The 144,179-nt window shown below is 39.0% G+C and overlaps 3 protein-coding genes across 3 annotated transcripts; 1 reads left to right on the top strand and 2 right to left on the bottom strand.

The window, feature by feature from the left end:
- Window positions 1-37,134: 37,134 nt before the first annotated feature.
- On the bottom strand, window positions 37,135-57,165 carry TRAM1 (translocation associated membrane protein 1). The gene is made up of 11 exons (XM_059862041.1): window positions 56,956-57,165; window positions 54,003-54,066; window positions 53,296-53,417; window positions 52,977-53,093; window positions 52,007-52,065; window positions 51,526-51,610; window positions 48,747-48,817; window positions 48,553-48,657; window positions 47,890-48,033; window positions 46,843-47,003; window positions 37,135-43,347 (listed from the first exon to the last, which is right to left on the bottom strand). Exons 1-11 carry the CDS (start codon window positions 57,076-57,078, stop codon window positions 43,274-43,276), a joined length of 1,125 nt encoding a protein of 374 aa, XP_059718024.1. The 5' UTR covers window positions 57,079-57,165; the 3' UTR covers window positions 37,135-43,273.
- A 2,215-nt stretch (window positions 57,166-59,380) lies between these two features.
- On the bottom strand, window positions 59,381-75,377 carry LACTB2 (lactamase beta 2). Its single transcript, XM_059862053.1, has 7 exons — window positions 75,169-75,377; window positions 74,495-74,658; window positions 73,047-73,170; window positions 70,134-70,312; window positions 66,001-66,149; window positions 64,177-64,258; window positions 59,381-61,576 (listed from the first exon to the last, which is right to left on the bottom strand). The coding sequence occupies exons 1-7, from the start codon at window positions 75,288-75,290 to the stop codon at window positions 61,533-61,535; spliced, it is 864 nt and encodes a 287-aa protein (XP_059718036.1). The 5' UTR covers window positions 75,291-75,377; the 3' UTR covers window positions 59,381-61,532.
- A 7,519-nt stretch (window positions 75,378-82,896) lies between these two features.
- On the top strand, window positions 82,897-92,772 carry XKR9 (XK related 9). The gene is made up of 3 exons (XM_059856302.1): window positions 82,897-83,438; window positions 90,476-90,699; window positions 91,829-92,772. Exons 1-3 carry the CDS (start codon window positions 83,062-83,064, stop codon window positions 92,467-92,469), a joined length of 1,242 nt encoding a protein of 413 aa, XP_059712285.1. The 5' UTR covers window positions 82,897-83,061; the 3' UTR covers window positions 92,470-92,772.
- The last annotated feature ends 51,407 nt before the right edge of the window (window positions 92,773-144,179 follow it).

Below are 144,179 nucleotides of genomic sequence, written 5' to 3' on the forward strand. Positions count from 1 at the left end.
CCACTCTCCTCCCCCAAGTTAAAGAAAGAAGCCTTTGCAATCAACTGGCTGAAAACTTGCAATATTTTCTTCTCCTACTGAGAAAACTCAGAAATGGGAGGGATGGCCATCAGAAATCTATTTGAATTTAGTCCCATTAGAGATGGGGATGAAGGGATTGTCGTTCTTATATGCTCAATTGGAGCTTTGATGTGATAGTAACCGAAGATCCAATCCATCTTAATGCCACTGTTTTAGCTGGAGTTCTTTTGACATCATCTTCAGAAGACAAGGCTCCAGCACCGGGCTGCAGCAGCTGGAGAGGACAACCTTTCTGAATGTCCCTCCCCATCAGTTGTATTTGGCAGAGAAATTACTTAGTCTTCAGGAAGCTCTTCCACCCTGCCCAGGCACAGGCAGGCAAAAAAAGAGATTGAGGATTAATTCTGACTGTAAAACACACAGAACAGAATATTACCTTGAAATAACATAGCAAGTAAGAGTAGCTTGCATTTGAGGGGGAAATTATTACTAAAAAAAAAAAAAACCAAACACCCAGAAAAAAATAGAAAGGGTGGGGGGTAAAGAGTCCTGGAGAGACAGAACTTTTCCTCTGACCTCATTTGTCATATCTGTGCAAATCTCTCTAGCAAATAAGCTAACAGTTAGATAGGCAATAATCTAATTTACCTCACAGTTGTGATTCATTCTCCAATGCAAAGTGAAACAGTAGTTCACCAGGGGAAAAGAAAGAAAAAAGTATGTCTTTAATTTTGTGACCATAAACAGTCCAATTTAGAATTGCACCGATAATTTTAATTCCAGCATTTCTTATTTAGGAAAGCTTGGTTTATTTTTTTTTTCTGACTTTACATAACCAAAAATCTTTATTAAACTTATACCTAAATCCACCAGGAAAAGCAAAAAAGATCTTTAGCTTGCTGTGGTAGGAGCATAAAAGACAGCTCATATAACATGGAGTTTTTAGCCTCAACATTAACAAAAAGCCCTGGCTCCTATGTGGCTGAGTTTCCTAGTCAAACTGTGTGGGAGAGGAGATTTAACTACACACATATGCTCAGATCCACTGAAATTTGTTACAAGCTTCTAACTCATAAGCAAATACATTTTGTCATCTGAGGCCAAAACCCAAAGCCCTGGTTACAAGTGTCATTGTATGCAAAGACCAGTAATTATGTTATTCCTAACTGCTATTCTTTAGAGGGAAGGGACCGTCTTCCAGATGGGAAATGGATTTCATAAACACACTTCAGTGCAGATTTTATTCACTATTACAGCTCTTCTCTGAAACTTCTCCAGTGTCACCCTTGCTTCATTGTGCTGACTAGAGCTAGGCTTGGTTTTTCAGCAAAAACTTCATCTATTCTAAACAAGAGTAATACAAGTTTCCTGTCATTCTCCCGTGTTCACTTTCCTCCCTTCATTCTTCTGCTCTCTATTTTGTTCACAACATCACTTCATGCATTCATTTGATTATTCACTGTGATTTGCAAACCTTTCCTGGTGTGAAAATAAGCACTGAGAAAAGTTTTTAATTATTTTGAGTTTTCAGAGAGATTTGGTTGAATTTCCTTTCATAAAATATTTTCCCCCCTAAATTAACAGGAAAACATTCAAAATCTGAATGCAACAATGTTTTTCCAGTCAGTACAGTCATATATTGTCAATGTTATTTTTTCTTACCTTTTCTACATACCATATTTCTTTTAAAACTTGTACACAGAGTAAAACTAGCACTTGCAGGTGTGTTTCTAACTGGTTTTCAAATAAGTAAAGTTATTTTTCCATAAGGTGAAAGGTTATGAACAAATTGTTGGTAGTTTATGAACTTGGTAGACCATTCAGGTATGGCTGCTGTCTCGTAAAGCTCTACCTGCAGCTTATATGCATAAGGAAGAATGGTTTGTATGCACCTGCTGACATCAGGGCTATGTATAACACAGCTGTTGGTGCACAAAGCCTTTTTCATGAACAGCTGCATTTACTCTGTAGAATCACTTTGCCCACCTTTATGGGGGATTGAATCCCCTCTTATTCATTAACCTTCCCAAGTGGATTTTAATATGGTCTTTATGAAACCAATAAGATTTTTGTTGACACAGTTTATACCTAACTCAAACCCCCCCCCCCAAAAAAAAAAAATTAAAACTGTGTAAAAATACTCCACTATCTTAACCTTCTTCAGGATTCAGGGGACCTATTGAGGTCTTCTTGTTGAAGCCTCATTTCCAAGTAGGGCAAATTTTGAAGTTATGCCAAGTTTTCCAGGGTCATTACCAGATGATTTTTAATGTCTCTACAGCCTCTTTGTACTACCCATTGCACAATTTGAACACACTTGTGAGTTGTTTTTTGTTGTTTTTTTTTTTCCATGATGTCTAACTGGTCTGTTCCAGCTTATGCCTGTTGCTTCCCACAATGAAAAGGTTACTGTGGATTTCCTAGAAAGCTCCATCTTCTCTATATCTGCCCATTAAGAAGTTGAAGAGAACATTAAAATTTACACCAGCCTTTTCTTCTTCAGAATAATGGCCTGACCTTCTCAGTCTCTTCTTGTACAGCATGTGCTCCAGCACATCACGGTGGTCCTCCTCTGGATTTTCTTTTTTATGTCTGCATCTTTCCCACACTGGGTAGCTCAAAACTGCACTCAGTTTTCCACATGTGTTCTCACTCCATGGATGGGAATAGCCATTTTTCTCAACTTGCTGGCTATTCTTCTCCTATGGCAGCCCAGGATGCTGTTGGCCTTCTTTATTGCAAGGTCACTGCTGACTTGTTGCTCACCAGGACTTCCAAATTTCTTTTTGGAAATCCTTTCCTATTGCTTTAGCCTCCAAATGGCTATTCTGTACCAGATGCAGGATGCTGCTCCACCGCTCATTGGACTTCATGAAGTTCCTGCCAGCCCAGTTCTGCAGTCTCCTAAGGCTGTCCAGAGCACTGGCCGCTATCTCCCACTTTGCTGTGATCTGCTCTTCATCTCATCCCTGAAGTCACTGGCCATGTTACACAGTAACACTCACAGTATCCGCCCCTGAAGTACATTGGCCACCAGCAGGACCTGCTCCAGCTGATGGCAGCCCTTGAGACCAATGGTGCAGCCAATGTTCCACCTTATCTTGTACTTAACCTCTCCAATGTGGTTAAAGGAGGTCTGCGGTCGACTGTGTCTAAAGCTTTGTTACAGTCAAGATAAATGACATCAGCTCTTCTCCACAGATTCACTTATCTCATTTTACAAACCAATCACATTGGTCAGGAAGAATTTGCCTTTCATAAACCCTGGCAAAGAGACAAATGGATACACTGTCTTGCTGCCTGCCCCCAGGCACCTTATTGCCTTTCACACACCTGGAGAAGGTGTCCAGGAGGATTTACTACTTAATCCTCACACAGTAGTCTGAGGTCAGACTGGCTGGCCTGTAGTTCCTTGGATCTCCCTCCTAGAAGATGGACTTGACATTTGCCATTTTCCACCTCCCCCAGTCACCTCTGTCTTTACTCACTACACCACTACACCACCACCCTGGCATGACACACACACCCTATATTTCCTACAACTGCAGTGACTCTCTGACCTCCATTCACATCTCCAAACTGTTGTTGATTATTCTGCTTCCATTAGCCCTGTACCACAATCTGCCCTTTCAAAATAACACATTGACTTACATGGCTTCCTTTAAAGCATCTGGGATCTGGCTCAGGTTCTTCAAGGACATTTTGGCTTTATCATGATTTGATACAGTGCTACAAAAACCTCATTAAGAGCTTGCAGTGAAGAGCATATCCTATACATACAGTGCTTATATGGTTAGAAATTTTTTTTCCTAGAAAAACTTTAGAGATAAATATATATTTTTTGCACCTCAAATAACAAGCTCCTAACTAAAAAAGTGATTACTTAAACATCTTTTTGTATGTTCATGCCTTATTAATTCAATAATCTGCTTCAGCATCTTTAAAAAAAAAAATAAAATATGCTTGAAAAGCTTAATATATTTTTAATACAAAAAAATCAATCAGGATAAATTTTACCAAATAAAATGTTTTTAAGAAAGTTATAAATGTATACACTAAGAATAACAATTTTAATCAATATTTGTTCAAATATTTTTATACTGGAATAAAAGACTAATTTTACTCATGCTACTTTAGTAAAACATTCATGCTAAGAAAAAATAATATTCAGCTGAAGGAAATACACCTGTAGAACTAAAGCACAACTGATGTAAATTTACCAGAAGTGTATTTATTTGTCTCATACTGTAATGTCATACCAAAACCCTTGCCTTCTACCTTGCTGGATTCACCTCCATTTACCTAGCCCTGTTGTTTCTTTATTTTCCTTCAGCAATGTATAATTGTGACCACATGAAGTGGTGGATCAGACAAGCAAAACCTGCCTCTAAAGCTCTTCTTCAACTCTGTGAAGGAACTTCTGAGCAGGTAACACCAAATTCCAACCCTGAGAAGAGGGATAGTGCCTGCTGGGTACCCCTGGAGTCCTGGACCAAGTGCCTGGTGATCTCCAGAGGTCCTTCCCAGCCTCAGGAATTCTGTGCCTCTGTAATATTTTTGTGGGAAAAAAAATTCTTTATGCTATTCTGCTTTATTTTTTCACTGCTCTCCAACTTCTTCAATTGTTCTTTTCTTTAACCACCTTTTTTTTCCCTTTTGCCCTTATTTTCTCTTTTATCTTTGTTTTTGCTAGTCTTTATTCTCAGATATTCTCATCCTGCAGCATGTGTTCAACAATAGTAATGCTGTGACATATTCTGTGTATTCATGCAGTCTATTAAAGAAGACATTGCCATCCCTCCTACTGAGGATTAAAAAAGCCCAGCTCACCCCTGTACTCTGCCTTTAACCAAAACGGTAAACAGCCCTCAAGCAGACACATTAAGGGACAGAACTGAACTACTTATAAGAAATAGAGGTAGAAGTGTTTCATTATGGTTTTGCTGGTTAAAGAGCAGTGTTGTCTTCCCCCTGTAATTACATTGTTGAATATGTTAATTTACCTTTTGTTTAGAATTGTGCAACACTGTCTTCTTCCCTTGATTTCCTGCACTTGAATACACAAATTTTTGTACCTTTACAAGATTTCCATATTGAAGAGCATTGCTGAGGAAGGGCATAATTAAAGGCCATCCCACCATCACTAAGTGGAGATGTACACATTTACAAGGTCCCTTTGTGCTGCTCTCTTTGGGATGTACTCTGAAAATTGATTCTAAGGCAGAATAATTAATTCATAATTAACAATTGCTTCTCATTGTTGACCATATACATTAGAAAACCTTCCTCCGAAATCACAAGTGTGCAACCCTGAGTGACTCTACATCTTCTATGTTGAAAGTACTTTCTAAACTTACTGTTAAGATGATTACACCTTGAGTCTGATCAACATCTGCTCACCACTGTCCACTTACTATGTAAATCTAGAGTTATGTACACATGTAAATTTACCAGCTCATGTAATTAGAATCCAGAAGATAGAAAAAAAAACCAGACTGGTGGTGAAGCATGTTTTTAACTGTCAAAAACTATGCATGTCTGTACAAGCAACACATTTCGTGCAGCAGACTTAAAATCTACCTCCCTCTTTTACAGTTCCTACCTAATACCATTGTGAAAGAAATGAAATCAAGGTGGAAGGGTGACAGTGATTTAGTCACAGAACCAGTTAAATGACTTTCCAAACTGAAGGCCACAGATAGCTTTTTGATTTACAGATAGCACAGAAGCTTGATGTTAGAAACTTTTAACTGAAGTAAATAAAGTCCAGAAAGCATGAAGTAAATTTAGAGAGCCTGGCTTCACTTCAAGAGAAAGTTGAGTTTCAAGTTATACTTCTGTAAATTCAGACAATCAGCTTCCTGGTCTATTTTTTTTAATCATTAGGATTTTAAAAATTTTATTTTTATTATTAAAGCAATTACATTTTCATTAGAGCTTCCCAAACTCATGTTTTTTTGTTTGACTTCCAACCCTAAATCCTAGAATAACAAAAATTTTTTATGGAATTATTTTAATTTAGCAAAATTAGAAAAAAAAAATATTGTCCCTGAGATTTTTGGACTATGTGGTAGGGCAGAGGTTTTCCATTCCCTGAGACTACCTCCATTTCACCCTAATGGCATGGCCTCTGAAAACTCCTTGACATCAGTTTCATCTGACTCACCAGAGGCATCAGGAATGGGGAGCAGTCATTCTTGAAGACTGAGCCAGAGAGTGCAAAACAACCAGAACTGTTAAAGATTTCCGTAATCAGTTTTGGATATCTGTCCTGTTTCCCTGACAGCTCCTTGGATTTGCAGACTGGTGGTCTCTTCGGACTGCCTTCCCTACTTTAGGAGTAGATACTGTTGTCATGTGAACCTCCATATGTAGGCTGAGATGACACATTGTTCACAATACAGCAAGAAATTCTGTGAGTTTCTTTCCCCTTTCTTGCACCAGGAAGAAGAGGTAACAGCACTGAACTTTAAATAATCACTGGTCATCAAAATTGTCACCTTACCGAAAGGCATCTCTGCTCCAGCCTCCGTGCACACTCAAGGAGACAGCTCTATATCAGAAAAGATGGTTCACATTTCTGAAGTTGTAATTATACCGTAATACATTCTCACCTCAGTTTTTTTCTAGACAGAGGTTTTGGTTTTACTACACATCCATTGGCTCATCAGGAAATAGTAAAGTTAGCAAAAGCCAGGGCTGAAGAAGGGAGAGGCTACAATTGTATTTATCTTGATATTTTTCCTTGTGCTTTCACACTGCAGCCATTCCACTTTTAAGTCTTCAAATACATTTGTCATAATTATAGCAGTGTTTAAAAATATTAGACAGTAAAGCTGTCTCATTTTAAAAATTAAAGAGGAAAGGGAATAAAAGTGAAATGGATGCACTAACTGGAGGGTCCTATTTGCAGTAAGACAAAACATGCTTGACTAGGTGCTTGAAAGATGATGCAAAAGTACTGAATGGTTTGGAAAAGCACAATTTGTAATCATGTGTGTGCTTACACTCAACTGAACCAACTCAGCCTTACCATTGTCTGATGAGTCCAACCTGACAGCGAAGGTAATGGGCTCTGTCAAAAGCTCTGCTTGCACTCTTTAAATCAACAAGTGTTTTGCAAGAGCCTCTGTAGCTGCAAGGCCTCGAAGAGAAGCGATGTAAAGCTATTCCTCCTCCCCCACCCTTGCAGTCCTTTCTGCTCTGTCCCTCTCTGAAGGCAGGTTACAGCCTAAGCTTTCCCCTGCTCGTTTTGATGCTTACTCTTAGGAGAGATCCTGCGTTAGACAACTCAAGTATATTTGATGAGATTCTTATAAATGCTGTACTTGCTGAGATGCAGACTTCCAGAACAAATTGTCCTTTGTGCTCTCCTCTACTAAGTCTCAGCCATATGTTTAGCGAATGGAAAAAAAAGTCCTGTGAAGGACAGACCAAGCTGAGAGAGAACAGTCAGAAAGAACCAAAGTATTAAGAGGAATTTAATTTCTTCATAGAAAACTACCACATTCCCTCTTAGCTTAAATACAGCTGGGTTGGTTAAATATATATAACCTGAATCCAGAAAAAAAAAAAATGTAACAACAAGATCATGAGGCTGAAAGAGGTCAGGAGGCCATCTGTGTCCACCCCCTCCTTTAAGACAGGATGATCAACACCTGTCTCATTCCTAATGGATCGGTCTAACCTGTTCTTAATGACCTGTAATGAAGACATTTCAGCCTCCCAGGCAACTGTATTGCTTTAAACTTCTCCCCATAAGTTTTCTAGTGCTTAAACAAGGTTTCTTTTGCTGCAGTTTAGCTCTTTATCTTCTCCTCAAATCTACCACAGATTTGGAGATTTTTTTTTCCCCTCTCTCTTTGCTGTTCTCACCCTTAAGCAGAGTTTCAGCAGTGTTTCTCTTCAGTCTATTGCTATCCTCAGCAAACCCTGCTCCTTCCTGCTCTCCTTCCAGGGCACGTTTTGCTTTTCCCTGCTCACTCAAGCCACCGTGGGCTTTCTGCTGTTGGTACAGAGAAAGAAATTCATTTTAGACACTGAGCACACTGCTTAGTTTGAGGCCTTACTGATGCTGGAAGCATTAGTTTGCCATTGCCATAATTTGCCATGCAAGCTGTATGTCACTTTCCACATCCCAATAATTGTTTTATTTCCCCCCCCACCTCTACAACAATATGGCATTGCTCACTGTTGTTCAGAGATCAGATCTACCATCCTAACTTTAGGATTCCCCAAATTTTAAAATGCAGTTTAGTACATTATAGCATGCATTGCATTGATGTAAAGACATACACCACTTCAGATGAAGACCTTTCCCAGCCATTACTTTAACAAAAATCAAAGAAAGAAATCTAAGACACACAAATATTTGTACATATTGTCTAAATCAAAGCATAATAAACAAATAATACCACTAGTGCTTGTGTGCAGATCTGCCTGAATTTTTCAAGCACTAAGGCACAAGCATTATTTTCTGTGCTGTCAGTATTCTACAAATCAGGATCGAGAATATCAGAGAACCATCAGGAAACTACAGAAAAGGCTCAGTAACACCTCATTACATTCTTAAGACAAACATTCTGATATGTAGGAAAAAAATCCAAACCTTCCAGGATGGAGAAGGATACTACTTGTGTTTATAAAACTGAGATGGTCACATTTGCTTAGGTAGTCTGTTCACAGCTATGTATTTTTCTAAACAGGTCACACAAGTCTAGGTTTAAACACAGGGCACTACACTTCTGCTGTAGCAGTGATTACCTCTTGAACACAATCCCATTTTGCTAAGGACTGTACAACTTCATTGCAAAAAGATTTTCCCTGGCCAAACATTGCAAGCTAAATACCAGATAAGGAGTGGGTGGACTGTGGACGGGGGTGCGGGGGGACCGAAAAAACCCAAATAAACAAACAAAAAACCCCCACAACCCCAACCCAACCTACAAGTCGCATCCTCACCCTCCTCCTAGAGAGTAGAGTTAAAGAGAACAATGAAACCGGCCAAGTACAGGGTTTGGTATGATAGAGAGCTGTCCTACTCCAGCTGCTAAACTGTCGTTGAGTCACTTGGTAGAAACTAGAGCAGGGTAAACAATGCAACAATTCAAAAAATTCAGGAGACACCCTTAGTTAAGTGATTTGGCAAATATATTTAGCTTTGCTGGGGATACTCACTGAGACTACTTACATGCCTAAGCACCTTGCTAATCAGGAGGCTATTTAAGTTATTTGGAGTCAGAAACTGAAATGTGTTTGTTTGAAGCTAGTGGGCCTGGTTTTAGCTGGTTCTTGGAAGGCTATAGTGCATAATAAAATATGCCTTCCAAACATGCCTTTAGTTGAATTTATTTGCTACTGACGTATTTTTTTAAGATTGTTTTTCATGCTCATTATTGTAGATCCATGTATTTTTTTTTTCTGATAAAATGATGCAATAAAAAAAAAAAACCAAAACAATACAACACATAATTTTGAGACAAAGCCTGTCTGCCAGCAAAAAAAAAAAAAAGCTTTTTTTTTGATATTACTTAAATCTTATCCCCTGCTACTTTGATAAAGTCTTTCCTTTTCTTTGATTAATAGTCATAGAGGAGGAACCTGAATTGTGACATGTGAAACAATCTCTATTCAAGGAAAACAATGTATGGTTATGTATAACTTGTGTATATTTTTGAATGTGTTGATTAACTTTTTATACACATGCTTTGGTTTTCCATACTGGCTATTTTACATGCAATTTTTATTTATAATCTACCCATGAAAACTGAGTAAAATATTACACATTCCTATTAAATTGGTTACATGCCTTTTCTATGGAAGAACTGCTTGTGGTATTATTCAGGAATTCTATTTGATTGATTACTTTAAAGGTTGTTCAGTTCCACAGTGTCTTACTTAGCATCCCCTTCACTGACACATTGTTTGTGAATACTTGCAAATTTTAGAGGAGTAAGAAAATGCATTGGTTAGAGAAGTCAGGTATTATATTTCTGTTTAAACATCAGAAGGCCTCTGCAGCTATGTAGCAATAAATTGCAATTTTCTCATTGTGTAAGCTTATTTTCCTTATGTTTTCTCACTATTCTGACAAAAATTAGAAAAATAAATTGTAATAATGGAGATCAGGGAAAGCATGAGCAGGGAGTAGTAGGCTTGCCTATGTCTAAGAAGTCTTCCTAATCCACATAACTCAAACAAGAAAATCAAGTGAGCTGGCAAACCCCAAACAATGGAATGAAGAAGTAATGCAAGAGTAATTTCTAATTAATGCTGTTTATTTTGTAGAAGCAGAGTATTTAAACATCTGGAATTTCATCTGAACACCACCATTCAAATATACTGCTTTTAAAACATATATCTACCACTTCTAATACAATGCATTATATATAGAAATGTGCCTATAGACATAAAATGACGTCTATAAAATCACCAGCTGTAATTATTCATAGCCATTGTAAGTAAACATGCTGAAGTCAGGGCAAAAAGACAAAGTAATAGAAATAAAGAGAAGAAAAGATAAAAATGTGAATTTCTGAGTAGATAAAATTCTGATAAACAGGACCTCTTTCAAGGGAGAATTTCTTCTCATGCACCATGCCAGTTTGGTGACTGGAGTCAGAAATTCTGGAAATGAAATGCAAATTAAAGTGAAAATGAAAATCAAGTTGTTTCTTATACAAGGAAATGTGCATACATTTTAGTTATCCCATAATCCATAACTAAATCATGACTGAATTGCTACCTCAGAGCAAGTAGAAAGGTTTATTGCAAAAAAAAGAAAAAAAATTAAGTTCCTGAATAGTAAAGGTATGTAAATATCTCTTTATACCTGCACCACTCTCAGACTTACATGTTTCTCTAAGACCTGCCTACCAGCCTATAATCCAGATAGAAACACATGAGAAAATCCTGTACAGATTGCAGTAAAGATAGAATCTACACTGAAATATGGCTTGATTTTATGGGAAAAAAAAAAAAAAGCTGCCAAAAGGCACAATGTGAAGGTTCAAGCCTGCACTGTGTTTTGTAAATGCAAGTATTATTCTAAATACAAGCAGAGAGGAACCTCGCCCTAACTCAAATCACAGTGTCTGCAACTACCACTTACTGGAAAAAAATAAAAAGAGGACAAGAACACTTTGTAGTTCTTGTGTAACTGGTTCACACACAGGTAGGTAGAAATCTGCATCAAACCCCTGCGTCAGCTCTTTTTCCTAGGAGTGCTGTGTGTTACCCTTTCCTTGCCCCATGAAATGAGGTGGAACTGCAGGGCTGACGTCACTTACACAGAGCAAACTAAGTCGTACTTCAGAAAAAAAAGCACTAAAAGCAGACTACAGCCAGCTTTTCTTTGGCTATACCCTGTGCTTTTTTCCAGCCAGCAGCAGTCATCTCACTGTACTGCAGGCTCTTCCTATTGATACTGCTCCTTACTGCCTGTTCTAAGGAGGAAATGCTGCAACGAGCAAGGCAATGGAAGCCAAACAGCTTGCAGTGTATCAGCTCCAAACCGAAGGCTTAAAATTCCCCAAACATCCTAGGTTTTTATTAAAAAGCACAGAACAGCTGTACTACTTCACAGTCAACTGCTGTGTTTTATATATCAGTAATCAAGCCCTACTGTCACATCCAAATTCGTGTGTGTTTGGGGGCTCCAGATGCAATAGGTGTTGAGGTATTGTAAGTCAGGCAAGACTTTAGGCACTGAAGGTGCTTGTAAATACTTCAGGTCCTTGTAAAACCTCTGAACAAAACTACTATGGAAGACAAAGTTTCAAAGCTGACAAAAACTAGCCATCCCAGCATGGTTTTAATTGTGGAAAAAGCAATACAAACATTCAACTTTTAGAAAACAAAAACACTATTTTGGACATCTTAGCCAAAATAATGAGATGTTACATAACACTTGGGTCAAGCTGTCCATTTTAGTTCAAACCAGGACTGAGGCACAAATATGCACCTCTTGGATTATAACCTGGAAGGTTTCTAGAAGGGTACTCTTGTCCCAGCTGCACTCCTTTAAATCAATCTTTATCATCTCTTTATCTTCTCTTGGTCTTTACTTCCTCTTTCACTGAGACCGTTAAAAAATCTGCAGGCTCCCTTTTCAACAGAGAAGCTGCTTGCTTTTCCATCCTGACCAAGATAGGAGGCCACGAGGGGGAAGGACATGATCTCAGGGGTGGCTGGAGCTTGGGTCACCTGCCTCAGTAGGTGCTGGGACATGTGATATTGTCCCCAGCTCTCCAGAACCAACGCGCAGCCTTAGCAGCTCCTCACAGGCACCGGGAAGAAAAAAATTGCCCTGCTGTCAATTCGAAGCAATAGTTATGTGAGGAAACAATACAAAAATAGCAAACACTCTGATGTTTACTTGTTTCTTGCTTTTTAAAAAGAATACAAATATTGTTGGGTTTTTTTTTATGAAACGTCTTTTCTTGAGAACTGGACCCCAGTTTGATGGGGGAAAGGTTGGAAAAAAGTCCCTACCCAATGGTTACAAAGGACAACCCCTCCTTGCCTGCTGTAGGCAATACATTCCATCAGAAGCCACCAGACATTGGGTACCAGACATCAGCATGCCAGAGATGAGCAGCCTCAGCGCTCAGTACCAACAGACACCCATTTTGACTTCTCATATGTGAACAGATCAGAAGAGAATAAGAAAAACACATCTGATACCAATGGGCCTGATGCACAGAGATGGAGCTCACAGCAGCAAAGCTTAATTTGCAATTTCCTTGTGTCTCCATAGAACAATTTCCATAAGCAATTAATTCGCTTTTCAACTAATTAGATGTTCAACACCTTTAAAATTTAGGCCTTCATTGTTGTAAAAAATTAACAAAGTATACTAATTCTGTTTGTAGAGGTGAATTTCCCACAAAGTAATAATTGTTTTCTTTGGACTTTAATTCCTTATTTAATTTGATTGCATGAATTAAGATGTAGAGACTCCATCAAGAATATAGGCAGTTGAAGTCTCTTCAAGGTCTTCTTCTTAAGGGATACAAAAATTTCTGTTTATGTAGCTTTGTTTGGGAACCTAACATTTACTGAGATAAACGGTAAGGTAATTATATTCAATGTTACTGAAAGAAAATGACAGAGAACGTTATGTAATCGTTCTATTTCTGCAAATCCATGTTTTTTAGTTGCTAGTCTGCAATCTGTATTTTACCCAGTAATATCCCAATTTCCTCCCTAAGACAAGCTGCAAATTGAGTTTATAGTTTATTTTAATATTTCCTGCCATCAAATTATATGGATAAGAAATCCTGTATATTCGTGCCATAATCCCATTTCTGTAGAAGAAAAGAATATACGACCTGTAGTATAATATTGTCATGCAAATGGATTTGAATCTCCCTATCTTAGCTTGCCCAGACTTTGAAATCTTTTAAAGTAAACAACATATTTTTTTAGGTTAGCTGGAGAATGAACTTTTAGAAACTTCACATGGAAAACTAAGATATCATCTTTCAAAATGAACAAAATAATGGAGAGTAAAAAAAAAATCCTTGTTTAACATGGTTTTGCTTAGAGTTCCATTAAGAAATGAAGAACAGTTGTCCAAGCCCTTCACTGAAATACTACAATATAACTTGAGACACTAAACAGATCTCTGGGTTTTACTGAGCACAAGTATTGTGACATGAATGTTTAATTTCATTAGAAGATGAGGATGAAAGTCAAAGAAAGAATTATAGCTACATTAAATTTCAAAAGAAAAAAAAAACAGTCACTCTGCAGAAAGGAGAATACAGGACAGGAGAGCAAGATATCTTTATGAGACTGGTGAAAGAAATTGATATCCTAAGGAAAAAATGTTGAAAATCGGTATGAATAAGTAAAAGTAAGGGGATACATAGTGGGAAGGACATCATAACTCCAGGTCCAAGCAAACTATAAAAACAAAGTGAAAAATACTCAATTAAATCATAATAAATAGGCAAGATAAAATCAATTGAGAGAGTGATTTAAAACTGGTATTTATGTAGTTTTAACACAATCAAAATAATTATTATAAATCCAGCATAGCACAGAAATTATACATTCATCAAAATTTCTTCAATTAGATACTTTTTACAGCAAATACATAGCAAGAGAAAACACTTGTTACTTCTAATACTAGATGATAAGCAAAGTACAGGGTACAATCTGGGGAAATGAATGCAATGATTGTCAAGGTTTAACAGTTGGTAATTTCAGGGTAGTTGAAACTTTAATGTGGTTTGTTCTCCTGTCCTCAGTGCTTTCTGAAAATCAGGTCCCCTCTGATGTTTTCTCAGAAAATGGGGCACACAGATAACTAGCAATTTGTTAAAACTGTGGCCTGAAAATACCTTCAGGAAATAGAAAACTGCACAAACTTTGATGAATATTTTGACTGAATCCAGTGAAAATTTTGGGCAGAGTACAGTGGAATGTCCAACAATGAATAGTACCACGTAAGTCACACCTCCTCAAAAGAAAAACTAAAATGCAGCATCCTATCTGATAAAACTATGAAGAAAAAAATTCCAGCTTATTTATGAGATGGAGAAACAACCTCCTAGAACATCAGAATAATCACTAACAAGCAAACTCATATCAGATATATTGAATGTTTTGGGAAAGTACCAAACTTAAAGCCAGGAATATCTTTCAGTGAGAAAACCTAACCACAGTGCTGTGTGATGCTGACAAATTCCTCTCTGACCATATTACCATGATAAGTTGGTGCAATTAATACTAATAACACAGGATGCAGTGGTGCCTTAATTTCTGTAGAGCATTATAAAACTGTAATGAAGTGCTACGTGCTGTATTTTTATTACTACTCTTTCAGGTTTTTTTTTATTTTTCAGCCAGAAAGCTGCAGGTAAATGTTTTTAACATACCTGTGCATAAGATATCCACAACAATCAAGCCTGTTGTCCAGAAAAAGTAAGACACAACTGTTCAAAGGTATTTGAATATGTTCTAGAGAAAGTTAAGACCAGAAAGAAAGTATAAAAGACCCTATATTTCAATCTACTCAAAATCTTCATTTTCCCTTATCCTGACATCAAGTGTCGTATACAGCCCATGGTCTGGACTTGTAGCCACATGGGTGCATATTTTCTAAATTAAAAGTCAGAAATTACTAGAGAGTATTCTGGAGAACATTTATCTCTCTACATACATTTTCCAGACTCATAATGAGTAACCTCATAAAGGAAGTGCTCGAATGCTTTGATTTTTATTGCAAGGCAGCAGATCAGAAGAGAAAATGATCATTCCAAGTAGGATTCAGCAAGGATCCAAATATACCTGAAAGAAATATCAATTGCTTAAAAAAATTGGTGATACAATTTTATTTAAAACGCTTTGAAAATGGAAGTAACACCTGCAATCCCCAGCCTGGTTGTCCTCATGAAATAATAGCAGGGCCTGTTTCACAGGTTTGTGTGACGGTTGGTGATGTGCCTTGTTAATCTTGCATAAAGGGTGACTTCAAGCTGACTTATATGGCTTGAAAGCCATTTAAAGACATCTTTAAAAACCAGAAAGGTAAGCAGTGAGAATATGAGTTTATTTAGCTTTCTATGAGCTTAAGGAGGTTCATAAACTGGTTTCATCTCATTTAGCAACTTCATTAATACAATGGCAGAGCATGTTGTAAACAACATGCTAATCACATCACATAATGCTAAAATGAGAGGGTCTGATGGCATTAATGAGAATGGAGATAGTCTTAAAAAACCAAACCAAAACAAAAACCAGAGACAATGAGAACAGTGTAAGAAAATATAATAACAAGCTTTGAAAATTATTCTAGGGAGAGTGTAGGCCAAGCCAGTGAAGGGAAGGTGGAGCAGCGGAAGCAGGCGTGCCCAGGCAGCCCTGCCGGTGACACTAGACAGAGGTTTGGAGGCAGTTTCACAACGTGATGCTGTAGCACCAAAAGGATGCAAAACTCAGGCTGCTACTGTGGCATTTCTCTTCTAATAGAGCAGAGAAAGACACTCCTTTCAGCTAAATCTGGCTCAGTTTTCACTCCCAGAAGACATGCAGCACACTGGCATAGATTGAAACGAACTGAAATTAAGGGTAGAAAGAGAGAAAAGGTCCTAAAGGTTGCAAGGAGAACACTAAACTCTAAAGAGGTTTTAAAATCTCCCCTCCACAAATCTTACAGGAGGCAAAGTTTGGAAACATTAGATAAAACATGATGGAGGGAAATGAAGAAGGGGGTTGGCAATGGGTATATTTTTTGATTGAGTCAAATCATTCCAGCCAGAAACCATTCAAAGTCTCTTGCAGATGAATGGTGGCAAATTAGAAATGGGTTGTCATTCTCTCTGCTAGTCCCATGGAGAAAGGCTTCATTTTGCAGAGGCCTTGTGCCAAATGACATCTCCATCAGTCACAACAAAAGAGTCAAGATCTGAAAGGAGAAGACAAGCAGCTTCTTTTCAGATGTATGTGCTCTCAATAATTCTTAAATTATTTCATGAACAATATTCATCATGAGGACCAGGGGCTCATTATCTGCATTTTTCACAAGAATTCTGACCAACATTTTAATAATGTGTCATTCTGAAAGCTGACACTCAAATCACATTAAATCATTTGAAGTGTAAAGCCACAAACTTCGCTGTTTAGCAAAGAGCACCACTGCCATTAGATTTTGGTACTCCCTCACCCTGCCAAAGCTTCCTTTGAATTGTGTTGCCCCTGACTCTATTTCAAGACTTTTCAGCTCTTCTCTCTCAACCAGTACATCAGGTAATGGCTGCTACTGGCAAATGTCTTGAGGATTTATATTTATTAGATCTATATTTATTAGAAACTAGGCAATTCCTGGCCTAGTTTCTAATAAATATAGCTGCTACTACAGACCCAATAGGGTTTGGGTGTACTTCTTCCTCAGTGCTGCTGTTATTCTCTGAAACTTTGGAGTAGTCATGTTGTAATAAAAACCACTCTTCCTTATGCAGAGGGAGAGCTGTAAAACTTCATTAATAATATTTTTTTTCCTTTCTTAAGGGCTAAAACCAAAACAACATACTTCTCATCCTTAATTTTATGCACTCAGACTTGAAAATGGTGACTCACGAGAATTAAAAGGCAATGCAACTCTGTCTTTTGAGCCAAGATAGAAAGACTCATTCTGCTGCATAAATCTCAGGATCCTACTAGAAAACAACATAAAAGTGGAACTGCTCAGTCCAGCCAGCATGCAAAACAGTATCACAGAATGCTCGCCATCACATATCTAGGATCCCTCACTCCTCAGAAACTCTTCCTCTGCCTGTTACCCATGATGTTTGAAATAAGCACATGAACTTGGCTTATCCCTGATTTGCAGCCAGACTGCCTCCTCTCCTCCATGGCACCTCCAGCTGCTGCTTGGCCCCAAACAGCATCCCCAGGATTCCATCCTGCCAGGCTGTGGCCCACAGGATTTCTTGTGTGCTCTGGTTTTGGGCTGTATCTAATGAGTTCTGCCCAAACACAGGAGTAGAAAAAACAGCCCTGGCACTGTTGGCAACAGCGTGGTCCTCTGAGACTGAAAGAGTGCAAGGGCAAGGAGCCATCCCACCTCCTGTCAGCTTCCTGATACCTGAGCAGGCACCCACACGTTCCCATACCTGCCTGCATGCACACACAGTGTGAGAACCATTCAAAGCCGGAAAAAAAAGGGCGATGAATGAGTTCTGATCTCTTTTCTCTCAAGAAGAGGGCCCGTAATACGCACTGCATTGGCAGAATCAATGGTAAGCATCATGCCCTTTATAAATCAAACCAAGATTGTTTTCCTAATTACATTTACATCACTTTGGTTTTTAAATTTTCATCATAAGCAGGACACATATTCTGGAATGACATCAAGGACTTTCTAATGACACAGAAAATAGGCAGATAACTTTGCAGCAATATTGACTTGTGATGCTTGTGTGCTATAAAAAAATGCTTTTTTCATGAGGGATCTGCATATAGGGGATTCCAAAACAAGACATGAAACAAGAAGAAATTGTTTATGAAGTATACTTTTATAATAATAACTTGGGGGGGGGGGGTCAGGGCAAAAAGTAAACAAAACAAAATTGTAGTTAATGATCTTCACTTTTGTCCTAAGCTTTTCTGACACTTGCTCAGCCTCCCCCACTCTGCCTCTCCTTGCACTGAATTCTGCCTGATCACATGGCCACGAGTCAAAATGAGATCAAATGACGCAGAAAACTAAAATTGAACTTTAACCCCCACTTCTTCTCATCAGTTATTTCCCCCATGCACTGGCAAGAAAAAATCCTCAAATATGAAGCAGAAGTCATTCTCACACAAATAGTGAAGTCAAACAAAACCCAATCCAAACAAAAAAACCCCAGACAAACAGCTAAAATGTTTAAATTGACACAAAGACTTTCCTTTTTGCAGAGTTCTGCCAGGCAGATTATCTGCAATGAGAAGTGGAGCATTTAGAATGAAGAGCAGAAATAGAAATGTAGGCGTGGAGACTGCTAGCTCAGAAGAGTCTTTTGTCTGGCGATACTGTGACTAAAGATAATCTTTGTTTATCTTGTATGTTTAACTTGTGTCTTGTATACCCAAAGTGTTGGAAAAAAAATGTGGAATTACAAGTGAGTAACTGAACAAACCCATAACACAGGGTATAATTTCTAGGCATGGTGAAGGCAGGAAAAACAAACTCAGCAGTTATTATTCTGTATTTTTTTGCTTTTTTCTTTATAAGCACTCCCAGACTTGTGGCACAATAATGTTACAATTAAAGCATACTTTGACCAACAATTTCACAGCAGAATGGAAAGAATTATGTGACATTACTAACTCAGCAAAGCAGAGCTGCAATGCACCCTGGCTATGCAAGTACAGCTTTCAGCTTAAACTTTACAGAGATGAAGGAGTGAGCTCAAGGCTGCCGAAAACTGAATAGGATTTAAGTATTTAGTGTCACCCAATCAGTGAAATATGATTAATGAGTCTGGAGGAGTACACTGCTTTTTAGTCTCCAAAGCAAGGCGGACATGGGGGGAAATGTACTGGAGCTCTTCAGCGATAAAAGCCGCAGCAAAATTCTGCACAGTTAAACTACACGTTCAGTTGCAGCTGCTTATTTCTCCTCTGTGTGATTAGAGCCTCCCATTTCCCTCATTACAGGCTTGATATTATTGAAGCAAAGCCAACAGCAAGTTAGCAAGCCAGCAGGGGATCAAATTGATTATACAGTTAGCTGTGGAAAAACTGAAATTCTTTATTAAGGGGAAATGAAATACAGTTAATTTATGCTTCAGCTGAACCCCTCCCACACTACACTTACTCTGCTGGTACTCTGAATTTTCTCTGAAGCTACAAGACAGCTGAGAAATTACAAAAGCTTTATTGATATAAAAATAAATCAGGCCTTCAGTATTTTTTAAAAAGGATTTTTCTATTACTAATTATCATAACTCAGTATATAGGACAACACGGCATTAAAGCCAAAAAGAAAAGAAGGTGACAAGCAGTTGGGTTTAGGTAGACTGGAAGATTTGCTGTCTGTCTTTAGCTGGTGTTACAGAGACAGTCCACATGTAAATGTAAACATCACCTTATCAGTAAAGCAGCAACTCAATTTTTGTGGTATTTCACTTGTAAATCTCTTTCCCAAAAGGAAGAAAATAATCGTTTGTACAGAAATAATTTTCTGAGAATAAGAACAGGCCTGTTAATTTATTTCTGACAAGGACAGACTGTGAGATAAAGCCTGTTTCTAAAATGAGACCTTGTAGAAGACAGCACCATACTTGCCCCATCCCAAGCAGTTACAGCCAAGCAGTTCAGATCTTCCCTACAGAGCTGAAAAGTGCTGAGAGCTCACAAAGAGAAAGTTCACCCTGTCCCACAGCCCTTTGCTCTCCAGCCCCAAACATTTGTCCTTGGCAAAGCCCTGATAAAAGGAGCTGTGGATGGAACTCTACTGAGGAACGTCCCCTCTCCACACAGATGTCACCTCCCATTGCTCCCGGCAATGTGGTCCCAGACCACCGGCCACCCTTCCCAGAGACAATCACTGCTTCTTTTAATCTATTTTGCATTGTCCCTTTCCAGCCCCTGGCAGGAAAAGGGATACATCCTCTTCAGAAGGCACCTTGGCTTCTGTCCCAAGAGGCATGAAGGATGTTGTAACTTGTGGAAGTTTAGCAACCGAGCCTACACACGGGTCCCATGGAGGGAAATGCTTAATGAGACTGCTCTGCAGGAAGTGAAAATACCATACAAGGCATTTTTAATGAATTTGTCAGGATTCACAGCCTTAATCGTGGCCATTGACAAGGTTTGCTTAATCAAATTGCAAGGAGGAGCAGCCCTCTCTTTGCTGGGCTCCTTAGGTAGGCCTTCCTCTGCCTCACTAGACTTTCTTCTGCCTTCTTTGCGTTTCTGATGCTTTCTTCATGTTGCAACATCCCTGTAATATGCTTTTTCTCCTAATCACTGAGGGATGCTTGAGATTTCTCCCTGGTTTTCAGACAAAGGTTCTACCATTACCTGTCAGTGTCTTTTTGGATAAAAAGATCGTGATGGTTTTGGCTGGGGTAGAATCAGTTTTCTTCATAGCTGGTATAGGGCTGTGTTTTGGATTTGTGCTGCAAACTGTTGATAACACAGAGATGTTTTAGCTGTTGCTTATCAGGGTTTGCACAGAGTCAAGGCCTTTCTGCTGCTCACCCCATCCCACCAGTGAGCAGCTGGGGGTGCCAAGGAGTTGGGAGGGGACACAGCTGGGACAGCTGACCACAGCTGGCCAGAGGGATATTTCATACCATATGGCATCACGCTCAGCGTACAAAGTGGGGGGAAGGAGGAGCAAGGTGGGGACATTCAGAGGAATGGTGTTTGCCTTCCCAAGTCACCATTATGTGTGATGGAGCCCTGCTTTCCTGGGGATAGCTGAAACCTGCCTTCCTGTGGGAAATGGTGAATTAATTCCTTGTTTCTCTTTGCTTATGTGTGCTGCTTTTGCTTTACCCATTACGTTTCTTTATCTGAACCCTTGGGTTTTCTCACTTTTACCTTTCTGATTCTTTCCCTGATCTCACTGAGGGGAGTGAGTGAACGGCTGTGTGGGTCTTAGTCATCAGCTGGGGTTAAGCCATGACAAATATTCAAGGGTCTTATTAGAATAAAAGCAATCGAGCTTGATTTGCACTACCCACTTTAGCAATATTAATATTAAAAGAGAAGTAAAAATAGACGTTATGCTTTTATTTCCTCTTACTATTCTCACCTAAGAATGGAAAAAAATAAAGGTCTTCTTTTCCACTTTCTGCTATAATATGCACTGGCTGATCCGAGGAAGTGCTAATAAATGCAAGTGAAAGTTTGCACACAACTTAAAATGCAGAAGAGCTTATTTCACTGAAGGCTGCATGTTTACCAGGAAATGAGATGGACTCAAATTGCCCTTGTGACTGCTTGAGACATATACTCATTAAAGATACTGTTGAAGTAATATGGAGGAGGAAATAAATTGCTTGAAAGGACAGTGCCAAGACTGGCAAATCTAAAATTTACTACACAGTCATACAGAAGCTATTTTGGGAGCCACAATCACCTCTTGGAAAAATAAACACATTTCCACAGAACAGCAATTCCGTATGTTGCACTTGGCCATCTTGACTGAAGCCAGTAGCGTAATGAGTTTTACAAGTGGCAAAAACCAGTCTCTTGGCAAAAACAATCCCTAACCTCATGAAATACAGCATATTTTGCTAAAAGGAAAACAAAGCTGAAATGTATTTTATATAAACATAGATATATATAATTATTGTTTACGAGAAAACTTCTACTAGAGGATGGTAAGTCTATGGTACACAAACTCTGATATAAAACAATCACCGACAAAAAAATGCTGCTCTTATGCTGACAGGTGGTTTTCAAAAAGACACAAAAAAACCTGCTTCACAAACAATTAGGTGAGACAGATTTCCAAGGAATTATCTGTGGTATTCTGTACAAGTTTTTTCCTGAATCATAGCAGCTATTTATTTCAAACAGTATTAATTTTATATGGTGCAAAAAGTACCATAGGGAAACCAGTCACCTAAACACCCTGGATACATCATAGCTATAACTGGGATGTAATCAGAAAGCATCCAGAAAGTTGTGTGTGCATGTGTATATACATCTATACATACATACATACTCTGCACACAGAGTCCTTTCATAGGCTTTTCTCCTATATTTTGATGTTTCATTTTGCTTTTCCTTTGCTATGTGTCTAGTTTTTACATTTACATATATAAAAAAATATATAAAATTAGAAATTATATATATTTATATATATAACTGAAAATATTTCCATTTTGCAAAGGGAAGATGGCAATAGACTGTAAAGACCTAAGGCTCTTCTCAGTAACCTAAGGTAAGGGCCATGAAAAATTCCTGTCATGAAAATCAGTCCTCACATGGCTGTGGGGGCTCTTTAGCTAGGTGGTGTCATCTTAAGGCAAGGGTTAGAATTATAGAGCCTGAGTAGTGATTTGGAGAGCCCCCATTATTTGCAATAGAGTTGCAAAACATAGTAAAGGCTATGTGATTTCCTAGTATATGACCAAAGAAACCTCACCATAGCCCAGAAAAGTGCAGGGGACAGGGCTTTTCTGTTAGGGCAAGCTGTTTTTCTGGGGATAGAGCTGCATACATGTAGGAGAATCATATCACTAAATGGATCTATCCATGTGCAACAAATCTGACACCTTCATTTTCAGCATGATAAAGACAACCTGATCAATGCATAGTGAATGTGCCATTTAACCATCCCTGCACTGTGGACAAGAATTTGCAAGTCCAATGCCTCTAAATTCCTTTAGGTGACCCTGTTATTGGTCTCAAAGACAATTCATGTACTTTGAAGGTACAAGGAAAAAATCTCTTTTGTACAGTAGACAACAAAGAAAAGTGATTGACAGCACATATGAAGTGAACAGCACATCCAGAGCCTGTCCTAGCCAAAGGCTCTGTGTGTTACACAGTATTGTTTCCTAATACTTTCACAGTTGCTTGTAATGCTTTTTGGCTAATCAGTTCCAAATGTTTTTCAAAGATTCAGACATTTCAAAAAATCATTAATGCTTTTGAGTGTATTTTGCTGTGAAGCCAAGCTGAAATCCTGAAAGAAACATTTAAGAAGATGGCCTGGTGGTGAGTGCAACAAACAGGCATCTCAAAAGCAGCTGGCACAGAGGACTTTTGAATGCCTTGACAAAAATCAAGGCATTCAAAAGTCCTCTGTGAGTTTCAGAAGTCTGTGGTCTGTGAGTTCTGTTTCCTGCATCTTTAAGACATAGCATGTCATTGTTCTGCATCAGAGAGCATCTGTCTGCAGCTGGGAGCAATACGCATCACTGACACCAACCACTGCTTTGCCAGGTGTAAGAACCTGGAGTTAAATAATTTTATCCCTAGGTCACTCTTTAAGTCAGTTACAGTGCAGAGGAGAGCTGCATTTCCATCACCTTGCTGACAATTAGATACACCACAGATGCAAAGCACTCATCTTTCGCACTACCAAAAGTGAAATCCCCCCCCCTTAACTCAGAATTTCCTTGCTGTAACAAAAATGAACATTTTATTTTTGCTTTCAGTTTACTAGAGTTTGAAAGGTCATGTTAGTCTGCTTTTATGAATATTCTTAACATACGCTGGAGCATAAGCACAATATCAAAACAAATGAAGAGACTTCTGAAAAGAAAGAGGTGGAGAATAATCCTTTAGCATTGTAGCACTATTGTATTAACATCAACTCTTGAGTGAGGCTGATGCACTGCACAGGAATCTGGGCTGTTTTGCTATAAGTGGAAAGTTACTTAAGTAGGGTGTCTCTGCAGTGATGAAGGATGCAGCAAAGAGGTGGAGATTTAAAAGGCCAGATTCTCAGAAAGAATACAGCAACATAAGAACAGGTATAGAAATTTGAAGACTTTTTTTAGCTGCTACATTTTTGTAGCTTTTCTACCCTGTACAGAATAAACTCTTCAGCATTTAAAGCACTAAAGGCCTGGGAAACTTTAGACATCTGGAAAACAAACAAAAAAACCCCAAAACCCAAAATGTCTGAAGCAGTAGAGCAAAGAAAGCTGATTCATTTGGAATCCTAGGTAATACGACCCATCAAATCCAAGATCTTTTATGGGGACCCAAACTAAGACCCAGTAGGGAAACAAAGAAAAGTAGAAGAAAATCTAAGGGAAAGAAGTAAGTTTGATGAAGTGATCAAACATAGGCCTTTGTTAAATTCCCAGATGTAGTCTGGACTGGCTGTATTTTGAGGTCCTATAGGTTCCTTGAGGATGGAAGAGGTGTAATCTCCAAGCCAGTGGGGGCATTATGAAGTTTAATGCTGACTGTTCCATTGGTGTAAATGTACAAAGTGGGAACATGAGAGACTGGAACAAGAAGAAAACAAGCAAAACTGTCTAACATTCATACAATTTCTATAAGCTTTTTCTTGCCTAGGACTAGGGAGCAACAGAGATCATCTCTGTTCAGCCTGTTTTTGAACAGCAGCTGGAGATGAGCTAGGATAGTCACAGCATTAAAGCATCCAGCTGACACTTGAACAACATGTCTAAAATGAGAATATCCAGAAGCACCTAGTGGCTGAGGAAAAAAATTCCCTGCTTTTGCATTTCAAGTCCTATTTTTAGATCACTGGTATTTTAAAATAAGGTTTTCAAGAAGAGTGTTTTTTTTAAAAACAGACAGAATTTACAGAACAAGACCAAAATGTGAAGTGCTGGATGACTGTGGGTGAGGGAAAAGACTTTGGCACAGGTTTCTCAGCAAGAGAGCCTAGCCCAGACTCCTGGCCAGGTTCCAGCTTTGGAAGCTGTCCTCAGACTCCTCCGAGATGACTATCGGCTCCTCTTCCTGCTCAAAGCTGTTGAGCAATAAAGCTCTGAGTTGTCAAACTGATACCGCTCTTTCAAGCAGAAGTGCTGTGATTCAGTCATCAGTGAAATAACCCTCCCGATACTACAACTCCCAGAGCAGCTCTGGAATTGAAAAACACTATTATAAATGCAATGATTTTGTTTTGTTAAGCTTTTTGGTGAATACTGGTTTGCTATTGTCTTTACTTATGTGATCTTTCATTAGTGACTGACCACATAATACCGGAAACCTTTTGCTACAAACAGGAATAAGGTTGTGCACTTCACAACTACATTTTAGGAGCATGAGAAATGTTTTGAAAAATGGCTTTATTCCTTCATTGTGTCATCTCAGGACAGCAAGAGAAGAGAGGATGTCTGAGCTCAACAGAAGCACTTAAAGTCATGAGACTGGTAAAGCCAAACTTGAATGATCCTTGCTTGTCCCATGGAAGTACTGGTCCCATCATGCTAACTTCATCAGCATCCCCAGCATCATCCCTAGAATGGCCTTTGACTACTGAAATCAACTAGCTCTATCTTACCTATCAGCCACTTTTGTTTTGGGATGTGGTATTTTGGGGGTTTTTGTTTTGCTTTTTATTTAAAATTTCAGTTGGTTTGGTTTTGTTGGTGTATTTTTTGGTTGTTTTTTTGTTTGCATGGGGTTTTTTTGATTTTTTTTTTTTTTGTGTTTATTTTTCAGGAAGATCAAAACTTCACACCTAAAATGTTTTGTTTTCCACACCAAATTCAAACTTCTGTTTACCAGCACTTCTATCTCAGCACTGACTTCTTCTGGCTGTCTTACTGATTATTCCATAAGAAACTATTTCCCCTACCTAATAATTCTTGATTTGCTAAAGCGTTTCCAAGCATTACTCCTTTCCATGTTCTCCAAGTGGTGCTCTCAGGAATGTTCAAGCAGTGTGTTTATGAATCAAAACTGGTATTTTATAGAGAAAAAAAACCAGGAAAGGTCTAGTTTGCCTCTAACTTTCTTAAAACTACCATAATCATACAGCCAGGATGACTGTAACAGGAGATGTGGCCCTATTCTCTTTTTCTCCTCACCACTGCCTTGTAGCACCATGCTACAAGAATGAAAGCCACACTATCACATCTTCAGCAATATCAAAGTGCCTGAGGACACAGCTCCCCTGATCCAGCAGTGCTGGAGGGAATCTGTGCTTTCAGAAAGATCTCTGAGGCACACAAGCTACCACGATAATTTCATTTTCTGCAAATAAATTGTAGAAGAGAAGAACATTAACTGAACTAAGCATTCCTCAAAGTTGTGCCAAGGGATGTTTAGAATTAATATCAGGAAAAGTTCCTTCTCCTGGAGGGCTGTCAAGCAGTGGAACAGGCTGCCCAGGGAAGTAGTGGAGGCACCACCCCTGGGGGTATAGAGGAGGCACTTAGAGACATGGTTTAGTGGTGGGCTTGGCAGTGTTGGGTTAGTGGTTGGACTCAACCTTAAAACTCTTTCCCAACCTAAATGTTACTAGGTATCTGTTGTTGAATTAAACATCTATGTCTTAAGGATCCAAGCATCCTTCAGAATTGAGACAGGGAAAAACAATTACACATTCAAACAGCTAGAAACAGATAAAAAACTAGCTTTTTATACAAAGGGTTTTCTGACTAAGACCAAGTTGTTCTATGTAAAGAAAAGCAGATCAAAACTACCCAGTCTTTCTGATCTAAAGCACATTTCTGGTTGTACTACAAAAATTTCTTCTTTGGGATACACCCATTGGGAAGTTCCAGCTTTTTGGTCATGTTGGCTGTCAAAATGCATGGAGCTTTGTTGGTGGGAAGGACAATATTCTGTTTCCAGGCTCAGACTCTTATTATAGCTTAGATCAAACCCTGTAATAAAACACTTTAACAACTGCCAGTTCTATCATATGCAAATACTTAAACTTCTACTGAATCCCCCAGCCTAATCGACCATCTACAGCCTTACTTACCCCAAGAAGGTTGCCAGAAGTACATTTGTTCCTCATCATTTCATATTCTAGGCATGGACACAATGTAAAGTTCAGTTGTGTTCATCTCTTAGCAGGAAAAGAAGTGCCTTAACATAACAAGCTCAGAAAAAACAAATTTGTTGATATTATGTGAAAACTGGGTTTTATACTAACAGATTCTCATGGGTTTTTTTTTTTTTTTGACAACCTCTATGAAAGCTTGGAAAGAGTGTGGACTACTACTAGATGTTTGTTTAAGAACCCAAGTATAACCTCCCCAGACCAAGCTGCATGTGGCCCTTCCCTTTTCCCCCCTCCAATAAAAGCCATGAATTCCTGCAGAGGGAAAGGGCACTGCTGAATGTCCAGAGGTTACACCAGGCTAGCAGGGGCTGCTGCAGCTATGTTACTGCAAAGCATGTCATTTCTCATTTTTGCCAGAGAAGAGAGCCCATGAACAGTGACAAGGCTGCCATTAAGAGTGTGATGTCTCTGCATTACAGACCAGCTCTCTAGTCTTCCATGAAAAGGAAGATGTGTAAAAAAAGCCCCCACCAAGCAAGATCTGTTGCATGAAAACAAAGTGCAAAATGGTGCATTAGGAAAAATAAAACAAGAATGGCAGTGTCTTTCATTTATAACACCACCTTTAAACTTTATTTTAGCCTTATACTTTTTGGTAAAACAAGAAAGCTCACATGGACTCCACGTGGAGCTGGGATGAGCGCATATTGGCAGTAAGGGTTTTCTGTTAAGCCATGTCACTAACTAATGACAGATCACTGAGATTGTTTTTTAGTTAAGTGACTAGATAAGGAGGCAGCAGATAGTCTTCTAACCCTGATCTGTATCCACAGTGTGGATACACACAGCAGCCTACAAATACCTACAAATCTGACAATTCTTAGCAGTGACTTGAGGCTCTGCTAAGAAGAGAGCCTCACACCTTTGGCCCATAGAATCTTCTTCTTTAAAGAGCCACTTCCTTGCCTGCAGGAGACCAGGACACCAGCCCTCCCTACCAGGTTCTCACTCCAGCACCTCAAGCTGAACAGCAGAAGAGTTCTTATCCATAGCCCTTCCCCCACCTACAGCCAATGCTCCTTGTTCCTCCCCCCTCCTTTCCATACTGCTCTCACTTTTTGACTTTCAACCTTTTTGTCTCCAACAGTTCCCCAGAACGAGCAGCCACTTCCAAGCTGCTGCTTCCATTTTTCCTTATTTTATGTCTGCTCTTGCATGATCAGATGTAACATTCATTAGCCTGTAGCTGGTGGAGGTAACCAGACCTCCTTTTTGTCCTTTTGGCTTCCCCTCTGCAGGTGCTTGTATCCCAGCTCAGGAATCACCTAAGAAAGTGTCCAGCGTCCAGGACAAACTCTTAAATAGATTAACTGGAATATTTTGGTGAGGGCAGGGAAGGGGGAACCTCTCCCAAAAAATGAAGGAAAAAATACACCAGCAGCCTCTAGGAGCAAAAGATAGTAATTTGCTTTCTGAACTCGTTTGCTGTAGGGTAAATTATGAAATTAAATAAAATTATATTTCCAATTGCTGCCTCCATGGGAGCAGAAAGGGACTCAGAGAGGAAAGCATAGCTCTGGAGAATCAGCAGATATAGCTGCAGTTCTCAGTTCTGCTAGAGAAATCATCTGTCAGAAGCAGTGTCTCGGCAGGCTGTGGGCTCGGCATTACGTACCACGGTTTGGTGGATTCACTCTGCTCAAAACCACTCTGCCATTTTCAGGTGAAAGTTGATATAGTTGGAGGTTTATAATCAACCGTGTTCTGCCTTATCCTTTCTACTTACATTCTTTTTATCATGCACATCACCAAGAGACATAGAAAAACCAGAAAGAACGGTGCTAAGGACGGGAAATACAGACTTTTAATCTTGTAAATAGGTGCTAAGCCTTGCTAGGGACTGCAGCGTTCCCAGCGCAGATAAGCATCGCTCCCTCGTGTGGTTAAAACTCACTATTGCTAATTTAGCGGCACTGCAGATCTTTGCATGAAAAATCAGGGAAGAAAGGATTATTTGCCGGGATTTGCATCTCAATGCACAGTCACATACGCGTTCATGCATGCAAAAGTATGAGTACAATAATGCACCTTGCACGGAGTTCACTCTGAACAGAACAATTTCACCTTGTATCTGTGTTGAAAGGCTAAAAAAAATCATCTCCCTCAAAAGGCTGATAAAAACAGCAAAGAAAACTGGGATCTGATACGGGGAAATCTACTGTTCCTCACAAAAGAGGCTGTAAGGAATAGAGTTTTTCATATGCAAACACTGCTTGAATTGTTGCCCTCTAGATAACCAATAGTTAAACCCACAGAGTAGCTTGAAAATTGAAGATGTGAAACAACTGGATCCCTACGCAGGATTAACACCCACCCTTGAATATCTTCTCAGAGTGTGCAGAGTCCTATATAAGACTGAGCATTCAGAGAGTCCACAGACCTCATCAATTTACCTGTTAATTCAGACCTGAATGGCATTTATGAGTTCAACACAGATGTAATGACAGAGTCCCTTCTTGCATGTAAGTAGACAAGAGATGTGTTATTAAGGCTGTTCAACAGAGCTGTACCAAGGCACCCTAATGCCTCAGAGCCCCCTCCCTTGCCCTGGTTTCCAGCTTCACAGCACAACAGAGGATGCCTCTCATTTTGCCTCAATGCAGTGGACCCTTCTTACGCAGCTTAGTACAATAAGCTTGCATAAACAGGTCCCTGTAGAAAAAAACAACCAAAAAACCCCAGTACTACTTCCAGTCATGCTGCAATTTAATCAAGAGTACAATGAATAATTTTCTGTGCTTTCATTGCTAACAAATCACAATTTGTTTAAAGAGCTGACTATATTAGAAGGTTTATATAAAATATCATTTTGCAATGAATTCTTCCCCAAAAATGCTGGAGAGTGAAAATAGGAGTAAGAGACTGATATTGTTGAAATTTGTGTTCACTTAACTCAATAGCAAGGTATTTGAATAAGAAAGCATTGTACAGTATGTGCAAATATGCTTATTCAGGAGAAACAGCAAACTCAGGTACTTCCAGCTGATATCAGGAAACGTTTGAATTTATCTAAAATACATAGCTACTGTTATGTGTTGCAAAGAATGGCTGGAGATCAAGAATTAAGATACCTTGAACACAGGACATACAATGTCATTTAATCCCAGTCAAAAAAAAGGTAATGTGCTCTCTGGGACTTTTCCACCCCACCTTCTCATTCAAAATGTTTGTTGCATTCAAGGTGCAAATGTCCTTGAAAGGCAAAAATAAAGAGAGCATAAAGGTGATATTTTAGGAACAAACTGAATCTACATGTGCCTGTGCTTTCCAGGAACTGGCAGCTGCTATTTTTCCCTTCGTAGTGACTGTGGCTGGTCTCTGACTTAAAAGAAAACTAGACCCATCCCTACAGGAGTTTTCCTTTAAGCAGCCTCCCCACCCTCCCCCATCCTTAAGGAACCATAATTCAAGCTTAAATACTTTGGAAAGAAATTCATTTTCCTACAGCATAGGAAGACTGATGCACAAACATTAGAGCAATCTAATTTTAGATCATTCAGACAATACGCTGGATCCTTACGCGCATTTATTTAAGGCTATTTATAGTCCTCCAGACACTGCTGGAAGTATAGTCATCCATTGTGCAGCTATTCTGCAGTGCTCCAGTTTGGGAGGGAGGAAGGGAGGGAGGGGTGGAGGATGCAATCAAGAGTCTGATTGTTCTGCGGAGCACAGGTATAGAGGTGTTGGATGAAATGTTCATTTGCAGGCTGAACGGAGATCAAAAGTTCTGGCCGCTGAGCAGCACTGCTGCTGCCAAGAACTGTAGGGGCACTGGAGAACTTGGAAGTCCCAAACTGCACCAAATTACAGGCCCAGAGACAAGTGCTGCTCGTAGCTGCAGGCATGGAAAAGGGACCGTGCACCAGAGCAGGGGGAAAAAACCTCAAAAAAGTTTTTAGTCCTCTGGAGACATTTTTGGAGTAGAATAAATGGCTGTACTGTACCTCAGAGCCTGAGTGTTGGAGTCAGCATCTCCCTCAAAGGCATGTGGCTTCCAGAACAAAGTCCTTTTTGCTGTAGGCACTTGCAAGTTCATCTGAACACTGGTACTCCACAGCCTCTAGGTCCTGGGTATTAGAACACCTCTCAAGCACCTCTCAGACACCTCCCAGCCTTCTTCAGTTCTTCTATTTAGTTCATCTTAAAAAAAAAAAACCCAACCAAGAAAACCAACATGTCTTCTAGGTTCAGATGAATTTTAACAACTCCTTAAGGCAACATTTCCAATGCACACATCCAGTGGTTGAACTGTAATTCATGCTCCATGGTGTCAAAAAAGCCTTTGGACCATCAGCTCCTTAGGTTAGAACATGCTTCTTCTCCAGTTTGCCCTGTCTGATACAGAAATCATCTTTTATCACATCTAGATGAAAGTCCTGGGGCCTCTAGCTATTCTAGGGCAGATGTGCTATATTAACTCAGTGTCATCCAGATACCCAGGTCAAAGGACTCCCAAAATATGGACAATCCGAAGCACTACAGCACAACATCTTGTTTTCATCATGGTGTGTCTTGAGTAGGAAAATCTGCTTTTGAACCTATTGGTGATTTTGACAGCCTTCCCCATGGACCTGGCTGCACAGAACCCAAGGCCTTACTGTTTACCTATAAAGCAGCCACTGCAAGGCACAGCAGATAAAGTACATTTGTAGGTCACAGATCCTTAAGTCAGTGTCCTAGTATCTGTGTGAGCTAAATATGATCCACTATTTAAAAAGAAGCAGGTAGTAAGTTTAAAATCACTATTCCAAGGCTCATAAAAAGACTGAGATCTTCGCTCTCAGATCTAAATCTGGTTTTGGAAGTATTAGCCAGCTGCTCTTGGTGTGATCAAACTGTACTGCTTGGGACTCCAAAAGATAGTTCCTCACTCGAAGAAAACAACTTTGCATTTTATGAAATTGCCACGGACAACGACTGACTAGTCAAATGGGAAAAGGACAAAACAAGCCAGTATAATAAGGTAGCTCAGTCTTGAAGGTTTTTGTTTCTAAAGATTATGTTTTGTAGATTAGTTATGACTGTTTAAGAACTAGCTGACCTCCAAAGAAATCCAAGCTACTCCCAGGAATGAAGGTGGGCCAGCAGTGCTCTTGCCAAAAGGGGTTAATTGGTTATGCCACCTTCTTTCAAGACATCCAGTGCTTGCTACTGAAATATTACAGAACTAAGGTATTAAAGGCAGCTTCACTTGCAAATAAATCGTACTGTCAAAGAGAATTTTCCCAAATCATATGAAAATTTTTTTGATAGAATCAACCAGAGCAACAACAGAGAACAACCACTACGCAGGCTCTACACTACAAGCAAAACCAACAGACCACAAAAGTGAGCATGTCCAAGGAAGACCAGGCTGCATTCAAAATAGTCTTTCACTTCTGTGTTAGCAAGTCACTGTTTATTTTCCTTGCGAGGAACTATTGTTTCCCTAACCAATTGATATCCCAGCATTCTAGGAATACAGTCATGCAGCTCAACTGACTCATAAACACCTGCAGCTAAGATTGATGCCATCCAGAGGGACCTGGACAAGCTCAAGAAGCAGGCCCACAGGGGTGTAACAAGAGGTTTAACAAGACCAGTGCTGCACGTGGGTGGGGGCAACAGCTGGTCTCAATACACATCAAGAGCAGTCCTGCTGTGAAGGGCTCACAGGCTCTGGTGGATGAGAGGCTGGACATGACCCAGCAATGTGCACTTGAAACCCAGAAAGACAAAATTATCCTGGGCTGCATCCAAAGCAGCGTGGCCAGCAGGGCGACAGAGGGGATACTGCCCCTCTGCTCTGCTCTGCTCTGGTGAGACCCCACCTGCTGTGCCCCATCCAGCTCTGAGGGCCTCAGCACAGACAGGATATCAACTTGTTGCAGTGAGTCCAGAGGAGGCTTCCAAGATAACAGGGGGAATCTCTAAAGGGGAAAGGCTGAGAGAACTGGGATTGTTCAGCCTGGAAAACAGACAGCTTAGGGATGACCTAACTGGGGCCTTCCAGTACCTGAAAGGAGCCTGTGAGAAAGCTGGAGAGGGATTTTTAACAAGAGCATGTGGTGACGGGACAAGTAGAGATGGAGTCAAACTGAAAGACAGTAGGTTTAGATTTGATATTAGAAAGAAATTCTTTCTAATTTCTGGGTGGTGAGGCACCAGAACAAGTTGTCCAGAGAAGTTGTGAATGTCCCATCTCTGGAGGTGTTCAAGAGTAGGCTAGATGGGGCTCTAGGCTAGATGGGGCTCTGAGCAACCTGGTCTAGTAGAAGGTGTCTCTGCCCATGGCATGATGGCTGGATCTTTAAGGTCCCTTCCATACTATGATGTGAAATATGTATCAGAAAATAGTGGTTCAAGATAGAAAAAATTTAAATCTAGAAGTGTACGAACTGTTAGGATATACTTCCCAATAAACATAAAATATAAGGTCAAAAATTAAGCATTTAGGTGAACTAGAGAAGGTACATAAAAGCATAGCTAATCACACGTCCAGAACAATTTCTGCACAAGAAAATACTAAATAGAGAGGGAACCCTTAGGCTTTAAAAAGAGAGGTCTATAAAATGAAGAATAATATGAGAGTGATGAAGAGGGAATGATTATTCATTATTTGAGACTCACACAAGGAAATCATCAGGTTTAAAGCACAAGCCACAGGAAATATTTTTTCCAAACAAGGCATAGTTAAATTGTGTAACTTATTGGGTATTGTGGATGCCAAGTATTTAAATGGGTTCAAGAGGGATTACACAAATGCATGTAGAATGCTTCTATTGGCAACTATAAAAAATTAAAAGAAAAAAAAACCAAAACGCTACAGTTTTGATGTACCAGATGTTTCAGAAGCCTGTGAAGTGATAACTGCCAGAAACCGAGGGGATGAAACATGAGGACACTTCTCACAGTTTTGCATCCCTTCCCTAAAGGGCCATGAGTGCCAGACACTGGAGCACGTGGTCTTCTGGGTTTGTCCAGGATAGCAGCTCTTTGCAGAGAAGCCTTACAGCTGTGGAGACGAGAAGTCTGCCGGGCTTCCCTGTAAGAGGAACCTCCAGGGTTAATGGGAGTTTCTCTGGCCTTCACTGCAGCTCATTCTCATGACTTCACTGACTTGTGGGGCATAGAAGGGGAAGAGTGAGAGAGCAGAAGCAGAGTGTCAAGAGAACTATGGCACCATTTGTGTTACCTCTAGAAACGATACTATTTCCACTACCTTCTAAAAAATTTTCCTCCAGAAAGTTTCTGAGAGTTTTCTTGACAACACAGACAGTTTACAATGTCTGAATGTTTTTTAATGGCATGCAATGAACAAAATTTAAATACCAGTGCCAAGAATTAGAATGATTTACACCATTCTCTCCAGGGTGGGGCATACTGTATTCTCTACTCAGAGGCTCCTAATGTTCCCCATGCTGCTAAGCTGTGATTGTCACCATAAATTAGAAGGTTTCCATTTAAAATCTCTGAAGCTTTTGAAGCAGAGCCGGCTTGGTTGTGGGGAACAGGGGGTATATATTCAAGTCCTGAGGGAATCAACTGCTTCCAGCACAATCTCAGCTCCTGGCTCCTGCTGCATTCCTGCAGGTCTCAGTGCAGCCATTCTTCTCCAAAGCTATATCCAGAGCAAGAGGAGAATGCTTGATATTGTACCTTCTCAGTGTGAGCATTGCAAGTCTTTGGACCTGTTTTCAACTGCATTTCCAGAGATGTGGATCCATACAAACTGAGGTTTCACACACAGTGTGGCTCTGCCAAGCCAATGATTAGGCCGGTCAGACGCTCAACCTGTCGCCATCAGTTTAATGAATTACAAAACAAAGCACATTCATAGTTCATAACACGATTCAGATAGTTTGCCATTTCTTAACAGGGCTACCCAAATCCAGATGTTCAGGAAAATTTTGCCCAGACTCCACCAAAGTCCCAGGAAATTCCTGAAGGAGAGCCATAGTTCTTATTATTTTTCCAGAGACAGATTTCGCTGCGCTGCTTTCCGGCAGCAAAAGCAATCCTATCAGGACCCAGAACAGCTAGAGCCAATCCATGATTTTTTTTTTTTTAATCTGGGCAGAGTAAGGTAAAATTACCCCAAAGACAGCTATAAAAATTAGTGGACTACACTGTTTTCCAATGTCACACCAAACCACTTTTTTTCTACATATGAGAGGGAATGTGTTAAAGAACAAAAAACGTCCTTATTACTGTAAAAAAAATTCTGTAGGCTGCAACTTTTAACTTGTATTTTCTGAGAAGTTGTTTTAACTATTGCAGGCTAAGTTTTCATACAGCTCCTGTAGCAGCTAAAGAGAGATATCCAAAAGCAAAGCTCCCACAGAACAAGCGTTTCCCATTGGCAAATAAAAGCTGAAATTTCAGTGCAGGAAGCAATTTTATAAGCCTTTCTAACAAATAACTTCATTTTGAAAGCACTAAAAATGGATGGAAATAGAGAGAGCAGGTTTTCTGTATTTTCTCCCACCCCAAGAATTCAGCAAAGAAAGCAGCATCTGCCACAGCATTGTGTACTTGCCTGCAAAACTATCTCAGACAGCAGATGGAATCTGAGGCTTACTTTGCACTCTCAATGCTGCTTTTCCTCTAAGGTGTTGCTCTTTTGGGCTAAGACGAAACCTTTAATACTGAATGTCTACATTCTGTTCTCGACCAGAAGTGAGGAAGTAGATACTTGTCAAATTAGGACAGCTTCCAAGCCCTGCACAATATAACCCAGGTTTTATTACTATGTCAAAACTACAAGGAGATCGATCTTATTTAATTCAATGCTCTCTTTTCTGAGTTACAGCACAAATGCTTCTTAAAAGACAAGAAGTAATTTTTGCTGAAAGTGAAGCAGAAAAGTGGGCCTTTGGAGATAGTCTTGCTGGCTACCAGTCACCCCCAGTCAAAAGCAGCTGTCGCAGACTTTGGTGGCCTCTAGTGGCTGTTTTGTCCACATCCCAAACTCATCACATGATTTGACTCCTAAGATCCCACCTGCTCCGCCTCCCATCCGTATTTGCTGGATCACTCCAACCTGGCATCAGAGCGAGATGATGATATTGAGAGGTGCAGCAGGGGAAAGATAAAGTAGCAGTTGTTACAATCATCTTAGATGCCATGTACCCATCAAGATCTACCTGTCCTCATCACCTACAGTGGATTTTCTGTCACCTGACAGGTATAAACAATGACAAGTAGCTCTGGTTCTTGAAATTATGTGTTTTCCATTGATTTTCTAACACAATTTCTTTTTAAGCCACAGTTTAAGCTATGATGTCTAACAACGAAGTCAAGAACAAGATGTGTCTTCATGAAAGACTAATCTTCACTTAACATTGTCTTTCAATTACTTTGAGGATTTAAAAGTTACAAATTCAGGTTTTTAAGAATGAAATATTTAAGTAGTTCAACAGTTCTTTAAAAGCAACAATCTGATGTGTCTTGAACAGAAGTGAATACAGAGCTCATGGGATCTGTAGACATCCCCCTCTACAATGTACCAAATCAAACCTAATGGAAAGTGACATTCAGGGTAAAAGTTTTCTAAAAGCAGTCTAACTTTCCCTAAGTTGGGTACATTTCTCAGATCCCACATTGACAAATCACCAGCAGAGCAGTGTGGAGGCTCTGATTCAGACTGGATGAAATTTTGCTCTTCTGTATCAGGGAAACTGAAGTCTACAAAGACTTTGAAAGTTGTTCAGCTGAAGGGAGTGGACACACCAGAACAGCAAGTTCCCAGGCAGCACCAGAGATAATGCCCAACACAGCTCTTGGTGTTCTCCAAGTTCATGGTTACTCTCTCAAGGTGGAAAGTTCTACTCAAAGGACACAAAATGCTTCACAAACATCACAGCAAACAAGCCCCCCCCTCCCAAGAAGGAGGGCCTATGCAGTTTCTCAAGCTGACAAAAGGTTTGAAAATCAGTCCTGAACTTGTGATAATTTTGTGCAAGTTCCAGCTCCAGCCCAAGTTACAAGCCATTCCTCTTTAGACTAAGCAGATTTCCTGTCTCTGGTGTTCACTGGTTCTGGTGAATAACCCCAAACAAAACACCATATTTGCCTTTGAGCAGTATCTCCCTGATGCTGCTGGACTGGAAGCAAGGCCAGAAGCAATTGATGTGCTTCCATTTTTGTAACAGACTATTCAAGCACAGTTTTAATTCGATACTCTTTATTATGATATCCAGGAAAACAATAACAAGGTGATTGCTTATTACAGCTTCCAGGGACTGGGGCTGCAGACCTCCTTGTCCTGGGTACACACACGCGCACGCACACACACGCACGAAAGACAACCCTTGCCACGAGAACTTACAATCTACATAAACAAAACAAAGATAATGATTAATCGAGAAACAAAGAGGAGGAATCACCTGCGTGAGAACATGAGTTAAGTTTTGGCTTGGTTTCTAGTCTGGAGTTCAAGAGTTGAAATTCCTACCCTGTTACAGTATTCCTATTACCATGGGCTGAACACTTATCTGTTGATTACAATGCAAGATACAGTCTTCAACATTTAAAAACAAATATAAGGAGACACAAAGCTCTAGACCATAATTCTTCATGTGGTATACAGCAAAACTACAGTCTAGAGATTCAGAGATCTTAGGTGCCCGGTTTCCTAAATGAGAAAGGCAGTGAGAGCAAACTGCAATAAGCAAAGCAAAACCATCCAGGAATATCAACTTCTGTTAAACCAGACTGACTAACACATTATTTTTTCAATTCAGTATATCAAATGCTCTTGTGTGTGGCATGAAGAAGTAACAACTGTGTTGTGCTGAACGATAATGCCTGACCTTTAATGTTAACCACAATAAACACAGACAAAGAATGAATACTGAAACGCTATTGAATTATAAAGCTACACTTTAGCTGCTCTGATTCTGCAAAAAGTTTCAAACACAAAAAGAAGAAAAAGGAGTTGTCATTTCTGGCACTCACATCATAGACTTGCCATCCTTGAGCTGGATAAAACTAAAGTATCTGCAGAAATCTAAAATAAAAGTGACAGGACACATATAAGAGATCAAGTGTACTGGATTCAAAACTAGGCCGTATGCTTTTTTTTAACCAGAAATAAAAGTTGTTGCCTTTTGAATTGGCAACATCAAAAGAGCGTCTCTGAAAGGCAGAAAGCAGTCAGCCTACTGCTGCTGCAGCCCAGCACTCCTCACCCATTGCTCACCAAAGGGAGTGGACAGTAGCAGATGCCAACAGCAGTCCCATTTCACTCACAACAGCACTTGCTATGTGGATGTGACCTATATCCAAGTTGTATTGCAATTTATTCATTCTAAAGAGTTTCAGTTCCCATTAAGGAGGTTCTGATGACACTCAACATATTGATGTGCACGTTTCTTTTGCACGTCTGATCCAGAAACACTCCAGCACTGATCCTATTTTAGCTCTGAAGAGCAAAATTCCTTATTGTGTACAGATTTAGGGTTATCAGATCCAAAACTGAGTAGTTCAGGGAGCAGTATGAAGAGGAGGTACTCACCAGACCTCCACCACAGCAACTTACAGCATGTAAAACAACCCCACCAACAACCCGACAAGCATGGGCTAATCCAGTGCTCTAAAGATAATCCACAGCTTGCAATGTAAGAAATTCAAATATGATGAACAGATGATAACTGACGTCAGTCCCTTGAAGCCTTTTTCTTTTTAAAGGATTTTCTAAATATTCCCCAAGCTTTCATTTTGTAGGACATTCTTATAGCCTGCACCAGAAATAACCTAAATATTTGCATAACAAGATTCAGGCATTAAACCACAGCCCCCCCTCCAGATACCATCTCTGTATGCAGCCTCCCACCAGCCTGTAAATGTTACAAACATCACCACTGTCTCTACTTTGTGTTCAAGCCCCTTCAATACTGACATTTTCCAGACAGAACAATTAGGACAGCAATGATCACCACTGCACAGGGAGCCTATTGAAACTGCCAATCTCCAGCATTTACAACACAGGCCCAAAGGGCTGAGTCACAAATGGAACCAAACCCAAGTATGACCTAGGAATCAGCTGGTGAACTTCCTGAAAACAGGAAAACAAAATAAGAGAAACCAAACAATCCTCCCCTCCATGTACCAAGACTCGCATACAGGGCAATTCTTGCAAAGCTCTCTGGAAGACCTCCTCCAGTACATAAAGGGTTGATGTGGGAGAAAAAAAAAATCTCACATCAAAAAAGAAAAAACCACCATAATTTCATGGCTGTTAAGGAAAGTAATGTTGTTTGTTTGATCCAGGACAATCTACAATTTCAAAATCCCTATTTCTACTCTTCCAGTATCCTCTTGCACTGCTTGGAAACCCTGATGACAGATAAAGGTATCTCAGTACAGTAAACCACAATGAGTATTTCCCCTTCCCCCACAAGATCTGAAAAAAAATCCACTAATATTTCATGGACTTGGCATGTAGGAACTACCAGAGAGACCAGGTCCCTTCTGGTACTGGTGACTGGAAGCCTTTAAAGATCTCCCACACTGTAATCTAGTGTAATTTTTAAGCAACATGCTATTGAAAGGGGCAGCTGCTTTAGAACCTGATTGATCTTTACCCTGCATCTTTTCTTCTTGCTTTTACATGATTACTTGTAAAACTCTGGGGTTACTATTAGGCAACTAACCCAACAGAAAAACCCCAAACATGCTTGTTTTCAGGTGCACCAGCTCCCTGGTCTAGCTCACCATGCAACCACAAAAGCTTGTGCTAGGTAAGGCAAGGAACAGAACAACAATTCTGGCAGCAACTGACATTACTTTCATGGTCATGGAAATCCTCCCTTCCCTTTCATAACAAGTTTTGCCCCCAACAAAATCAACTCAGGTGCAGTCAGTCAGAAATATTCAAAGAACAAAGGACTGCAGACGTGTATTGGCCCTTTTTACAGAAGTCCAATTACCCATACCAGAGGACCACACCGCTTATTACGATTCTGGGTACTGTAACTCCATAAACACAACTACAATTTTCAAAGAAAAAGAGTATTTAGAAAAAATACCAAATGCTTACAATAACTGCTGATTTTCTAAATGCACCATCCCAACATACATAATTTACCTTCAGCATAACCTAAACTTAGAAGAAATAGCCTATGCATTTTCTCTGCTCAGCAAATTCCTTCACCATTCCTAAGTATGGGCATGGGATCACCAGAAAAACAGTATTTCCAAAGAGTATTTTCACATTCATGAATGATTCACACAGGAGAAATCAGTCTTTGCAACCAGTCAAGGAGAAAGTGCCCAGATGAAAACTAAAACTCTGAAAATTAATTTCAGCTGTTCTGCATTCCTTGTTTGTACTTTGAAATTAAATATAACCACTTTAAAAGTAAAATACTGGTTTTGAGAGAATATTCTGGCACAAAACAAACACACATTTGGGGCTCAAAAAAGGCTTGAAATCATCTGTTGTTAAATCTCGAAAAGTTTTGACAAGATGGGGCAAAGAGAAGGAGGTTTAAGAAAAAAAAACAACAAACCAAACAAACCCTATCCACTGTCTGTGTAATTATTCAATTCAAATCCATCTAAATGGACAAAGCTTTCTCTTTGTGGGACCTGGTAATTGATGAGGATAAATTAACTGCTGCCTATTTTATTTGGCGTAGGATACAGTAATGAACTCTTCAGTCATTTCCATTTCTAATTTTCTCTATGCCATAATTAAGAAAACATGATTAGACAACTAATCTTCTTCCATCTTACTGAAACCCAGATTACAAGCAAAGAGCCAAAACTGCAATAACATTTGAAAATCAATTTTAAGCAATTCAAAGAAGTTATCCAGCCAAACAATACACTAATGCTAAAACTAATAATGTCAAATTAGAAATAGAAGTCTCAATATCTTCTAAGTTTATGAGTGTTTCCATCCCAAGGCAGATAATTAAAAATTACTGGTCTTGCCTCATCAAACATGATAAATATGTATTTTTAGTTATGAGAGAAGAGACAGAAAATACTGGCTTCCAATACTCTAACCAATTTCTAGAACACCTGTTATTACTTTCTATTACTTGGCAGATACAAACAACTCCTATAAGGCAATGATGAATATTAAGCCATTGTGGAAACAAAAGTGCTTTTGTAAATGTCCAAAGGACGAGAACGTCCGTCCATAAGGCCAAAAGGAGACAAAAAGCAACGTCAGTAATAACAGTCAAGAATACTTCTGAAGTTTTTGGAAATTAACCTGAAGTTTACATTTCAAGACTACTGTGTCAAAGAATGAGGTTTACAAGAAATAGTTTGCCTTAGGGAAACAACTATTACAACCCTCAGACTCCTATAAGTCTTGAAGATCTCAAGAAGTACCTTAAATGACTGCTTCGTAATTTGTTCCTCTGCCCTTTATGATTCTTTCAGCCCCAGTACAACCAGGATATCACAAGCAAACTGATTTAGAGTCCAAGCACCAGACCAGACACTTAAAATTTACCCCCTTTGGCTTAAGGTACAAGTTGAGAGCAAGGCACACAGAATCTTTGAAGGTTCTTCTAGGAACATCAGACACAAAACATGATTTTGAACAACAAGTATATAATGTACACGAGTCTCAAAATTTCCGAGTTCCAGTTTTCCAGTTTTGTGGTCAGGTTGGACAGATTCACAGTTCTACATGGGATGCCACAGGACATGGGATACCTACTTCTACTGAAGCAGACTGGGCATACTAGAGGGCACACTGCCCCAGAGCTCTCAAGCTAAGTAAGTACAAGTCTACCGAGTCCACTTCAGGAGCTGTGAACCAAATACTTGGGAATTGTGTCTGTAACCAGCTGAAACATGTCAGAAATTTTACTGCAATAACTACAACTGAAGAATGGATAGTTGCTTGTAGTGAGGATTTTGTACTAGAATGTTTATTCTGAATAGTAAGCAATTGAACTGTAGAAAATACAGAATGCAGAATTATCATTTTGTTGGGTATAGACTCCATTATAATAACAGTTTTTAATTAAAATTATTTTATTTATCAGCTCGATTGCTCATAACTACTCCTTAATCATTAAGCAGTTCAATACTTGGGTTAACTTGATAGACTAATTCAGCAACTTCTTCCTAGGACTGCAATAACTGTCTCACTCATTCTCAAGTGAAACAGGTTGAATTATACCCATTACAAAAGTGTACAGAGGAAACATTATCTTCATAATAAACTGGAAAACTAACTGGACAAGGTTTCACATTGAATACAATTATGAAAGATAATGGAAAAAATCTTAAATTTAGATTTTTCCAGTTGCAGCAGAGGTCACAATAAATCAGTTTTAAGAAGCTGTAGCTTTTAAATATTTTTTCATAAAAATATATATAGGAGAAATTGAACTATCATTTCCTAACAGAGGTGAAACAAAGCAAAGCAGCTAGAATAAAGGAATGTTTCTCATCACTTGATCCATTTCTCTAATTTCCTCTTCATGGAGCATTGATTGCCTCCCAAAACAAACACAACACATTGTAATAACCTCCACCCGTAAAATCAGACAGACAGGTTTTCAAAGAAGGTCCAACGCACACCAATTCTCCAAGATACATACACTTCAAAAGCACAGACAGAAGTGGACAGTGCTACTCAAATCAACCCTTTCTATGACCATACACTCTCCCTTCTAATTTTCAGGTGCTAAAAGCTATATCTAAAAAGGTGTTGTGCTCCTTGTAAGAGATTTCTAACCAACAAACAATAAGACTCTGCAACGTTTCCAATCAGTTCAGTTTTGTTTTAATGATATGGGGCAATTCTTAGAGCAGACATTGTGCAGCTAGAGTAACTACTAAATAAAGAGGTCTATTGGTGTGGTCTTGGAATCCCAAATTGAAATGTAAATTTGAGTCAAGGTAATTAGCTGAAAACCCAGAGTATCTGAATATGCATACAATGTTTTTACTTCAATTTTGCAATACTTTTTGAGGAACTTGGAAAAAGTGAAGTTGGTAGAACAGTATCACCAAGATTACAAAAACTGGAAGGAAATAATACACTGCAACAGTGATCCTCTTTAAGTAGGTTATTTCATCACAGTAAATATTTAAAAAAGCGTCAATGTGTTTTAAAAAGTGTTGAATCCTCCCCCCAAATATTTGAAGAGAGATAAACTTTTTCCTTAGTCAAAATGGTTTTTTAAAAAAAGTTTCTCAAAACAACAGCAATAATCAAAAAACATGAATTGTATTTTCTTTAATCCATAATATCTCTAGTGCTGAAGGGCCATCCATGTAAAAAGCAGATTCTTTGGGGACATTAGTCAATTAACTTAATAAAACCCAGTTTTACGAGGATTTATCCTTCCTGCTGCGAGGCGAGTCTGCTCCGTTTGAGGTCACTGTTCCATTTATTCCATTTTCTAGAAGAAAAGAAGAAAACACTTGTTAAATACAGTAAATTTTTTTTAAAAAATAAAATATATTTTATTACATTTTTGTGGGTCCTACAAACAGCCTTTAACATTTTTTCTGATGTACCTTCTTTATTAAGCATCTTAATTATCATTCAGAGCGCAACGGTATAATGAAGTTTTTACAAAGTGCAATATTTAAAGTGTGCTACAATAAATTCCAGTTTCCTGATGTGACCAGACACTGAAATGTGCCCATTATTTACATCTAGACTTAAAATCAAGTCCAGTTATGATATTTTAGAAGACATTCTGTGAAAAAGTAAAGTACAGCTTGAAGATGAGATGAGATGGTTCTGTGGAATTTTGGAGACAGACTACATACAGAGTTCTCAGCTACAGGTCTTAGTTATTTACCTCACCTATGTCATAATTCTTGTTAAAATTACACTCCTTTGCTTACCTTTACAAGCATTTGATACGTAGAGGAAATTCTTTATACAGAGATATACTCACAATTTTTAAAGCATACACCTTAACATATATAACTCATTTACATTAGGATGAAGATATTTACATAGATAAGGCAGAAGTAAAACACTAGTTCAGATTTGCAATGAGTATGTGTGGGTGGAAAGAGTTCAAGATCAAGCACCTATCTAAGAACACAAAGGTATTTGAGATGATAGTTTGTCCTTACATTTATGTGTTTATTATTTCTTATTTATGTTATAGTCTCATAGGCAGTGAGTTTTTAGTTTTTCACTAAAAAGGTATAAAATGGTTAACAATTTTTTATAAGGTTTTTTAAGGTTAAACTATTTCATTAAGAAATGATACTTAAATTATTTTTGCTTTTAATCTAATAACTAATTACTTGAAGTCTGCAATGCGGACTTTTTGGTCTAATCACAAATTACTCTTTAAAATTAAGAAGAAGAAGGAAGAAGAAGGTAAAGAAGAAGGACTAGTTTTTGCTTTAAAACTTCTATCTTGTTCTATATATATTATTATATTTTAAAACTTCCAATTCTAAGTTTTTCACCTTGTGATGTTACACACTTCTGATTAACTACACACTCAGAATTCCAGTGTCATCAATTAATTTTGGAAGCCTTCCCCATGGCTTCAGGTCAAATGTAGTGCTCTCCTGGGTCTTAGAGTGTGTCAGCACAGAAAGTCTAAAATCCTCAGCATCCACAACTCCAACACCCCTTTACTCAGTTTGACCACAACCAAGGAAACAGAAGTTGCCTGACAGTAACTACATTTATAAAACAGATCTGAAGAGCACAGTGCATAGCCAGCTACAATGCTTGCAGCCTAACATCTCTGCTCTGACTCATATCATTCTGCCTTCAAGCAACAGCTGCTGTTTTTTTGGGTGCTTTTAAACAATTCTAATCTATATATTTATATATTTTTACTGGTTAAAGGACTGGTTAAACTTATTTTTTTCCATCCGCAGATGTGCTGAAGGTCACTAGAGTGTGGACAGTCTACCAAAACAACTGTTGGCCTCCCTCTTTCTCCCACAACACCCAAATGCTCCCATTTATGCAAACAAGGAAAAAAAACCCCAACAATGACAACCACACAAGAGCACGAGACCAGACACAGGCCCAAAGAGTCCAAGTCTGTTGGAGCACATATCTGGCTGTAAATGACACCACCATTTTAAGCCTACATAAGGTGGTCTTTGGATATTTCTGAAAATGTTTGAGTTGTATTTAAAGAAAGAAACTTACAAACAATTAATTAGACCCAAGCCAGCTAACTGAAATCATATTTTCTTAAACAGTTTAGGTAAAACAACAAAGAACATGAGTCAGTACATGGCTGTATATTCCACCTAAATCACCACCAGGATTTTTTACTGCCATTTCTTGCTTTTGGCATAGACTAAAAGTAACACATTTTATTGTGCCCTGGCTCTCAAAAAACCATTCAACTACACCCCCACCCCCACCCAAAAAAAAGTGTTTTAAAGAGTTCAATTGCATATATTACTCCTTCAAAACCACTGCTTTGCTGCACCCTAGACAAGTGTTCTGAACAGACAACATAACAGGAATATTCAAAACAGAAGAATTTGAATGAACTGAGTTCTTTTATGTTCATTTAAAATAGGGAATACAATTCTTCAGTGTTCAAGACAGGCATAGTTCAATTATTTTGTGAATTAACTGACTTTTTCACTATGTGTTTACCACTTGCAAGTCTCCATTGAAGTAGGATGAAACCCAGCAGATTCACTAAACTACATGAATTAAATAGATTAAGAGATTTTAAAAAGCTTTTTTTAAAAAGCTTCTAATCAAGGCATATATTTTAAAATTATTTGACATAAAATACTTAAATTAAAAAAAAAAACCCTCCATATTGAGAAGGCCATGACTGTGAAGCTCTGATTAAACAGGACACTTACATAGGCAACTACCTTCACTCAATTATAAAAAAAAATTCCAACTGAATTTTCAGATGAAAAAAAAAGCCCCAACACCATGGAAAAGCCAAGTTGTGATAATTACAAATCATTCTAAAGGGAGTGCAGTAGTACTCTAAAACACATTATTTTAATAAAAATAGAAACTTGGCAGAAGTAAAAAAATTATTATCTCCCACCACAAATCTCAGTTCTCAGTGCAAATGGTTTTGACACACACTACTTTCAATATATCAAAAAGTGGAACAGGTTGGTAATACAAAGATTGGGAGCAAAGGTTCATGCTGAAGAAAGCTTTGGAAACAACTTGTGCCATTTCAAAAGGGTGCAGAAGTTATTCAAGCTAGCAGTTAAATACACAGCAGTTGAACTGTTGGTGCAACAGATATACTGAAGTACAGGGATTAATTTTTTTTTTTTTAAAGAGCACATAATTTTTTCTTGGAGGAAAGAGCATTCTATTCATCTTTCATACCCTTTCCACAAAAGAGGTGTGACATAATTAAAAGGTCAAACCTGGACTCTTTAGTTCATTTCCAAATGCTTTGACACAGGTTTAGAGTAGTAAGGTGTCATTACCTTTCCTTAAAAAAATACCAATTTCTCTTTTTTGTAAAAAACTTTTTACTGGGTGGATCATCAAAATACCTCTTTGCTCTAAACCCTCAGAATTTTAGGGCAATGAAAAAGAAGCCTGAAATCCACAGCAAGAAAATTACTGTCTAAGAGACCTGAAATTGCATCTGTTCCTTTTATATACGAGAACAAAACACAAGCATAGGACATTTTGTTCAAGCAATAAAATTAAAGAGAATAAAAAATACCATGCTGCATTAACAAAAAACACCCCAGTAATTCCTTTATTTGGGCAGTTAGAAAACCCAACAATATATAGTGGTTTTTATTAAAAAGAAGAATTATTCTTCCCACAGTAGTATTACCCAGTACTGCTTCTCTACCTGAGTCATCTCACTCACAAGTTAAACACAAAATGCTTCTTTAGTGACCTAAAGTCGGTTTTGAGAAGTCAAAGGAACAGAAAAACTGAAACTACAAACCTCTTTCTTTTCTGGAGGTCTTTCCTTTAGCTGACACAAACTTCTTTTTCACTGACTGAGGCTGAGAAGAAGAATGCTCTCTCCACCTCCGAAGCTGGAAATTAATGAACTTCCACATCATAAATGCTTGGGTCATGCAGATGGAGGCCAGCACACTGATTCTAGAAACCAATAATAGGTAAAGTTTCATCAGTAAGTTGGCCTCATTAATTAAACAGAAAAGCAAGGTAGAACATCTCAGGATTTTGGGCAACTTCCACCCCCTATCCTGGTAACATCCATTTTCTAAGCCAAGGGTTCACTTGCATAGGGCAACACTGGGCTTAAGCACAGATGATCAAAACTAGGTATAGAGTGATAGTGAAATCTTAGCCCTTCAAAACTGGCAGGTACTAGGTTTCTTTCCTGCTGTCTTTCTCAGAATTACTTTCAGGGTACCAGGCAGTAACAGCTGAAAATGGTTCAAGAGTGTCTTGCAGTCAGAGTATCAGTTTTGCAAGGTAATGCTGACATTGTCAAAATTTAAATAACTTCTTTTTCTGCAGTCATAGGAAGGTCAGGCAGTTGGATCACACAGCAGCAACAGGGGCCATAAAAAAGGCAGAGAAAGAGCTAGTAATCTTCAAATGATACCAAAGCTGCTCTGGGCACAAATACCTCGACCTCTAAGATATACTCACAGTAACTGTATTTAGAATTCAATTTACTAATGTTAAAACATTTGAACATTTGTCTGTAATTGGATATTCCTATTAATTCTGCTGGGGTTTTTTTTGTTTGTTTTTTTTTTGTGTTGTCGTTGTTGTCTGGGGTTTTTTTAACAAAGAAGAGTAACCAGTTACAGATTTCTCAGCTATAGACTTAATTCAGTCAATTAATTTCACTGTGCCTTACAAATTTTTTACATTAGCTATTGCTATTGATCCCATTGATTGCATGAAAACACTCAATCATTCAGAATTACTGCCATTAGTACCATACCACTTACATTGTGTATTTAACACAGTTTACTGCACATGCTTAAGAACTGTTCCAGGTTTACTGTACCTAACAGCCAGGATATTAAAGTTCCCAGTACTGAAATTCAGCTGCTGATCTTCTGCTCTTGCCAGTCCAAAGCCAAAAGTGAGGACTGAGAGAATCAAGGTGAGAAGCCTTCCCAAAACAAAAAGAACTGCCCACAGTGAAAATCTAGAAATAAAAACATCACAAACACTGAATCAACTTTCCATTCAAAACACATGCACTAATAATGCAAATGCTTACCTTTCACCATGCAAATTTGTTTGAAATCTAAGAACTTACCTAAATACATGATTTTGCACCTATCTTAAATGCATCTTGTATCATGTTATGAGAACTGATTTCAACTCAATGGAAAGTGCTTTCCAGCACTATTAGAACAAAAGCACATTTTTAGTTCCTACAGAGCTGGCTGTATTAGCAATTTATCCTGTTTCTTTCTCTACAAAACTTAAAATAAACCCCACATTAGTATACGTTGAGAGATTTTATTTCATTTAATACTGCTACTAATAGTTACTTAAATAGGCTAAAACAAGGTAGAAAGTATACTAGCACTAGTCTGGACAACTGTGGTTGCTTAAGAAACACTGTTTGAATGCCCTTGTAATTTTGGTTTCTCATTAGTTACATGCAAAAGGCTCTAAGACAGAAATTACAAGAATTTTAAAGATAAAGACTATTTACCCTTTCTGGTATTTTTCATCACTGAAGTAGAAAAGACGGGATATGTGGAAAAGAAATTCAACGAAGTAATGCAATACCAGAAGAACAAGTCCAAGGTGGGTCAGACTATCAAAACAAATAAAACAAACATTCAGACCTTTGGTTAGATATTTAAGGCAAAGAAGGGAGTTGGCAAAAGTTTACAGCTCACTTACTTCAGGAGATAGGCTCCAGCAATATGAAAGAGGTAAAGTCCAATGTAGACAATCTGGCGAAAGATATCTTCCTATTTGGAAGGAAAAAAAGGGACCACGTGTTAAACACAATGCTACACAATATTGTACTATGTTATCTGTTATTACAAACTATTCCCTAGTCTTGGAAATTCTTGGTGTATCAGCTGCCTTAACACGGCCTGGTTTGGCACTGAATCACTCAGCCTGGATCATCTAATTCCACACATAACTTATCGCTCACTTACCAATCATATTCAGTGTCTTACATATGTGAGAAAAGGCATCAAACATGGAAAGATGCTTTTAAAATGCATCCACTTTTATTTGTTATGACCACTGTGAATATATACAAGTTATTACATTTCTTACTTTGCATGTATTACTGTCCCATCAGATCCTAAAGTTCCACATGTTTGCTGCCCATCAATTTGTCAGATTGCTACAGAATAAAATAACAGTCTACAAATCAAAATGAAAGGTTTTCCAAGTGTTGACATAAATTTTAAAAATTCAAGGCCATCCAAAATTCTGGCACACTGTTTTTGGCTAACACAGAGAATATTGTTATTAACCAGTCATGCTAAAGCACATGCTTAAAGAACTTTAAGTCAGACTTTAGTCAGGCCTATTGAACTGAACACTTTGTGGAGATGAAATAAAGAGGAAGACACACAGCACATGGAAAGCAGATTGTGCCATCTGTGAACAGAGGGACCGCTGAACTATGCCAGATCACAATAAAAATCTCTTTTGGAGTGGCAGCAGAGTACATTCAGTTGTGCTTAAGAAACTCCTTTTTGGAAACATTCTCTAAACTTCAAGCAAGGATCTTTAGCTTTATCTTGTAAAAAAGGCCTAAAATTTTAATCTTACAAGAGCTATACTATGTTATTCAATACTCAGTATCACATCCAACAATCGACCACATCCCAGAATCAAATAATTATGAAAACAGCAAACATCACACTCATAATACAGAGAGCAAGAAAACAGGTGGAGAAAGACCTACTCTAAATTATCTGAAAGAAAATGAAAAATTGGTTATTTCAGATAAAGACACAGTAAATACAAATGGTCAGTTTCTCCAAGCACAACCAGGACCAGCCTACAACACTTTAACTTTAGAACTGAGATAACATTTAAACAGCCCATGCTGCCTACTTGGACAACCTGTCAGAGACTGCAGGCTTTGTGGAATAATGCACGAGGTATACATGACTATAGAGGAACAAGAGCTGAGAAGTTATTTTCTGTTTATGTCAGCAAGACAGATAACTAGACCTGAGTAAAAGCAGCCAGTTTGTTCAAGAGAAGGAATAAGGCAAGTAAGCCAAGATAGCAGAGGTTAAGCTGTGGTTGAAGAAATGAAACAAATGAAATTATCACTCTTTAAAACTTAATGCAAAAGTCAGAGGGCACGATTTCAAGCAGGGACCAAGTAAAACACTACTATTCAACACACAGCACTTGTGACAGCTTTCTTGAAGTTATTTTAGGAAAATTTTGGAATATTATTGAAGGAAAAATCTCCACACTTGGCTGTGAAGTCAAATTTGGGAGGTATCACTAGCACAAGAGGGGAACATCAGCTGCAGTGCATCGGCAAAAGAGTATTCATACTGCATCTGAGCAGCACAAAAACAGTGCATCTTGTTGCTATTTTACTAAACCTCTCCTAGGCTGCTGTACAAAAAAGACCTGTGGTTATGTAACACCTATGTTTCATTTTCTTGAATAAAGCAGAACTGGCAACAGAGATGCAGTCAAGTCACACAGCAACAACAGTGACAGAATGGCTTGGGCTCAAAGATACCTTTGTAGAGCACCTAGTCCAACCTCTGTACCGTGGGCATCTGTCACTTGACCAGGTTGCTCAAAGCCCTATCCAGCCTGACCTTGAACACTTCAAATGAAAGCAAATTCACAACTTCTCTGCATTGTTGAGAAGTGTCATTGTTGGGGATTGTGTTCCAGGTCTCACCATCTTCATCACAAAGAATTTCTTCAAATCTACTCTAAACCTACTCTTTCAAAATCATTATTCCTTGTCACTACAGACCCCAATAAAAAGTCTCCATCTTTCTTATAAGCCCCTTTCAAACAGTGAGAGGCCACAACAAGTTCTCCCTGGAGCCTTCTCTTCTCCAGGTTGAACAACCCCAACTCTCTCAGCCTGCCTTCACAGAGGGGGTGCTCCAGCCCTCTGTTCATCTCCACGGCCCTCCTCTGGACCCACTCAAACTGATCCATACCTTCCTTGTGCTGGGACCCCAGAGCTGGATGCAGCACTCCAGGGGGAGTCTCACCTCCCCTCAACCAGCTGGTCACTGCTTGTTATGCAGCCCAGGTGACACATGTTTTTTTGGGGTGCAAAGGTACATTGCCAGCTCATGTCCCATTTTCATCCACCCATTTAAATGCTATTTAAATCAAATCCTGGACTTTCATACTCCTTTGATGTATAGAATTATTCACAGTTTATATTCGACACCTATATCATGATTCATGAAGCAGCTGTGATTTCAGTGAGCCTATTCAGACTATCAGTCCTGAGAAACAAAGGGGAAAAAACCCCAAGAGTTGACAAGAAAATCTCACAATCACTTGCTTGAGGGAAAATTCTTTCAGTGGATGAGAAACACTAGGAATTTTTGTTTACACAACAGATATTTAGCAATTTTACTGCAATTAGGATTTAACTGTGAAGAAAAAAAGCCACCTTGCTCTGGAGTTCCTCCCATTTATGTTTTGAACTTACTTTTTTAGTTTTCTGAAAGTACAGTTCTGGAAAAGCATGAAACCAGTATGCCAACTGTAAGATGTAGAAAAACTTCATTTGAAACCTGTATAATGCAGCAAGAATTAAAGAATATTATTTATTATGAATGAACTTAAACATTTCAGAAGCTTCTAGTGAACTCATTTTTATCACTGTCTCTTAAAAAAAAGAAAAAAAATAGAGATCCTTCACGCCAGCCAAGTCTAAACTAGTATCTTTAATAATTAAATCATTCAGACAAAGCTTGCAAAAATGGAATTCTTTAAGTAACAGCCTACATAAAAAGAACTTTGTATGCTACAAGTTGTCAAAGAATCGAGCCCACATAAATACAACCAAAACCACATTAGTGCCTAATATAGTTTTACAAACTATTTATTCTCCAGATTGTACATGACACACCCTAGGCTTAAAGCAGTCCCTCCCCTGCCCCAGCAATCCTGGAAGGAAGAAGCCTTACGGAATCAGAGTGTGCGGATAGTCCCTCCACAGAGAGGTTGGATCTGATATATAGTTCTCCTGCAAAAAGAAAAGAACAAACAAAAAACCCCAATAAACACTCTAAGATGTTACTTTCTACTCAGAAATAATGACTGGATGTACATATATGCACTTAGGTATATGCACAAGTGTACACACAAATGTACTCACATATACATACACAACTAACGGCTGCAGATCCATAAATTTTCTTTTTTAAAAATCCCCAAGAAATCACAAATAAACAAAACCAAACCAACCCAGAAAACAAATCCCCAAAACAAAAGACAGTTGCACTGGTTAAGAAAATACAAAGCAACCAAACAAGTGATTTTTCAAGACAGAATGTCCTTATGAGATGGAAATTATTCCAGGATTACTACAGCCACAAGTTTTCTCTCGTAAACTGCTGACAAACTTTGAACTTAACTAAGAGAAAGAAAGGTTTTTCCAGGAGTTTTTATGTTAAAATAAAGAAAATAATGATTAAAAAAAAAAAAAAGGCACAGTCTTCCCTTTCTGTGAGCTAAGCTCATACACATCCAGCCACTAGCAAAGAGTTATGTCACCTAAAAGCACACCGTGACCTGAGGTTACAACAATCTGTCATATACCCATTCCCTAGGCTCCAGAATGCTATGTATGGTTCCTAAACATTTATTTTATATTAATAAAGCAACATAAAAAAACTACAGAGAATTAAATACCATAATAAAGTTAAATGGGTTTATCTGTTCAGTTTGACAGTAAATCTACTCAAGACTGAGCAACAGCAGCACTACTGACTTTATACTCACTCATGACTAAACTCACACAGAATCCTTAAACTTGTCCTCACTTTAAAATTAAAACCAGCTAAAACCAGAAAAATAAATCAAAACCATATTTATCATCAACATAAATGATTTTTTTGAAATCTCATAATGAAACAGAAGAGAAAGCATACTTACAGAGACAAGAATACTCGTTCCCCAAACACAGGAGAAAAGGTAGAATGCACTAAGTTGCCCAGACTCATTGAACTTGCTATGCTTTGTTTTCGAAAAGTGCATTTTCCTGTTAATTTTCTGAAATGAAAGTCTGCTGTTATTTATATGCTGCAGTACTTCACATTTATTTAGTAACTACATTAGAGTACCTTGAAGTTTTAATGCATGTTTTTACAGTTAAAAATTTTAATGCAAAAATTTACTTTTAAGTTAATAGTCTTAAAGTCTAATTAAAACCCAACAATTATCTTGATGAAAGGAATGAATATTTTGTACTTACATCCAGTACATACTCCTGAATTATAGCATGTATGATTATTGCTACAAGCATGTAAAAGAAAATAGTAGCCAAGTCTTTGATGCCATAGTAATAGAGAGAGATTGTTTCTGCAGATTGTTCTTCTAAAAGACAAAGAGAATTAACTGTTAGGCACCAATACAGTTTAATGGTTCATAAGTTTATTTCTCAGAGTGAAACCTTTCAGGCAGAAGTAGCTTGTAGTCAGCTGAACAAATAAAAGTCAAATTAAACTGACACCATGAACTAGGTCACTAAACTGTTTACAGTTATCTTCACCACATCACAAACTCAATTTGACTCTGGAAAGATGCTATAAAACTAAAAACTTAAGTGCACTTAGGAAGCTTATCCAAATACACTGAAGTTGGACAATAAAAATATGTTAAACCATCACGCCACTCTGACTATTAAAAATTATCACCTGCAAAGCCAGAGTAAGAATTCATGTGAACTTATCTACTAGACAGATGATGTTTCAGCATTAATGACAAATCCAGCAGAACAGAAATACTGTCTCTAACTTAATTAGTTAAAACAGTGTTTTAATAAAAATAAAGTGAAAGCCTTGAAAGCTGCTCGTTATCTATTGATATTGACAAGTTCCCTTCCAGACAAGTCTAGGAGGCAGGGCACACTGACAGTGTCTGATACACTGTCTGCTACCTAACCTCCTGCAAGATACATACCTGTGGCAGGAATGGTAACATTATACTGAAGTGTAACGAAAATGACGGCTGCTTTTGCTGTAATCTACAAGAGAAAAAACCAAAAAAGCTGTAAATTCTCATGGAAATAAACTACATTAAACTGAAAACATTTGTCCTTAGTTTTGGCACCTTTGCCCAGCACGTTTGTCTCCTCCCAAAAACCTGACTGACTCCCATTATCTCACCACTGCACCTGACTTTCCAAGGGCAGCACACATGGCGTGGTCTCTATAGGTTTGCTTACAGAATACTCAACCTGCCAAGTGAAAGATCCTTGAAAATGTTACTTAGATACAGCTTTTCCTACAACACTAAAGTGAAAACACATGCTACAATTCCGTCTTTAGTCCATACCGAATTATTACATTTACAGAATGTACAATATCATGGAGTCCCTAGACCATGATGCATTCAGCAGTGGCTGAGAATAAACTTTATTTAAAAGCACTTTCCTTATTTGACAAAATTTGGAAGTCAGTTATCATATTCATAAATCTGTGGGTGATCTGAAAAATGTGGACAGGGAGGAAAAAAAGCCATAAACAACAGAAAACAATTTCAGGCCAGTGGGATACCAACTCAGTACAATTACCATTCTTTTGACCCTGAGGATCCTCTGGCAAGAAGCATAAAACAAATTAAATTAAATTTAGCAGTAGCGGTACTACCCCTTTATGATGAGTTGCAAGAAAAACCAGAATGAATAAAACCAGTTTGAAGAGAAGATGTCCTAATGGCTTTCTTTGAGAAGTGGGGTGGGGATATTCTAAAACCCCCAATATATAAGATGGAGTACAAGTTCTTATTTGACAAAAAGCAGAAACTTATTTTTTACTATAACACACCTTCATTGAATCCCAACATTAATCAACATGCCCTAAACGAGAGAGAAAAGTAACTGTGCTTCACCATAGTTCAGATAGATACCTTTGTAGATCACCTAGTAGATCTGATCTATCACATAGTTTCTCACTGCTGTAAAAACCCAGCATCTATGTGGTAATTAATAGGGCTGACAAAAACCCTGAGCTCCTTAAGTAATCCTGGAAGGATATATTGAGCATCTGAAGATAATGACTAGGTTACTACTAGTATTAATTATTCACAGGAAGTGAGATTTTTAAAACCATTGTTTTGTCAACAAGCCCTAGATTTTCTATGAAACCCTGAATACGTGGCAGACTGTTCAGACCATGTAACTTCAGGGAATCCAACTAGTTTGCTCAAATTAGTGAAGTTGCCTTGGGCTCCCTATTCATCAAGGGAGCCCTCAGAGGACAATTTGAAACAGTATTCAGTTCTGAACTGCCCTTTGAAGGCTCTGTCAGCTACTCTCAATACTAGAACTGTACAAGTCAGGCAGTGTAAACACCTCACCATGCCAACATTAACCACAGCAAGCGATTTCCTGTACCTGTATCAAAGCATTTAAAATACCCCATTTAAAATACCCCATCTGGACCAACAATGACACATGGCCTTTTTACACTGGGTTAGAAAACATAGTGGGAAAAAAAACTGGAAACAAAAGAATTCAGCACATTCAATCCCTCAAAATCTCCAACCCTATCATTCATACTGTTAATACAGTAAGCCTGATGTAGGCACAAAAAGAAACAGTTTAGGTTCACCTCTTTAACTTCATTCCCCAGGAAATCACCATATAACAGTCGTCTTGGTGATTTTTGATAGCAAACCCAAAAACAACAGTGTAGCTGGTCTGCTCTGTTCTTTCTATCTATCTATCTATCTATCTATCTATCTATCTATCTATCTATCTATCTATCTATTTTCTTCCTAACTCCACTGCCTTTTAGTGCTGAGCTGTACCAACAGCTGGATGAAATCATCCTGAAAACCATGACAGAAAGGTCCACAACCCTTAACAAATGTCTGAAATAAATGTCTGAACAAACGCCTAGAACATCAGAAACATTTAGTCCACATAGTCTTAATTTGATGATCAGTGATCTTAGATCACTGATAACGTTTTGGCAGTCGCACGGGTGAGTTACCTTTCCAGCGCCAAAAAGGCGCGTTTTAAAGCATCTGCATTCAACATGGGGGCCCAGAGAGGGGAGGGCCTGCAGCAGGGCCGGCCCCGAAGCCGGAGGGAGCGCTCCCCTCCGCCGCTGCCAAACCTCGGCGCATCTCCGAGGCGGGAGGAGGCGGCGGGGGTGCCCAGCCCAGCCCAGCTCAGCCGCACGGCGCCTGGAGCGGTCGGGAGCCCCGGGATGCTCGGCGGGCGGGGGCGCGGGCAGGGGGACCCGAGCGGCGGCCCTAAGGACACGTCACCGCTGCTTTCCCTTCCCTCCCCGCCGCGCCGCCCGCCGGGAGCCGTAGTGCCGGCGGGGGCCGGCGGGGCCGCGCACACAAAGAGCGGGGGATCGGCTGTCACGGCCGGGCCTCGCCCCCCGCCCCCTCCCCGCCGTGCCGCGCACTCCTCCCTCCCTCTCCGGCTGCCACGTAACCCCGCCGCCCGCAGGAACTCCGCCGCCGCGGCGGGCAGCGCGCCGCCCCGCTCCCGGCCCCGCACGGCCTCCCGCCCGCGGCGGCGGGGAAGCGGGTCCCGGGTCCTGGCGGTAGCCACAGCTGCGCCTGCCTAAGCCGAGCCGTGGAGAAGGGCGTTCCACCCGGGGAAGCGGGGATGCGCCGCGGGGAGGGTGCCCGCTGTGGCTCTCGGGCGATGCGGCGGGGCGGGGGTCGGCTCCTGGCCCTGCGTGCAGGGGGTCGGGCGTGGGCCGCCGGGCAGGGGCGCCGGGAGGCGGCGGCGCTGACCGGGAGCAGCCGCAGGGTTACGCCGCAGCCCGCACAGCCTCCCCTGCTGCCGCGGCACTCCCGCGCCCTCCCTCCCCTCCAGCTCCGAGAGCCTCCGGTGGAGTGGGAGGAAGCGGGAAGAGGACCCCCGGCGGGGGCGTCGGTGCTGCCTCACCTCGAACATGAGCCCCAGCAGGAAGATCATGGCCATGCAGGACACGATGTCCGCATGGTTCTGCACGATGAACTCGTGGCTCAGCACCGGCGGGTTCTTGTTGCTCTTCTTGCGGATCGCCATGGCGGGCCGGGAGCTGGGCGCCGCCGCCGCCGCCTCCCCGCTGCCAGCACAGCTCCTCTGGCCGCGGCCAGGAAGAGGCGGAGGGGAGGAGGCGGCCGCGCAGCCGGGGAATGGCAGCGCCGCCGCTCCGCTTCCCCCGCCCCGCCGCCAGCAGCGCCCCTGCCGGCCGGCGGCGCCTCCGCCCGCGCTCCGCCCGCAGGGGCGGCGAGGCCAGCGCCCGCCAATTCAAACCCACCAACCCGCGGCGCGGCGTGGCCGGCGCTCGTCAGCACGGACGAGCGGAGCGGAGCCGAGCCGTGTCGTGGTACCCGGGCAACAGTGCTGGCAGATCTACTTTTCTTTTTTAAGGCTGGCAGTGAGGGCCGGATACTCGCTGGCGGTAGCCCGAAGCCCGCGCTGTGCACCGGCCCAGCGAAAAAACCCAAGCCAGTAAAAGAAGGCTCTTGTCAGGTTAAAACGACGAACGAAGAGGTCTGAGAAATGAACGGTGATCCAGGCTGGATTCAGAGGTCCTTCAACCCTCGCAAAATTCGTGCTGTCTTTATTTGTTAAACTTCTGTTAGGCAGATATTCCCAGTGGATATATGCAAAAGAAATATAAAGAAACTGACTAATTTATAGCTGAAATTTAGTGCTGTCAGACTGGCTTTTGCTGCCGGCAGCTTATGAATGAATACAGGGCAAGAAATTAAGGTGTAGCTATTTGGTCCTGCTTTGCCAAAATTGAGAGTGTAATTGTGTGAGCCGTTTTAAAAAGGTTGATTTCTTCCAACTGTATGGAGCAGTGACTCATGGAACAGATTGATCAGTGGAAGACCAGGTTTTTCAACTATGAAACACCTTCATCAGCTGTGTAGATGCTCACAGATTTTCTACGAATTTATAACAAGACAGCTATATTTGGTGTCTGGGGATGATCTAGGACACTTAAAAATACAGAAAAACCTACAGAAAAATTTCCCTTCACAGCTGGATTTTTTTTTTTTTTTAAGTTTAAACAGTAGGAGCATTCATGTTTTAGTCCCAAGATGTTTCGTATTCTAGAAATGCCTTAATCCCCTGAGTGTACCAGTACTGTGTAAATGTAAAGTAAGCAGGACATTATTTCAACAATATCAATGTGAAAGTATATCTCTGATTGAATACAGTATAGTCATGGATGGGACATACTGTATCTGTGAAATACACTGGATTGGAATAAAAATTGGACTCCATTTGCAATATAAGTTTGCAATATAAGTATTTCCCACCTCAGGCTTAAAAGAAATCAAGTCATCTCATCTCCACAGAACATAACTTAGGCAGGACTTAAGTAGAACAAGACATGCTTTCCTCAAGCTTTAATGAGCAAGTGCCTGGCTAGATATTCTGTCCTACAGGCCCTCAGTTTCACCTTGGCCATGTGTTTGCCCTGATGGTACACTGTAAATGGAAAACAAGGGAACCTGTTGCCTCACCTGAAGTTTCCACACCTTCCTTTTATCAGGAGTCTCCTCTTCTGCCACATGAAGTTTTGTATGGCACTTCAGGCAAAGTGGGATGGTCAGCCCTCAGTCTGCTGCTTGCCATGGATGGCTGGTATGTATTTGGCATGTTTCTTTCCAGACATCCGTATTTTCCAACACTAGGCTCCAAACTGATCACATTATTTAGGAAGGAAGCTCTCTACAATCTGAGTCAGAGGAAGTTTCTAGCATCTTATCACAGAAGCTACCATCATGTGCATGTGTGTCCCAAAACCTTCCCAACCAAATCAAATACAGCATTTCAGGTGGCAAGATAGTGGAGACTTCATCAGGAAGGATATTATGACTCCTGAAGTAACAAGACACAAACAGCTTTCTATTTGGGAACCCTTCCTGAATTTAAGCATGCTTAGAAAGAGAACCAAGAACAACATTTTAAAACAAATATAAATAAGCAAATCAGCAAGTAACAGAATAGAAAAACTTCAAAAAGATGATACCTACCATCAAATGTCTAGGTCTTAAATGTAATAAATGATGTTGCTTCTCAGGACAGGATCTTGAAATTAGCAGGCAGGAAGGCTGGAAACACAGTTTGTGCTTCCTTCTGTCCCCAGTTGTTTAGAAAGTTATCCCAGCAACTGGTATTATTAGCCCTTCTAACCTGTTAAGACAGAAATAGCCCCTTTCCCTCTTTTTATTTGTGACTTTTAATGCATGCTCAACAGATGAACACATTCACGTGAAAGGGCTTTTTGTACATACATGGCATATCTTACATTGTCACCTCTTTAAAATAAACATTCCATTTGACATAACAAGGAGCCTTGAGACACTTTCAAGATGCCGTAGCCAAATATCCTTTATTTTATATATATATATATATATATTAGTAACAGTGCAATTTCTGCTCTTAATATTCCAAAGACACCATATACAATCATGAATGACTTGTCTGATTCAACAGTCTTTTTCCCTTTTTTTTTTTTTTTTGGAGATGTCAGGCATTTGCTGCAGCACAGCACAGAACATGGAGTTTTCTATTTGTGTCCTCTTGCTTTCTTCACCACCTGCAAGTCCCACCAATTCTTTAAGTGCATTCTAAAGCCATTTCCATGTATTTCAAAATTTATAGTAAAACAGAAGAAAATCATTAAGTAACATTAGATTTCTTCTTTAGCTCAGAAAGGTAATGAGACACCACCTCTGCATACCTGTTTCCTGCTGTCTTAGGTTCTCAGACCTCATGACAGGAAACTGTCATTTCACTGATATTTCTGTTGTCTTGAAGCAAAATGACACCATCCAGAGCATGTGAATTATCGTTTTATCTTTTTCAAAAAAGCAGCGATAATTTTGTTTTTATGCCCAACAATGGAAAAGGTAACTATGAATTCATGGAATAGCTAAAGGAAAACTAATTATTAACGGAAAGAAGTCCATTTGAAAACTGAGTAATTATTTCAAAAGGAATTGAATTAAAAAAAAGTTTGTGGGAGGAATGGATAACAAGTAACAAGTATCTGGAAAAATGTAAGTAAACAGAAAATACAATAGGAAGGAAACCTAGCAGACCTCAGAAAGACCTCAAAATGGCACTGCAGAAAAAGTTAAAAGTGAGCATGTGTCATGATGTGGCCAAACTTCAAATCAATAAAGTTTGCAAGAAGCATCATTTTTGCAGAAAGTAATTATTTCTCTTCTTCAGGGGTCTGCCTTACTACCTCAGAATATGATTTCAGTTTTAGGTTGCTATTCCTGTAAGTATTTTTACTTTGGATTTGTCTCAGCTGATCAGAACAAATGCCACCAGCTTCATAAAATAATGTCAATTATTAAGACACGCCTTAAGTACCCAAACATCTATGCATGTTTCACAAATGAAGGTACAGGACTGAACAGTCAAAGGTTTTCAAGGACATATATTTGTCCTTGGTATGTTCAAAAATCTCAGATCTGTTTTTGTTTTTTAAGGCTGAGTAATACTGTAAGAAATGTATATATCATCAAATTACTTTGAATAGACAAAGTAATGCAAATATTTATGTACTATTCTGCAAGTGGAAGATTCACAGAGAACTGAACTTGCAGTTTAAATTAATCTCCAAACATATTTTAATACCTGTACAGTATTTTTCAACCAAATACAACCTTTTAGTTAAAATATTTCTACTTTAGGTAGATTAACAGCCAAACTTCATATGGCATGTAGTACATATCTCAATTTATACAGCTTTTTAACCACAGTCTTGCAGAATCTTACAAAGAATTGAAGAGTCTGCTCCAACTCCATGTAGTTTTTGACACTTGTTAGTTAAAATTAATGAATCCTTTGAATGAATTCCATAGAAATGGTGTTTCCACCAAAAACCCCCAAAAGTCTAGAATTACTTTCAGTGTTTGTAAAAACCTTCTGCACTGAGCAACCAGCAACAAGCACAGTCAGCTAAATTAGAAAAGGAACATAAATCCTGGTATTACACCTGTTAGCAAAAATAACTTGGTTTTTTAGAATGTACAGGTAACTTATTAGAAAATCACTTTTTGAGAAGCACAAGCAGGTGAAACCAGGTTTAGAAACATATTTTCTGGTTTTCTTACTAGAGATTTCTTTTATATATGGGATTTATTTATTAAGTTAATAATATTGCTTTAAGATAATATTATATTAAGTTTATAAAATCCTTGCTATTTGTCTTTTACCACCAGTGATAAAACTCAGCACTTTATAACAAAGGTAGGATTAAATTCTTCACACTCATTCCATTTTATTAACTCAGTACCCATCAGGGTACTTTAAAATTCCAATAAAGCAGAATGTGAAAAACATCAGTTAACTTACTGTAACATTGCTTTAAAATTGTTACCACTTTTTAAAAAAACAAGTAAAAATTAGTTTTTATTTTACATATAGTCCCAGTTCATTGTTATGATTTTTCTTACAGATACCATGCAGATTAAATATATTCCTGGGAAATCTTGCCTAACTTATAAATTGTTTTTCCATCTGAAGCTGGGAGTTTCATCACGTACTGTTAAGAAAAAGAAACCAAATTAGTTACAAACCAATATTTAGATTTTATTTTTAAACATTAGATTATCCCAAACTTAACCTGTACATGAATATGTAGGTCTGTACATGACACTTCGTATTAAAACTAATGAAATACTTTCCTTCATGCCAGTGTTCAGTTTTAATTGAAGGTGACAGACATTGACTATTTCACAACGTAACCTAGCAGTATAAAGAGCAATTAATAAAAAGGTCTTAATAGTCCCCTAGTTATTTCAAGTTTGGTATATTAAACTTTCTAGATATTAAGAAATCTGAGGTAGCAGAATGCTTGTTGCATTTTCTGAAATGTATAACCTTTAGATGGAAAAAAGTCTGTGCTCTTAAATTAAGAAGAGATAAACTATTTTTATCTCTTCATCAGCTATGATGTGAAACAATGACCAAATTATTTATATCCAACCATGGGACAAACATATGCATTGTGCCACACTCCTGCTTACAAGACATTATTTTTAAGTAAGAAGAGTGACATTTTTGAGTTAAAAGGCAGTGTCACTCCCAATTGCAGTTATAAAAGTTATGTACCGTCAAAATCCGCAATCCCTAGTATTGAGTGGGTAATTAATGACTGCAGCAGGCAGCATATGGCCATCATTTGCAGTGAGTAACTCACTTGTAAGGTTGTAATATGCCTGTCACATTCATTATTGATGCTGACAAGATGTTCCTTTGGAAAAACGTTTGGAGAAAATTAAGCAAGACAGTGTTATGTCTACAGCTCAAGTCCTCCATAATGAGAACAAAACTTGAGATGCTGCAAGGTCTTAGAATATGTGGAAAGGGCATCAAAGGATATTAAAATCAAATGAGCAAGTACCATGAGTACACAAGCATTTGTATGCTACATGCTCAGAATCAAGAGAACCAGACTTCCTCAACAGATGCCCTTAATTTGAACTGAAAAATAGGCAAAGGTCACATGATGTTAAGCATTTACTAAAGGTCTGGGCCTAAGCTTGTATTTAAAAATTCAGCAACCCCAAGTGTTCCGATGAGATTGCTTCTCACTTTCTCTGAGCCCAAAAATTCAAGTCTAAAAACCAAAAAAAATGTCAAAGGGCACATCTCGTGCTTCCAGGAAAACAAGACACATCTGAATTAAGGGCCTCCAACTGGAGTAGGAGAGTCCCAACAATTATTCTGACTAGCATCTCCTCTAGTTATTTAACCTTTCTAATAATTTCAAGTAGTCAATACTTCGTGAACAGATACATGACTGTATCTGCTCTCTCCTCAAAACTAAAATGTGATTTCTGAGAAAAACTGAGTTATTTTTGTTCAGTAAACATGAAAAGGGTGGTTTTGAGAAAACAAACCCTTAAGTCAGTAGCTCACTCAACCAAATTATTTCCTGGACATTCAAAATGAAGACACCCTTGTAGGGAAGACTACCTCTAAAGAAAAAGTTAATTTATCTACTATTTGATCTCAACAGAAAATGCTGTTGCTTGAGCTACTTTGAGAGTGAAAAGAAGGGATAAACTGCCAACAGCACCTCACGCCCTTGATGAATCTGGTGGCACAAAATTGGAGAAATGTACAGATCAATGATGTATGTTAATAACCAAGAGTTGAGACAATATTTAAAAGCTGGTGCAGTAAGTACCATGCTGGTGAAGTTTCTATGGCATTTTGCACAAAATAAGCCCAAAGAGAACATTTTCTGAACTTCAGTGATGACTGTATTCATGTAACTCTAGTCTATATTCCTTGAATAAAAAGCAGGTTGTTATTATTATTACAAAAATTCAGTCTCAATTGTTCAGTTAGTACCTACTAGCCATTCTATCAGTAAGATAAACAGAGGGTCTCAGTTGAAAAACAGACACTAATTTCATGTTGTTATTCAGGTTGGTAAATGGTGAAAATCTGCAACCACTGTAAATTAATGTAATTATTTACTTATAAATAGACAGTCCTGAGTACAGTCATGTATTGTACAGGAAGAAATATTTTTCTAAGCTTCGGCTGAGTAACATTTCCATATGCACAGGCCATTACAGAAATAATACTTCATCTTGTTCACTAAGAGTAAAGACACAATGTAAAAACACTAAACTAAATACAGCAGCTCTACTTAGGTATTTTTCTAATCAGTAATTGAAAAAATTTAGACTGCATGATTTTAACCATCCCTGTAGCACACACACACAAATATATGCAAAATATTTAGCATGGGCAGAAACTTAAATGTAAACCCATAAAATGCTACATACATGCATATTTAGGTATGAATTTCAGAAAATACAAGAAGGCACAAATGCTAGCATTAGGAATGTATTCTATGGTATGTTTTAAATAAAAATTTAAAGGGATATGCATTGTGGTAATCTGAGCTCTAAGCACTCAAATACTTAGTAAAATATTTTCTAAAAGTTTTTGAATACTGTGCAACCATTCTGTATATTACTCTACTTTAATTTGTCTGATGGACAGCTACTGCAAAAAATTGCATTTTCTTCCCCTAGAAAATAATGCACTAAAATAATATGAGAAATAATGCCTAGAACATCAAAATGAAAATGACCCTCCTTCCACCCTTCATCCACAACTTACACACTTTTCCTTCTTTTTCCAGCTTTTTCAAGTGGACTAGGAGGTTATGTTCTGCTGCTGGAAGTAAATTCTCAGGGATTTCCTAATGGGAACAAAAAATATTAATTTTGTATTTGTTTAAATATCCATCAATTATTTTTTCAATATATGAAACCCATGGTTTATTACCACAGATTTCCCTCTTCTGAATCAGTATGGGGACATTCAGTTAGTTATGTAACAGCAGGAAACTAAGATGAGTAAATCAACTTACACCAGTTAAAGGAGCAGTCTAACAACACATTTTTGTTTACTTTGCTCGGTTTTTTGCATTATACATTTGTGTGACAAAAACTTTGGCCAGCACTCCTCTTTTGAGCCTGGTTTGCCCTGGGTTTTCAGTGTAGCTGAGCATTTTTAAAGACAAATTTATAATGTATTTCTAAACAGATAACTACCCCTTCTATTCCATTACAACATTTGCATAGGTTTAAATATGCTGTAGCAATTTGTATCTGTGAGTACATAATAAAAAATGCAACAGCTTCAGGAGGACAAAATATTTCTTACAATTCTTCAATGCTCATTATGTAAAAAGCTGTAACACCTGTTGCCCAGAAAAGCTGTGAATGCCCCAGCCCTAGAAGGGTTCAAGGACAAGGTGGATGGGGCTTTAGGCAACCCGGTCTTGTGGAAGGTGTCTCTGCCCATGGAAGGGGGGATGGAAATTGCTGACCTTTAAAGTTCCTTCCAACCTAAACAATTCTATTGTATGATGACTGCTTAAAATCCTCCTCTCCAGATCTACCATCCTAAAGGTAAAGCTCTTTTTTTCCTTTTTGAAAATTAAAAAGTTCTTCAAATAATATGTATGGCAGGAAAAGTCACAAGAAAACTAGTTAAAAAATTGTGAACTTTGAGAATACTTTGAAAGCATTTTTTTTTTTTTTGTACTGTAAAACTGTAATAGTACTGAAAAAAATCTTATATAGGCAAAACAAGTGGTTTGTGATTTACAGAAACGGAAGAATGACTCTATACTTAAAACCTAGTTCATCAGGCAGGAGAACTCTAGAAGCTGAATGGCCATAGGTAATGGTACATCAGCACTGCAAAATGTTCAGGGTGATGTAGGCATTCTTTTGGAAACTGGGTATCAGCAGAACCACGAAAAATGAGCCGTGAAGCTGTTACAGACCTGTTCCCAAGCCACAGACATTGACAACTTTGACATCTTCCTCCAAAGCAGAAATACTGTATCCCTTATCTCTACTTGTGAGGAGGGTAATCCCACACCACAGGGAAAATTGAAGAGGTTACATGAAGGATGACGAAGTAGCAACAAAGTACTGTTACACCAGTCTAAAGACACATACAAGCTATTCAGCATTTGAGCTGCAATATCCTTCTTTGTGCTGTGGAACTGCAGTTCACCTGTAATCTCCTGCAGACTGATAAATAAAGAACAGAAAGTTTTCAACCATTCTTCAGGAGACTCCAAACACACTTTGGGAAATCCACAACCAACAGTCATGTCATACTTTTCACTTTGAACCAAGCACTACAGTTTAATTAGTCGTATGAAACTGTGCCTAAGACCTGGATTGTTACACAAGTTTCTAAGAATCCTGTGGGCCTCAGTCCAATTAAGTGCTTAAACAAGACAATTTAAAGGCACAGTCATAATTGAACCCTGAACAGGCAGAAATATTTTTTTATCCCTTTCAAAGAACCACCATGATTTTCATTTTCACTACTCAAAGACCGTTACTGTTACATACAAGTTTTATGAACCTAACCCCAATTTTCTTTAGTTTGATCTAAAAACTGTTCATCAACAATTACCTTGTATACCATCTTTACAAGCTCTGAGGATGTATATGATTTCCCAGTATTGCTCTGGAAAACATTTAGAATTTGCTGTTCACGTGCAAGTCGGTGAGAAATGTAGTTCTGGATTCTAGTATTTGCATCACGTACTACTGGGCCATGACCTAAAAATCAAAACACATGTACTAGAGCACTATTACTTACATTTGCAATTAAGTATGCTATTGAATAATTGAAATATTCTTATGTAAACTCTAGTAGATTTAAAAGCCATGAGAAAAAGATCTGAATGTCTGTATTACAGTCTGCATCTGCAAAGCATTAAGATGGAAAGGAAGAATTAGGGTATTAAAAGTCTGAACAGGGAAAAGGGACTACTTCAGATGGAATAAGGAAAGCAAGGCAAGACTACTTTAGTAATCATTCTAATTCATTAGAAAAAAGGAAAGGAGTTCACTGCTGAAGAGATTTAAAAGATGAGATTCAGATTACTGTATTATCTCTGTTTGCCTGTCTTCCTCTCCCCAAAGGATATTGACACTAATGTTTTAAACTGATACTGGCCTTTGAACAATATTGGCTGATGCAAAAGACTCAGTACTACTGTCCTGTTGGGGCAAGTACCAAGGTGACATCTTTAATTGTGACAGGTACTTTTCCTAAACAAACCTTCAAAACTGATTCACACACTGTATTTTATGTCTTTAAAAACACTGTCGTGAGTATGATTGAAAAAATGAATAGAAAACAAATAAGTGAGGCAGTTGGAATGTGTCAGGGCAGGAAAAATGGAAGGCAGAGGGAAAGTTATAGGTGGTTCATTTTATGTCTGGCTGGTTAATAAGCAAAACATATTTTTTCCTGGACTGACTGTGGCACATCAGAAATGTTCAACTTACTTAAAGGTCTTTGAATCACACGATGAAAAGGCTTAATTGGTAAAGCACTAACCTTTATGAAAAATCAAATGCTGTCTCACAGTACATTAAAATGATAGAGAAAATATTGTTCAGCCATGAGAGCTACATGCATAGAAATTAAACTTATTGTGTTACTTATAGAGGAACTGACTTGCACAAACATTCATCATATGCTTTTTATATTGATATAAAATATAAGGTTTCCTATTTCTTTGTCTGTACAACTCACCTGAAGTAGCAGCAGCAACTTTCAGCTCTCTTCTCTGAGTGCAAACTCTAAGTAATTTATAAAATTAGCAGAAAAGAAACTACTGTAAAAAAGCATAGCTTTCTTTTACAAGTTACTTGGTATCATCAAAATCAGTTTATTTTGAGGTTCTCTAACTATTAAAAAAATCACTGTATTCTTTACTTGTACTTTTGGGTCTACTGATTAAATGGGTTTTTAATTTTTAAGCTTTTAAAATCAAATCTTATTTTGCCTGACGACAGACAGCTTATAGAAAAAGAGCAACTGATTTTTCATGTTTTGAACTAAAGTGTCAAAGGAATCCATCCTTCCTTAAGTCAAAATATTTATACATCTCAACTTACTCACTTCAGCATGTTTGAAATTACTAAGTATACATTGAAACTTACCTTGTTTAAGTAAGTATTATAAATACAAGATATGTAATGTATAAACATAAAGCTATACTGGCATACACATTTATATTTAATGATTTCAAACACTTAATACGAAGCTATTTTTCCTTACTTAAAAAAATTTTTAGAAAAACATAGTAAGATATACAAAGCAAAGACTGTAATTTTAACTGTGCATTCCTGTATTCTCTAATGATGCAAGTCTCACTGAAGTAATCAAAATTGAGGGTTGCACATGGAATCACAAGGCATTCTTAAAACCTGTCCCTACTCTTCCAAGTGATTTAATTGACTTAGACTACAGGACCAATGTCAGAATCCGAAATGGAACCCACATTTTGCAAAGTTAAAGGGACTTCATCTCCATTACATCATCTGATCCATAGCTGTTGTGTATGCATATATGTACATGAAAATGATTTCAGAAAGCTTGGAACTAAATCCAGATGTGGAACTTTCCCATCCATCATTTTTCAGGGACAGCAGTACAGTTATTTGTTTATTAATGAATAAATGGATTAATACCTGAATAAAAGTAAAATGTTTCTGAGCACATGAAAAGCACTCTCAAAATATGACTGTCTTTCCATGAATTCAGCTTTCATTTCAGACAGATTCATATTATTTCCTCATAACACATTGTGAAGTGTGAGATTCTTTTACTTGAAATTACAGCACAAAGGACAGAAGTGAAGAAAACAATTAGGTCATGATATCTTTCACAAATTCCTAATTCTGGTACCATTTTTTTTCTGTATTACCAAGGTAAATTGTTTGTTATTACAGGATGGGGAGCCCTCTGCTGACTAAAATGCCCTTTTCTTGTCCCGAAGATTCTCCTCAAATATTATCTGTAAGAAGATATCATGAGTGTTGTGCCCAAGTCATTCCCACATTAAATTAAAAAAGAAATGTAGACGGGGAAGGAGTGACAAAATTCACCTACTCTCAGGTAGCCAGCAGTCAGTTTGTTACAAAAATTTGTGCAATTCCGAGGTACCACATGAGTGCTAAAGCATTGGTGGTGGAAACAGTTCAAGAACTATGAAGACCTAATACTGCAGCACAGAGTGATTGGCTTATATAGAATATATTGGTAAAGCAAACTACTTCTGCTGTATTTATACCCAACAGTATCACCAATTGTTCTCATTGGGCAATAGCACTTTTTGCACAACTGCATGTACATTTTGTGGTGCATGGATGAAAAAATAAAGTCAGCTCCAAACCATCTTAATACTTAGCTATCATCACTGAAAATGCATGATGTCAGACTGGCTTCCTAATTGCAAGTCCAGTAAGAACACAGTTAAAACAGTAGCAATTTAGAGCACTGATGTTCAGTCTTGGTGAATGTGTAATCCAGATACAAAACCATTAGAACAGAGTGAAATACAACAGATAAAATTGATAAACCAAACAGAATTTGACATATACCGGGTTTTGAAAGGCAGAAATTCAGTTAGAAGAACAGACTACGTTTTGCAGGTATTAAGAAAGAAAGAAAGTAAAACATTCAGTTGAGATTCTGGAGGCTAAAAATTTGTTAGTTTTAATGGTTGAGAGTTAAGTTGGTTAGTTAAGACAGTTTAGTCAATAAATATGACCAAGTCACTATTCTGTCTACATCAATCTCCATGTCTATGGAATATGTAAGAATGCTTTTCTTAAACAGCATTTTTATGCCACGATCTTAAAGGACACATATTTCAAAAGAAGGCTATTTCAAGAGTGAACAAGAGAGTGGGCTAAACATAGATGGCTAATGGAAAAAGGCACAACTGAGAGCACAGATACAGTGGCTTGGAATGACAAGTTGAAGATGAAACAGAAAAAGTCAGAAAAAATCCTGAGATGTAGCTCTGAGAAAGCAAATGAGGAGCTTAAAGTGTAGTTACATAATGAATTCTTAAAATGTAGTCTTGTCAAACAGACATGTAGTATATATGAAAAGTAAATGCATTCCCAATGTTTGAAGGAGACACAGGGAAAAAATTAAAGGAAATCCATACACTGAATGAATAGATAGCTTATTTAACATTTTTGGCCTCCTGGTTCTTGTCCAAATTGAACCTAAATAATTTACTAAGATTGCCACTTTACAGTTCTGCAGCTTTCCAAGATGAATTTGTGATTAATCTGTACTGCAAAGGACACACAACTCTCAAAAAAACATTACTAAGTTACTCATATGGACAGTGTATGTAGGGATGAAAAGGAACAAAATAACTACTATTATTTTTTCTTCCAGGATAACATTCAAGCACAGGGATAGAGTAGTTTAAGAAAATTAAATCTGCTGTACAATTCTCCCAGTGAAAGATTATGGCCCCTGGAATCTTTGGGAACAGAAAGACAAGACCCACCCTGAAATAGAGAAATTTAGGAAAGGAAAGATATCTATCACTGAGAATTTTCAAGTTTTGCAAACCACCATGACAAAGTCAGCTTAGTTTACTGCTTATTAAATTTAATTGTTATATCCAAAGTGATGTTTGATTGTAATAATAGTTCAAAAATTCTTACAGGAGATATTTAAAAATTACACAGTAAAAGAGAGCAGTTAAAACCAAAACCACTTACCTGGATAAATCAAATCTGGTTTCATTTCTAACAACTTTTTCAAAGTTTTCATGTAATCAGACAGATCTTCTATTACTGTTGTTCCTTCCCCTAAAATACAGTCACCCGAAAATACAGCATTTTCTTCTTCTAGATGTAAAATCATATGATCATCAGTGTGTCCTGGTGTATATAAAACTCTGTTCAAAGAACAAAAAAGCATATGTTTTTCATACAGCATATATACCTCATTTTTGAAGCCAGAACAAATGATGGTGAAATAACACAGTTGCAAAGCAGCCAATAACAATAACAAGAAAACACTGACCAAAAAACGCTGAAAAGTTGATGCAAACAGGTATCACTTTGCCTGATTCCAATCCATTTTCTTATACCATCTAGAGAACACCAATCATCTCTAGCATGCTTTTACTTACATGACACACCATAATACAAGTGCATTAAAGGAGCTGACTAGCCATGCAGAATTTCTGTTATAGAGGGTAATATTCTGAAGATTTAAAAAATAAAATTGACATGTTATTTCCAGATTGAAACACTTGAAGTTCTTGACATACACATTGTACTTTGGAAGGAGGATAAGGATATCTTTCATTTAGAAATGAACTATGAACTTAGGAACGTGACCCAGATAAAGTTAAGCCTCCAAAAATGTATTTTTCCTTGAAAGCCCCACTGCACAGCGGAGCACAGCTGTCAAATACAGAGAACCATGGCCTTTCAGCTGTTCTATGTGCAGGTCATTAAACACCTGCGTGGTAAAGATTAAGGACCTACAGCCTGGACAAGCAGCGTATTAGCATGCAGCAAAGGGGCAGTGGGTTTGTATATAGTATATGGTAACCCGAGCTGCCAAGGAGCTGCAAGGGGTGGTCTTTCATGATGATTTCTGACAAGCAGAAGGGCCTTATGCTGAGGCTGATGCAGACTGAAAATAACACAACTCCAATCAGCATCACTGCTGATATTCATTAGAACCTTCTCGTTAATGGCAGATGCATCAAAGCATTGATCAGGAACTGACAGAGCTGCTGCCAACTGAGGTGTACAGGGCAAGGCTAAACAGCCCCCAGCCAAGCTGATGCAGGGCTGGGAGACCACAAGTGCAGCATCATCTGATGCAATGACTTCCAGCTCCTACTAAATACTGAGCTCAGGAGAAAGCAGGTGAGCCATCGCCCTGTGGAGGCAACATCAAAATCAAGTTGATGGGCTCACCTTTAGGACATGGTATCCTTCAGTTCTTGATGAAATTTCACCAGGAAGCCAAACCACTAACATGAAAAAATAGCAGAAAGAGAACACCAGGCAGTGTGTGGAGAGGTGCTGCCAGCATGTCTTGCCCCCTTGCTGTGGCACACCTTGAAAACCTGACAGTTGCCAACTAAAATTTAACATGCAGATACTGCTGGTTTGGAACCAGTGGTGGGTTTAGGAGTATCCTTGAAGTGGTTACTGAATTAATCCAGGTGAGAATACCTGCTTTTAATCAACCATAAAGTTTGGCTGCATTACCCCTGATATAACCCACCCATAGGGGCTTTGATGTTTGTCATAAATTCTCTTCAGGATCAACAAGGACACCAGACTATGTGTCTGGGAACTCTCATGCTTTCTGGTATAAACTAGCCCACTGTTTGGTCTCAGAAATGTTAAGGCTAAGAAGCCCTTCACTCTGAGGACACACTTCAACAAGCTCCCAACTGTCGCAACAAACTTCTCACAGGTGTTGGCTACAAGCCCTGTATTTTTACAACACCCCTCAACAAGCTCCCAACTCCCACACCAGCACAGCCAGCCTGTTGGAGCTCTCCAGGCTCCACGCTGGGATGGGGGCTGGTGGAGGCACTGTGAATCTGAAGGCAGAAAAGGCAGTTGGCTCAGGACCATGCTGTTCCACCTCCAGGGGACTCTCCCTGCCAATCACAACTTCCCTGTTGCAAGTCAGAATGTCTGAGACAAAACATGCCTATGCCAGGTCCTCCACAATCCCAAACTTCAAAATGTGCTAATCCTTGATTTACTTGGATTGAAATAAAAAAAATTATTTTCCATCTCCAAATTTTTGTCCAAACATGGGCCACTTAGGTAGTGAATGGTCTTCAGTATGCAATATGAGATGCTTCTTACTTCTGTTTTTACACTAATAAAATAAAATGCTTTTGGACAAAACATAGCCTTTTTTTTTTTAATGTTTTTTTCCTTGCAATCAACCAAGTGACATATTCTACAAGTGGGAGATAGTTCCCATCTAAAATGAAGAAAACAAGGAAACTTTGTCCTTATAAGAATAATGCCTCGTTAGTGAAAGGAGTCTGAAAACAGAATGGTCAGGCCTTTTTATTGTGTGTGTGCTTCCATGAGGCACAGTAGTTTTCTGTTTCACACTCATTCAGACTAACATTATAGACAGTATACACCAGGGAAAGAAGTCCTCCAAAACTGGCACCCTACAAGAATCTCACAGGTTCAAGGTCTTAAATTTAACATTTTAAGTATTAAATGTTTTAGAGTCTCATAGGGATATATTTTTAAAGTAAAAAGAAAGGCATGCTGCTAAATAATCCAGCCAGACTACTACACTTCCACAATTTTAAAAGTAACTAATTATGTAAGAGTGATGAGAAAGTATGTAAAATCCTACTCGATTTTCCTGCAGAAAGGGTTTTTCTAGGGAAATATTGTTAATTTCTCTGCTGAGTCTAAAGACAAAATCCAAAGGCTAATTTCTGATAATTCTCATTCATAAAAACAATGTCTTAGCATTTACATATCCTGCTGGACCATGATAGGAAGTCTACATGCCTAAGTGCTGAAAAGATTAGATGTATGGATTGGCAAACATTAGAAATTAGGATGCATGTACATGTCAGAATTCTGAAGAAAAAAGAACTTGAAGAAATTCATGGTTACCTGAGCGTGGCTCCCTCTGTCTCTACAACATCTCCATCTTTAAGATAAAAATATTTATGTCCTCCTTCTATTGTTTCTTCAGAGTGAGGGACACGAGGGAGCTTAGATATGCGGTATTCCGAGTCTAATATTTAAGGAAAGCAGAGAAAATGATGTTTTGAGTTTGTCACTAACAAAGGTAATTGCACAGACAGGTTACTTTTTGAATAAGTACTATTAATTATCACACGGTACGAATAGAAAACTAGAAACAACAAATTCTGTAAAGTAACTTTATATTTGTAGAGCAGCCATATTCCAGAGCCGAAACAACTAAACAGTGAAAGTCACTGATTCTGAATACAGCACTTTGTACCAGTGACAGATTTGAAGTTGGAAAAAACCCACAAATGAAATTAATAAAGATCAGTAATTATTATATTTTACAAATATTCCTTCTTGACTCATGAGCCAATTCCCCCAAGTTTTTACCATGTCACTAAGATTTCGGCCCTCATATTTTGCTTTACGATTCACAGAAGCATCACTCAACACTTGTCTAAAATTTGATGAAGACTTTTTGACCTGCAACCTCTCTCAGCCTTTATCATTCTGAACAGTGCACAAAATGCAAACACCTGGCTGGAACAGCTGGAACAAACAGCTTGGCTGGAATAGCTACAGACAGCAACTCAGAAAGGCATTCATATCCCTTGCTAGTCTTTACAACCACATTGATGGGCTGGCAAGCCCAAAATCCTCACCAAGACACCAATTGTTTTCAGTAGTGCCCAGGCTTCATTGCAGATAAGCACCTGGCAACTTTACAAAAGCCTGTGACAAAGCTGGTGACAAAGTCCAACAATGTTAAGAATTACCACATTATCCACACTGCTTATTCTCTTCTCAGACACCAACACAGAAATGTCTCTTACTGTTTATCAACATGGAATACCCATTTTTAGATCAGACTTTACTTGCACCCTGCCCTACTGCTTTCCCCTCATGCTCTGAGGCCTATGAATTTGTCAGCAACTACTAATGGGCTCCTGTAAGGAATCCCAAAGTTATGTATGCTTCTTTTAACAATTCAAGCTATTTGTTTTAACAGAAGTGAAAATAACAATAAATTTATCATTGCTGTCCAAGTAAAAAAGAAGCCATATCAAGTTTTTCTCACATCTCTTAGTACCAAGCTGATAGCATCTAGGTTTTCATTATTCAAACATAAGAAAAATTCACTATAAAAGTATGCACAGGTATTGAAGAAAACATGCAGTACTACAACTATTACATTCAGATTATTCACTGCACTCAATCTACACACTGCAGCAGAATCATGAAATTGCATGTAGTTTATCCAGCAATTCCAGAAGAATAATCCCAGCGATTTGCACAGAAGCATTCGGTTAATGATTTTCTTGCTATGTATTAAACATTTTCAGCAATATTTGAAATCTCTGGCCTACCACTTGGAATGCTTTTGCAGATATCAGGTATTCCACCAGTATGATCACGATGCCAGTGTGTCACTAAAATTTCTTGAATAGCGATGTTGAACTCTGACAGTGCCTGCTTTAAACAGCTGATATATTCAGGAATAGCCGGCTCTCCAGTGTCAATAAGGACTCTTCTACACAGGGAGGGAGAGACACACACCAGAGAATAGTGTTTATATGACAGCCCAGTAATATTATTAAAATAAGCCAACAGATAGAAATTTAGCAATAATGGATGTCTCCATATCCAGACAACACCTTTTGCCTCCTGGCATTCCACCCCAGCAGTAAACAACTTAAAAAGTGGAATAAGTAATAAACGCAGGCCATACATTTCCAACTCCGCAACAAGCGGCAGACGCCACCGTTTAGCACCTGAGGCACAGGCCCACTTCCCTCACCGAATTCCCGGCCTCGGCCCAAGGGTCGCCCGGACCAGACTCCATACCCCACCCGCCCAAGGTGCCTCCGGGCACTACCTCCTCAAATGCAACGCTGTACGGTTTCTTTCCTCTTTTCAGCGCTGACTAAGGTATTTGGGAACAGGCCGGTAGCGGCCTCTCGAGCTGGAGGCAGCACACGGCCCCGGGGCAGCGGAGCCTGCTCCGCCGTGCCCTGCCCCGCTCTCCGAGCAGGCTCGGTACCTGTGCCCGGAGCCCACCAGGTAGGTGTTGGTGCCCTGCAGGGTCATGGGCCCCGGGTTGCAGCCCAGCACCCGCACCACCCGCGACGAGAGCCGCTCGATGCGCGGCAGCAGCGACACCATCTCTGCAGCGAACAGCCCCGAAACCCCGGCTCCGCTTCCCTCACGACGCCGCAGGACGGAAGCCTCTGTGGCAGGACGGAAGCCTCTGTGGCCGTGCTCCACCTCCCGGGGCCGGCCGCGGCGCCTTCCGCCCGCCTGTGGGGCGGCTCCTTCCGTTCCCCGGCGGGGCGGGCCGGCTGTGCGCTGGAGCGCGGCGCCTGACGGTAGACGCTGTGGTGATGCAGTGGGATAAAGTTCTCCCGTGTGGAGGAGGCCAGTTCTCCGTGGAATTCAGTTCTCCGTGCCATCTCGGTGCCTCGCTGGTGCCCAGTGAGAGGCATGTCCGTGCCCTGCCGGGTTTCTCCAGAGAAGTTTGTTGTAAGAGACAGATGCACCTTCTCTGTATCCCAGGAACGCGCCTACTTACAGGGGATGTATGTAGGAGCTGCGTATGGACCCACACGGCACATAGGAGCTATCTAGGATTCAGCCTTTGTAATAAAACTGGAGAGCTGCTGGAGAGTGTCCAGCAAAGGGCCTCTAAGGGACTGGAGCATCTCTTTTGTGAGGATAAGCTGAAAGAGCTGGGGCTGTCCAGCCTGGAGAAGAACAGGCTCAGGAAAATCTCATCGTGTGTAAAAACCTGAAGAGAGGGTGTGTAAGGGGCAGAGCCAGGCTCTGTCACAGGGCAATTGCCTCAGGTCCTGTCATGGTGCCCAGTGCCAGCGCCAGAGGCAATGGGCACAAACTGGAGCGCAGGATGTTCACTCTGAGCATCAGGAAAACACTGTTCACTGTGTGGGTGACCAAGAGCTGGCACAGGGGGCCCAGGGGTGTTGTGGAGTTTGCATCCTTGATGATGCTCAAAACTAATCTGGACATGGTCCTGGGCATCTGGCTCTAGGTGTCCCTGCTTGAGCTGGGGGCTTCAAACATGAACCCCAGTGGTCTCTCCCCAGCTCAGCCATGCTGTGACTTTGTGAAATTTTGTCACTGTCATCCAAGTAGAAATAAGGTGTTTGCAAGCAGCATTCATTGTAGATCCTGCAAGGTGCTGAGATTTATCTGTTTGACTTTGCAGAGTCTCCTCTGAAACCTCTGATTAATTGCCTTTCAAGTGACATTGTTAAAGAAAATAGGGCAGACTTGTTCTCCCCTTAAACTATATATAAATGAAGAATAAACATAATTTAACCTGAAATAAAAGCAGGTGATTTTACTGCAGGTAAATTTGCTAATATTAGAATTTCAAATATTATCTGATTGTTTCATACTTAACATAGAATCTCACATGGTACCTGTTATAAGGTAATCATAGCAATATAAAACCACAGCCAGAAACTGTACCACTGATGCTGACAATCAGTATATTTAGGCCTTCAAGCCAATTTCCTTGACTTCTGATAAATCTTTACATATTTGGGATACCATTTACTTATTTGAGATATAACCCCATTATATTTATTTTTTGTTTTCCTGCTCATTAAAGCATGAACTGCAGACAACAGAAGGGATGTTTCAGGTCAAAGGAAAGAAGCTTTTATGTGTGCAGGGATGTTGTTGACATAATCAAGAAAACCCCATACACAATATTCTAGTCTCTCCCCATAAAATTTGCCTATATGCTCTTTTGTAGGAAACTGTGGCTAGACCTGAATTTACCTAATCCTGAAGTACCCCCTTATGCTATTTTTGTAGCATATTTGTATATCTATTCGTACATTCAATCCATTTTCAGTCTTCAGGTAAAGTTTAGTTTAGTCATTAGAAAAAGCTACTACCTAAGCCAAGTTGTATATTTAAATGGTTTTCTATTTTAAAGAAAATTCTGAATGTTTAGAGAAGGTTTCCAAAATTACATTATTTTATATGTCATTGATAACTCAGTTAGGTGGCATTATTTTTAACATCACAAGATCTTTTTTTTTTCCTCCCCCTCAAATAAAGAATTGTTTGGGGAGCTGTAGACTTGTTCTCCAAGGAATACTTGTTACTACTCCTGCTGTCCTGTAGTAAAGCTTTTCTTACGTTAGGCAGGAGCTGTGAATTTGTTTTATCTCTAGGTGGCAGCAATGGTGCCTTTGGAGAACGAAGTACAGGTTCTTTGATCATCTCTACTTCCTGCACAATCTGCTTAAAAAAACAGAAATCTTGTTTCTCTTATAATACAGAGGTTAATAGGCATGTAGGGAAAGTCCTGCTATTATGCAGGACTTTCCCTACATGCTCTGATATGATACAGGAAAAATGAATGATACCCTCAAGTTCTTTTGGTTCTCTGTTTTGCATTGTTCAATTTTTGAGGGGAAAAATGTTCTGAAGCAGGTAAGCTACCAGTAAAAAAACCAAAACCAGCTGATTTTCCTAATTAATAAATAAATAATTAAACCTAAAATTAGATTGTTTGTGATATACAATGATTAATTTTGTAACAACTATGAGATACACAAGACACAGACTGTTACTTCTGAAAATCCAGCAAGGTTCGAATTTTTAGCACTCAGGAAATCTTTGAGTATTGGCACGTGGCTTTTTTTTTCACATTTTAAGTGTAAATGTTGAGGATAAATGCCTCTCCACTGTGGCTGTATAATAGCTTAATAGAATAGCACAAGCATGTAATTGTGCAATAATTAGTCCTAATCAATTGAACAGCAGATAGAAAATGTCTTGAGAGACTTATCTTCATAGCCATTGGCACATGAGTATCTCAAGGTGATTTTTTACTTCCAGAATTTTCCTTTCTGTTTCATTGTATTTTTATTTTTTTAAATCTGGTACAGAGATAAGTAAAAAGACCTTGAACCAAAAAGAAGTGAAGCAGATTTTGCAGAGAGAAAGGCCATGGGCTGCAAGATTCCTGCATGGAGGGGCAACACTGTGTAGAAAATGTGAAATAGTCAGATCAGCAGGTTTGTGGGAGCTGATTTGGGAGGATGATGAAGGGCCTGGGGCATTTCCATAATAAGGAAAGGCTGAAAGAGCTGGTACTGTTCAGCCTGGAGAAAATAAGCCTCATCAATGCCTATAAATACTTTAAGGGTCCTTTCTACCACATTTGGAAGCAAATGAAAGGATAAATACCATAAGAGATTTGTCACAATTCAGAATTGTGCTTGCTTTGATGCCAAGTCTAACCAGAAAACAAATAAATCATCCAGCCAGTAATTTATCTTGTGGGTTGCTTGATTTACAGTCCAAGAATCCTGCACGCAAACTTTGCCCGTCTCTCTGTGCCACAGAGTTTTGTAATTTTTTTTATTATAACAAAGGTCATAGCAGTGAGTTTGTGGACTGTTTAGGACTAGGATGTGTCTAAAGTGTAAGGGAGAAGCAGGAAGGCACACAAAAAATGACGAGGATTGATATCATGTTTGCTATGAAGACACTGAGGATTGTAACTCCTGTCCTAAGAGCTAGAAAATCTACAGACTGAGGGTGAGCATCATCCTGTGCAGCACAGTCACAGAGGCAGGATCACACCTGTGCCTTGTACCCTGCAGCTGTTTTAAACATGCATAAAAATTTCGTGTTGAGTAACAACAGCTCAGCTGGAGCAGACTCTTGCAAGCATCTGTAATTTTAGCAGAAGAGAACAATTTCAATCACCTCCCTTTGGTCACATGCAGTCTCTTCATGCATCATTGCACAGAAGGGATTTTTTTTTTGAAGTACATTGTACTACAGTTTTTAAATATAGCCAAAAATACTGTTCTTTTTGTATAAATCTTTGGAATATATACATGGGTGTACAAATAAATGAATCAATATATATATAAGCAAACATATGCATATAATCACATGCATATACATTTGTATTTCCAGAAATATCTATTGACTTTTGCTCAACAGGTCTAATGAACTAAAGTCTAAATTTGAAAATTATTACACAGATACAGAAACAAACCAGGACCAAATGGTACCTTTTTTTTTTTTTTTTTTTTTTACTTTGAGGAAATAAATTGTTAAATTATTTTATTGAAGAGAAATTTATAATCTGTTAAACTTAGTATTTATTATTAACAGGAACTTCTATACAAAACTTTTAGAATACAATTTTATAATACAAACATAAGAAGGACAGATAGCAAATCATTAACTGTGTCACATGGTTTCCATATGATTTGAGTTTCACTTTGTGTTATATCAGCAAGGCCTTTAATTTCCTTAGATTGCATATTTTGTAAAGGTATGGATGGGAAAGACATGAATGGGGAAATCTACAGTTTTTGAAGGGAAAAAGACCTCTATCCATGGCCAGTATTAAGGTAACTGCGTTTTAAAATAGAACTTTTAAATATGTAGTGAGACCTGAAGCCTTTCTAATCCAATTTTATTGTTTCTGTTTTATCACAAAAAGATTCTGTATCACAAATTGATTCAGTGTGTTAGTTTTTAGAGGGGGCTTATATTTATATTGCCTGACAGTTTTACTCTTCCTGACCCTGTCATGTTAGATATCATGTGTTTAATAAGAGTGGGGGCAATTTAATTCTGATTGATACAAGACATTCTCTCCTGTGGCACTTAATTGAACCCCACCTGGTAGTGAGACCATGGTGCTCTTTGGAGTACTATCATGCAAAAATGTAGGGCTATTAAAGGTTGGGATCTTCAACAGTGATTTCATGTGCACCTGTGAGCAGGTGTTGGTGCTTGGATTTGGAATTAAGACAATGAACATTTGTGATTACAGATTTGTGAGTCTTGGGTAGAATTTTTTTTAGGTTGCCATGAGCAAAATATAAACCTTGTGTCTTCCCAGCTGTTCCAAGGCTCTTTCAGGACTGGAGTTTTAATTCAAAATAATTGTGAGACAGTGAGTAAGCTGACATGCTTGATAATGTGTGGCTCTTCATTTATCTCAGCTAACCTGATGACTTCAAATAGCACCAAGATGTCCAGACAGGTCTGCAGACTGTTGACATGACAGTAGTTTGGACAGCAGGCTTGTCAGGAGTAGAAATCCCATGGCTCCCAGCTTCTCTTCATGCTGTTATTTCAGAGGAGTCTGCCTGTAAAACTTCCTTTCTCATATTCCTCTTTGTGAAGTGCTTATATAAAAAAGGATAGGGAGGCTGTAAAGAGGGAGGAATCCTGTTACCTTTTTTACTCATTTCAGGTGGAAAAGCAGAGGCTACCCCTTGCCACTTGAATACTGTCTGGTACAGTATTAGTCATTAAATGCGAACCTTGGTATCTTGCCTGACTTGTCATAAAGTGTCTTCCAAAGAACTTTCTGTTCTGAATCCAGGTATTGACTAACCTCTTACTGTTGTGCTTCCTGTTGTGGTCAAACAGTGAACTTGCTTGTTTTGTTTTGTTTAATGTTTGGTTTTGGTTTTAATCTGTTCTAAAACCCATAGATACAGCTTGACAAAGGTGGTACTCAAATGGCAGAATGACATGTTGTCATTCATAGAGTAAATACTGCTTCCTTTGGAATTTTATTGAATGAACCCTAGTAATAAACTCTTAAGTCAGTTCATACACAAATTTTCAGACATAAGAAATTCAGAGTCACAAACTATTTGGGGTTGGAAGGGACCTTTGAAGGTCGTCTAAACCAAGGTGCACCTGTAACAGGTTGCACAGGATTGCATCCAGGCAGGTTTTGACTATCTCCAGAGAAGGAGACTTCAAAACTGGGCAGCCTTTTCTAGTGCTCTGTCACCCTCAAAGTGAAGTTTTTTCTCATATTCAGATGGAACTCCCTGTGTTTAAGTTTGTGCCCATTGCCCATTGTCCCATTGCTGGGCATCACTGCAGAGTCTGGCCCCATCTTCTTGACACCTGGCCTTAAGCTTTTGTGTTCATTGATAAGATCCCCTCTCAGTAATCTCTTCTCCAGCTTGAACAGAACCAGCTCCCTCAGCCTGTCCTCACGAGAGAGATGTTCCAGTCTCCCAAATATCTTTGTAACCCTCTGCTGGACCCTCTCCAGTAATTCCTTGTCTTTATTGAACTGGGGATCTCAGAACTGGACACAGCACCCCAGATGCAGCCTCACCAGGGCAGAGTAGAAGAAGAGAATAGCCACCCTTGACCTGCTGGGCACACTGGTCATAGTGCACTCCACAGTGCTGTTTGCCTTCTTGGCCACACAGAGACATTGCTGGCTCATGGTTAACTAGTCTTTTTGTGTTTGTAAACACAAAGTTCAATTTATGATGGACTTTATACTGTAGTCCACTTCCCAGAATCTAACTGTGAATTGGATATAAATTGCATTAGTGATTTGGAGGAGATTAGTGGTGTTTTATTGGAGAGAATAGGAAAGAACAGCAAAAGGATTCCAGCTATCCCAGATGCAGGATCGCCTGAGCTTTCCGACCTCTTCTGGGCCAGGACATGAAACCTAAGTAGGAGATAGAATGAGAGGCTAGAAATAGCTAAGGCCTAGATCCAAGAAAGTAATCCATACACTCATCACCTTTTCAGGCTGTTATGTTCCTACTTGTCTTCATTAGGAAAACTAAGAACTTAAGTTCTCTTTTTTGGGTTTGTACCTAGGTCACAGTGAAGATGGTCCCAGTCAACCCAAGCAAAGAACAGTCATTACCTTTATTTATGGGTTATTAACCAATTATCTCATTTCATTCCTCTGTGGCAGTGTGCCTGAATTCACAAAATCCAAAGGGACCTGCCTCTACATGCCCTTTTCCTGCTCCAAGTTCCGTGGTGCAGCTGTTCCCCATGTATTGTCTTCAGCTGTTTGGCACTGGCACCAGCCCAGCCTTGGCATGTCCTGCATCCCGTCCTTTGCATTTGCTGCCAGCAGCTTTTTCCTAAGATATGTAAATGAAGTAAAGGGACTTTGTAATTTTAAATTTATAGCTTTGCAGAGGTGAATGAGAAAAAGAATGTACTGCCTTATAGCTTTTCTGTTTCACCTGCCAAATACCACAGATCTACAGAGGAAAGACATCTGAGGGCTACCCAAGAGGTCACAAGAACCCTTGCAGTGTTGGGCAATGAAAAATGTAGCTCTGACTACAAATTAATTAGATTTGCACTGAGCTATGTGGTTAAATAATCTATGTGTAGCTACACAGAGCTTAGGAGACATTTCTCAAAGAGGTATACACTGGTCCAGGTCTAGCTCCTTACAAGCCTCTTTAACAGGAGAGCTGCAGTCTTTTTTAGCACTTTCCTACTGCCTGTAGAAAACCAAGCAGGAGTGATAAAAACACTGGACATATGCACACAAATGCAGTGACACAGTTGTAAGCTGCCAATTGATGTTTGTTCTGATACCATGGTGTGTGCTTAAGACAAAAGTTTTCTCAACATTTTGTGCTGTGCACAGAAAAGGAGAAGAGTTCAGAAATTTAGAAAGTTCTGGGAAGGAATCAAATTTTTTCCATAAGCTGCTTTTAAACACTTCTTTCTTAGTGTTTTGCAACTCCTAGGAATTATCTCAACAGCTGTTTGAGTGGAGAGTCACTGTTTGGGACAATGGGTGACCTCAGCAGGTTCAGAAATGGAGCTGTCTTGGGATGATTGTTCACCAGTATCTCAGAACTTGCCTATTCAAATGGTTATGAGAATTGCTGTAGGATATTTTAAATGATGAAGATATTATTGCTAATCTTCCTTTTTTCTTCTTCTTTTTAGGAATCAGTAATGAAGAATGACTCCATCACTTAAAAAGACAATTTACATTTATCTTTTCCAGAATAGATGTGTATTTTAGAATTTAATTTAATATTTAAATCAAGAGCATGGAAAAAAGCAAGTCTCTTTGCCGTAATAAAAATGGATAACCCAACTTTCCTTTGTATGAAGCAATATGAGAAGATGGCATTGTCAGGAAAAAGACTCCATTGTAGGAAAATATTTAGATTCCTTTACATTAAGTGAGGAGAGAATGGCAGCAGTGGCAGTTTCACGCACAATGAAATTTACTAAACAGAATTTCTTTTTTTTAATTGGTGGAATGATAATTTATGTAGTTGATATTGTAGTGGACTTCTGGGTAGCTAGTAGATATTTCTGTCAAGGACAATATTCCTGGAGTATATGGATTATGTGTTTTAGAGGTCTTTCATCAACAATAACTCAGCTATTTAGTTATGAATGGTTTAAAAATGACTGGGAAGGTACTGATACTGGGAAGCTGAAACTGGTTTTTCTAGTTCATCTCTTTCATTGTGGAATTTTTATAAGGTAAGCACATTTAAACATTTATTTTAAATTGATAAGTCATGGTGCTTTAGGACAGTTATTAAGAAATGCTTAATATGGCTTCAGGGGCAAGAGTAATTCTGGCCTTAACAGCTACTGCTCCATGAGAAAAAATGGCTTTTTGTGGTGAATTTTGTCAGGTCTTGATGGACATGAAGTTCTTCCATATACCTGGAAGTAATGATTTTTATCATTCACAACCCTACCCTGTTTGATTAATCAGTCATTTGATGAGGCATACATAATAAAAATTATTGCTTTGAAATGTACTACTGTACATAACTGATAAAAACGAGTTTTCAAAGTGATGTTATGCACAGTAAGCATCTGAGACAGCTGAAGAAGTAATGTTTCAACCTGAGTGTCTAACCATATGTAGAAAACTCACCAAGATTCAGAAGAGAAATGAATAGCTGAATAGTTAGTAAGGATATTTGCAGCTGTATTCCCTCAGGGATTGACTTAATGGTGATAGGAAATGTTGTTTGCTTAGTGGATTAACTTGACTCTAAAGCAATCCACTAAACTCTTGGATTTACCTGAACTCATACCCTTTCCAATTAATATCTTCTACCAAGAATTTCTGTAATTCTGAATCTTCTTTCCCAGAATTAGCTCCATATTCTCTGAGTGGCTTATTATCTAGTAAACATTATTTTGTCCTTTGACAGTGTTGTCAATTTGGACACTTGTTATTTATTGCACAAATGATATTTTCTCCAGTGCTGCTACTTATGCTTGGAAAATTTCCAAGATGTTATGTATAAGTTACAAAGTTCTTTCAGCCACTCCTCACAATTTAGCAGCATGGTAATGCATGCTGTAAAGTGTAAGCTGGTAACAGCAAGCTGGCATCTGGGCTTGTACCTTTGTGATTAACTATTACATACTTTTGTTATATGTATTTTCCTTAGGTGTATCAAGGTACAACTTCCTCCTGTCCTCCCTCTTAGTCATCTAATTGATGTAGTTAATTTAGACAATGAGTCTCTCAGGTTTGTCTGTGCAGTAAATGGATAAAAATAGATTCTGTAAAGTCAGGTCACACTTGTTAAAGTGAGATTCTCCAGAAGGTCATTTGGGGCAGAAATCCATATTCTTCATTCAAAGAGGAAAATGAGGGCCTAGCCATTAAATAAGATTTGGTCAGTGGACTCTGGAGGCTTGAAATTATAATATGTAAATAAACCTTATCAAATTATCTTTTTTCATTTTTTCCTTTCTTTCTTTCCTTCTTCCTCCTTTCATCTGCTTTTACACCTCCTGCTCCATCTTTGAGTTTAGATTCCTAGTATGGTTTGGTTTGAAAGGGACCTTAAAAATCAACTCATTCCAACCCCCCTGCCATAGGCAGAGATAGCTTCTACTTGACCAGGTTGATCAAAGCCCCATCCAACATGGCCTTGAGCACTTCCAGGGATGGGGCATCCACTGCTTTTCTGGGAAACCTGTGCATCACCACCCTAACAGGAAAGAGTTTCATCCTGGTAGCTTGTCTTAGCCTACTGTCTTTCAGTTTGAAGCCATTCCCTCTTGTTGTATGACTCCATGCTCTTGTACAAAGTCCTTCTTCTGCTTTCTTCTAGGCTCCGTTTAGGTACTGGACCTGGTGGCTTACAAACTAGTACCCTTTGGGAACTGGAGGTTTATACAGTGCACAGAACAATGGGAATCAGTTTGGTTTTGCTAACACACTGTCAGTGCTAAGTAATAAATATGCAAATCATATTGCTATATATATATAGATGTATATACATACATACAATATATATAAAATCAGAGGCAAACAAAATTAAAAATATTTCTTATCTAAGAAGGCTTTAGTTTCTTTTGTTGAAAAGAGTGCATACCTGCAATTATATTTCATATAGTATGGTCTGCAAGGAGACAAAATTAAGTTAAAAATGTACATTTTAACTATGCTGACTAAAATGATATTCAGTCTGACCCATTTAAAAGGCCCACACAGATGTTTGTAGAATTGATAACAGTCGTGACATAACAGACAACATTAAGACAATAACACTGCCATGGAATGTGGGGAAGGGGGACATTTCCTTAGGGCACCATAGAGTTCTGGTGAGAATTCTGGAGCTGTCTGATGTGTAGCAGTGTGCTTCATCAGCCTAGGATACACCTGTGGGAGACTAAACATCAGAAACTCATAACATTTGCTGTCAGAATAGGTCACATAGGCAGCATCTGCTGTTGTGCTTCTTGATGCTTAAAAGTAGCTCAGAATGCCTTGCAACTTTGAATAGAAGCAGAAGAAAAAGATTGTTTTGCATATTTGTAAAAATTAATTCTAGATCCATGAGACATCAGAGTAAATGTCAGTGCTTTGCTGAACCTGGGGTTATTTAATTACATATTTCTAAAAGGCAGTGAGATGGGCTGCAGGGTGGGCCCTGTTCTGAAGCAGAACCAGCTGGCAGCAGTGAGCCCACCTGTGGGAGATGCACTCTGGAAAAGGAGCTCTTCTGCTTAGTGACAGAGCTCTGGGAGGAGGGGAGTAGGCTGAGGAGTATCAGAGAGAGAGAGACGCATGCAGACTGATAGAATGACACTCTTCTTTTCCACAGGCAGGCCGGCAGGCAGGCAGGCAGGATGCATGAGATGGATGATTCCCTATCCACTCTTCACCTGGCTGAGCACAGTGATTAAGGTTAGGGGGCAATGGCAACAAGTTCCTGCCCAGTGCAGCAGGGGTGTCTCCCCTGTGATTACCCCCCTTCACAGGAGCCCTGGCATAACAGGTATGAGGCTCTGCAAGTGGAACTGAACAATAACAAGGATGTTGAGTCATCTGGCTTGGAGATGTCAGTGAGGTTAAGTTACTCAACACCCTGTGTCAAACTCTTACTGCTCTCTACAAATGAAAGCAGGCTGTTGTCAGGTGAGGGTCAGTCTCTTCTTTCAAAGAATAAGTGGCAGGATGAGAGGAAATGGCCCCAGCTTGCACTGGGAAAGTTTGGATTGGATATTAGGAAAATTTTTTTCACTGCATTGGAATAGGTGCCCAAGGAAGTGGGTGAGTTTCCATCTCTGGAGATATTTAAAAGACAGGTAGATGTGGCACTTAGGGACATGGTTGATTGGTGGACTTGATAGGGCTAGAGCAGTAGTTGTTCTCCATGATATTAAAGATCTTTTCCAAACTAAATGATTCTGTGATTCTATGTGTTTGATCACAATTTCTTGATATAAATTTACTGACCCAAGTATTGACTTAGTTGCATTAGCTTCATGGGTTTAATCCGAGTATTTTTATATTTAGAAGGTGAAATTTAACATGCAGCAGAGAGTATTTTTCCTTTGATAAGGATTTGTACAATGCTGAAGACTGCGACTGCATGACCAGAATTTTGACAGGACAATCATTATTTCCAGGCCACTCACACCCTGCCTGTATGAATTTCTAAACAGCACCCAAACATTTATCAGTGTAGTTTGATGAGATAGGATGTGTAGTATAATGCTGGGAATGTGTCACAAAGTCAGTGGAAATTGGAGGGAAAGCATGTGATATGGAAACATTGGCAAGGCCGCTTGCTTGTCACGTGTGAAGGCTGTGAAGCAACAAAACAAAACAGCTGCCACCCCTGTGAATTCCCAGCCAGAGAAAAAGCCTTCCTAATTTTACAGGCTCAAACTTCATCACTTGTGAAATGATGATGAATATCTAGGAGCATCTCAAGAACAGAAAGACAGTGGAGCTGTGATTCCATGAGTGTTTATAACAAGTAGGAGCCCTGTCATCTGGGTTGTCTACAAAGCAACACTACTAAGGCTAAAGAAACACTTTTTTTTCCTCCTGTCAAAGTGAATGATATTTAGAAATACTGGTAATTCATTACCATTGTCTTACCATATGACAATTCCAGTTGTAAAGAAATTGTAGGTTTTTTACTCTGTTGGCTTCCAAGTAGCTTATATACCTTGAAATAATGAAATTGATGAATTTACAGGGAGAAAAAGTAAATGGTAAACCTGCATTTGTCTGCATTAGACATAACCATTTCACATTCCATTTAGGATGTACCTCTATCTAAAATACATAACCAATCCAATATTTTTATTAATGTATTTTTATTACAGTTGTAGTACCTTTTAAAAAGACTTTTTGCCTCAATGAATATTGAAGCACAGAACTTCTATAGCAATAGATATATTATAGGAAAATAGATTAGAGGAGTATAGCTATAATAGTTTCAGAGCAGGCACAGGGTTTAACTGAGCTGTGGGCATGATAAAGGAGAAAATTTAAACCTGACCTATCCTTTACTATGGACTGAACTGTGCCCTAGGCTAGGATAGTACTTCAACACTAGGTCTAAAAGTTGTCTATGAGCCCTTCCTAAAAGGTCATATTACATGCCAAAGGGACTGATGAGAATGACAGTATAAGTACAGAATACTCTTAAAATATGAAAAGTTGTTGCAGTGGACTTACAATAAGTGACATAAGCATGTGGAGCTCAGAGAAGGCCACCCTGCTTAATACATAATCAAAGAGCAGTTGAAGTGTTTGGAGTTTGCTAGGACAAAAAAAAAGTATTCTATAAAGTGTTCCAAGTCAGAAGCGGACTAACCAAAACTGCTACAACTAGTGACAAATACAGAGCATACCATCTTATAACAATATAAACCTAATATACAGTGCTCAGAAGGAATGTGCTTTGAAAACTGACAAGCGATTTCAGGTAGGCATCCTGCTGAAATATTAATTTTAGGACCTTGCATATCACCTGCCATCTCGGCTGTGACCTCTGCAGCTTGACATTTGTGCAGCTGGTTTCCACTTCTTGCTGCTTGGACAAACACAGGGTCTGGTGGGTGAGTCCATGGACAACTAGCAGATCAGTCTACCCAATTGTTTTTTCTTGAAAATAAATTGCAAACTTTCCAGATTTTTACATGTCAGATGCAAGAACTAGATGATTTGGAATACTAATTAGAAAAAGATGCCTTGCAAAACAGTTCAGTTCTTTGCTTATGAGTGATTATTCAGGGAGCATTAAGATGAATACACAAAACCATAAAAATAAAAATTAGTTTCCTTTGGGAGTAAATAATGGATCCAGAGCCAGCTCATGGACTGAGTGGCAGGGATGCAGTCTATGAAACTCTGCAAGGAGAAAAGGAAAGGCTCTTGAGTAGTAAGAAAGCTGTTCCACACCTACTCCTATTGTTGCAATTCTCACTTGTATGGTCAACATGCCTTAACATACCGGGGAATAAGTAATGAATTCTCTAGCATGTCCTTAACCCAGGATCTGACAATCCTGGCTGTCTTGCTTGTGGTTGTGGAAGAGAGCCCTACACTGCCTTCCCTGTGGTCAAAGGATTTGGTCTTTAAAGGTGGTAAAGGTGTTAAACTTTTAGTCTCTGAAGGAGCCAGGGATTCTTCCTAGCTCCCTCAGTAAGGAGATGAGTCCTGTGCTCCAGTGTTACATTGGGAAGAGATGATCCTGTGAGATCTGGCTGGCTGATGATCTGCTGCCCTCTGTTCTCTACGTACGGTAAATGCAAGGCACGGGTTTCATCAGGCCCGTGGTGTGTGAGATCCTGTGGATGGCCAGGGAATTAGAAAGCTGCACTCCAGCATGAATCTTGAAGTTATCTCAGATGCTGTCTTAGGGAAGTAGGAGGCAAGTTAAGGCATAGGACCTTGCCTTTCTCAGCTCGTGTATTAGCAGTCTTGTACAACTGTCTAAGATAACCAAGTGCTAGCCTGTGGTTTTCTGCTTAGTTTCTCAAGAAAATAGATCCAAATGAATGATGAAACTGTCATAATTTATTTACTGAATTAGTTTCTCTTTTGATGAGGAAAGACTCTAGTAGTTCTTTGCAAGGCTAGAAAAATTGGCTGAATAACAGTGAGTTTTCTTCAAAAGGGACTACATAGGCTGTCCTTGCCTGCTGGTTATTGTCAAAATGTGTTCATTGGAAAAGAATCTTAGAAGCTGAAAACATCTGGGAACTAAATAGACAGAAATAGGTTTGGAAGTGATGTCTGAAGGCTGCTATGATAAAAATCCTATTTATGGACAAACACATGGATTTATATACCTATAAAGCCAAGAGCTTAGTATAAATGAAATTCTAACAGTTGATTCCAAGAGTCATTATTAGTCTAGGTCTATTACAGAAAGAGAAAGAATTCTTCTATGCATAAAAAATCTTCAGTAGTAATAATAATAATAATAATAATAATAATAATAATAATACAGTTAAAATTGTTACACACATTTTTTTTTCATTCCTATGCCCTTTTTCAAGCCATCCCTTATCATCCTGTACATGTGCTTTTCTACACTGTATCCTATCTCTCCACATTACAGGACCTCTGCTATCATAGCAAGACTAGATTTCTCTATCCTACATCATCATGTATGTGATAAATATCTCATTTAATAGGGCATCAACAGGCAGTGTATCTGCCTGTTACTGTTACCTATATAAAACTATGACTATGACACAAATATAAAAAAAAAAGGTAAAACTTATATTTCAGTATTTTCTGAAATATAAGTCTTCCTGATTATTTAGAAAGTAACAATGTAGTAGGTTTTCTTAAAAGTCTGTTTTATGTTTGCAATTCATCAGGTATTATCCTTGGGGCTTTGGATCTATATTCTACTTACATAGATGTGGAAGTTCATAGCTGGATATTCATTAATACCCTGAAAAGGATACAAAGAAAGTGAATGAGTATCTCCAAGAGAGACTGAAGAGAGATGCCAAGTGAATTTTTAGAAAGGCAGTAGTTTAAAGAAATAAGAACCTAACAAAATTGAGCTTGTATTCTTTATTTAGAAAAGTCTCATTCTGTTTTATTAGTTTTCTTATTGTATGGCATTGCTGAGCTTGAATTATTCTCTGATATCCCTGATACCAGACAGATATCAGACAAAATTTTATCTGAGAAGAAGATGGAAAAAGTTGTAAGGCTGTATAATTTTGTTGAGTTGGTCTTCTAAAAAGTGCTGTCTAATCAAGTGTCCTTTTTAAAATAGGTATTGGTTTGCTTTGAAATACGGCTGTCAAGCTGCATTTAAACAAACAAATGGCAGAGGTGCATCAGAAGAAGACCCTTCCAACTTCATTCAAAAACAAGCTATTGATGCAGTGACTGATATTAACATGCTCAGGGTGTTCAAGACTTTTCTTGAGACCACACCACAACTTTTTCTTCAGATTTACATCCTCATGGAACATGGCAAAGCTCATTTCTATCAATGTAAGTCTGTATTTTTCCTTCTGTTGCAAGTTGAGTGTCTTACCTAAAAATATAACTCATGACTGGATAACATTTTAAGAAAACCTTGGTAAACATATGTTCCTCTGTATTACTCTGCATTTAATTAGAATTTCTCTTTAGTAGACGGTCCATTCTGCTAAATCAATGAGAAGGAAGATTTCACTATGAAAATGAAAAGTCATATATAAATACTGTGCATCATAAATATAAAAGTCATAATATCTAATAAAACCAAAATGAAGCATCTCTTGAAAATAAGCTCTTAAATGCAATTAGCATGTAATTTGCAGAGCAGTTAGATATCTGTGGTTTTGATTACAGATTCTTTTAAAACTGCTACCTAGGCACTTGGAAGTCAGTAATGTAATTAAAGCAGCCCTGCAAGCTGTCAATACCATCACCCATGTTACAGGTGAGGGAGAGAGTCAAAACTAAATCTGAGGATATGTCAGTATTGTAGAATGCAACATGGTGAAGAGATACTGGTTCAACTCTCAGAAGCAAGACAGCAGCTGTACCATTTCCAGCTCTAAAACTAGCAGAATTGTTGGCTAAGGACATTGACTTAATCAGGATTGGAATTTATCTAACCAAATGGGGATACCTGCTTTGATGTTTAGAGTTCCTTCAAAGTCCATGGAGTCAAAATTTACTCATGGAAAAGGATTAGGCAAATCTCATCTTGGATATGACCATGTGAAGGATCAAGTCCTAGTTATAGATTTCTACATTTTAGACACAGCAGACTCACATATATTGATTGCTGAAACTTAAATTTTTATGGTCTATTTGCAATACTTTGGGAATTTCTAAGTCACCTGTGTATGGAGATGGCAGATGTGACATGCAGCTTAGAAAAGGCCATTAAGGACCAGGGGCTGGGCAGGATAACATAAGCATACCAAAAAGCATCAGATGCCTAGATTTAAGTCACTAAAGTGAGCCTTAAAATTAGGGTAACTTGCTTTGGAGCAGAGCGTAAATACAAAACTGGCATAAAGAAAGTGTTAGGAAAGCGTGACATTTTCTAAAACTTCATTCAGCAATCATAGTGTAAAATAGTGTCTCTTTTTCTCTGATGTAACATTTCTCCTTGTGTTTTGTTTAGATGCTGCCATGATGATGTCTTTTTGTGGCATCTCCTTATCAATGGTTGATTATCAGATATCACTACGAAAATCTCTGCCTGACAAAGAAGAATTTCGTGTGCTTTCCAAGTTCGTGTATCTCTTCTATAAATTGCCTACCATCACTTCTTGGATACTCAGTATTTCATTGATCACTCTACTCAGTATCAGAATTTCTGTAATTCTGTTGATATTTTTTTGGATCTGTGGCTTCACTTGGACTTTGAAACAGCATACAACATTTTGCAGGTCTAAGAAGATGGAATATCTGTACAGAACTGTAGTTGGAATCATTCTAATTTTTTCATTTTTTAACATAAAGGGGAGAAGAACAAAAGTTTGCATTTCTATTTATTATGCTAGTCACACTGTAGTGACTCTAGGTATTTTGTTTGTATACATGTTCTGGAAACCTTCCATTATCAAAGAGATATGTTTTACAATTGTAAGCATATTAGCTACTTTGAGTCTGGTGTTAGGTATTACTTTTCTTGTTGTTTATTACAGCCATTTTCATCCCACTACTTATTGCAGACCTCAGACATATTCAGATGAAATTGATGGAGTGGCAGGGCAAAAAGTTAGAGTGAAAATTGGTAGATTTCAGAATTTCTTAATGTAATGAACTTTACAGGGTTTTGTTTGGTGTGTTTTTGTTTTTTTTTTGGTTTGGTTATTTTTGTGGCCTTAATAGCAAATTCTTGCTGGACGGTGTGTTCCTCTGTCATTGTTACTTATGTATCATCACTGAGGAGTACATAGTTTACCAGAGTTGTTGGCTTTGAATAACTATTTGTTTTCCACAATACAAAGACTCTGTTACATGAACATTTATGTGCTGGTGAAAGTTAATTTGTCAAAGAAATGATTCAATCTATTCATCCAACACAATTCACAGTTTTATTTTTTTTTAGCAATGCAAATGTAACATAGGAAAAGCTAAGAGTTAATTAAATGAAAATTAGCATTAAACACACATTCTATTAACTTATGTTGATTCTGGTAAAAACTAGCCTGTTTTTTTTTTCTTTTTATTTTTCTTGCTGGAAGGAAAGAAGAGTGCATTTAAAATAACTGAGGGCAGTGATCAGTCTTCTGCTTCTCCCCATTGCTGTAAAAGCTGCAGTCCTTCATGTTACACACTGTACTGCCTTCTCCCTGAAGAAGAATAGCTTTGATTTATGGCTCAATCACTGTCTTGCCACAAGGAAAGAAATCTGGGGAGATGTTTTCAAGCATTTTATCATCTAGGTGTTTTAATGACTTCTTTGTTGGCTTTGTTCTGCTAATCTTTCACACAATCTTCTGTATTTAGGGGTGATGCCAGCTTGTTCTGGGTTATAATAGCAGCCTGAATGATTTGTGGATGGCAAAAGGAGTCTTGCATACAAATGAAGAACCATCTTCCATGAAGCTTTCTTCTCCTTTGGGCTCTAAGATGTAACACTTTAAATGCTAATTTCCACGAAAATATGAGGCTATGCAGAGCAGGCAGTGGTGCAGCATCTTCTGTCTATCACTGGAGAAAAGAGCAGCAACTGTTCTGGTGATTTGCACTCGCAGGGGCTGGAAAAATGTAAAACTAGCATGTCTATCAATTTGGCAGAAGGCAGAGTGAAACCAAAGATTTCAGCTCTGTGTTCAAATGCTAAATCAACAACAATGAAATAAGGTTGATAGCCACAGTTTGTTCAGAAATAAAATCTAAGGGGGAGTATTTCAGAGTTGCTGTGTTTTAAATCTGTATTATGAAAACCTGGGTTTCTTTCTCTCCCCTCCTTTCTCCTTCCATTAAGTCACATTTGCAGTTAGATTGGCCACAGGCAAAGGTAGGGAACTAGGTTGGAGAAAAGAGGCTCGAGAGAAGAAAAACTGATAAATTTTATCAGGAACCAAATCTGTAAATATTCTTTATTGACAACAAACTTCTGTGAAACTCTGGGGGAAGGGCTGAATCTTTGGTTGATAATTAGGGTTCTTTAGAGCTGTGTCTTGTGTCTTTTTTTGTCAAGTTCATGGACTGCAGAATGCTTTTTTCTTGTTACTCTTTCAGTCTAACCAGAGCTCAGGGAAAGTTTCTAAACATGTTTCTTTCCTGTTCCATGTCCACACTTCTCTTTACCAGGCCAACTATGTACATCTCCCCGATCCTATTCAAGGAAATTAATTTCTATGTGCATAGCTTGGACTGAACTGTCTGCCTTTCTGAGGCTGCACATGAGAAATTGGTGTAGAGAGGAAGAGTTTACTTCTAAAATCCCTCATTCCTGCTTGGGGGTAACAAAATGTGGTCCACAAGTTAAGACAGAAAAGCACAATTTGTGAGACAAAGCAATACTAATTTACTTTTACTAAAGTTGGTATAAAAACCAGTACCTTCACTTCTTTTACTTTGGAAGAGAGATATCCAGATTTGCTAGCCCTGGAATATCTTCTTAGGTAAGGAGAAAAAGCTCAAGGCTTTCTTGCACCATGAATGTCCAAAGTTCTGTCTTTATTGCAGAATATTTATTACTGATGATGGTGTCCTTGGCAGCAAAGTGCATGCCTGCTTTTAGGCTGAATGTACTTTTATTTTGCTATGGAAAAATTAGAATCCTAAATCGTGAAGACAATCCCTATATGGCTTCCCACACTTTTGCTGTTTGTCAATCTAAAATCTTGAGAAGGGACTAGGGTAAGGGATGGTGGAAAAGAGAGAATGCTATCTCTATCTTGCAGAAAATGATGAAATGTTGTCTAGCTATTTTTTAGAAGATGACCTCAAACTTTATACATGATCCGAGAAGCAGATCTCTGAGAAAATATGAGATCCTAAGAAGTCCTAGTGTGGGCAATTCAGCCCTGGGGCCTCCAAGTTCTCTGCCTACTGCCCAAAATCTGGAGCCTGAGTTGCTCCTGATGAAAATTAACTTCTGGTGTAACAAAATAATTTGTCATGGTGATTTTTTTTTTCTCCATTCAATAAACTGACAAATTCCAAAGGGAAGTCTTTCATTGCCATCTCTCTGGCCAGCTCCTAACACTCATTTCTCTCAGGGGAGAAAAGGTGAATATTGTGCTGCCTTCTGTTGTTCTCCTTATGTCTCCTCACTCCCTCTTCTGCGCCCCTAAGAAGAATATTACACTGAAGTTGAGTTGGTAAGAAAGACATTTATTTAGGTGGCTATTTGTATCATTCTAATTCAAATGCACACCAAATCCAATTACTTCAATTTCAATCCTTATTTTAGGCTTGTAAGTCCTACTTGATATAAATTTAGCCATACCCTATGCCTGGAAATGGTCCTTTGGGAAATAATTTAGATTATTTTCATAAATCTTAAAGATCTTCAGTGTCCTTCCACCAATACATCTCCATTTTGCTGTCATCAGTCAGGGGACCTCAAGAGATGGGAATTCTTGGTGGTTTGATCCCAGTAAATTTTTTTTCTAGACGGGAATATTATGAGAATAAAAAAAAAATTAACTTTAAACTCCTCTCTTTCTTCTTGACATTTAGTTTAAGATTTTCACTGGATTCCCTTCATTTTCACAGCTATGAAAATGGCTTCTCATTCATCTGGTTGTTCTAACTCAGAATCGCTGTAGGAGGGAGGATAAGGAAGCACATGAATTGACTCCAGACACATTTCACATCACCAGTGACCACTTCAGACAAAACAAAAAAAGCCCCACTTCACCTGGGTGTAAAATTCAAACAACAGACTTCATATATATCCTTTCTGCTTCCCAACTACCCCTAAAATTCAGCTGCCACTCAGTTCATGCATTGCGCTTGACCTTGTCATTTTAATCTAATGGCAAATTGAAAACAAATGGGGTTTTTTTCCCTTTTTTTGTGTTAAGTATGCCCATTACATCTTACAAAAAGTATTTTAATAAGTTAAATAAAATTAATAAACAATTTCTTTCTGTTTTGACTACTGTCAGACCTGGGTAAGAAGAACAACATCCAAGAGAGTTGTTTTAATTATCCTACTAATATTCAATGTGCCATTTGATGGCATGGGTGAGCTCACCTGATGTACCACAGATAGCACTGATTTATTAAGCCATAATTGGGTTTCCAATAAACATTTGTCAAAATAATGTATTCATTCAAACCAAAGCCTTCTTTATTTATTCATATAAAAGAGCACTTAACTTTCAACAAAGAATTGCCTGCCATCAAAAACACTCCATAAACGGGGGAAATTTATGAAGATACAGTACCAGAGGGTGATGGTGGAAGACTGAAGTTCACTTTAACCCTTCGAAGAGCTGAGTTCCATCTCTTGCTTGGTACTGGTACTGCACATATTTCTCACTAAAAGCCTCAAGCCCAAACATCAAGCTTTGTATGTTTACCCATGAAAGTACCATCTCTTTTTTCTACCATTGAGTCTTACATCTCAAAGACTGTTTCAAAACTAACAACTCTTATTTATATTACACAGTCTAGAAGCATGCACACATCTCAAAGTTCTTTAGGCTTACCTACATTCTGCCCACAGGTTTCACCATGTGTACATTCTTCCAAAAAAATGGAGGTTTGAGCGGTTAAGCAACGTATCTCATCTGAACCTGAGGTGATACAGGTACTTGTCATTCATTCCAAATGAAGAATTTTTCTGTTCTACCTCTTTGCACTCTTCTCTATTTCCTTTGCACTTTAGTATAATTTTACAGAATTTTAGTAGAAGAATAGCAAAGTAGATGGGCTGTACAATTGATATTTGAATGGAGGGCAGCTAACCCTTTTGAGTCCACCTTCAACAAAAAATGTTCTTTTACCTCCAGTTGGCTAACATGTAACAAACACAAATCCCTGAAGGTTCCCACTATGCAAGTCTTATGTTTATTAGCTTAGTAAAATGTAGACCTTGGTGTGATAAGATAGGAGTGTTGGTTCAAACTTAATGTAGCTTGCTAACACCTGTTGAAAATACAAACTGCATTAGCCTTCCTATGACTGTATTTCAGTTTCCATATTTTTAGCATACTTTTTATTTCTGACAGTGAACACAGATGTAAATAACAGAATAGAATGAGAAAGAATAGGAAGACTTCCAAGTGCATGCTTATGCCACAGAAATTCTTTTGCTAATCTCAATACAAATATGTCAATATCATTACCATTATCATTACTACTTGTGCCACTTTGTCAAGGTGAAGAGGATGACAATGCTTAGAAGAATACCTGTGTTTCAACTGGAATGCAACAAAAAGCTAGTGGTAAAGTTCTGTAATGCTTTGTCTTCTCAGCACTGACAAGTGATCCTAAGTCTCTCTGATTTAGCACAGGTATTTTTTAATGGGAGCCTAGAAAAGACATATTTTGGTCCGTGGGCAGTAGGTAAACTGCTGAAAATAAAGTGCTAAATGTTACTGGATGCTTCCTGGCTGCTATGAGAAAGTAAATGACAAAGCTACACATTTGCAGGTCACTTGCAGAACAGTACAGAGAGGAAGTTCAGGGTCAAAATTGTTATGTGGTACTCTAGCTACTGATGAATGCATCCAATTGATTATTTCTTGTGTCTACAGGCTATAATCCTATTTTTGTATTGTAAATAAAGTTTGTATTTTTGTATCATAAATAAAGCTTTAATATTTTATAATGTCTTGACTTTTATTGACTTATGTCAATAAAAGTTCAGTGCACTGTAGAACAAATATTTCTGTGCAGAAGCATTGTCTTATCTGTTCTTCGCTCTTTGGGCATTTGGTTTCCAATGTAAGATCCAAGTTCAGCTCCTGCCTTCTTTAAGGCTTGGCTTCCTCCAGAGATTTGTTTTCAGGAATAGAAAACTCCTTTTCAATGGCAAATATTTTTCAACTAAATTTGTCTAGGTGTTCACATGAAAGTTTGAGGCACTTCAGAAAAATACCATTAGCTTTTTATAATTCTTCTTCTGTGCTTATATTTGGGTTTTCCAAAAACTACATCTTATATGAAGATTTGCATCATTAGTAAACATTGAATTATTTAACTGAGAGAAGAAATGCATTTGTGTCATTGAAGTTATGCTGTGTGGAGATACACAGCACTGCCATGATGGAGACTGCATGCTGTGGACTGTTTTGTAAGCCACCAGGTCTCTGTCATACTGTTTAATTGGATGAAAAAGCAGAGTGAAAAGAGAGTATTTTTGTAATTTGGACACTGAAAAACAGAAAATGTACATTGACACAGAAAGATTACATACTACATGTCTCTTCCATCTGCTTTGGTCTGTATTTTGCTGGGCTATAGACATTCGTAAACTTAGATTTTAAAGAATAAGTCTTAGTCACCTGTCAGTTGCTTTTGTCACCTTTCCAAAGCAGAAAACAGTACCTCACATAGTTCTGTGCTGCTTTGCCATGTGCACTAGTGTGTGGCAGAGTTATCTGAGTGGTATTGTAGGTTACTTGTAGGTTGATATGTACCTCAAACTTAATAAATTAATTCAAGTTGTATGTTAGGTTTATAGGGTTCTCTACAATCAACGGAGAAAAAAGTCACGCCCAAGGTGCTGCCATCCTGTCTGCCCTGCCTCCTGTTTAGGATATGGTAAATGTTGCTTTTCAGGTGCCCTTTCCCACTGACTACAGCAAGAATGTTGACAGGATGAAGTTTAGTTAGGTAAAACTTTGTTAACTTGGTTCCCAAGATATGACCTTTGGTATAGTATTATGTCTTAGGTATAGCTTTGGTGCAAATGGCTGATATGACCCTATATTCTCACTTGAGAAGAAAAGAGGAAGCAATTTACTCTTGGTGAGTTCTCCCTGGGTTCTCTACCATGACTTTGACTACATGGTCTTAACTCAGAGTCTGCAGAGCTGAACAGCAGTTACATAAACACAAGGAAACCAGGCTAGGACACACAATATGGCCTAATTCCTTACAAACCTCTTCTTGAATGACACTACTGGAACTTGCATAAGCTAATGAGTGTGTGCTTTGGCAATCAGTTATAGTAATCAACAGCATTTAAAAAAAACATAATATAAGCAAAGTGATATTTCAAGTTGAATGTCCATTTCTACTGTGATGTGTTAAACAGAGGATTTTCATAAAAGAAATAAGCATGGTGGTTTCGAACAAGAATGACTATTATGTAGAAAAAATGAATATAAAATTATTATTAGTGATTTGACATCTATAATTATAATCAGACATGGACAACAATAGCTATCAGTAACTAATTTATTCCTTTCTTTTAAGAGAGAAATGAAACCCTAAAAACCCTTTTCTCACTTATGTTCTCTCAGCCAAAAAAATAATGTTTACATGTATGTATTTAGAAGTATAATTAAAGCAGCTGGGTGTGGCCTTCCTCAATCAGAAAGAAAAGCAAAACACAAACCCACAAGGTTTTTTTTTTGGTTTGGGTTTTTCTTGACAATGAGGGATTGTTCATAGGAGAATAGAAACTAATAACTTGCAGGCCTTGTTATGGGCAATGATTGTTTTTCCCTCACCAGAGTGGGCTGGATCTCAGAGGCTCAGCAGTCACCAAAGTACACATGTGAGGTGGGTGGCCCCTTGTGTGCTTTGTGGAAGGTACTCAGCTCAACCACTTGGGAAGAGAGCAACTGAATCCCACTAAAATACTAGCTCTTCCAGCTTTTGTTTATCAATACAATTTTCAAATGGGTGAGTGTCAAAGCTATGATAAATCTGCTGCTTAGAAAAGTCCCAACAATATTGTGTTGGTGGTATCTTATGTGTGTGTCAGACAGCCATACAACAAGCCAGACTTCTACGCGATTTAGGACCTCCAGGTGAATTTTTGTTTTAAAAAAGGTCTTTCTCAGCAGTAGATTGGAGAGACTCTGTAGTTACTGATACAGTTTGCTGTAGGTAATCTCAGAAAAATGATGAGTGTTGCCCAGGGGAATAAATTGATCCATTCACTATAGCACCATGCTAAAAAAAATTTAAAAAGCCTGTTTCGTGAATTTTAGAAGACTGGATTTTCCTACTGCCTACTGAGCTCCAGAAGCAAGTTTTCAGCAAGTGTAATTCACCATTGCTTAATCCTCTGGCAATCAGAGCACAGCCTGTGAAGTCAACAGAGGACACTTGACTGTACCTTGTCCCTCTCACTCCTTCATTCTCTATGAAGGCTCACTTGGTGCTTTTCAGGAGTTATCTCTCCTGCTGCTGTTCATTGAGAAACAGGAAGTCTAGGTATAGGTAGGACAATATGGCAACAGGATTTTATGTACCACCTGAGTGGAACTGAGGTGTAGGAAAGAGAGCAGAAGACTTTGTCAGTTGTCTGTTGATCTCCCATTTCATGCACTTTACTGCTTCTGGCCACTCATATTCATTTTCCCAGGTCTTTTCCTGCCCCTTCACGCTTTTGTATGATTTCTCCATCCTCTAATGCCTATGCCAAAGCCACTGCTACACTTCTGCCCTGACACAATTTTGTTACTTACTTATTTCTTCTTTTCTTTCTATTCAGCTCTGTCACAATTATGGAACAGCTGAGGTTGGAACGGACCTCTGAAAATTATACAGTCCAAACCTCCTGATGAAGCAGGGAAACCTGGAGGCACCTGGGTGGTTGTGAAAATTCCCTAAATGCAGTCATGTTACAGTTACAGCATTCAGCACTGTTCCTGGCTTGGAATTTTTGGGCTGTGAGAACTTGAAAAAACAAACACACCAAGAAAATCTCCCAGATCCTGGAGTAGCACTGTTACTCTTGAGCAGGCCACAGTATTTAGCATTTCCAGGTAAAACTGAGAAACAGAAAAGGAACCCAATTGCCAGAAAGAGCTGTAGCTTTTACAAGAATTTCAACACGTAAGTATTAATAGAAAAGCCTGCTGCAGTCTTGCTGATTTAAGTGGTTTGTGAGAAATCTCAGCCTACATGTTGTTGCTCTATCACACAACATTTCCTCATATTGCTATTCCCCTAACTTCCCACAGAGTGAGGTTGAATAGTCACACCTTCCATGTTTGCAGGCATCCACAGGAGCTGCAGAATGACCATGCAGCAAGGGCAGGAACCTGGGGGTCACCTCTAAACCCATCTGAAGGGAGGCATTAGTGTATTCCAGTGAGCTGCTTAGTGGGCACCTTGGGCCCAGAGAGTTTTTACTGTGGATGTGGTGCTGTCTAAGAGTGAATAAAGGCCTCTGGGCTTCAGCCAAAGTATTCCCACAATGTTTCACTGATCCATGTGTATGGCCTGGTCTAGGTCAGTAAGTCCAGGACTCCAGAGCCACTGACCTCTCTTCTTTCTGACTTTGTGTTCCTTTAGCCTGATTTATATATGTCTGTATAACCTGCATTTATTTTGTCCTAAGTGTTTTACCTTCCGTACTCTAGGCGATGTAGTTGATTGCAAAAAGAGTACCTCTGCCAATGTTGTCTTCTGGTGTAACAAACAGAACAAGCATGACACTGACAAAAATAGCCCACAAGCAACACAAAATATTCATATATATGTAAAGAAAACAGATGGTTGTTGCTGTGCTGGGAGGGGCAGTATTGTATAAGCCACCATAAGTGTGGGGGCTGCTTTTCATTCTCCTAATCCTTCCTTGACATCCTTGGTCTGTTGCCTGCCAACTAATCTCCCTCATGCATAAACTATTAACCAGCAGTTGTAGCATTAATCGTGCGCTTGATTGTCTTTATCTAGGCACTATTTTCATCTGAAAACAGTTTACATTAGAAACACATTCTTAGCAGAATTGCTAAAAAAGACATCATAGTTTTTCAAATAGGCATCAGGGCATTGGTATGGCGATTTCCTTGCATGGTAATAATGTCAGAAGTTACGTTTGTGAAGAAAGCATTCTCCATTTCTGAGATTTAATTCTCTAAGTGTTTAATAAAGAAAGGAATGTAACAGAGGGACAAAAATAATTTCAGATACTAAATTTTTTAGCAACTTTGTATGACTCCATTCTTTGTCTACTCCCCCTCTAACTGTCAGAGTTTTCTTTTTCTCTTAACTTACAAAGATGGGAGGTTAACAGTAGAATTTCTCTTTTTATCCACAGAAATTTACAACACAGGTAATGGCATGTTTTCAACCCACCCTGTCCTATCAGGTCAGGCTGTTCTTTTAAGTGGTGCCTGCCCAAAAAAGGTCAGGTAGCACAAACTTGGATGTTAAATTTTTAAATAAAAGTTGCCATGTGGAAAAAGTGGCATCAGCGTCACTTATGTCAGTTAGCGTGTGGGATAAGGAATTATTAGCTTTCTTGTTTTGATTCTGTAGTTAAATTGCTTCAGTTCCCCTAGACAAGAACTTCAGTGGATCTTGCAAACTACCAGAGAAGTTCTAGTGAGGTATTTAACTCATGGGCTTAAACACATCTGCAGCTGAGCAGTGAAGGTTAGCTACATAAACATGGGTTGAGGGTTTGGATTTACCTGAAGAATTATAATTATCCTAGGATTATTCAGCAGTCTCTGGATTATTAGAGAAATCTTTCTATCCCTTATTACCCAAGATTTGGTCTAACAGATCAAGGGTTGAACAGATGTTTGATTGAATGGGATAATAATTTAAGTAGGCCTGACCTCTCTTTGAGCTGGAAAAGCTGCAGTTGAACTCCAAACTGAGATAAAATTTTGTTTCTCAACACTTTTATGAAGGGCTTGTTTTTGCAGCAGTACCACACCATTCTACAATTTCACAATGTGCTGACCTCAAATACTGAATGCAGTTCTTATTTCCCCATCTCAGGAAAAGAATGATTACAAAAGATTCTATAGACAGACAAGGATGATCAAAGCTATTTCACAACTTTCACAGAAAAAAAAAGTTGGATCAAAAGTCTTCCGACTAGAGGGAACTGAAAGGTGGTATATTACAGGTCTACAAAATTAGAAAATAAAAAGAAATAATTATTCACTATCTACTTACCTGTAGTGATATAAGAATGGAGCATCGCATAAAAGAGATGTGCCACTTCTAAAACAAAGGGAAACACACATATGCTATGAAAGCTCTTGCCATAGATATAGCAGATGTTAAGAGATTATGTGGGTTTACTCAGCCACTGTGGGTATGGGGATGAGGGGTAGGGCACAAACAAATAAAAACCCAGAGAATAAAAATTATTTGAGGCCATTAAATGTAAGCACATTTTTATCACAAGCTTGTCCCAGCTCTTCACCATAAGTCTAAAAGATGCTTACCTTCAGTGCACTGCAAGTACTGGACATGCAGGAGCAGGACCTGGAGCTGAAGCTCGAGCACTGGTAGTGAGTTTTCCACATAATGAGGCTACTGAAATTTGCTATTACAGAATCACAGAATGCATAATGTTGGAAGGGACCACAGTTGGTTTTCTGGTCCAACCTTCCTCCCTGCTCAAGCAGGATCATCCTACAATACAAGGTATGGGATTGTCCAGAAGTTTCTTGAATATCTCCAGTGAGGGAGACCCCAAAACCACTCTGGGCAGTCTGTTCCAGTGAACTTCCTGTGTACCAATTTCTTTCCATTACCTCTTGTCCTATTGCTTGGCACCACCAAGAAGAGCCTGGATCCAGCCTTTTGACACCCCTTCTTCAGACACTTGTGTATATCAATGATGTTCCCTCTCAGTCTTCTTTTCTTGAGACTGAACAGGCCCATCCCTTGCAGCCTTTCCTCATAAGAGAGATGCTCCAGTCCCTTGTCTTTGTAGCCCTTCACAGGACCAGCTCCAGGAGCTTCATGTCCCTCTAGTACTGGAACTGGACACAGCACTCCTCATCCAGTCTCACCAGGGCTGAGTAGAGGAGCAGAATCTCCTCCCTCAGTCTGCTGGGAATGCTCTTCCTTACATACAGCAGGATTCTGATGGCCTTTTTGGCAACAAAGGCACACTCGCTGGCTCATGGACAGCTTACTGTCTGCCAGCACACCAGCTTGTTTTTCACTAGGACCCCCAGGTCCTTCTCTGCAGAGCTGCTTCCCAGCAGATCAGCCTGTGCTGATGCAGGGGGTTGTTATTCCCCCGGTGCAGGGTGCTGCATTTGCCCTTGATGAATTTCAGATGGTTCTTTGCCCACCTCTCCACCCTGTCCAGGTCCTTCTGAAGGGCTGCACAGCTCTCTGGGGTGTTGGCCACTCCTCCCAGCTTTGTGTGGTCAGGTAACTTGCTGAGGAGGCATCTGCCCCTTCATCCAAGCCATTGAGGAATAAGTGAAACAATACTGGGCCCAACTTTGGAGCACCCCGCTAATAACAGGCCTCCAACTAGATGCTCTGACACTGAGTAGGAGCCCCTGGAATCTGCCATTCAGGCAGTTCTTCAGAATCTTTGGAATGTTGTCAGTATTGCAGAGTGACAGGAAACTGCGTATTCAGAGAACCACATTTTAATAAGCATTTGTACCATTAAGGGTACATCCATTAACTACATTAAAGAGAGATGAGTAACCACCCACCAGTGTGAAAATGACAAAACATAAACCAAATGGGAAACACAGCAATTTGAATGTTTCAGTTCCAATCACGGAACCTAACTTTCTTGGTATCTTACTAGGGAGACAGAAATTAAAAAGAGCAGAAGATGAAAAATGATGAATATTCTTGCTCTCCTTAGAAAACAGGCCATGAACAGGGTCCTGCTTCTGGGTTTCAACTGATATCTCTGACAAGCTGGGATGATGATGTAGGGCCAAAGTCCAGTCAGCGACACCAGTCAGGAGCAAAACCTTGGCTATTGCCCAGGTCTGATTTCCATGCAGGAGCTACACTTCGAAATCGAGTTGGAGAGAAAGATTCCTACCACACAGACCTGGTGTCTATTCAGAAAAACCCACAGCCAAACTGAAATGGGCTCCTGAGGCCATGGGCAGAAGGTGTGTGTGTGTGTGTGGGTGTGTGTGTATGTGTGTGTGTCCCAGGTGAGGCTGCTCAGGGCAATGGAAGCCAGGTTGTACAGCCAGGGCCCTGACAGAGCCTAAGAAAATATCCAGCAGGAGTGAGCTAAGCCAATGTGTTTGGTTTGACAGCCTCTGCTTTGTTCAGGAAGTCAGAGGGAGATTTCTTAGTCTCACTGACTAATCCCTGCCCATCTTATAATATTTATATGCTCAAAACAAGCAGGCACTCTTTTAAACTTAAAAAAGGGTCAAGTTTTGTCCTGTCCTCCTGACCTCAAGTTTTGAGGTCAGTAATAAAATTTCAATTGATTTCAGTTGGGTCAAGACTTTACCTCACTGTTTCTTTTCCTGAGCTGCTGTTTTGAAGTCCAACATGGTAATAAAAATAATTAGAGGAAATGCCACAGACTCTCTTTTTCCAAGCCTTTTCTGGAAATCACAGACATCCCTCCTATATGAGTGCATTTTATACTCCCTACTTTGACCCTTGTGTCAAGCTGATGCCTTTCTGATTAAGAGTCAGATAAACCTGCTCCAGAGTGCATCAATATCACTCCCTTTTGGCCAGAGGTCTGGGTCAGTGATGTGTGCATGAAATAGGCCTGACTTGCTGATGGAAAGTGTTGTGCTACTGTAGGGCTTGCTGCTCTGAGCTAGAGACAACATAACAGATGAATCAGAAGTAAAGTCCTTCCCAGGGTAATTCTTTATGCCCAAATTGTTTGACCATTTTCATAGTAAATTTTTACTGGCAATAATTTTGCCCCACGTTTTGGGAAATGGATGAATACTGTTAGTGTCTTCTTGTCACAGACCCAGGGATTTCTGTTTATTTATTTTTGCTTGAGAAGAATAAATAAACTGGGTCTGTGTGACTAGTAACATGCCAAGAGTTTAAACACATGAAATGCTTAAGTTAATGCTTTCAGTATTTTTCTTCTCTGAGGATCCTTAGAGAAGAAAAACACTGTGTTTTTCACAATCTTCAGTGTTTGGCAAATAACTTTTCCTAAGATTATATTCTTCTCTGCTCTCAGTGAGTTTACTAAGGCAGTCAGAAGCATGTGGACATCCATCTTTCACTGGAGCTATGGAAATGACACAATGCATGGGATTTAGTGTCTACCTAAACTTATTAGTACACGGGCATATGCACACTAGCTGTCTAGTCCACAAAATTATAACTCCAAAGGGAGCTCTTCAACTCACTGTCCAGTACAGATGGGATTTCCTTGCCTAATCATGTATGTCTACTGACATTTTTGATGCTCCAGGATATTTCAGCTGGCTACCATTTGCTGCTGTTGAAGGGCAAAGATTTCCTGCAGGTCTTGGGCCCAGCATCCCTTGGTTCTGTCCCAAGTATCCTAGAGCATCTCAAACATCTGTCTTTAGGATAGTGACTGCCTCTTTTGTTTATTTATTTTAGGATAAGGTGAAATTCTCTCCTGGCTTCATTGTCTGTATTAACTGGGTCTCTACTGATTACTCTGAAAGTTTAAGATGACCTTGGCTTAAAGTAGACAGTTAAATTCTGGTGACTTTCTCTCTGAAACCTACTCCTTGTGCCCCTAAATAAAAGCTCCTGAGTCTTTAGGATTACAATTAGTGTTTCTCAACATACCCTGGTATAAGGAATTATTTATTTGGATCAGGTTGCTCTTTAATCACAGCATGTAATGGTGCTGGGGTTCTCACAGGAGGCCTTAAAGGAGATTTAAGACGTGGAAGAACTTGTACCAACTAAACACAACAGAGATCAATTTAAAATTTTGTGACTTTTTCTTTAAAACAAACTTACTTATCCAGGAGGTTTTGTTCATGTGTTTGGCAAACTGGCTCAATAATAACCTTTGGAAGACCTGTTATGGCACTGCCAGGAGTTACTATTTTTTTTCTAATTGGGATTACCTTTGTAAATTCAGTCATTACCTTTGTTTATAAATGGCAAAACATCTTTGAGCCTTAATTTTGCTGAAAAGCCTTATGATATGACCTTATGACATATATTGTTCAACATTTTGCAGTGTCTGCATAGTAGCAGAGTCATGTTAATAGATATTATTACTCCTTTGAAAGTATAACTCTGTCAGTGTGTTGCTCTGTACAGTTTGTTTGTACTAATTTATGAAGTGCTGAGGAATTAATAATAGTTGTAGAACCTCTGTAGGTATCATCTGAACTCTTGAGAAATTATTGATTTGGGATAGAACAAATGAAAATTCTTCTCCTCCTTTTCATGAATCATGACCATAAAGGGACACATTACTAATTTAATCTCTTCCACAGATTACCTAATAGCTCAATTAATGAATAGCAAACTAGATTTATATTTATATGCTATTGTTACTCTACAGATAAACAGAGCTTTGCAGTCTTGCAAAGGAGACATCAGCTTTTAGGTTTTTATCTTTATTTTGTTTTTCCTTTACAAAGAACAGTTGACATACAGTCAGCAAGTCTCCATTGTATATGTATTTGATATGAGAATTCTATATTTTTTAAAAAAATGCATGCTACTGCGCTTCATGGTTTGGAAAATGAAATATGATATCATATCAAAGATCTCACAGCAAGGCATGTGCCCAGGGGACAGAGTCTAAGCTATGGTGTGTAAACTTAATTTGATCATTTCCTGACTTGGCTGATGCTAACTAATTCACTTTCTCATGATGTTAATATTTATAGAGAGCATGTGTCAACATAGACTATATTTCATTCAATTTTTTTAGTTATTTTCTATTCTAGTGCATCTGTTTCTACTGGAATTATTCTGCCATAATTGATTAATGTTAAAAAATGAAATACCTTATTTTATTTAAGAAAAAAATTCCATTAAGAAATCTAATTTTTCTTATACCCTGAAGGCTTCCTAAGCTGTTTAAATAACTGTATGAAAGGTGCTTGCTTGCATACATTTGGGGGAGGCAGCAATGGAAGTATTTGCAGATATCAGCTCCTGTGGTAGCCTTTTGGTAGTCTTTTAAAATGGAAATCGATTTGACTTCCAAGTAAAGACAGGCACTGTTCATTGCTGTTGGTGCTGTATGACACCTGGAATGTTTAGTATGTTTTTTACCAATTTTGCGTTCTATTTCTGCCTGTACAGCAGAGCCGGTCAGAACCACTCCAACCATTTTAATGCTGCACTAACTATTGGAAAGAGTATTGCATGCTCTCTGCTCCCATCTCCAGCTTCAGGGAGGAATTTCTAGAAGAAATGGCTTCATTTTCTACCTGTTTTTGTCTGCTTTCTTTGCTTCTTTTTTGACGCAGGTCTAATCCCACTTGAGCTTTATGCCAACTGTCTGATAGAGGAAATTAGACTTTCCTATAGTTTTATGAGAAAAAGGTTGGCAGTTTTCTTATGCAATTTGTAGGAGCAGCTGGAGTGAGTAGGAAATGCACACCTAGCACACAAACAAGGCTTGTATTATTCCTTGTGCAAGAACTGGTATAGCCCTCTGATGTCGCTGGAGTTCAGTCTCTTGAGCAAAACCTAGTCTTTTGGTGGCCAAGTTAGCCCTTTGATGGTACATGTAGTTCATTCTTAACTTCTTAGAGAATTCACTCTCAAGCTCATGACAGCAAATTCTAACCCTAATATTTTTTATTAGAGTTTTTGACAGGAACTGTGAAGAAGTACTATCAAAAGCTGCAATTCAGATGGTAAGAGTTTATTCTTGTGTGTGGTTGAGTTGGAAGAGCAAAGCACAAGGAAAAGTTTTTCTTTTGGGTAGTAGCATGGGTAAGTTCCTCCCTAGCACTCAGCCTCTTCTTCCTTTCAAACTAATGTTCTTTCTTAATTCCATACGTAAGCATGTGCTTTGCTAAGTTGAGCAATGGCTTTAAATGCTCAGTGGCATTGCAGTCTAAAAGAGTTACCTAGCTTCTAAATGCATTAAAAAAACCAAGTTTGACTTTTTCAAAGCAGAAATGGTTAACTGGAAAAACACAGCCCAGCACCACAGGCTCTCTATATGTGCAAGGGCTTTAATGACCCCCAACTTTTAAAAATTTGTCAGACATAAAAGCAGTACTAATCCGATTAGTAACTGTGATTGAGTAAATCTACTGTAAAAATGGACCGTGCCCTGTTTTGAACATGATACCATGCTGGTCATTTGAGAACTGCCACTGTGAAACATAAAAGTCTCTTTGATGGAATATTTATTTCATGAGTTGGAAAAAAGGGATAATATAGTATTGTTTGTTTTCAAAAATCACTTGTAAAATTTTATTTGCCAAGGAGCTAATATTCAAAACAATGAAGAAAAGACGTGCTGTTCAGTATGAAAGAGAGATGAAAGCTCATCAGAATCCTAGGAAATCAAGTGGTTAAGTCCAAGAATTGTTCACTCTAATTCTTTTTACTGCAGCACCCCATAGGAATGAAAAGAAGGCAAGCCTTTTGGAAAACAGTATTTGCTAAGTTGAAAAAGTCAGCGCTCTGTTGTGTGGCCTTGGAAACTCTCATTGAGCTTTCTATCTGCCCTCCAGAATATTTCTGCATGTCACTTTGGCAGACACAGCTACTAATTTTAAAGAAGAGAAGTGTCTTCATTCCTTGGGGCTCACATGCACTGCAATTAGTCTCATAACAAAATGCCAAAAAATCTCTGGCAGCTAAAATAAAGTCCAGGGAAATGTCCACGCCACTGATGAATGAGTTCCTTGAAAAGAAGTAGGGATGGGCACGAGCCACAACATTTGGATCTTGATCCAGGTCTGGAAAACCTGAGGACTGTGCTTTGGCTTGTCACATTTTATATATATATATAAAATGTATATATATATATATATCAGCAGCAACGTTTGTATCCTGATTTCATTAACTGATTATTTTAAGTACATGCATATGTACACACACATGTTTTACAGTTGTTATCCAAACTTCAAATAGAACAATAAATAATATTGCATAAATAATATTGCATATGTAACATCTCATATTGCATTTACTCACATTTAGAATATTTAATTTCTGGTCAGTGTCTCAGAGGTTGTCTTGAGTCAGGAATGCTTGACCAGCCTCTCTTGCTCCAACACTAATGTTCTGTTTACCTAATTAAATGTTAGCTCAAGCTGTTTGCTTGTCAGAACATGCCAGCTATTGAGAGGAAAAAAACCTACTTTCCTAAGCCAGAATATGCATTTTTCAGACATGAGATCTTATTTACCAACCCAGATGAAAAGCTTTTAATTTTTTAAAAGAAAAATGAATTCAGCTTGTGATGAAGTGTTTTCATTTTGTTCACCAATGTGAAAAAAATTATCATTTTTAGGATATATGGGAATCTGAATTTGTCCTGCAACAAGTCTCTTGCTTCATGTTCAGTTTGTCTGCATTTTTTGTACAGAGGAAACATTTTAGACTCTGTGCACAAGAATATATCAGTACATTGTTCCTGCCTGCAAGATCTTGCCATAAACCAATTTGTTTCTGGATCCAAGCAGCTATTGAGTGCTTATGGGAGAAATCCCAGGTGCAAAGTCCTGACACTTTGGTTGGGGCAGAAGGGGAATCCTGAGCACTGGCAGTGTTAACAAATGAGGCTTTAAACTCTGGCTGTGGGACAGACCTCTACAATCACTTTTGCTGAATACTTGCTGTTAAATCTGCATTTCTTTGAAGAACGTTCCTGAATTTAAAACTGGTTGAACATTTTTGGTTGATACCCTTGTAGTAAATATAGATAAATTAATATTTCCCATCCATAAGCTGTGCTCTGTTCATTGAGGAGAAAGAAAAATAGGTATTTTCAATCATTGTAACCTCTGATTCAAAATCCTCAAAGTTATATGTACATACATGTGTTTTAATATGGATAGATGCTTACTTATATTTTAAAGATCTTTCCATAGACCGTGACTCTTATCAAAACAGATCTGTGAAAATTAAATAGGAGACCAAAGAATACTTTATCTAGGCTGGGGTTAGATTTCTGCAGTGTTCCAACCCCAGCAACCTACATCTGTGCCATGCTTCTTTTTCTATTTTGAATCTTAACTGAATTTTTGCCAACAATTCAACAGGTGCAAACTCTAAAAACAAATCACCAAAATGGCTTATTATGATAGTTTTCATCAACAGATCCTGCACTCTAGAGAGGCTCAGCTTCTGAATATGAAGTTAGGTAAAAAGCAATTTCGTAGGCTTGAAAAATGGGTCACAAAAAGGAAGATGATGAGTGCCTGGAAGGGTTGGCACAGTGCTCCTCAAGACCACAAATAAAAGTCCACTATAATTACTTTCATTAAGTATTGTATTATTTACTCTGTACAAAAACCCCAGAGGAAACTGTGACCATAGCACACACCTATTGTCATTCTAAAATGAATCTTTGGTCTTCAGAGAGTTAATTTATGACATAAATTTTCTATAAAGAAATTACATACATACAGAAGGACAAGGAGTAATAAATATATAATATTTTAGTTCAGGTAACTACAGCAGAGTCAAGGCTGGAAATCTTAAGGACATAGCAAAATAGTCCTGGTGATTTCTGATCTCCATGAAACATCATATTGTAAAAAAAGGGGGCACAAGTCAGGAATGTTAAAACACAATGTGGATTTTTTTTCACCAACATTTTACTTCCTGACACTAACTGAACTTGATCCAGCATACTCTATTCCACTTTCAGCATACTCTATTCCAGTTTTTTACACTTTCAGCATACTCTATTCCAGTACTTTTCAAAATCAAACTATTTGCTAGAAAAGGGTCTGTTTGAATAGAAACACAGGAGTTGCATATTTTCATCCTTCTGAACTGAAAAATCCCAAATGTATGGTGTCTCAGGATGCTTGCTAGGGATGATGATTTGTGTACAAAAAGTGATAAACAACTCTTTGTTTCATTTCCAAACAGTTTTATAGAGCTCATTTACAATCTCATAAACTTCATTCTATCCTGAGGCCTTTCTGCAGAGCTTCATTTACACACACACAAATTGAGCATTTAAGAGGTTTACTTTAGTTTGATAGTGATCTATTAGGACTGATTATATACATATAAAAATTTGGTCTCTAGTACAAATATTCTTTCACATAAACAAAACATCACCTCATTTCACTGCAGTCTCATTTCTAGATGGGCTATCAAGTTCATGACATTACTCCAGGGCAAAGTGACATGCCCTGGAGTAACATGGTGTTTTGAAGCTTGTACTCTTTCAAAAATTCTTCAGCATTTTTGTGGAAGATCCTTCTTAACAGAGGCCATAGTTGAAATCAGGTGAGATTTTAGGTGTATGAATATGATCTTATATGAGGTATGTATATGTGCATACATGGAGTGGAGTGGAACAGAGTTGAAAGGACAGTATTAGTAGTGGGGACTTACACCATCCCTGTCATTTAGAAAGGGCATTCAGCTTGTCACTGGTTATTATCTAAGCTCCTTTGTTTTCAAGTTGTAAAATATCTCAAATGGCAATTCCTGATCCCTTGCCCACATTCTTGTCCTTCAAATTCCTTCCTAGGCTTCTGCCTAACCTTCCACATGCAGCAAATGGCAATCCCTCTGGCAGGACCCCAGATTTCTGACAGTGGCATGAAGGTGCCCTGTGCAGAGCTGTGAGGGAGTGGTTGTGATCACTGCCACAGCACTGTTATTCCTCAGCAGGATGAGTTGGGCTGGGGGGAAAAACTGGGAGGGAGCAGATTGAGGACAATTCAGGTTTCAGCCTTACACCAGCATCTGAGGTTGTCCAGCAAGAGACAGCAAGGAGGAGGTGAGAGGAGCATGCCCAAGAGGGATAAGTATATCCCTGACACTGTATCTGCTGTCATGGCTTGTGCTCTGCCTCACAGAAGAAGGCTGTTGTGATGGTGGTGCCTTAAATTGGCTGGAAGGAGTCTGAGGGAGCAGAGAAATTGACTGGAGAAGTGATGAAGTGCTGCAAGGAAGAAAGGAGAAGGACTTCTCTAAAATTTTTCTCACCTGAAAAATGCAACAAATATCACTTTATTGCTGAAATTCTCTGTGTCAGTGTCCCAAAGCTATTCTTCAGCAAAGGAACAAAAGGAAAGTCTGCTCATCTGCCAGTGCCCTGGTGCACTTGACAATTCTATCAACCAGTCAAACAATGAAAATATTAATCTCTCTTTAAACTGTGCCTGACTTATTTAATATAGACTGACAGTGCAATATCAGCAACATATGAAGTACCAAAAAAGATTAATACTATGTTCCATCCTCTCAAGTGAAAACACAAATGAACATATTAACCATTTTCTCATCCCTCTGTGACTTAGCAGAGCAGATCCCAGTGAATGCTTTTCCTCTGGACAATCCATGAGACTGGCTATAAGTGGAAAGAACAGAGAAAACAAAACAATTTTAGATTTTATGCCAAATCCAGATTGTATTTAAAGCCCTAACTAACTTTTTAACCAAGCTTTTTGCACAGAATTTATTTCAGGCATGATACTGTACATTTCTGGGGCTGAAAGGAAACAACAAAGTATTTCCTGATTGGGTTAGTCCATGGATAGGTGATCACATGTATTTATAACCGGCACAGATAATTATGGCTGAGAATATGGAGCAAAAAAATCCCCAAACAACTGAAGGGTAAAAATAATTTAAAATCTTATCCAGATTCACTTCAGAAAACTGTAGTTCACTGCTGCCAAAATAGTGGCATGGATACAGACAACAACAGGGCTCCACTGCAGATAAATATGTGCTTGAAGCCCAACATTGCTTTCTGATAAATATACAGTGATCATTAGCTCTAAGTACCACTAAGTATTGTCTACACTAAGTGTCTTCTTATTTCTGAGAGAGACTTTTTACAAGAGCATGTAGTGATAGGACAAATGGTGAATGGCATCAAACTGGAAGAGGGCAAGTTTAGAGGACACGTTAGAAAAAATTCTTTACTGTGAGGGTGGTGAGGCACTGGCAGAGGTTGCCCAGAGAAGTTGTGGATGCCCCATCCCTGGAAGTGTTCAAGACTGGGTTGGATGGGGCCCTGGGCAACTTGTTAGTGGAAGGTGTTCCTGCCCATAGCATGGGGTTTGGAACTAGATGATCTCTGTATTCCCTTTTAACCCAAAATGTTTATGATTCTTATATGCTGAAATCCAAGTTAGTTGATCACCAGTTCAAGCACCAGTAAGCCTTTCTCACTGCATTCTTTTTGCTGGAGAATAATGTCGGAAGAAATAGGGAATCTTTTTATATTTTCTTTCTTCTTTGGCTAATAATCACTAATGTTTTGGGGTTTTTTTTTTTATTTTTATTTTTTTTTTTTTTTTTTGGTTATTCTGTATTTCTGAAGGTACTGTCTGGCCTCTTGGAGTACTGGCTAGAAAGGACATTCTAACTGCTTGCAGCACTGAAACAAGGGGAGCACAAAATAACAAGGATGAAAATTGTAAATTGACCAACACTGAAGCTAAAGACCTCCTCCTAAAGTACTTTACGCAGAACATATAATTGACAAAAGCCTACAAACGTACAAACGCAGGTACTGACCTCATTTTGTGGTTACAATCTGCAAATTAAACCCTGCTGGTCAGTGAGACCCTCAGCTCAAAAGCCAGCACTATCTCAGCTCCTCTCCTGGCCCAGCCGATTTATTCCTACAGGTTTGCTCCCGGGGGCCAGAGGCTGCCCTGGCTTTTTTGGCACCGATGCAGCGCCGCGGGGGCTGCAGGCCCTGCAGGAGCGCCGGGCAGGGGCGGAGTGCCGCCGTGCCCCCGGTGCCGCCGTGCCCCCGGTGCCGCCGTGTCCCGGTGCCGCCGTGCCCCCGGTGCCGCCGTGCTCCCGGTGCCGCCGTGCCCCCGGGGCAGGCCGGGCGCGGCGCGGGCCCAGCGCGGCCGGCAGGTGGCGCTGTCTCCCCGCGGAACCGCCGCCGCCCCGCGCCCTTCCCGGGGAACCCGGGCGGGATAAAACGGGAGATGGGGAAATTCCTCACTCCGAGCGTGGGGGGCACGGGGGCGAGCTGTGCGGAGAATTCACTGATGCCACATGCCTTGCAGTGGTCGATGGACTCTGGGCAACCTGGTCTACTGGGAGGTATCCCTGCCCACGGCAGAGGTTTGAACGAGGGGAACTTTAAGGTCCCTTCTGACCCAAACAAGTCTGGGATCCTATGAAGCAGATTATTTTCTATTAATATATTCTGTTCTTTAGCAGCTGATGCAGATGCTCACAAGTCAGACTGAATCTAACAACACTGATCAACAAAGTTTTTCAAGCAGTGTGTAGACATCTCTTACGAAAATGCCCACTCCAGAGATGTGAGAAAGCAGAAGACTGTCTATTTTTTAGAGAAATCATGTATACTGCAGCAACATTTTCATATTTCTGGAAATTGTGGCTTGACACTTAAAAGCAAAAAAAGAATCGCCAGTTTGTTTTTGTTTGGGTTTTGGTTTTAAGACATTCCAATTTTCAGAATTAAAATATTTAGCATTTTCTGAAAAATCAAGCATATGGTGTTTCATACTGAGAACCCCAAATTACTGGTTACTTCTGAAAATCTAAGCCTCTAAGTGCTGAACCTCTTACTACCACTCTATTCACTGATAAAAATAAAGTAGCTCTTATTGCCATCTGAAATACTTTGGTGTTTGGAGCAGACACAGATCTGCTGTCTCATGAGATCATGGCTAAGTCAACAGTATTTATTCAAACCTTTGGTTTTTCACTGGCTGAGCCTCAGAGGATCTGTGTTTACCTTCAACTGTTAACAGCCACCCAGCTGGAGAGCAACATGAGAAATGATGCTCAGGGCTTGGTTTCAGAGTCAAACACCTTCACAGCTTGAGGAGGAAGAAGAAAAGAATGGTGATTTGGGCATGGGTTTGGTTCATCCCTTTGTGCACAATGGGGCCCACTGAGAGTTTTGGATCTGGATCCAAGCGCCCATGAAATGTGGGAGCTTTAAGATCCAGGCTCTTGGTTTGGTTTGGATCTACCTCTGTGCTTTGAACTGTTTGTGTATTTACTTGAAGATTGTCCAACTTGTCCACATTTTTTGAATCTGGAAAACTGAGCTGAAAATGTGACCAACTGTCTTTTTTGTGGTATTTGACAATTTCAGTTCTCAACTGAAAAAGGAAATGAAGTCTGAATGTTTCAAAACTTTGGGCACTTCAGCTGACAATTAGAGTTGGTTGGTAACAAGGACAAAGAGGTGCAAATGTGAGCCTACCTGAATGGTCATGGCTGGCACCTCCCTTCTCTCCTAGACTCAGAATACCAATAGTGTGAAATGTTCTTACAGGAAAAAATATTTTAGAGGGGACAGTGTTAAGACAGCACATCCCCACAGATGTTTCAGTAAGAAACAGCCTTCCCTAGTCCTTGATTCCCACATAATTTCAATTTTGAACAAGAAAGTTAAATGAAACATTAAACTGTTACATGTGCCTCTAGTTTTCCAGGCATGTGAAACAAGCTCCCACTGGCTTCAGAGCAGTTTTAAATGTTTTTTATATTTAAAATTACGTTAATTTTAATGCATTGCTTTCTCTTCTTCCATCACTTAAAAGTACATGTAACTAAATTGTAATTAATTGTAACTAATTGTACATAAAAGTACAATTAAGCAAAAATAATCAGAGCATCTGCACTGGTCCATATTTGCATAATCCTTTCATAACTACACATAATTTTTATTTTAATTCTTACTCTCTGTTATTTTTCTTACCATGATAGTGCTCATAATCAATGAAACATGATTTTGAAAGTACCTGGTAGTCTGACATTATTTGAATGTTTAATTAAAATCTAGCTGTAGTCATGGCATGATTTCACGTTGTCCATGTCATTTCTCTTCCTATGCACTCCAAGTTTTCCTAATTTATTACAAACCTATTTGTATCCACAGCTCCATTTGAACCTACTTTTAACAATGGGAATCCACTGTGTTCACTTAAAATTGCACTGAAGCAAATATTTGCACAACTGGAGTCTGAAGTCTATGCAGGTTTTTCTTCTGTAATTTATAAAGTAAGTTAGGGATGAAAAGGGGATGAAAAGTGAAAACTCCATGTTTATATTGTACTAAGAAACCCATATGTATCAGGTGGACTGGCACATGCCAAGGGGCAATGGCATACACAGATGTCACTTCCAGTCACGACACTGTCATTTTTGGGTACCTGTGTTGAGCAGCTGCATGTGGAGTTAATTTTAAGAAAGCCTCCTGGAATTAAATCAGTGTAGCAAATCTCTGCAGATAGCAATCTGCATTTTCTGGTGTCAAAAGAGCAGGTAGTTTAGCATCTTTAACATGCAGAGTAAGTACTCAAAAGCTTTCTGGGAAATTTTCCATGTTACTGATGCTACATACCTCTCACAAAGTAGTTGAGTGATGACTATAATAAGTCAAAGATAGTAGCTAGAAATATAAGAAACAGGGTCACAGCTTATTTCTCTTCTAAAACAGAATAAATTGCTTGATGCTTCAGGATGAAGAGCTTTAAATTTGCAGAGTGGATTTGCTTCAGCTGACAGCCTTTGAAGAGCTTGACCTGTAACTTGTATGCTCCTGTTCCACTGCCAGCCCAGCCCCATAACTCACCCCAAGAGAGAGTGACAGCCTCACCTATAAAATTATGTCCTCTCCTCACTAGTGAGCTCAGGATTAGTGTCCTTGAAAATGCTAACTGAGGGTTGAAGGTATCACATGGCTTCCTGGGACAGCAGTGGTGATGTTTGTGGAACCATTCGCTGTCTCAGGGCTAATCTCCAGGATAATTTAGATTAACCTTACAGATCTCTGGAAACCCCATTCTCCATGATGGACTATCCCTCTTATATCCAGTCTCAATCTTAAGGGTTTAACCCAAGCTGACATCATGATGTTATATCAAAAGCCTTAAACTGATATATATCTAAATAACCTTCCAACCTTCCTTGATTATACTTTACCTTTTGCTTTAAAGTCTCTTCACCCCCTCACATAAACACTATATCTACTGTGAATAATGTTAACCAGAGAAAGCAGGACATTTTGACATCTTCTTGTGTTTACTTTGTCACAAGACAGATCGCTGTGGCAAATAGATGTGATGTATCAAAGAACTCCCCCTCCTTGCATTTGGGAAGGTTTTGAAATCAATCAGCCCAGGGTGGGAAGGGAGCAGGGGTTTTACCTTAGCAAAGGTACCTCAGGGGCAGGCTCTGGCTTCTGGCATGAGAAGCCAAATTATTCTCTGTTAGTGAAAGTATTTATAGTCACCATTACCACTTCAGCTGTGGAGTACATGGCCAAAAGCCATTAGAAGCATAGAGAAACATGAACTAAAAGTGCAATTCCAGTCCAAAGCTGGAGTTAAAGAAATAAATCATGCTTTGTAGAAATATTTTTAAAAATTAGCTTGTCAAAAATTATGCAAACAGTTTTTTTTTTTTTTTCTTTCTTTTGGAAAGGTGCTTTGCTCCTGGAAGAATGGAGTTTATGTCTCAGGGATTTTTACACAGCACCAGGGTAATTCTCACAATTCTCACAATTCTCAGCCCCCTGCTGAGGTGGCTGCCACCCGCTGCACTGACCATCATGCCCCTCCCCAGCCCAAGGCACAGCAGAAGGATGCTGCAGTGAAGAAGGCTGGCAAGGTCTCAGCATTGCTTGGGCCTGGAGAGACTCTCCTTATCTATAAACTTATTTCTAATGACTCCTTACCTATAGACTTATTTCTAATGGCTCACCTGCTGACTTGACCTACATCCCCTGAGCCTTCTCACTGCCCCCTGCGTGTTCACCGCCAAGAGGCTTAGGATGAAGAAGTGTCAACAGAGTCATTCCACTGTTTTCTGTTGTGTATGGGAAAATCTTATAATAAATAGAATGTCTTCTGGGGGAGGAAGAGTCCTAGGTGAAGTATAGCCATCTCTTTAGGCAGGTGCCCCCCCCCACTCCCCCTTTTCCATGCCTTTGTTTGGCCCACACTACAAAAAAGGTGAAATCCCTAAGAAAACAAAAGATTACCCAACTCCTTTGCACTGTTCAAGTTGTTAGTGCTCTCCCTGCATCATGGCAGAGAAATTTTTACTTCTTTATAATTTTGAACAGGTTGCAGACCAGTTACGGAATAAATAAAAATTATGAACCTAAGAAAGGCAGGTCAACCATCATGTTTCCAGCAACTGTGAATGTTTTTACTTCCAACCTGCGTTTCGAGTTCTAGTGTCAATGATGGAGCAATAAAAGCAGCTGCAAAGTAATGATGCAAAGAGGCCATGTGTCTTATGGTTTATGTACAAGACAGAAGCTGACAGAACATTAAAGAACATAACTGTCTGGGAGGCACCAGCCTTGGGAGAATATTTTTTTGCATTTCCATGTTGGTTATGCCCTGGGGAGAACTTATGGGATTGTTTCTCTGGTGTCTATGATTTCACAATTATGCAATCTACCTCCAGGGATATGATCTGTTGACTCAAAAAATAAAACAAAAATCTAAATAAAAGTGAGCACAAAGGTACAATAGGAAAATAAATTTAAGGAGAAAAATCTGGAAATTTCCAAGCATTCCTACAAAGATTACTAAACTCAGCCACACATTTCTTCTACTTAAATACAGAGCAAAGGTGAAGTAGACAGTGATGTGATTGCAAGTTCTTGTAAAGCCATTCTGGTTGCCCAAAGTGGAATTAACCATAACCCTCAGCTCTTTTGCTCTGTGTCCCATCCATCCAAAGGAGCACTGATCTGTGATATATTTGATCTAGGAATCCTCTGGGCAGTATAACTTCCCTGTGATATCATCCTTAGGTGTGCCTACTATGCCTACTCACCTGAGTACTGCATCTGCCCTGGTGGTAGCTGTTGCTTCCTTATCTTTCTGTGCCAATGCAAACCCACTGGCAAACAGCTCCAAGGAGCAGCTACAGATTCCTTCAAACAATTCGCTCTGAAGTTTTGTCTTTTCGACCTCTTGGTAACACTTGATCTGAAGAGCAGGAAGTCAGGTCAGCCCCTACTTTCAGCTCTTGCACCTATCAGATGCTTTCAGGGCAAATAGAAATCCAAATTGTCCCTTGATCTAATGGATGTGGACAACTGCTGTCTAATTAAGTATCAACTGTTTGAGGGGCTAGGTGGTCTGCTCTTTCCTTCAGGCACCGGGTGACTTAATGGCTGTAAGTAAAAGGCCCTTTAAAAGTTAAAATCACTTTGCTGCAGTGTTTCATAGATTCACTCAATATTCTGAAAGCAAAGAACCAAAAAATCACACAGCATTTTCTGTCTCACACACATGCCAGATAATGTAAAAAAGATGAAGTCTTTCAGTGTGAAGTGGAATGGGAAGAGCTTGGAGGAGAGTCCTCCTCAGTGCTTGTTTGCTTTTCCACATCAAAAGGTGAGGCTAGTCCTAAGGGTTTTATGTACCACTGGCAAGAACCAGGTAAAAGCCCAGGATCTTGCTGTGCTCTGCTTTGGGGTTCCCAGCACAGGAACGACATTGACCTGTTGGAGTCCAAAGGAAGGCCACCAAAATTATTACAGGGATGGATTACCTCTCTCATAAGGCTGAGACAATTGGATTTTTCAGGCTGGAAAAGATAGCTTAGGTGTGGCCTAAATGTGACCTTCTAGTACCTAAAGGGAGTCTGCAAGAAAATATGTAGAGGGACATTTTACAAGAGCATGTAGTGATGAGACGAAGAAGGAATGGATTCAGACTAAAAGAGAGTAGGTTTAGATTAGAAATTATGAAAAAGTTGTTTACTGGGATGGTGGTGAGGCACTGGAATGAGTTGTCCAGAGAATTTAGTGATGCCACATCCCTTCAAGGCCAGGCGGTATGGACTCTGGGCAGCCTGGTCTAGTGAAAGGTGTCCTGCCCATGGCAGGGAGTTTGGAACTAGATGATCTTTATGGTCCCTTCCAACCCAAACCATTCTATGATTCTATTATTCTATGATTCTATTATTCTATGATTCTATTATTATATGATTTTGTGCAAGATGAATGGTCTGAACAGTCAATGAAGTTTTTACTCATGCTTTTTTTACAAAAATAGTCTCACTTCAGAAAGTGCTGACAATTTTCTTTCCCTGTGTTCAAATTCAACTCCTGACAACACAGGTACTAAAAATTGACTTAAAAGACAAAAAGTATATTTAGTCTAGGCATGGTTATAAATAAAGTGATAAATTTGACAGTCAGTATAACTGGCATGGTTTCTAGCTGCACTTACAAGCATCCTTCCCACCGCCTGCCCCAGGGATCCTCACTGTGGTGCAAGTGATCTCACAACCATTTCCTTCAGTCTGTGGTGGATTTGGCCTAAATTTCAACTACATTTCTGGTTTTTGTTCTGGAATCACTAATAGTGAGTCAAGGAATCAGTTCAAATGCCATGATTTATGTGAGAGTTAAATGCCTCTGAAAGGTAGAGCAACTGCTTCTCAAGACTGATTGCTGTTGCGATGTTTGGTGTTTTCCTTAAAAGTCCCAGGGAGAGTTTCATGAGAATCCAGTTACTTTAAATTTAAACTGAACCCCAACAAATTTATAGGTCCTCAAAAATTGTGAAGGAAACATTAAAAGAGAGGCTTTTTAATGGCTTAGAAGCCAAAGAACCAAATATTTAAGCCAAGGAACTGAATGTTTAGCATTTGAACGAGGATTTAAAACCCATCGCTGCTGCTTTTAAGATAATGATTTATGAAGGATTGCTTTGGTCATGCTGAACAAAGCCCTGGGCCCTGAGGCTGTATATTCTCTGTGCTTGCTTTGGCCTTCAGGAAACACAGTTTTCTCCAGAGTTTAGAGGCTCAGAGGGGTTTCATCTCATCTGACTTTGGTGATTAGATAGATGTCTATGTGTAACATAGATGTCCCCATTATAGCTGTCAACCCAAACAACAGTTGAGTGATGGCAGCCTTCTGCAAGATGAGTAAGACCTGTTGGAAAAGTGTCCTCATTGTGTACAAGAGGAAAAGGCTCATAGCAACCACCTGCAAGCTGATGGCCTGGCACTAGGACAGAAAGCAGTTAAGGTAGGATGCTGAAGGAAAAGAGACAAGGGGGCTGACAGAAAGAATGGCTTGGGTACTACAGGCTGCAAGCATCCAAGGTGGGCACATGGCTCGTGGGAGTCCTGGGGCAAGCTGTGGCCAGTGTGTGTGTTTGGGGAGGCTGGGGTCCTGAGGGCAAGCCATGGCGGGGCTTGCAGATGGGTTAGGGAGTTCACTGCTAACACTGACATCACAACTGCTCCAAGTTCAATCCCTTTTAAAATTGCAAAACTGTATCCTGTATCAAGGGCAGGAAGAACCAAAGCTGGCAAGGATGGGGAAAGTATGGCAACAACAAGCTCGATGTGGTAATGCAAAGGAGATGAGGCCCCTGAAGAGCTATTTTGTCCCTGCTGGGATGAAAAGGAGTAGTTTGGTTTGTACTGGTTTCATAAAGCAGGCCCTGGGAGGGAGATTCCTGAGCCGAGTCACCTGTTGTATGGTGTGTGAGTACCTCTGGGGCTCATCAGAGGGAAATCCGAGGCATGGCAGCGGATGCAGGAGTGCAGTTCTGCAACAGGACTGGCTGTGTTTCTTAAACTTGTGCAGCTGCTCTTCATTGAATGAGAAGCAAGAATAAACAGCTTGGATCAACTGCGGTCAAGGCCATGCATTTACTGCCTTTAACAGTTTTGAGCAAATGAAAAATTTGTTTTGTAAGATACACGCTTTATGTGTTGACCCAAATCCCTTAAAATAGATGTGTCTGTAGAGTATGAAACAGCCCAAGCTGAAGTGGTGAATCCAGTTAACTGTTATTTGCAGGTCATGTCACCCAGGTGTTTTGAGTGCTCAGATGGCATGAAAGGCTATAAAAACTCTCAAAACTAAAGCAGTTCACCATAATTGATTAATCTTTTGGCACAGACCTTTTCAAGTGCTTTATTCTCTGGGTGCTATTTTTCACATTTTGTCTTCTTATTAAAATCTACAATCATCCAATCAGCTCTCAGAGACAATGACCTATGACTCATGTAACCATTGACAGACTGTTTTGGAACAACTCACAAAAAGCTGAAATGCATTAAACTATTCAGTTAATACATAAATAGAATACAGGGTCAGTTTGCAAACCATTTGTTAATAGACTAAAGGGCTCCCTTCCCACAAAAATAATTTAAAACATGATTTATCCAGCTTCTTCCAGAGCAATTAATTCTTTCCAGAGTCTCCTTGATGTGAGTTACAGATGCAAAGGCTAGTCTGGCTATAGCAGTCAAGGACAACCTTTTTGCAGGTTTTTGGATCATTTTTTATTGCTCATGTGCTTGCTATGAAGCCTAACTGGCTATGGTAACCTGGCCTGCAGATAATTTTCAAGAGTACCCTTTCTATTGGTTCAATGGTGGAGCACACTTAATTTTTAAATATTTGGCATTTTCAGTCTACACAGGACTTTCTGGAGAGTTGTGGTGATCCTGATTGAGCAAGCTGATAGTGAAGAAGTTCTTTATATAAATAGGCCAAATGCTGAGGCTGTGATCAAGAAGTTAGCCAAAGGATTGAATTTGACTGAAAGAGAATTGGAAAGTGATTTCTCCACATTTGGTTGTGTTGAAAAATCGTTTGCTGTTCTGAGTACATGCCAGTTATCACTGTGGAATAGTGGAAATGCCACCTAACTGCTAAACTGCTTTGTTCACCCCATTTCCCCTGCAGTGCAATTAAGAATACATATCAATATGTAGGTATCAAGGAGATCAGAGGCTCGTTTATGCCACTATTCTGTTTTCAGTATCATCAAATGGCAGATGCTTACAGACATGTAGGAGAATAGGGCAAACAGATATTTCAATGCTTATTCATTGCTCAGGGTCTTACTCAGAGAAATTATCTGGTTTTCTGATACCCTTCAATGGAGCTTTTTCCCCTGAGTTGTACAGTCAGTGCTTAATCCTGTGTAACCTCTCAGCATCCATTATGTTCTAGGGATTTACTAGAGTTAGGGCTAAGTTTATTTTATTAATTTTGAGTATAATTCTGGATATTTTTAATTGATGTCACAGAATTTTACTATTGTGCATAACAGCAAACATTTGCTTTCCATTCAATGTCATATCACACAAAATTTTGGAGATTGTGATTTTACTGCCTTGATTGCCTCTTTTCCAGACTAAGCATTTTAATCTATGTTGAAGACATCTGATTTATCATTTTTATCTTTCCATCTCAACTTCTGATATTGACATTATGTCTCACTACAGGTATATGTACCTGAACGTGCCAAAAATATTACTCTGTAAGCTTGAATTATTGGTTTTATTTGATAAAGCTGGCTGCCAAACCAAAAACTTATTTGTCAGATTTGTAGATCTGACTGTGGATCCTCAAGCCTGCAATGCTCCCAGTCTCTCCACAGCAGTAGAGTAGTGCAATGCAGCCTGTGCTGGTTCCCTCTATACCAGGCTCTTGTGCTGGCAGTCTCTTCATATGCTCTGCCACACATTTTCAGTCAAAATATGAGCAAACATAACTTTGCACCTGTCTGTCTGCAGGATGCCAATTCTCTCCTGCCCTGCCCCAGCAGCCCCTGGGCTGGCAGAGAGCACAGGCTCCAGGAACACTTCCCTGGCCACATGCTTGGGGAGAAACACATTAATATCCATTACTGAGGTGTCTATGGGGAGAAACCCCCTATTATGCTGGGTGTCCCTCAGCTCTGCTGCCTTGGGGCTCCTCCTGAGTCTGGTGAGAGCCAGTGAGCTACTGGCAGACTCAGGCTGGGGGACTGTGGGTAATCTAAAGTGCAGATGTGATTAGCTGCAAACTGCAGCAGGGTTTGGGGAGGATGGATGTGACCGGATAGGTGGAATACACACGTGGCATTATGTCACTGCGAACAGCTGGCCTTGACTATATGGTTGTAATTTTGCATATAATTACATAAGTTCTTTCTGGTCTTACAAGGCTTTTCTTTCAAAGGTCAGTCATGCCGTCCAGGTATGTTTTTATAATGCTTTAGTGTTTAATTATGATATTATAGAACCACGAAGGATGTACTACTGAATTACCTATCAACATCCATCCTAAATGATACATACTATATACAGCAATATATTTTGAAAGGAAATATAACACTAAGAAAAGCAATCAGTTTTTGAAAGAAATACATCACCTTTTTTGTTTTAAAAGGTAAAGGAAGTTATAAAGATTCATTATTTTTCACACATGGTTGTGCTTTAAAAGGCATCAGATGGACAGAGCCAAGTTTCACAGCGAGATGAAAATCACTGGCATCCTCTATAAATCAAGCTTTCCTTTCTTTTACTCTCCTGAGCCAGGTGCTCCAGAGGGTTACCACTAGGAGTTAAATCTTTCCAATGGGAAAAAATAGCAGTACATAAAAACATATAACTTGCAAAAAGAGAGAGTGTGTTGAGCTTTGTGCCTTTGAAAACTTGTTAAACAAAACCAGAGTTAAGGCATATCATTCCCACTGTAAGCTGTGAGCTTCCTGGGACTACAAAGGTCACTTTACAGATTCCTAGTCAAGACAGGGGATCTCTGAAAAATTTTTAAATAGAAAGTAGAAAAACACTAGAAATGGAAGTGCATATTTTTGAAGGAAAGTAGTAAAATTTAATTCATGAAATTCATGATTGAGATTATCTGATCATTGTGGGAATTAATGTGGGTGCAGCTGCACTCTCCTATAACATTCCCACTTTTGTTGATAGTGAAAGCTGGATGAAAGAAGGCGCTGCAACTCCTTATCCCAGAGATACAACTTGCTTGTTTTTGGCATATGAAAGAAGCTAGGCATTTATCAATCATAAACATTACATATCTCCTCAGTCCTAATAAGTTATCTATTTAAGGTAAGATGGAAGAAGTAGAAGAACTAGCTGTAGGTATTTACAGGGAGAGTGACTTTAGAAAGGCATTGGATCCTACTGATCACACGTAAATTAATTTGATTATACATACCTGTAACCATATGTATATTAAATGGATATATATTTTATGTTGACATATACATATGTATAAAAATAAGTGTCTTATAACATATGTGGAAATTTAAATACACACCACTTGCAACCTAAAATTCTAATTGTTATCAAGTCTAAAACTCAAAGGTATCCCATCTGGATCTATAAGTCGGGAAGAGATATAGTCTAATGAGGGGCTATAATTAACCTTCTATTTGTATGTGAGTGCTGTCATGAGGTATATCTCTTCCTAATCAGTCTCTGTCAGGAAAAGAAATGGAAAATATCTTCCTTATGGGAAGGTTTTAGGACAATGTAGAAAACATGCCTCAAGCCCTGTTTAGGTGATCCTCTTTAGAGCAGGAGAAGGAGGGCAGACTAAAAAATGGCTTATAGTCAAATTCAGCTCTGATTTCAAACTCTACAAGAAGAACACCATAACTGTGTTGGATATTGCTCCATAAAGTCTGGCTGCTCCTCCCCAAAACTGATGCAACAATATGGAGAATTCAATAGATAGGTTATGTATGGCCATAGTTATTTTTGTCATTCTTTGCTATGGTTTTACATGGACAGACAAGGTGAGGCTCCAACACACACAGGCTCTTTCTCATCTTCAACATTATTAGAATTAAGTTTGTTCTGTTATTAATTCCTATGTGAAGCAAATGTGTTCCTTATCACTGTACATTGGTTCTGAAACAACTGGAATTAAATATGCTCTAAACAGAACCAACTTGTGTGACACCTTTGAAATGAGGATGCAGTGGGTATTGAGATGAGCAAAGGCCTGGCAATGTGAAATGAATCCTTTTTGATTTTGACTGTATTAACAAGGAATTAGACTGGACCATTTCCTGTATTTTCTGATTACTTTTGATGACAGGGGAAAATCATTGCAGATTTTATCTGCCCATCTGCTTCTTTTGTTGGTGAATAGATAAAGAAGGAATTGTTTTTTGAGTCTGATCTAATGTATCAACCATATTCCCCATATTTTTGTTATACTGTCCAGGATACAGAAATTCTCTAGACATTTTATGAAAATACCAAAACCTCATGGAAGCCTTCACTGTGGTGTTGTTTAGAAGATGGGTGCCTGGGATTACCTACCTCAGATAAATCAATGAGTCATAGATGATCAAACATTGGGGAAAATCAAATGCTTCAAGTAACTTTAGTCTGGTTTCTTGGAGGAGATAATAAGTGTGTCAGAAGAAATATGCAGTGAATGTAGGAGAAGCTCAGCTAAACACGTTGCAGTCATATAATAGTATGAAATAAAAGATTGCATGTCAGACATGAAATGGTATTATTCTCAAGAAATGCTTCAAAATAATTTAAGAACTAATTGACAGAATGGTGACAGAAATATAGCCAGGCAAAATATTCACTCTCATAATGTACAATAGGGATCCAAAACAGTTCTTGATGAAATCAATGAAATACATAAAGCTTTGATTATATTTTTGCATGAACAAGCCTTCCTTCTGAGGCAACACAGTTTTCTCATGAAAACCTGCTGTGAACACAAACCAGAGATTAAAACCCCCTGTGTAGAGATACAAACCTCATTTCATTGTTTCAAAATTAAATTGAAGTTTAAAATAGGCAGAATACACAGATCTTATTGAACTCTGTAAAAACCTTCTGTCCTCAAGCTAGCATAACCCCACAGAGGTAGAAACAGGAGCTCCCACCACAGCAGCCTGTGCCAGTAGTTTCAGTGTCATGTTTTGTGGGAAGATCATAAATTAGGTATATATAATTGTGTTAATGTTTTCTGCAGGAAAATAGAGAGGAAGTGGCTAATTTGTTGGCTGATAGCATTACACCTAAAGCTATTCTATGGGCTAAACTTATTTTCAAACTGTTGTTATTACCTGTAGGGAAATCTGCAGCACGGTTTGCTGGAGGTCAGTAGATACAGCGGGAACATGTTTAATGCTGAATGTTTACCAGGGGGTCATGAAGTGAAGAAACAGCAACTCCTTTATCTGCAAAAGCAATTAGAGAGCAGTCTCACAAATGGCTTGGTTGCTGTGTGGTGCTCAGAGAAACACACTGCTTTCTCTTCACACCTGTCCTGTGTGGCATCTGACAAACAGTAGTGAGCTATTAGCAGTTATTGACATTTGTCAACTCCCTGGTTTTCTAGCAGGAAAACGGAAATGACAGCAATCATGCCCAATTTGGTTTCTCATGATGTCAGGACTTCATGGGCTCACGCATACATCAAGAAGCACCCAGAAAAGGTTTACAGATGTGCAGAAGGCAGTCAGCTATGACAGTGATGTTGCCAATGTTGCACATGGATCAACTAACGATTAAGATATCAAAAGCGATCACTGTGGCTTACTGACAGCGAGCTCAATTGTTTGCACCTGTTTCCCCTGCATTACACATGAGTCTGGAATGGATTACCCTGCCTTGTGCTAGACACATTTCACCTTTCCACACCGTGATATACTCCAGCAACATCTCTGCTAAAGATCAGGCAACTCACTTTACCATAAGGACCAGGAAAAAGAATGGGACAATTTGTTGCCTGTTTTCTCCCTGGTGAAAGATTTCAATTGCTACGGTGATTTAAAAAGGACATATTGGCTTAAACAAGAACTTATTGCTTCTTCTCTGCAGAAATCAGGTATTGACTGCAAGACATTCAATCAGACCAGACCACTTAAATCCAGAAAGAGGCCTGAACTAGGCCTCCCACGAATTAGAGTTACCTCTTCTGCTTACCATAGTATTTGTACAGGAACTGCGAACACTTTGTGGTCGCATATGTAGAATAGAGAACTGTCCAATCAACCACTTTTGATCAAACCAATCCAGCACCAACAGAAATAAAGATGCAGCAGTTCAGATCCTTAAGGGAGCCCATAAATCTCAGAGCAGCGCAATTTTCTTGGACTTGGCTTCCAGATTACCGAAACTAGTGAAATTTAAACTGCACCAGGTATGTCTGGCCATGCTGCCATCGGCCCCCTCTTGTAATACAGGCATAATTTCCATATCAGATGGGAGCAAGCTGCTAGGATCAAGCTGCTGGATGCATGCACAGATTTTTTTTTCAGTGATTATAGTGCAGAATTATCAGCCAGGAATTATGGCTCATTTGTCCAGAAGTTCTCACCAAAAATCTGGTTCTGGTAGAGGGCCGGTGAGAAGACTGGGTTTGGGGATCTCAATTTTACTTGACTGAACTTGATCTCTTGCTAGGCTGAGGCTTTTGTCATCATCTATTCAGAAAATAGGAAAACATTTTCAGGGAAAGCCAGTGTCAATTCAGAAATGGTTTTCTAAGAAAACAGGTTAAATTTATAAAGAACATTCAGAACAAATAGTCCAGCTGTGTTTCATGTACCAAATGTAGGGGCTGACATGCCAGTTAGTAACACAGCTTTTGCTTGAAGTCAGCAATGAAAAGGCATAAATCAAGCACAAAGAAATACTCATTGCATGGATCCTAAGTGTCACATTATTTTCTTGAGAAGCATTGAAGCAAATAACATAATGGAATTTCTAATACTTTACATTTTTTCTGCTACATGGTGTTGCTACCTGTCACAGGCTTCTGTGTGTTTATAATTAGCTACTGCTTCATTTTAGGAAGTGATTTACCTGAACAAAATTTAAAAAAATTCCAACCTTAAGGTACTTCAAGTTTTGCTTTATCAACACCTTCAGCTTACTGTGATAAACACACATTTCTGTTCCATTTCTTTACTTTGTGGTGTTTTGTCTTAATTTGGTAGATCTCACAGGAATGGTATGGGGCATTTGAATGACAGGACCTTAAAATGAAAACCCAACTATTTTCACTCATGCTCTTGTGGCTTCATAGTGCATAAATATCAGCACAGGCATTCTTTGAGCACATAGGGAACACAATATCCTCTTTGAAATCAGACCATCTCTTCTTAGACTGAGCTTCATCTCTTGTTAGGCTGAGGCTTTTTTCATCATCCATTCTACAGATATGCATGGCTGGAAAGCACCATCCTCCATTGCTCTGTCAGGTGTTCACACCAGTTTGACCAGGTGGACAAGGCAGTGCCCTTGGACTCAGAGGAGATGGATGCCATTCCCAACTTTGCTGCAAGCTGACTGGTATTTTGTCATTATAGATTACTCTTTCCCAACCTATAAATTAAAGGGGAAATTAATAATTTGTTACATAATAAGGGAAGAATTGATGGAAATCCTCTCAAAGGTCTGTAGTTCTGTCAACTTTGACAGAATCACAGAATGGCTGTTGTGGAAAGGGGCCTCTGGAGGCCCCCTGGTCCTACTTGCTGCTCAATCAGCACCACTTAGAGCCCGTTGCCCAGCTCTGTGCCCAGAAGGCTTTGGAATATCTCTAAGGATGGAAACTCCACAACCTCCTTGGGCAACCTGTGCCAGTGCTTGGTCATCCTCACTCTGAAAATGTGTTTCCTGAAGGTCAGAGTGGTTTTGGTTTGTGCCCATTGCCTCAGTTGGACTGGAAAGAGTCCTCTCTGCACCTTCCTTTCAGGTATTTAAATATATCAAAGAGATTCCCTGAACTCTTCTCTTCTCCAGGCTGAACAGTCCCAGCTCTCTGTCTCCTCAGAGGAGAGGTGCTCCAGCCCCTTTATCACTTTTGTGGGCTTGTGTTGGACTTTCTCCACTATTGAAGGAACAACAACAAAAAAAAAAACAACAAACCCAATCCATTTTACTTGTGTCATAAGCTGTCTCTGAACTGGAAAGGTTTAAATCTGATATGTGATGCACACATAGGTACACTCCAAATGCAAAAGCTGGCACATACCATGGTGTGAAATCAGCTACGATGTCTGAGTGAGCGAGTACTTTATAAGATACTCTGGCATGTGTAAAAATAATGTAACAGACCAACCTAACTTAAGACAATGAATTTGAATATATCAATATTACTTAAGTAACAACAACAAAACCAACAATAACAATAATAAATAACAATAACAGCAACAAAAAGAGTAATAAAAAAATTGCATTATTTCACCATTGTTTTTATTTCTGTTTAACCTATAAGATACTGGGCAGGCCCAGAGCTGACTGAAAGACAGACAACAACTGGACTACAGTGGAGATGGTCAAAAAAGTGAATCATGTTCAGAGTTTGGGGCTTTTTGTTCTGGGCACACATGATTAAGAGGAACCAAGGATGTCACATGGAAAAGTGAACGAAAACAAGAAAAACATCAGAGTAACAGTAATTAGAAAGCAGCGTGGCAGTACAGCAGATATTTTACATTTCTGTGTTTTCTAGTAAAATAAAATAGCATTTTTGTGCATTTTTAATCTATTTATTTTTTGTGTGTTTAAAGAAAACCTGCATTTAAAATGGCAATACAAAGGATGTCATTTAAAGATCCCTCAAACACAAAACAAATTCCTTCAGCATATATGGTATCACAACATCTACCCCTTGGCCCTTAGGAAAAAAATGAGCCAATAGTAAACTTCTACAGGGTTTTCTTTTCTTTCTTTCTTCCTTTTTTTTTTTTTTAAGTCATTTATATGCAACCGTTGCTGATTGTTACCTAAAGTCCTTATTTTACAAACATTAGTGAAGTAAGCAGGTCACAGAAATGGGACAGACATTAACTGAAGTACATGGTCAGATTACATAGATAAAGTGACATGCAAGAAGACCTCAGACTGTTGGGCCATAGTTCTAGGAAATATTTTTTTTTACAATTCAGAAAGATGAAGCCACTATTAGTGTATAAAGAATTCCCTTTATGCCATGCCACAGGTAAAACAGAAAGGAAAATGCACTATCCAAGTGGAAGTGCATTATTTATTTGGATGTTAAGAATTAGATTAGAATCTTGGTCCCTAGCTTTCATACAGTTAAAATTAGTGGTTAAGTCAATGACTTTGAAGGGGATTAGGAGAGTAAGAGCTGTATTTTTACTACCTATATACCCTCACACACACATAATGAATAATGGGACATGGATGTCTCTCCTCACCGAAAAATGAAAACATTAATAGTGTCCCTTTCAAATGTGTCCTACAGAATATTTTCTTAGTGACAAGGGAAAGGAATACCTCATTTTTTAAAAAAGTTGACATGGACAGTTTAGCATGTCAAGTTATTTGCAATGCAGAAAGAATTTACAGTTTTTTTATATTCAGAAATTGCCTGTCATTCACTATTATTATATTTTTTATTAATAATAATTAGCAGAATCAATATCTTCCCCACTAGCTCAATTTTTGAGGTAGAAGAAAAGACAAAGTGTCATGGCTCAGCAGAACAGCTAATAGCTAAAGCATAATTTAGTGTAATTACATAAAACCTAGCAAAAAGGGAAAAGAAAACCAAGAAGCTGATGCAAATATTTTGTGAGATTTGGGATCCAAAGGCTTCACTTAAGTCCTAAGCAAGCTCTTACCTTTCACTACATGTGGTAGGAGGCAGTTCCAAAGATTAGCTATTTGTTATGTGTGTGCACCTACATACCTTTTGTCTGCTTTAAACCTGCCCCTACTAATTTCATTTGATGCCTTTTAGACTGTGGTGAGGAAGAGACAAGGAGCAGCTGATCTGTATCTGTGTCATGCCACTCTTTGTTTTGCAGACCTTGATCACAGTCTGCCTCAGATGCCTTTTCCAGGCAGAAAAGTCCTTCCTGATTCCTGCCTGGGCTCTCTCCTCTCCCTCTGAATATCTTTGTTGCTTTTTCCTGAATCTTTTTCCATTCTATAATATCCTGTCTGAGAAGGGGAAAGATGTGGGCAAACTGTTTGTGGCTCCTGTCTAGAAGTGACACCTGTCTTTGAACAGAGACCTGGGAACATCCCTGGTTACCTTCTTTGCTGTGAAAATGACTTTTCAGCACTAATTTCTGCTTTTATTACTTACTCTTGCTTATGCAAATGTTAGGGCACTCACTTGAAATGCTGTAATAGTTTTCTTGATGCATGACATCCCTTTACAAAAACTACTCACTCTTCTCTGACACCTCTCATTCCATGATTTTCTGGTGTTGACTGAGCACAGAAAAGCTATAGGATACATCCCAGGAATGTGCCCAAAAGGATCTTGCACAGATGCAGAACATTTGCATCATACTTAGGCAAAAATGGAGATGGATTTTAACTCTCCACAGAAGGTAACACTTGAAAGAGTATAAAAATTTTCCAGAACTTGGCTGTTGCAAAATTTACTAAATAAAGACATTTACTTTAAATAAATTACACCCTAGATATGTAACTGCTGTTACACACAAACCCTTTACTATCTAAACAATAAATATAAAAAAATGGCAACCTCTTTAATGAAACCTCTGTTTCACAAATAGTTGAGGAAGTGCAGTTGAAACCATGGTGCTGCAAAATCTGTACTTTCCTTTTGAACCTTCAAACCCCGGGACTTTGTATTTGTTCTCATTTATTTTCTGTCAGTTTCCTAAGACGAGATCCAGACTACATGAATGAAGTTGCCTTTGCTGTGGCTGGATATCTATTTCATACGTGGGGAACTGAGGCAGAAAAAGAGCCAATGAATTACTGAAGGTCACGCAGGCCATGCAGAGCAGCAGGCGTGGAAGAGGGTTCACGTTTTCAGGCTCAGGTTAATGCCCAGCACAGGACCATGCTGCTCTCCTAAGTTAGGGCTAATTTCATCTACAATATTGGTAACAAAGGGGACAAAGGCATTTCAAAAGGGTAATTATTCCTCTCCAGTCCTATTCAAACTAGCTTTGTGAGCACAATCTAGTGATTGTGAACATGCACAGGGCTTCACTGCTGCTAAGAAAAAAAAAAAAGTTGTTTGCCTCAGGGCTATTTGAGCAAAAAGAGAAATGTCTCACAGTGTTAGGAAACAGTCTATCTTAGTCAAATGAATCATATATGGCCATAAGCAGTACAGATGTGTTGTAATCACTGCTTAATAATTGCTTTCAGATCAAATGATACTCAAGAGATTACCACATCTGTAAGATGGTCTAAATAAAAGAACAGGACATTTTGTACAGACTGACTTAGGAAAGCAGGCTGTTATTTCTAGGGATAGCAACTTTTTGTACTTTATTACCGATGCACAGAGAAGCAGAATCTACATTTTTAGCCCAAGAGGAATGTAAATAATCTCAGTACTCTTATGATTTTTTATTATTATCTAAGTTTTCCCCCAACATGGTCTTGATTTAGAAAGCACCTGTGAAACTGCATTTTGTGGATCCTCTTCTGTTCCTCCTGGATGGTGTTTGTCCATCTGCACATGTGCTATGAGCATCAGTTAAATTATTTCCCCTGATTGTCTGAAACCGTCTCATCATAATCCAGACTCCAATTAAACACGTTGCATGTGCTCATTTTTGTGAGTCCCATGTTGAATTTGGGAGCTAACCAGCTACAAAAGTACCTACACAATAACCAGAGACCAGCAGGTTTCAGCTCTGTCACCATTAGGTTTGTTTTGCTTTTCTTCCCCTCTCTCCCCCTGCTCTTTAGAAACAGGTGGTATTTATCTAAGCAGCCTGCACTGGGCAGCTGGCTGATGGGTCCCTCCAGCTGGACATCTTCTCTACATTTAGCTCAACCACACCTGCTTCAGATAGCAAACAAAAAATGGATTTTTTTCTCCTGTATCTGGAGGAAAAGGGGTGGGGGGGGGGTGTGAGGAAGAGGAGAATGAGAAATCCCGGGCTAATCACATCTTTTTCAGCTGTAATATTTTGTGAAGCCCATCTGGTCTTGTACCAGAGAAAAAAAGAGTGAAGTTCAAGAGCTTTTTCTTTTGCTCTGTTACACTACTCTTTTTAACACAGTTATTTCATTATCTCTTGCTATCATTTGATCAGATTTATCTTCCATTAGAACTTCCTTTCCCTTGAAGTAGACAGTGACATGAGAATGCATGCCTTTCCAAGCTTTTATTGTTCTGAATTAAGAAATGGTAGAATAGTCTAATGAAAGATTAATGACTTCCTGTAAGCATCTTTGTACCTGAGGACAAGCAATTACAAAAATATGTCCAAAAGAAAACAAGAAAGGATATTAGACTGTATTGGCCAGGTATTTCTTGGCAGACAGCAAACTTAGCTTGTTACACTGCCAGGATATTTAGAGCTAAGGCGACTTCTGTCTTGATCCCATGTATCACGTTTTGTTTTGTACATTAGTAGCAATGTTTTCTTTTCAAGACAAATTCACACTCTGCAGATATTTCCCTTGATGCTTCATTGTACTTAAGCTACCATTTCAGTGCTAGTACCTTTTTCAAGAGGTAGCTGTACTCAAAGCTAATGCTTAAGGCCTGAGAACAGTAATATGTCTCTGGAAACTATTTCATGCTTATCAATTCTTGTTTTCTTTCCTATCATTTTTTTCTCATAGAGGAAACTTTCATAATGTCTATTTTGAGCTCACAAAGAGACTTATGGAAAAAATCTGTAAAATTGCCTAATTCTTAAATAGTCTCTAAATACTGAAGGAAGCATTCACCATTTGATAGACTGTTTGTTGTGGTCTTCAGAGAGGTTGAAAACCAAAGACTTTCCTGTTTCTCTAATGAGAGTGCAGTGTGGACTGATTGTTCTCTATTTATCCCACTAGTATGTTGGAATTAAATGGAAATACTGATGGCAAAACATTGCAGGGAATCTGAATTAAACCTATAAAATCCAGCAGAGTGGAGACTCTTTGCCACTAGTTCTGATCTTGACACATCCTCTTGGGAAGGGCAGTGGGGATGCCCATGGAATCACCTCTGTGACTGTCAGGTAAAATGTTTGACAGGCACAGCCTTTGCATCTGGTTTTGTTAAAGTTATAGAGACTCCTGTAAAATCCCAGCTGGTGGGTCAGCTTACAATGACAGTGGATCTATTTCCAAAAGTTAAAGGGTGATCCTACAGCTTGCTTAAAAAGATGGGATTTGACTGGAATTGGCCATGATGCACTTGATTTCCCTGTCCAGTTCCTCAGTATTATGGTAATTTTAGCTTAGATGTCTATGTAAAATTGCTGAATTTTGTCATTTTCCCCATAAGAAAATGGGGGTTTTCTGATTTTGAGAACTCACCTGGGAACCTGCATAAGCACATTCCTTAGAGACCCAGTTTTCATTGTCTGAGATTCTTCACTGAACTGTGCTACGTGTCTCCTTGGGAGAAGGTGCTACCCCATGCCCAGAGATGGGTGTAATTTAGCCTGTTGTAGATGGATAGGAAAATGCTGTTCTTATTGGACCAGGATAGCACAGTGTATTTTGACATCAAAGCAGTTTTTGTGGTGAGTGAAACAGATGTAAAAAGCCTGGAACTCAATGGAAAGTAAAGGTTTGTTACAATACTTTTTGTAATAGCATAATGAACCAGGATCTGCAAAAGCATAACAAAGAAAAGTGCATAAAATATTTTTATTCAATGAGAGCTCCTTAAGTAAAAACATAGCCTGCACTTGATATACTCTAAAGAAAAGAGGATCATTGGTAGTAAAATTATCTTTGGTTTCAATGGGTGAGTTTTGTTTGTTTCAGACATCTGCAGTGGCACTGCTAAAATCTGAGAGTGAAGGTAACAAACCTTTGAAAATACAGCAAGCACATGGGGATACATCGGCTTCTTAAATGCAAAAGAAATAATAACTTTTCTGCTATGGTCACAAAATTTAGGAGATTTTTCTCCTGACTTGTAAAGGTTATACTGCTTGGGCTCACTTCATGATAAAAGAAAAAAGGAGGAAGAAAGAAAGAAAAAACATAAGTCTATTTTTACAAGTGACACTTTAACTTACACTATTAAACCTGCCTAAGAACTGGGTTAATTTTATGGTGCTGAAAGTGACGTACCAAAATGAGGCAAAAAGACTTAAAGGCAAATAAATTAAAATTCTCGGAAAAGCATTTATAAAGGCTAAAATATGTGAAAATTAAACCACAGTTTTGACCCTACTTATGGGCCAATTATTTTAACCACGAATGATTTGTACATAGGGTGACCTTATAAAACCCTGCCCATTGTCCCTGTCTGGATTAGCAACCTTTTCACTACCAGTTTCCCACAATGAAATTATGTGAATAAGAAACTTTTTTCCTTACAATGAAATGACACAATCATTGCCCACAAACATAAGCACAGGAGACCACAAAATTAACAAGGGTAAGCAGAGGGTGGTGTAGTCAAAGCAGAGGCAACCCAAGTTGTCAAATGTTCAGGTGGGAAAGCAATTGCAGAACCTTGACTAGCTCAGAGAATGCAACCTTTTGCAATAGTTAATTGATTTCAGCAGGCTGGATTTGCACTTGCTGGTCTCTAACCTTCTCTTGGTGGTCTCTGAAAAGTGCTGAGAGCTCAGGGACTGTCAGCTGGTCTGAAAGAGTGGGAATGCTGCTAAAAGAAATTTCTCTGACTTAGCATGTCTTTGTAAAATACCCATGGATGGAGCTCCCACTAACCCTAATTTTTGAAGCGAAAAAGCAAATATTGCTAGATGTTCACAGATTATCTGTTTTTATAAAATGCTTCTCTTATATGTCATCTCACTGGCTTCTGTTTTATTCTCAATTCCAGATAATTCACTTACTCTATTTTGTTTGCCAGTACCAACTCTGGTTTGTTTAATACTACTTGTTCTCCATTGCAGTTATCACAATTTACTCAACTTTTAGGTTGGGATTTTGTTGGGTTTTGTTGTTTAGGTCTGTTTGTTTGTTTGTTTGAATATGCTACTTGCAGGAAAAAGTCCAAGCCAGACCAGTTCTCTTCCTCCTGAGTCCAAATCCTATTGCAGGAAGAACTATAATGATAATAGATAGAATAATTTTCTACATAACTTTTGGAGTATCAAAAATCTTCTGTGAAAGTTAATGCAGAAATGGGCAGTTAACATGGTGAACTGTGTTTTTTAATGTGAGACCATTTCCTGAATGCTGGGACAAGCCTGAGATGGTTATTTTCTTATCCATTATGATGTCAGGTGAAGGGAAGACTAATATGGACATATGTACATTAAAAAATGTGAATTTTTGATGTTACTGTTTGCAGAGAATCAGGAAAGTATCTTCAGTTTCTGATTCCTACTTGCATCATTCCTGCTGTGGAAGCATGGCACTCTCCAGCTTGTAGCCTTGATTGACTGAAATCCTCATTTCGAGCCTTGACTGACTGCTTGTAGGTCTTTCAGCAATGGGATTTAACATTCTGACCTAACATTTAATGTATTAATCCTAATTTTATGCTGATACTAAGACTCTCTGCTGTATTAAATCAACCCAGGTTAATTTGAAATTACGTCTCTCCCACCCACAATCAATAGGTCCACTGTTTGGTTCCCCAGAACTGGCCACCCACTTTTATGAGAATCTGCAGTGAATTAGAAAATCTGTCATTGCTGGAGGAGCTGGACAGCTAGGATACAGCCTGTCATTCCTTCCATACAATACACACCCTTTGTCTGCTATCTCCTAAACTAACCTGACATAACTTAGCCTCTCACTCAATGGCATCTTTATTCTCTCCCAAGGAATGCTTCGTTCACCAGCATTATTAAGAAATTTCTGGACAATGTTTAGTGGCTGCGCAATCATCCAAGGTTCTATTAAAAAGCCATCTGGGTAATTAATAGCACATTTGTTCTCAGCCTCCTCCCAATTTGTCCATTAGTGGAATAAAAGCACAGGACAAAGGGTAATGTGGTTCAGTTATATTTTACAAGAATTCTTCAGGAAGTTGAAAACACATGAGAGTTTTCTAAAGATACATATGTTTATGGGCACTCTACGAGAGCTGCAAAACTGCACAAGGCAGAGGCTCTCCCCAGGCTCTCCCCCGTGGACAGCAGATCAGCCATGGACTGTGGGCTGCCCCGTGCTCATGGTCTGCAGCCCGAGATGGGGAGGGTGGGAGTCAGCTCCTTCATCTCAGTTCAACTGCGGCTGATAAAACTGACTCCAAGATCCACGTCGGGGCCCCACATCAAACACAGCATGAAGGACTTTTATACTCTTTTACCTGATATTTCAAGGCTTTTCTGAGGTTTCTTTTTAATGTCTCTTGAAAGCAGAATTACAGCCTCAGGCTGAAGTCTCTGAGGTGGTTTTAGTACTTCCTTTTAATTTGCTCTTTCTTCTTCTTGTCCCTTGAAAGCACCTGAAGAAGCAACATATTGAGATTTCAGAAGTTTGTTGATAAAATTAAGAAATACTCATCTTAAGCTGGCATTTTAGTCCTTTTACTCTTTTTTTTTACTCCTATGAAATGAAGTATTGCTAAAGAGCTGTGCTTCAGCAGCAGAGATCTCTCTTGTATCACAGACAATTAAAGCTAATATTTGTGTCTTTTCAGTTAAAATCAGTGTGAGGCCAGAGCTGGTGTAAACAAAGTGATGAGCTCAATAGGACTATGATGATTTGTGCCATGACTGGATCTGGTCTCTTAAGAAAATGGGCCTCGAATTCATCAGGCAGAGAAATTTTTCATATGAACTCTGCAGACAAAAAGTTGGATGAAATGTGATTTTTCATTAAAAAGCCTCTCCTTTCTGCAGAAATTTTTGTTTCTTGGTGTTGAAAAATGAAATTTCTGAAAAACAAGCCTTATTTATTTCCCTATATTGCCTCAGGGACTCATGGGGATTATGTTTCCGGTGTTTCTTTTGTCTCAGTGGGCTGTGCACTGCAGGGAAAAACACAGCTCTCAAAAGGACCATGACATGACATTGTCATGGCTCACCCTCTCATGGAGATTGCAGCACAGAGAGCCTGTCTAGCCAGGGTGTTGTGTCCATGCTTTGCACGTGTTGTCCAGTCTACAGAGCACCATGACAGTGTTTCAGAAACCACCAGCCTCTGCTTTTTTTTGATTTTGATTCTAATTTTCTTGAGGTGAGGATGCTGGTTTGCTTTATTGCTTTGTTTTGTTTGTTTTAGTATCAGCCAATTTCCTGGGAGATGCAGCTGTTCAGTGTTTGAGCATTTTTGGATGATGCTTTCCTTTCTTTGTTTTGCACACTAAGTGCAACCCTCCTTTGTCGTGTATTTCGGTGGACAATTATGGATCAATAGCAAGCACTGCGTGAAATTACCATTTTCACCATATCTGGTGAATTGTTGCAGCTAATGGGATTTCCACCCAGGTGGCAAGGAGCCACCTTCATAATTCTTTTCTCTGAGCAGCAAACAGAGTTGCCTATTTATATGACTTTGTTTGCAAAATGGTTTTCATTAAAAAATGAAAAAACATTCCTGTTTTATATGCAACTCTAGTCCAGGAGGTAAAAAACTAAGTTCTATTGACAGCTTTTCCCCACCTTTGTGGAGAGTGTTGGGATTTCAGTCTGGATTGGAGCCAAAGCAAAGAGAGTGTAGAGCACAGAAGCAACACAACACACACAGTTGGTTTTTAATTTACTTTGCACTCCAAAGCTTCCCCTTACACTTGTGTGAAGAACCTCTTTCTGCAGCAGTATAAATATTTGTTGACACTTCACAGCCTCAAGTGCTTGTAAGAACATTGTGTTTATAAAGTAAGTGCTCTGTAAATACTCAAAGGATTTAGGTTTGGTATGTCTGACTGTGCAGCACCCATATTTAAGCTTTGTTGGCATGCTGTAGACCTACCAACTTTAGCAGTGCTCTCAGCAAAGGTCACCAAAGCTCTTCAAGTTTAACTTTCATTCTGAGAGTAATCTCATTAAAATTAACAATGCAGCTGTAATTCTGTAGATTCCAGTGGACCTGCAGCTGCCTGTCTACTGCCATGCCAGCCAGCAGGCTTGCCAAGCTTTTCTGGCATGACATGGCTTTTCCTACACTAAATGTTCCTTAATATCTCCATTCTGTACATCACACTGATATATTCTGCAGGGCTTCTCTGTTGCACGTGCTGTAGAAAGTGAAGCAACTCACCCCACCCAGGGCCCTGGGAACCTGAGCACATCTTGTGGCTTCCTTGTGTGAAAGCATGTGCACGCTTCTTCATACATTCTAAATTAAAAGGTGCAGGAAGATCCCGTAGAGGAAGAAAGGAAAATGGTACCAATGAATCATGTTAAAAGTCTAAAATCACTTAGGTGTAAGGCATATGTAGTAGAGAAAGAGTTGAGGAAGATTTTGAATGCAGTTTCCCAACTCGCAGCCTCCGCAAATCCCAGACATCACATTCACAGCCTCAGGAAGCTTCTGGGCAGTCAGTCTCCAGAGTTGCTAATGACACTTAATTATCAGTGTATGTGCCCCAATTTATATATACATGAGCCTGTACAAGAGAAGCCTGTTGCCTTAGAATAGTACTTAAACCCATGCCCGTGTATGCTATTGTTGTTAAAAACCTCCATAATCTTGGAATCCATAAAAGTTGCTGGTTGTATGTGGTGCTTACACAAAATGTAAGCATCACATAAAATGACTTACACAAATTACTGAACTCATTTTGTCTAAAGTTTTGCATCCTATTATTTTTGTTCACACTTTCTCTTTGGGTTTTGGTTTTCCATTGGCTCTCATATGAAGGATTCCTTCCAAGAGATTTACAGAAAGGTTTTTTCATTGGGATCAAGCGAGATGCAAAAAATAATTTAGTCTTGTTATAGACTCTTGTATAAAGTTTACTGATGTCAAAGTGTTGACTTCCCCAGGTTGGTCTGCAAGCTCAGACAGAAGACTTTTGAGAGGAACTGGAATTCCTCTGGTTCACAGGCGAGACAGGCTGTGTTTCAGTCAGGAGAGTGGGGCAGTGCTTGTGTGTCTTGGCTGAAGCAACGTGAAGAAATTGGCTCGCTTGCACCTGAGGTTTTTTTAACCCAGCTCAGGAACTTTTCATTGCATGGGTGCATTAGGTACAAGACAGAAATGACTAGTTTTCCAGATCATATAACAGGACATTTTCATTCCATACCTCTGTTTTACTTACACCATCCTCTTTCACAATGGCAGAGAATTTTGTCTTTGCTTTTGTTTGTGAGGCTATCTGTACACTGAAAGAAGACTGATCCTAAGCTACTTACAGAGGATATTTTTGTCCCATTGACTTTCTGACAAATGAGAGCTGCCTTCTATAAAACTTAAAAGCGGTGCAAGCTGAACAGTTTCTGACCTGTACTTGACCTACTTAGCTTCATCTGCTCTTGACAGACTTTTCAACAGCAAGCTCACAAAACTCTCTACTCTTTTTTTTTACATTACTCTTGAATAAAGCTGTTAGGATGTTTTTTTTCTTTGCTAATTCAGTTTCATTGAACTTTGTGCTTCACTGTTTCTACTCATTCTTTCCTCCCCAGGTTCAGCTTGTAAGAAAAGCACAAAGAATATTCATTTGCTATTCATAGCAGAGTGCATTTCCAAACTGTGTGAGTGTGCTGAGAGCCACACATAGAAGGACTGAACAATTTAGGAAAAAAACCCCTCCTAGTCACTTCATAGAAACAGATACTTTAGCTGAACATGTACAGAAATCTGCATATGGTGAACTAGAAATGCTCCCTGGGGTACTCAGTCATGTATAGAAGTGGTTGAACTGAGAAGGAAAAAAACCCACAATTTCCTCTCTTATGGTTTTCTCTATATCTCTCAAACCAAAGTGTTTCATAGTCAACAAAATTTCATTTTAAGCAGTTCCATTTTTAGTATTTTGAGTCCAGTTTTTTGACATATTAAGTATATGCTGTGAGATGTTGACTATGAAAGCAGTAGGACTTAAGCACTAAGCATTTCCTGGGAAGTTTTTCAGTGACTTCAGTAGTATAAGAAAAGTTGAAGTCTTTTTTCTTTATCCTCCTGTTCACCAAAAAGAACCATGGCTAAGTTATTACTTTAATTTCCTTTCCATTCATTTTCATTTTATGCAGTGAATAATAATTAATTTTTCTCAATATGAGGTGCTTTTGCATAGAAAAATATTAAGAGGAATTTATCTATTTTCTGCTTTATACAGGTAATTAAAAATTAGGTAAAACAGATGATATGGAGTCACTGAAGAAAATATTGTACATTTGAAAATACTTTTATTTGCACAATAAGATAGCAACAAAATTTACCATGATGTATCAGATCTCTGTAATAACTTCTTCAAATTATTAAAGGCAAAAATCTGCTATATAGAAATCAACATGGTTTGTTCCTATTAAGGTAATCTCATTAGAAAACACAGGATAAAAGCATGTGGACTATATTCAAACGAATAGATTAGGGACTAAATTAATAGTATAGATCTACATTGCCTAGTTCTACACTCATGAACTTCAGTGTTTGTATGTGATAAACAAGGAAATCAAGAGGCCTGTGCATCTATTGTTTCAAGGAATTTTAGCTATTTGGATGAATTACATTGTCTTGTAGTTCCTGCTTGTGCTTTAAATACTTTTCCTACTCTCCATGGAAGAGATGGTCTCATCACAGATGCTGAAATGACATCAAAGTAACATTTCTAAAGAATTCCATACAAAGGAGAGAGGGAAAAGGAAAGCTGATGCCTGCCTTACTCTTCTTTGGTGGTGTCTGGGACAACAAAACGTGTCTTACAGTCTCTGTCCAGTGAAAAACCTCAAATCCATTCTAGACATAAACACATTTTTTTCCTTAAGACAAATGATAAATTTGAATATAAGCTTTTCTGAATCCATCTTCAGTAGTTGTGCTGCCTCTCTTAGAGAGGATACAATGCCTCTCTTACACACGGGATCTGGAGCCATTAGTGCAATGAATAACATGCAGAAACTCAGCATAAGAAGAGCCGTCATCCCTGATGATGTCATCCTGCAAGTCTCACTATGCATAGTGTGGGATGTTCAGCTGTGTGTAGAAAGAGAAAATATTATGGCTCTGCCCTGCTCACCAGCTAAAGTTTTCCAATTTTTTCCTATGTTCCACAAAGACTGTTGGCAAGAAAGGATGAAGTACAGGGAGACCTGGAATTATGGAGTCTGAGATGATAACTGAGTTAGATTTTTAAATAGCAAACAGATGATGATGAAGAATTTTTTTTGTTGACTGATGATGAAAGCCGACTGAAAAGTGCAAAGATTAAATAATAATGTGTCTGGAAGTCATACATTGTAATTAATCTACTTGTCCTGTTCATTTACATTCCTTCTACTGAAGGGCCTTTGCCAGAATGTAGTAATCAAGAAAAAAAATAGTTAATTCCCCATATCCCTACAGATTGATCTCCTGATTAAAAGTTTACATTTTTAACGTGACCTCTACTTGAGTCAGGTTGTTGAAAACACTTTGCGGCTTTAGTTATTTCTGTTTTGCAGTGCACTATAAATTTTAATGTAAATCGTTAAAAAAAAAGAAATCAGGGATGTTATTGCCAAGCCAATATACGAAAATTATTAAAAACATTCAGACGTTTTTCTGACTTTGAGCTTTCCTATATGGTCTTATTATTGATTTTGTGTTTCTGAGTCTGAAGAATTCAGGCTTTGGTGAATATAAAAAATGTTCTCTTCCCATTCAATATAAGATTTTATTTTTGTACCCTGAGGATCTGAGATGAGATACATAACTGCCATTACCTATCAATTTTCCTTTAGGTTCTGCTGCTTTTTTCCACATCCTTCCTTCCTATGATCCTGTTCCTATCTGATTCCTGCTTGATCTAGCACCACATT

This window comes from Haemorhous mexicanus, chromosome 1, assembly GCF_027477595.1.
Source record: "Haemorhous mexicanus isolate bHaeMex1 chromosome 1, bHaeMex1.pri, whole genome shotgun sequence".
Classification (NCBI taxonomy): domain Eukaryota; kingdom Metazoa; phylum Chordata; class Aves; order Passeriformes; family Fringillidae; genus Haemorhous; species Haemorhous mexicanus.

Coding starts and splice junctions, on each gene's coding strand:
- LACTB2 (XM_059862053.1), bottom strand. CDS start 75,290: ATGGTGTCGCTGCTGCCGCGCATCGAGCGGCTCTCGTCGCGGGTGGTG. Junction 70,313..73,046: donor ACAGAGGGAGCCACGCTCAG/GTAACCATGAAT, acceptor TTCTTTGAACAG/AGTTTTATATACACCAGGAC. Junction 61,577..64,176: donor GGAAAAAGAAGGAAAAGTGT/GTAAGTTGTGGA, acceptor TTTTCTTAACAG/TACGTGATGAAACTCCCAGC.
- XKR9 (XM_059856302.1), top strand. CDS start 83,062: ATGAGAAGATGGCATTGTCAGGAAAAAGACTCCATTGTAGGAAAATAT. Junction 83,439..90,475: donor CATTGTGGAATTTTTATAAG/GTAAGCACATTT, acceptor TTTTTAAAATAG/GTATTGGTTTGCTTTGAAAT. Junction 90,700..91,828: donor CAAAGCTCATTTCTATCAAT/GTAAGTCTGTAT, acceptor TGTTTTGTTTAG/ATGCTGCCATGATGATGTCT.
- TRAM1 (XM_059862041.1), bottom strand. CDS start 57,078: ATGGCGATCCGCAAGAAGAGCAACAAGAACCCGCCGGTGCTGAGCCAC. Junction 53,094..53,295: donor TTCAGGAGTATGTACTGGAT/GTAAGTACAAAA, acceptor CTTTCATTTCAG/AAAATTAACAGGAAAATGCA. Junction 52,066..52,976: donor GAACGAGTATTCTTGTCTCT/GTAAGTATGCTT, acceptor TTCTTTTTGCAG/GAGAACTATATATCAGATCC.